Consider the following 131,719-nt stretch of genomic DNA (forward strand, 5'->3'; position numbering starts at 1 on the left):
CATTCTGGTCCTGCCTTAGCTGGACTGTTGAACGGGTAGAACTGGGAGACCGGTACTTGGCTCCTGGTGTGTCCTGCTATTGGCGAGGTGAGGGGACCGGGCGGGCTTTGGTTCTCCGTCAGGCTTCGAAGTTCTTGTGAGGCTGGTTCATATGGGCTTCCTCTTTCAGGAACGACTGCGCAAGGAGGAGGGGTGGCAGGCCTGGGTGCTCTTGCCTGGGGTGGTTCCGCTGGCGGATCTGGTATCTGGTTGTGGTCCACCGCGTTCTCTCTTTGTCGGGGTGGGGCGGCGTTGAGGTCAGCTGGGGATCAGCTGTAACCGAGACACTGAGACATTGGTTTAGTTCTACCTCCCTGCTTCCCCCTCTTGATTTTCAGCTTCCTCTATCCAAAACTCTACTGCCTGTAACATTTTTTTTCTGTTTTGCGCAGTGCTTAACCACTGCTTGAGGACACCCTACAGGTGATTGTCCCACTTTGTCCTTAAATTTATATAAGAATTTTACACTGAGACTTCCAGTAGTTGGAAAGCTAAAATGTTTTATCCATAATGGAACATATATGAAAATATCAGTGCCATAATCCTTACTCATTTGACTAAAAAGGGGAGCAGCATAGATTTTCTTTTTTTTTTTTTTTTTTTTTTTCTTTGCAGCGATTTACTAAGATGGGTACCCATTTTTTGCTCTCTCACTGGATTTCAAAGGAATTCGGAGCAATTTAGCCCCAACAACCACGTCTCACCTCCCTTTACCTACTAGCTTCTATACTTGGTACCCTGTACCTAAAGCTTTTAGCACTCTTCCCACGGTCCGGACCTGTTACTCTAATGACACGCCTGTCCAATAGAGGCCTTTCTCTGAGCAGGCTACTCTTTACTCCTAGTGATGCCTTTACCACTAGAGGACTTGCCCCAGGCTAGTCTTGTTACACCGTCATGTAACTACTTTATCCAGGACAGAGTGCTCAAAGGGAGGTGGAGGGGAATTAAAATTTTGGAAATGATAATCGTTCTGTCACTCACCACCATCAGTTTATTCATAAATTATAAATATTATAAATACTGATAACTACCAGACTCAGGACAAGTTAAACATGGGCCTCATCTGGGTTGTACAAAGCACCTGAGGCCTAGATGTGACCTAAATGTGAGATTAAGGTGGGCTGTTTACTGACAGGGCCTATTTGGGAAGCCCAACAGGGTCCCAGTAAAAATGTACGTACGAACCCACACAGAGCCCATGCCTACTCGGAGCCCACCTGGCTCACAGCCCACCTAGGTGAGCCACACATGAATGGGGGGAAAAGAAAAAAAAACCTTCTTAGCTTTCAACAGAAGTCAATTCCAAATCCTTCTGGAGTATTTCTATTGGTCCGTTCATCACGACTGTCTGAAGCGATATAAAAAACAACTGCCAGATTTACATTATAGGGGAAAAAACAGCCAAAGATGCAAGGTTTTCGTGTGGCGGCAACAAAAGATCATTCTAATGGAAGTAGGAGTAGGAAGACAGGCTGTGACTGTCATATATTTAAATATTTAGTCCATATACAGGATATAATCCCACCTCCCTGGGACGGACTTCAGGAGGAAGAGTGTTCACACCTCCACTTCCTCTCTTCAACCAGTCCGGCTTTCATCCCCCACTTTGGGTGGCAAGAAAAACAGCAATTGCAACAACATGAGGTTCGCAGCTCTGAGACCCTGCCGACAGAGGCCCTGACTGGACGCCAGGGGTTACGCCTCCACAAGTTGTAGAGAACCGTTCACTGCTAGAGAAACCTTAATGCGATGTGGAAGTTCTGCAAACTTTAAAGTCGGTTCTTCTGTGCTTCTGAGTGGCACAACTGTCTAAGCGTCTCTATTGTTAGTAGATTGCAAGCTGGGTCCCTGGTGATGCCACAGCCATCCGTAACCAGAAGTCCCAGAGAGCATATCTGTCCTGGGAAGGATAGATTTGGAGATCTCGTTCACAAACATGGTTCTTTAAATGTTAATTCACTGGAAGGTTGTTCAGGAAACCAGAAGTGGATCTCATATGGCATCGCACCAAAGCATGTTTATCTGATTGTTACATTCTTAGAAAAAAAAAAAAACAATTAAGGCAAAAAAATCACATAATAAAGATAATAAAAATTGCTGAAAAGATCAATATAACTTCCAGAAAAGTTTGTTTAGTCATCGTTAATTAGAGGTTAAAAACAAGTCAAGTGAATGGGCATCTGAAATCCATTTGCTAAAATCATAAACTCCTAAAATACTGAAACCCTTTCCATTCAAAGAGTTACATGTATCTGCATTTGCTTGTTAAAAGGGGTTTAAAAGATTTTAAAACTTACATCTAACCCCCTGTTAAATATTTCCCTAAAAATATTTGTGGCTATATAGGATGAAAGGAAGCAAAATAGAAATTTGCTTATTGTGGTTAATGGAAACTTGTTTGATTTTTAAAAAATCTCTAATTAGTGCTGACTGTACCGTATCTTAAAAACTATTTTAAAGAAATAACGATTTATTAAACTTGTATTAGCTCTAAAACAACACTCTACAGAAGTCACCTGCCATTAACTAGAACTTGCAGTGTGAAGTTTAGGCAAATGTACTTTACTTTTTTTTTTTTTAACATATGTTTACTCAAATAATCCATTACAAATAGCAAAATTCTAGTAAATAATTATTAGAAATATCAGATTTTGGTCCCAGAACTGGTGCTACTTTGTTGATTAGTGAACAGTTTCAAATTCAAATCAATTTGTAGACAAATTAAAATGTATTGATTAATTTACTTAGAAAAAGTGTCGAAACCAGTTTAAAAACACGCAAAAGGATGAAATATTGCTAATTTTACACTAACAGGATGTAAATTTAGGTGAATTAAGGGGATTACTGCTCAATGGCATGAAAGTTCTGACATTAATGACATTAGAGCTTCATACTGGATATTAATGTTATTAGAGCTTCATACTGGATATTGATGATATTAGAGCTTCATACTGGATATTAATGTTATTAGAGCTTCATACTGGGTATTAATGTTATTAAAACTTCATACTGGGTATTAATGTTATTAGAGCTTCATACTGGATATTGACTGTCCCGGTTGGGGCCTAGATGGGACCCATGTGGGCTGTAGCGACGAGGCCCATTCGGGAAACCCAACTAGGTCCCAGTAAAAAAAAAACGCATGTACAAGCCCACCTGGAGCCCATCTGGAACCCATGTGAGCTCCATGTTGGCCGTGTCAATTTAGGTGCGAGGTCCTGTGGTCTGATTTGCTATTCCTCCAGAATGAGAACCCCAAGCTCATGTGCCCCTATACCCTGCATCATGTGACATGGTGGTCCGAAGCCTGCCCACTCGCATGCTGGCCCCACCCCCTCCAAACAGAGAGCCTTGCGGAAAAGCCCAGGACGCAGTGAAGATGGAGCTGGAGAACGCATCGCTATGGAAACAGTTCAGCTCTGTTGGTACAGAGATGATCATCACCAAGAAGGGCAGGTAAAATTAAACACTGTGGCCATTCAAAAACCTTCAACATCTTAAACAACAGACACTACATGTCCAGATGTTTGTGGACACTGCTTCTAATCAGTGCATTCAGCTACTTTATGATGCACCTATTGCTGACACAGATGTGCAAATGCACACACAGTTAATCTAGACCCTGTAGAGTACTAATAAAGTACTAGGACTCTCTGGAGCAGATAAAGGGGTAGAAGAGGGGGTATGAAGCCCCCCTGCATTAAGCTGTGGCGCAGTGGAAGAACCATGCTCGGGGTGAGGTGGTGATCTTCTAGCCAACATCCTGACGTCACTAACGCTCTTGTCGCTGAACGCAATCAAACCTTCTCAAATCTAGTAGCAAGCCCTCCCTAGACAGTAGAGAAAGTTCCTATAACAAACTGATCCTTGATTTAAGAAGAAACAATGATTGACCATGAATGAGCAGGTGTCCCAATACTTCTGTCCATTTTGTGCGCATAAACTTTTTGTTGCATTTATAATCTTCTCCATCTCTCGCCATCAGGCGCATGTTTCCCCAGCTGAAGCTGAAACTGTCAGGCTTGAACCCATCTCTACGGTACGTTCTGCTGTTAGACATCGTACCCGTGGACTCCTCCCGCTACCGTCTATGTGATTGAGGCCAGGGATGTGCTGATGTGGGGAGGAGCCCAGCATTCCTTCACCTTCCCTGAGACCCATTTCATCATCGTTACAGCGTACCAGAACAACAGGGTGAGGAACATGACCGTTCAGCTTCTCAAACCTGTCGAACGAGCGAGGAACATCCAAACTGCTCGAAACCGCCACCGGAGAAACTGTCTAAATTGTAAGTTCTGTATCCTTTCAGATAACAGAGCTGAAGATCAATTCCAATCCAAGCTCGAGATCTAAACCACTACAGGCCAAACCAAAACTGCCAATCTAAACCTTACCCTTGCTTCTTCCAGAAAAAGAGAAGCCAGGCAGAAGAGGAAACTCCCACATTCCCATCAAGAGGAACCTTTAGACATAGGTAATGAATGCATTCAGCTACATGAAATTCCTCCCACTGCACACACACAACTCGTCTATATTCGGAAAGGAGAAGTATAACCCTATAGAATAGAACTTTCTAGGCTAGAAGCTAACAGCAATGCTTCTCCAAAAGACAGTACTCCAGCATAAGCAGGATCAACTCAGGTTTGTGGACGGATGCCAGTGTTTTGGGATGCTCCTGTGTCTGTGTTACCTTCTGGCTCTTCAGCCACACTCTGATGATGTCCAATCAGAACTACTCCTTGATCAATATCCTCCTGACTCAGACTGATTCATTGTTTAACTCGTCGTTTTTCTGTCTTTTCTTCAGAGTCGCGTGACCCGTGTGATTCCACCGAGGTCCTACCACAGCCTCTGGTACTGCAGAGCACCACAAAGCCATTACCTGATTACGGTTTCTGCTCAGACATGCCATCTTTCCAAGAGCAGACAGGCCAACAGCACAGCTCTGGAGAAGCATTTCTGAGTTCCCATATGACCCAGATACCCGAGATCTCTGAGATTCACGATTCCAGAGAGAACCAGCCTCAACCAAGTTCAGAGAGCGATGTAAACAATGGATTGCTTCATGGGTAAGTCGAATATGTGTACACTAGTGTGTTCAATCAATGGTGTTCAATGAAAATCTATGAAGAGCAGTTGTTCATTTGATTCTTTTGGCATCTGCAGGTCACGTTTACAGCCCCTCCGATTGCATCTGATCAGGCACCTGATCTGCCATCCTCCCATCCCAACCAGTCCTCTCTGCAGAATTACTCCTCCATAGCATTGTCCCACTATCCCGCCCTCTTCCTCTACCTCTCCCCTAAGCTCTACATACCCCTCCATTTCTCATTCCTCCACATCTCCTGGGTTACCCCCTCCCTCCTCCTACCACTCTGTCCATCCAACCCAAGACAACCTAAGCCCTCACACACCTACAAATCCTCCCTTCCAGTCTCTTCCTCCACCTCCGTGCCAGTCCATCAACAGTTGTGCCTCCGGACTGTCCTTAGACTCCTTAGACGCTGTTGATGGAGGCCTGGTCAATACACCGACTTCTGCTCGAAATGCGACACCGACTGCCTTTCCGTTCCCTCCGGTTCGGTCTTCTAACAGCACTGATCCCACTACACCCCCAAACCAAGTCATACCCCAGACTGCTTTCCCCTTCCCTCCGATACCACAGCCAGATCCGAATCCAATCCCAACTGCTTTCCCTTTTCTTTTGGTCTCGGAATCCACCCCCCCACCCCCCCCCCCGATCCAAACACTAGCACCACAGCCTTTCCTTTCCCCACACAGCCCAACAATCCAAATCCTCTGCCCTTGCAAACCCCAGCAGCTTGCTCTTTCACAACCACCCAACCCTCCTCGAATTCTCACCTGAACCCTTCTCCATCTTTCCAAAACCCAACACATTCAACACCTTCGACTCCTTCTCTCAATCGTCTTCCAGTTCTGCAGTTGCACTCCCTACCCATACCCTCTCCATCCCCATAGCCAATCCCAATCCTTCTCTGCCCACACAGGCAGTCCTCGGGTCTATTTCAACCACAGCTCAACCCCCTCACGCATCCTATGCCTTTCCCACGTCTGTCCCATCAGGTCCCCATCCCTTCCAGACCCTAGTTATGCCGTCTACTGGCTCTTCCCATGGCGTTCCAGCCATTCCAAACATGGTCCATTTCCAGCCCACTATCCCCCAGTCACTACCAGCCTTCCCCCCACAATGTGCAAACCCTTCTCAAATCCCAGCCCATCCCTTCGTGCCCGTACAGGCCTCCCATCCAACGTCCCACCTTCCGTATTCAGCCCTGCAGAACCACCCCATCCCCCCGGGCCCGACACATACTCAATATGCTGCCTCTAAGAATGCGTACCCTCCAATGGCGCCTCTAATGAATCTGGACAATGAACATCCACAAAATGCTTCTCAGTGCCTTTTCATATTCATACATACAAACACGAAAGTCAGTCATTACACACTGTCGACAATTTCTACATAACATTAGCACCACTGACGATTGGAGAGAGCTGGTTATATTCATCTACAGTGTCTCCTGTGAAGGTTTACGTATATTAGGCAGCGAGTGAACAGGCAGTTCTTGAAGGTAATGAAGGTGGTGAAGCAGGAAAAATGGCCAAGCGTAAGAACCTGAGACACTTTGACAAGAACCAGACTGTGATGTTCTAGACAATGACTGACTGGGTCAGAACATCTCCAGAACATCAGGCAGCTGTTGTGGGGTTTTGCTGGTTTGCAGTAATCAGTACCTACCATAAGCGCTCCAAGAAAGAACAACCAGTGAACCGTCGAAAGAGTCATGGGCACATTAGGCTCATTGATGCTCAGGGAGGTCCTTAACTTTGGTGGTGCCAGATAACACAGGGCATCTTCAGAGGTCTTGTGGAGTCCATGCCTTGAATGGTCAGATCTGCTGTGGCGGCACAAAGGGGACCTACACAATATTAGGCAGGTGGTGCTAATGTTATGGCTTTTGATTGTTGTGTATGCCATAATTCATACCGGATAATTCATAAACACTGTATGCAGAATATTAAACAGCATATTAAAAAGTACTTATAGAGTTATACCTAATATTTAAAGCATGCTTGAAACGAAAAGAAATGTTGAACAGTATGGAACTGAATGTAATGTAACCTATATAAAATTATTTAATGTATATTAAGTTATTTTCACCAATTTTTAAAAATAATTATTGATGTTTTAAAGCATGTTTCCTTTGGGAACATTTGGGAATTGTCAGATTCTCAGTTTGCTACTAACCTGTGAAGTCATGTGTATATTATACATTTATCTGCAGTTAATTTTTATTATTAGTAGTAGTAGTAGTATCTTATTTTACCTAGTTCTGCCTGTCAACCACACATCAAACATGTGAAACTGAAATAGATGGAAAAATGACATCCGGAGGATCGCAGTGTCCTTCTGACTCTTGAAATGTAAGAAAAGGAGAAGTAACAACTGACTTCATCTAAGAGACAATTCACACAGTTCTCACTGTGCCATTTCACAGTTCCCTACCTGAAAGCTTTTCACTGCTAAATCTGTCTCTCTGCAGAGTTCAGGCCCATTTGCTCAAGAGCGGGTGCTGCTGTGGGCAATGGTAATGGGGCAGGGGGGTGGAGGGTCATTAAAGAGCAAGTCAAGTCAAGTCAAGTCAAGTGGGTTTATTGTCATTTCAACTACATACAGAGTACACAGTGAAACGAAACAACGTTCCTCCAGGACCATGGTGCAACATAGACAGTGCATACAAGACACAAGTGCAACACAAACAAACAAACAAGTGCGGACAGAACAACACAGTACAGACAGAGGATAATAAATAATGACTGTAGTGTGCAAGTTGTGCAATGTGCGATAAATAGAGTCCAGTGAGGTAGTAAAGTTATTAGTGCAAATGCTTGTGCAAAAAATGCTTCCCATGTTATCTGGGGTAAATGGTTGGAAAGAGAGAGAGAGGGAGAGTGTACATGTACCAGAAAGATGTCAGTTCAGAAGTTGAGTTGTGTTGAGGAGTCTGATGGCTTGGGGGAAGAAGCTATTGCAGAGTCTGGTCGTGTTGGACCGGATGCTGCGGTACCTTCTTCCTGATGGCAGGAGGGAGAACAGTCTGTGTGAAGGGTGGGTGGAGTCATCCACAATGCTGGTTGCTTTGCGGATGCAGCGGGTGGTGTAAATGTCCATGACGTAGGGGAGAGAGACTCCGATGATCTTCTCAGCTGATAATGACTCCAGGCCTCCATCCTATCCCTTACTCCTTTTGGTGTAAAAGTGGAAAGAAGAGAAAAAAAGTGTTACGTAAACAAAGACGGATCACACTCACTAAAAGCTGAGGTATTTTTATTTGATAAAGGACAAAAAAACACACAGGACAGGACAGGACGAGAGACACCATGGATCACATGATGGTCTGTAGCATTTCTGCAGCCTCAGCCACTCACATCACACTGTGAGTTTCACATTCACTCGTAGTCCTCATGTGTTTTCTATGGAAGCCCTTTTTCTGTCACATGAAGGTCAAAACTCCTTGATTGACACTAATAATTATTTCCTGTCTTTTTAGTTTGACCTTAACTTGAACAAATATATTCATTTTATTACAATTCTGCTTTAGTATTTCTGTCTCCCTTTTGGCACTGCAGTGGAATACTTTTTAAACTACCAAAATAATGCCACTCTTGATAAAAAAAAAAAACAGTTTCCTGTTTAACAGTGTACTCCGTTTCCAGTTATTTACTGATTTTAAGAGACTGATGATTTAGAAAAGCTCAAATTTAGTAAAACTTGTTTACGTTGATCATCACATTAAATAGTTACATTGTTTTATGAAGATTAGATTAGAGACGATTTACATTTCCATCACAATACACGACCTGAGAACCCAAACTGTGCTCTGTTCACATTTCACACGAACAGATTCAGATTCACTAGCAGTGAGGCATTCAATCAATTTTTCAAGATAGGAATCTAGAATTTTATGAAAATAAGACATTACTTTCATACATAAGTCAATATTTCAAGATAAAAATCTAGAATTTTATAAAAATAAGACAGAAGTTTAAAATACAAAGCTTTTTGTACCTTTTGACATTCTGTAATCAGAAACAGAGGTGAGGATTTCTCCTCCACCTTTTAGCCAGATTTTTAAATGTCACTTAGGCTTAATCAAGCCCCTGGTGACTACTAATCTGGTTCTGGTTCTTGACAAATCCAGCGATTTCCACTGTGGTACGTTTATGTTACCACTTTAACATTAATAGTTTGACAGCAAAGTGCTAAAATCATAACCCTCTTCGAATTCTCACCTGAACTCTTCTCCATCTTTCCAAAACCCAACACATTCAACACCTGACTAATTCTCTCAATCGTCTTCCAGTTCTGCAGTTGCACTCCCTACCCATACCCTCTCCATCCCCATAGCCAATCCCAATCCTTCTCTGCCCACACAGGCAGTCCCCGGGTCTATTTCAACCACAGCTCAACCCCCACACGCATCCTATGCCTTTCCCACGTCCGTCCCATCAGGTCCCCATATCCCTTCCAGACCCTAGCTATGCCGTCTACTGGCTCTTCCCATGGCGTTCCAGCCATTCCAAACATGGTCCATTTCCAGCCCACTATCCCTGAGTCACTACCAGCCTTCCCCCCACAATGTGCAAACCCTTCTCAAATCCCAGCCCTTATAATTTTCCTCTAATTTCCTCTTTCCTCATACCCTTTAGTAGTTACTAATGTAGCTAACAACTAAAGGAACAACTGCTTAAATATGTTGCGTAGCTACAAGCACTAATAGCAATATAATCTAATTCTATAATTAAGTCATTAAGACATAATCAAGTCTATCAGAAATTACTGAACCCTTCCGCACAGTTTGAGGAGTGTGTGTGATGGTTTGGACCCGTGACATCACTCGTTAGCTACATTAGCCTACATTGTGTGGTGTGAATCTGATCTAACTGGCGCTGTAATGAAGGTCTACTTGGTGCCAGTAATCTTCTCCCGAACTCTGCAGTGGAGCTCCTGGCGCAGCAGGTCTCTATCTTTGCGGATGCCCTGCAGCACAGTGCGGTTCTCCTGAGCCCTCCGTACCAGATAGGGCAACGTGTTGTCCACCGAGCCGTACGGCACCGACTTGTACACCGAAAACCTGGCTGGAGTGAAAGGGCAGGAGAACGTAGAGAAAGAGAATATAGGACGTTTCAACATACTGGACCTATTGTGTATATCACAACACCTACATTTAGAGCATTATTAATATTATTCACCCTAATGAGAGACTGTAGCTCCACCTCCTCAGTGTATATCACAATACTTACATTTAGAGCGTTATTAATATATACATATATTCACCCTAATGAGAGACTGTAGCTCCGCCTCCTCAGTGCATATCACAATACTTACTTTAGAGCGTTATTAATATTCACCCTAATGAGAAACTGTAGCTCCGCCTCCTCAGTGTATATCACAATACTTACATTTAGAGCGTTATTAATATTCCTCCTAATGAGAGATTGTAGCTCCGCCTCCTCAGTGTATATCACAATACTTTCATTTGGGTGAATATTAATAACGCTCTAAATGAGAGACAGTAAATCTTACCCAGAGTGAGAGACACATGGTCACACACGCCCAGCAGCTGGCCGAAACACACCGAGCCCCCCTCTTGAGTGATGCCCAACTCAGCCATCCTGGAACAGAGACGGGCTATACGTGAATGATGGGTTTCTCGACTCTATAGGTTAAGCCTATAAACCCTGGATCCATCACTGTCGATAGGGACTGCACTGAGGTACAGACAAACATGTCTTGGCTGATTTTACAGCTCTAGACGTTGTAACTCCTTAAAGCAAAGTATTACATTCGACAAAAGTATTGGGACACCTGCTCTTTCATTGTTTCTTCAAGGCTATTAAAAAAGTTTCTCCTGCTTTTGTTGGAGTAACTGTCTCTACTGTCCAGGGAGAAGGCTCTCAGCTAGATTTTGGAGAAGCATTGCTGAGAGGATTTGATTGACTGCATCTAATGTCAGAAGCATTAGTGAGGTCATCCCAAAAATATTTGTTAAAGCACCACCATCATTCCAGAGAACATAGTTCCTCCACTGCTCCACAGCTCAATGCTGGAGTGGGGGGTTAATACCCCTCTAGCCCACGTCTGGCATTAGGAAGCATGGTGCCAATAACAGGTTCAGGTTCACTGTGTGTGTGCATTTGCACATCTGCACTTACATGGTCAGCAATAAAGCAGCTGAAAGTAGCTGAATGCGATTTTTAGAAGGGTGTCCACATACATTTGGACATGGGGTATTTGATTTTTTTTTTCTTTTTTAGATATTATTTTGTTATTATTGGTGCACTGCAGCCACCAGAGAAGAGTTATCAAACTTGATAGTCACTATAGTCACTATAGTTTCAACAGACTTGCTTATGCGGTTCTGATGCACTGTTCTCTATAGACATGGACTGCGGAATGAACCGGGATTGAAGATGCTAACATTAAAATTATAACTCATAAAATTTTACTCAGGTCATTTCAAACGTAGAAATCTGTATGTATTTTTTTGGTGGGTGCAGTGCAATGTAAATATGTAAATAATTATTATTTATTATGTATATCATTTGTTATACTTTTTTCTTATAATTTATATGTTGCAGAGGTCTCAAAAACACCATATGTCCAAATGTTTGTAGACACTCCATCTAACGAATGCATTGAGCTACTTTAGGCTGCACCCATTGCTGACACAGATGTGTAAATGCACACACACAGCTTGTATAGTCCATGTAGAAAAGTACTGCCAATAGAATAGGACTCTCTGGAGCTAATCAACATCATGACCCTACTGGCACCATGCTGCCTAATGCCAGGCGTGTGCTAGAGGAGGGGTATAAAGCCCCCCAGCATTGAGCTGTGGAGCAATGGAAGAACTGTGTTCTCTGGAATGATGGTGGTGGAGCTCCATCCAGTACTTTTGGAGTATTTGGGGGTTGGGAATGATGAGGTGGGGTGGTGATCAATCATCCATCCAACATCCTGACCTCACCAACCCTAATTGCTGAATGCTCACAGCAATGCTCCTCCTCCAAAATCTAGCAGAAGGCCGTCCTCCCTGGACATTAGAGACAGTTACTCCAACAATCAATACCCTTGATTTCAGAAGAAACGAGCAGGTGTCCCAATACTTTTGTCCCAAAGGTGTAAGTGGGATGTATATTAGTATATAGGCATTATTTTTTACCTCTCCTATTTGGTTCAGTCTGCGGAGGCCGTACAGAAAGTGTGTGTTTTCACTCTCACTGAGACCAGGAAACTCTATCACCTGTAAGAGAGAAAGGCCTTGAGGTCATGCAAGGAGTCACCGTTCGTTGATCACAATCGTGTACGTGTGGCAAGTGGGGCAAGTACTTCCTAAGTTTCCTAAGTTTTGCTAAGTGGTTGCTATGGTGTCCCAGGTGTTCGCTATTGTGTTGCTTGGTGGTCGCTATGGTGTCCCATGTGGTTTTTATGGTGTTGCTATGTCGTTGCTATGTTGTCCCAGGTCGTTGGTATGGTGTTGCTAGGCGGTTGCTAGGGTGTCACAGGTAGTTGCTATGGTGTCTCAGGTTGTTGCTATCGAGCTGACAGGTGTTTGTTATGGTGTTGCTAGGTGGTTGCTATGGTATCACAGGTGTTTGGTATGGTGTTGCTAGGTGGTTGCTATGGTGTCACAAGTAGTTGCTATAGTGTCACAGGTGGTTGCTATAGCGTTGCTAGGTGGTTGCTATGGTGTTAGATGGTGGTTGCTTAGGTATCTCAAGTGGTTGCTTGAAGTTACACCTTAAAATTCAGTGTCAGTGTAACTCAGAACTAGCTTAAAAGACGTTCCACCTTAAAATCCAGTGTCAGGGTAAACTCAGTACTACCTTAAAAGAAATTCCACCTTAAAATCCAGTACTACTTAAGCACAATTCCACCTTAAGCACAGTTCCGCTTTAAAGAATTGAGTTAAAAGAATTTTACTTTTTAATCTTAAATTTATTAAAAATGATAAATCAGATCGACTCTAAAAAGACCACACAGCGAGATTATCTGTCTGTGTCTGTACGTTAATCGGTTCAGGCTGTATTAATCACACAAATGTGTGGAAGAAACAACAACAACAACAATAACAATGATAATAATAATAATAATAAGCAGAAAAGGAATAACATATATATACAGAGCTTTTCAAGAACTATTGGATTATTGATGACAGGGTTGTGGGTTCGATACCTGGGTTGGCCTAGCTGCTACTTTACCCTGTCTGCTCCCTGGGAGCCACAGCAATGGCTCCCCACTGCTCCAGGTGTATGTGCTCACCATATCACTGTGTGTGTGTTTACTGCACAGATGGGTTAAAGGTGGAGGCCAAATTCCAAATTCTGTGTCCAGCACTAACGGTAAATCTATAGTATATATACTGAGAACTTCAGGGTTGTTGTACACCTCTGTGACCAGCAGGTGGAGGCAGTGTGATCTGAGGATGATAAACTGCTGGAGGAAACTTTAAGCTGTGTTTAAAAGCCCCCTGTTTGTGTTTTTTCAGTTCTCCTGGGGTCCTGAAGCTCCAGCGCGAGCGCCTTGTTGATGTCCTCTGCTGCCTGTCAGTGCAGGTTAGCCCTCGGAGCTAATGAATGTTCGGGGTATTTAGCAACTAATTTCTGTGGAAACATTGGATTTTTGTATCTGTCATACACCTCTTTGTATATTAATAATAATAATAATAATAGACCACATTATAGATGATTTCTGATATTGTATTATTTTATTAAAGGTGGTGGGAGTGGAGAAGGAGATAAAAGAGGAGAGGGAAAAGGTGCTGAGATATTTATCTGCTCTGGTCCATCAGTATGACCAGCCGGATCAAACTGGTCAACCACCTTGGTCACACTGATAGACCCGCTAAACCATTCCTCCCACAGAAAACCATGTGATGCCGTGCTGGTCAGGAGCTAAGTGAGCTGCTGGACCAGCTGGTTTACCAGCATTAGCAGGGTGTTTCCCCTGGACGACCAGCTTTTTCAACCACCTTGACCATCAAGGTCCAGCTTAGATCATCTGAAAGCAGTTGTTACCAGTTGATATGGATTTTTTTTAGTCAGTGAAGAAACAGAAACAATAGGTTTAAAGTCCATTTGATGGACAAAAGTATGTGGACATCCTTTCTGATGATTGAGAGACAGTGTTTAAGCCACACAAGCTTCAATTGTTCTACTCATAAGTTGCTTAAATGTTCAGACGAAGGTGAGATACATTTTTATTATATTTTTATTATATTTTTATCTGAGCAGAAACCTCTTCAGCGAGGTGCTCCTGCAGCCTTCGCAGCCTCTGCTTGCACATCTGGACGACTCGAGAGAGCACACCCAACATTGCCTCCAGCAGCTCTCGCAGCTTCTCCTCAACCTCCTCATTCTCTATAGGGGCGTGGACATCATCCTCCATCCTGGAATCAGCATCAGCATGACCAGCTTCACCAGGCTAGTCAACCAGTATGACCAGCTCTTGACCAGCTTGACCGGTTTTGTCAAGTCTCTGGATTTTCGTCTCCACTGTCTCTGCATGCTCCGAAGTAGGATCTCATTCAGGTGATGTGTTTTGGACGTGTTGACCTTCCTGTTATACCGTAGTTGTGTTCATGCACTGAATGCTGGGATATGTTGTTCTCTCTCATTCTGGGATATGTAGTGGTTTGAGACCCGGGATTCACAAGCTGCCACAGTTGGGCCCTCGAGCAAGGCCCTTAACCCTCCCGACTGTCCCCACTCCAGGTTAGGTAACTGAATTGCCATCGGCTAACTTGTAGGTAGAGTGTGTGTGTGTGTGTGTGTGTGTGTTGGTTTGAAGTGTAGTCCTGACCTGTAGCAGTGGTATTATCAGTTTTATTGGGATTATTATTCTGATTATTAGTGTGTAACTCTGACCAGGGGTCCGGCAGCAGCGTCCTTGCTCCTTGTTCTCCTCTTTTGTTCCTCTGTTGGTTTTGTTTGATGTGGCCTGTCTGAAGCTCGGCTATGTGGTTTTCTTTAGTTTTGCTCTCGCCCTTTCTGAAGCGCTGCTTCCTGCTCTGTTTTCCCTTCCTGCCCTGTCCTGCTTTTACACCCAAGCTCGGCTTGTGGTCGTCGGTTCTCCTCATCCCCTTGTCCCTTCCGAGCACTGTTCAGTCGCCTTGGCTTTCAACCCTGCGTCGTGTTTTCCTCCCAGATCCCTGGTTTGTTATTTTGGCTCAGTCCTGCCTTATTTGTCATTATTATTATTATCATTATTATTATTATTATTATTATTATTATTAATATTTTTATTAGTGTATTATGATCTTCTATTTTTCTTCAAAGTGATCTAATGTAAGTTTAATCCTCAGACTCATCATAAAGATGAAGAGACAATCAATATTTAGGTTTTACTTTCAGTAGAAAACAGAAACATCCAGAACACATCAGTAATGTAGAGCAGCACTTTATTAATGCTTAAAGACACACACACACACACACACACACACACACAAACACACACAACCACATAATCACACACACTTCCTTCACATCACTTCAGCTCTTTTTTTCTCTCACTCCCTCATCCTCAAACCTCCAATCACTCTTTCTCTCACTGTCTCAGTCTCAATCCTTCAAATCCCTTATTCTCTAACTGTCTCAGTCTCACTTCTCCAATCACTCTTTCTCTTACTGTTTCAGGGTCAATCCTCCAAATCCCTCATTCTTTAACTGTCTCAGGCTCAATACTCCAAACACTCTTATTCTCATTCATCAATGCTTAAATCTCAAATCACGCTCTCACTGCTCCATGCTCAATCCTCCAACCACTCTTTCCCTCACTACCTCTGGCTCAGTCCTCCAAATCCCTCAGTTTCTAACTGCCTTAGGCTCAATCCTCCAATCACTCTTTCTCTCACTGCTCAGTTTTCAATTCTCCAATCACTGTTTCTCTCACTTTTTCAGGGTCAGCCTTCAATCACGGTTTCTCTCTTTGCTCCATGCTCAATCCTCCAAATCAATCTTTCCCTTACTAAAACTAAATCCCCTGGTGAGCTAGCCAAAGGCGACAGTGGCAAGGAAAAACTCCCTCAGCGCTGGAGGAAGAAACCTTGGGAGGAACCAAGACTCACACGGGGGGACCCATCCTCCTCTGATCAGAACTATTGATAAATAAATTATAAATTCACGGTTCGGTTCAGTTCGGTTCGGTTCCATTCACTTCCTCACTGGTGCAAATTCATCATGGATCTGGCCTAGGTTCACTCTAGACTCACTCCTCCAGGCTCACTTCGCAGAGTTCCCTCAGAAGAGCTTCCTCATCCTCCCTCGAAGTGATTGTGAGGATCGATGCTGCGACATATTTCTTAGCTGCCCTTTTAACTGCAGCACAAAGCGGACTACAGTTAAAGCAGCCGGACTCCTCCCTGACAACCTCTACACCAGCTCTACTGCCACTACCATCTTCCTGGACTGGGTCGACTGGGTCTGGATGAGAACTGCTGCTCTCGTCAACAACGGTCACGACGAATCTGACGATAACTCTGGGGGCCCTGCAGAAGCAATGGGGAGATGTAGGCATTGTTAGTGAGCTGATTCTGTACAGTAGCTACGTCTAAACAAGCTCTTCACCTTGAGTGATCTTCAAGCTCATCAAACATACCCTTGGTTTTCCTCCGAGTGCTGGATGACGTTCTGCTTATAGGCGTTTATTATGGAGGAGAGAAGACCGCTGGATGAGGACAGGCTGCTCCAATCCAGGTCCTCGTCCCCGCTGTCTACCTGCCTGTCCTCACTGCATTTTCCACTGTGTTTCCCTGGAGTTCCACACACTTTCACCTCCGGAGAGCTTTCAGACTCTGGGGAGAGATAAATATGTAGAATCGCTCCTTTCTACATATTGTAGAAAACAAACAGTGGACAGATCTGGAGAGGGGGGGGGTCGGGTCACAAAGCAGGATTCCCGGCTCAGCCAGAGAGCTCAAGCCTCTAGAGTCCAGCCTGTCCCATTGACCTGAGCCTGTTGCCATTGTCCCATTGAGAAATGCTGCTTTGTGAAACACCGCCCTGCAGTTCTTCAGAAAGGCCATTTATTTACTATAGCTAATCAATCAATAAAGGATCAATAAAAACAATAATAAATAATACATCGGTTAACAAAAGGACTCGACACTGGAGTTCCAGCACAGCGCTCTACTTACTGTTCTTGCCTGGCCTGCAGCCAAGGGTGGTTCGCCACGTTTCTCACCGAAGGCCGGGTGAAGTGATTGAAGCGCAGCATATAAGAAATGAAGGCCCGACAGGGCTCCTCCACTGCGACCCCACACGGATACTCCACAGCTTTGCACTGGAGCTGTGTGAGGGAACAGTTATGGTCTGTTCTGAAAGGCATGAAGCCGGTGACCATCACGTACAGGATGAAGCCCAGGCTCCAGACGTCACTCTTCAGGGGATTGTAGGGCCTATTCAGAAGCACCTCAGGAGCGCAGTAGCGGAGAGTGCCACAGTACGTCTGGCTGAGGGAAGGGTAGCCTCTTACAAAGCAGCCCAAGCCAAAGTCGGTCAGTTTGACTTGACCATCAGCACTCAGCAGGACGTTCTCACATTTCAGGTCTCGGTGGGCGATGTCCTGCTGGTGAAGATAGCCCACTGCACGGACGAGCTGGGAGAACCACATCCTGGCCTGGTTAACGGGGACGTGGTGGAGCGCCATTATCTCGTGAAGGAGGTCGGTTGCGGCTACCTCCATCACATCCGTTGGGCATGTCAAAACTTTCGTGTACCTGAATTATGTGAGGGTGCCTCACTCTCTTTAGGATGGCGAGTTCCCGGGGCAATTGCGTCCAGGCGAAATCTGATGATTCTTTTCATGTGATCCATGATTTTGATGGCCACATGTTTGCGGTGCCTCTCTGAACAGCTGTAGAACCTGGTCTAAGGCATGTGGCTCTAGAAAAGCGTGTCGTATGTGATTCGCACGTAGGAATGTTCCGTCTCGCTGCTGAATCCAGACTGAACCACTGAGGGAGAAGCCACTTTGCCATCAGCAGCCGGAGTCTGAGAGAGCACAATTGGCCGTGCTCTTCCTGGGTGACAGCTCTAGATGGCGCTCTCTCTCCCCTCATCACTCCCAAGTGGCCAGGGACACAGGCGTTTGTTGGCTGGTGCAGTGGAGCTGGGGACCCGGCGCTCTGAGATGGGCAACAGCTTCCAGGCAGTCCAGCTTCCAGACAGCTTCCTTAATTCAGTCCAGTGTCTCCACCCATGGTCCAAAAGATGTAACATTCTCTTGTCTTTTGTTTAATTTATGAAAAATGAGCTGCAGTAGCTTCAGCTGCTTCTTCTAGAACACAGGTTCTCAACCCTTGTCCTGGAGTGCCTGCCTATTTAAGTATGTCCTGCTCTACACACTCACTTCAGGCTAGAGGCAAGATCAGGTAGGTAAACCCATTTGCTTTAATTTCACCAATAACAGATCATATTTATTCAGGATTTCACTAAAGTTTCTTTTCTTAACCACACTGTAAAAATGTTTGTAGAATTTACAGTAATAAACTATAAAATAGCAACAGTTAAAGATCATAAATTTGAAAATAGCATGGCACTGTAAAATATATATTTTTAACTGTAGATGTAAAATGGCTCAAAAGTTGGATAGCTTTCTTTTTTTAGTGTTTATTGTGAAAACACCCAGAAGCCTTCCCTGGACTAGACCAACAGTCAATTAGCTTACAGGCAGGTGGACAAAAACTGACCAACGCTATTTCCATTATATATGGTCATTACGATGACACCAGCATGCAGGCCTTTATGAACGTCCAGTTATATTCATGGACATAATGTTAGACTCTTTTCCCACTGTTTTGTTTTTTCCTCCCCTCACAGGTACCTGTACACACTCTGATACTGCTCAACATTCTCTGCTCTCCATAAATCCTCTCAGAACTAACACTCTCTTTACCTGCTCAGAGTAAATGGTCACCCTGCCCGACCTGCTGGAAGATTGCCCGCTGAGGTCCCCTCTACCTGCGTCAGACCAGCTGCCTCCTACCAGTCCGACCAGCAGGCCACCCACCACCACCCATGCCAGACCAGCGGCACACCCTCCTACCACTGCTACCTGTCTAATGACCATGTTCAAACCTAAATGGACTCTTAACTATCTGCCACTTCTAATATCACCACTGTTAACTATCATTACTCTCATTACTCTGACCATCACTGACATGACTATATTAAGTTACACCATGATTAATATATTATGATTATGATCAGAGCAGTTTTACAGTATTGGTTGGTACAGTAATGGTTTGGTAACTTAATCAAATGATCAAAAATGTATAAATAGTTCTGACCAGAAGAGGATGGGTCTCCCTTGTGAGTCTTGGTTTCTTCCTCCAGCTCTGAGGGAGTTTTTCCTTGCCACAGTCGCTGTTGGCTGCTCACTGGGGGTCTTGGATTTTTCATGTCTTCTTATGTTTTCTTTTTTTCTGTCATTTACTAATTACTAATTATGTAACACTGCTTTGTGACAACAACAGTTGTATAAAGTGCTATACAAACAAATTTGACTTGACTTGACCTCCAGGCCCCCCTGCCCCCGGACAACCCTTGGTCTCTACTTAGACCTTAAGTGTCTGGGTGGCTCATTCCCACTGGAACCTCACCCATCTAAATTCCTTTCTATAGATGTTTTGATCACTGATTAATAAATCTTTTATTTTCTAGTGATTTTTATTAACTATCAGGACCAACACTGTTGCCCTGTTAGTTTGTCCACCTAGCTAAAACATCCTGAATGCTCAGAGGCTTTTCTGTCTTTAAGCATTTCTGTCATTGAGTGTGTTCACTCAGGCCTACTGCTGAACTAGTTACTTACTGATAAATGTCCCAGTACTGGACAGATGATACATTTTGTGAAATATGGTTGAAGAACAGTAGTTTAACATGGTATTTCTTTATTCCACTGTGGGTTACTCTGTTTATTTGGACACATATAATCTCACCACTGTTTTGTGAGTATACTGTGCAATTTATTGTATCTGTTCATTCGGTTTTACACTGAGAATGTACTAATGTTAATAATTCAGTAATAGTCTTTACCTTGGTTTACATTAATTTCCTCTCGTTCTCACGCTCTTCCCCGGGGTAATCCCGGCACTCTGTCCACAAGCCCTGTTAGGAGCCAATTGCGGAGGCCGGCTGCACATGCATGCTCCCTCTCGTTAGCCTCATGCACAACACCTGGGACTGTGGCTACAAAAGTCCTCAGCATTCAGGAGCTCACTGCTGTGAATTTGTTGTGTCTGTCTGGGTCCAGAGTCTGCCATGGTCATCATATCGCTTGTGCTCGGTTTGGTCTTGGGTAAATCTGCTCTTGTTGTCTGTTGGCTTTGTTTATAGTGCCATGTCCTTTGTTTCCTGCCTGTCCTAGAGTTTGTTTAGCTCTGTCCCTGTGAGAAGAAGTGCTGCTATGTGGTTTTGAGTTCTCCTTCTGCCCCTGTTCTCTCCTAAAGTAGGCTCAGCACTTTTTGTTTATCCTGCCCTATTTGTCCCCTGTTCTCCTGAAGTCTGTCTCTTCCCAGTCCCAGGTTTGTTTTGCTCCAGTCCCACCTGTGTGGCTGAGTTTGTATTGTTTGAATTTTGTCCCTTAGTTTGTTGCTACCCTGATTTATCCATTCTTGTTTGTACTCCAACTCTTATCCTGCCTTTTGTTTATTAAAGTCTTGCATATTAAATTCAAGATTTATAAAAACTTACTTTTATAGCATATTACTGTAAACAGTTTATGGCTGCTTAAAAAAATACTGTAAATAAGTGTTAAGTTCTGGCAACCACAGCTGCTAGTTTATACTGTACATTTCAGTTTTTTGGGGGGTGTTTTTACAATGCAGAATGATGTTTATAGAGCTCCTCTTCTAGGTGCTTAGTTATATGCTGAGTTGCATCTAATTAACACTTCCATCCAGCTGTGTGTGAATGAATAAGGAGAATGTGGAAAAGCTCTTAAGAGAGCAGTCTGACTCCTCTGCTGTTCACACACACTTGTACTCTCAGCTACACAGGGTTTCAGACTGGTGTGTAAATCACAACCAGAAGTGGATCAGTGGATATTAAGCTTGTATTTCTTTTCTCTCTCTGGCTGAGGAAGCCAGTACTGGAGAAGATGTGTAGAGAAAGCATCAGTCTCAGTATTGAGAAGCTCTGGGCTCCCCTGGGCTGAGAACCTTGAGATGCCACTTAACTCCCTGAAACAGCAGCAGCAGTCCCACTGTGACTGTCTGCACCACAGCAGGTGTGTGCAGGAGGCTGTGGAGTGTGGAGTGCAGACTTTGTCCTGGAGACGACCGCTGAGCCACTTGCTGACCATGCAGCCACCATAGAGAAAAGCACAAGTGTCCTGCAGCTCAGCCCTCCAGCCTGCTACATTAAGCAGCAATGAGGAGCCTCCTGCTTTCTCTGGAGACCCTGGTAGAGCACATGTAAGAATTGACCTCCATCTTTAACCCATTTATGTAGTGAAACGAACATACTAGTGAGAACAGTGTTTGGAGACAGACACCATAGTGGCTACATGCTCTCTGCACTTTGCAGGTCATGGTCTCTAATCTGAACTCTGTGGTAGAAACTGTCAGTGACTTTCTTTAATCAAGTACTTTCCACTTCTATGCAGTGAGGTCTAGAGGAGACTCGTAGGTTTGGACTGTGTGTGCAGTCTAAACCTTTTGTAACAAGTTCATAAAGTGTGAGTGAGAATATTCTTCGTTTTGCTACATCAGCTGTGTACCCTCAGAGTTCCTTACAACTTTCAGACTCCAAACCTGATATTCTGAGTTGATCACCTTCAGTGAAGATTACTGATGTTGTTACTGCATTTGTGAGACTTTTCTGAGAATGTTCTGACTGTAAACTCAAATAAAAAATCAATATATTCTGATTCAATTGGTGTAAATTTGATCGTTTTAGATGTTCTGAATATAACACTTTGCTTTAAAGAAATCCTTTGACCCTAAAACCCTCTGAATCCCCGTCTGCAGCGGGAGCTGGCCTGTCGGGGCAAGACGTTGGAGCTGGATGACTTCATCGCGCTCGTGATCCGGCTGGACCAGCTCTTAGGTCGCCCTACTCACCCCAGACCCCATGGAGCTGGGGGATCGGTCGCCTGTCCCAAGAAGCAGGCCAGCCAAGGTACGCCGGAGAGTGAGCCCATGGAGGGGGTCGAAGGGCCAGAGAGGGGCTGTGTTTCTACTGCGGAGATGCGGGGCATCGTCGCAGGGACTGCCGGAAGAGGGTCCTGATGGCTTCCCGCCCAGACACCGATAGGCGCGGGGAGGGGGCTCCTCTCGCTAATGCGGTGAGTCTGCCCGTTCAGGGGCTTGTGTCACGGTCGATCACGTTGCCGGTATTAGTGACCTACCAATCCCAGTCTGTGTGTTGCAGCGTTGATCGACTGCGGTGCGGAGGGGAGCTTCCTGAGGGCCGACATCGTGGAGCGCCTGAGGATCCCGGTGGAGGAACTCCTGAGACCTCTCCGCATCACCACCCTGGACGGGCAGCCCATGGGTCCTCGGCCCATCACCCACGTGACGACCGGGGTCCACCTAGCCGCTAGCTTCTTGCACCAGGAGGAGGCCTCACTGCTGGTGCTCCCGGCCTCTGAGCATGAACTGATACTAGGTCTGCCATGGCTGAGTAAACACAACCCTCATATTTCCTGGCCTGACAGGGAGATAGTGTCTTGGTCCTCGTATTGCCGCGCACACTGCCTCAATCTCGCCCCCCCTTAGAGTCAGGTCCACATCTGTGGAGAGTCCAGAGCCAGAGTCCCTAGTCGTCCTGCCTTCCGAGTATGCGGACCTTGTAGACGTCTTCTCTAAGTCTGGTGCTGCTAAGCTTAACCCCCACCGCCCGTATGACAGCGCCATCGACCTAGTGGAGGGAGCGGTCTTACCCAAAGCACGAGTTTATCCCCTCACTAGGGAGGAGGAACGGGCGATGGAGGAGTACATAGATGAAGCCTTAGCACAGGGGTACATCATGCCGTCTAAGTCTCCGGTAGCGTCTGGGTTTTTTTTATTCAGAAGAAAGGGGGGGGGGGGTTGAGGCCGTGTATAGATTACAGGGCGCTTAACGCGATAACCAGGCGCTTTCCCTATCCCATGCCGTTGGTCCCGTCCGCCCTCGAACAGTCGGGTGTTTAGCAAGTTAGACTTGCGCAGCGCATACAATCTCGTGCGGATCAGGGAGGGGGACGAGTGGAAGACGGCGTTCATGACCACCAGGGGGCATTACCAATACCGGGTCATGCCGTATGGCCTAGCCAACGCCCCCTCCGTCTTCCAGTCGTTTATCAATGACGTCCTGAAGGACTACCTCGGACGATTCGTGGTGGTCTTTCTGGACGACATACTGGTGTACTCCCCCGACCTGATCACCCATGTGCATCACATCCGCCTGGTCCTGGTGAGACTCAGGTCCTACCTGCTGTTTGTTAAATTAGAGAAGTGTGTGTTCCATGTGCCGGAGATACCTTTTCTGGGTTACATCATCAGTGAGCGGGGGGTTCTTATGGATCAGGCAGAGGTTCAGGCGGTTCTGGATTGGCCATCACCAGGCTCGGTCAAGGAAGTACAGAGCTTTCTAGGCTTCGCAAACTTCTACAGGAGGTTCATTAGAGACTTCAGTAGTTTGGCAGCGCCCATCACGTCATTACTCAAGGGAGCCCCGCGGCGCATCACATGGATCATCTGCAACTTGCACCCCGTCGCGTTTTACTCTAAGAAGCTCACAGGAGCAGAGCGGAACTACGGGGTAGGGGATCGGGAGCTCCTGGCAGTCAAGATGGCGCTGTCAGAGTGGCACCATTGGTTGAAGGGCGCTGATCACCCATTCCTGGTACTTACCGACCATAAGAACCTCGAGTATCTCCGGCAAGCTAAGTGTCTGAACCCCAGGCAAGCCAGGTGGTCCCTGTTTTTTGCCAGGTTCCGGTTTCACATCACGTACAGGCCAGGCTCCCGTAACACCAAGGCGGACGCCCTCTCCCGCATCCACCAAACGGCGGAGGGGGGGGGAGGTCGACCCGGTACCCGTATTACCACCTTCTGTTTCAGTCGCGGCGATACAATGGGACCTCAATAATGGGACCTCGTCGTTCCCGCGGTGTGCCCCCCGGACAAGGTCTATGTACCGAGCGCGTTCCGGGAAAGGCTCATTGGTTGGGCCCACGCCTCTCCAACGGCCTGCCACCCAGGTGAGACCCGTACCTTTCACCTACTGGCAGCCAAGTACTGGTGGGAAGGGATGCGGGCAGACATTCACCATATAATCGCTTCATGTAGCACCTGCGCCCTGTGCAAAACCCCCAAGACACTCCCTTCGGGGAAGCTCATGCCTCTGCCCGTCCCTGACCGCCCGTGGTCTCACCTGGTGGTGGACTTTGTTACGGATCTGCCCGAATCCGGGCGTTACACGGTGGTGATGGCGGTGGTGGATCGTTTCTCGAGGGGGGTTAGGTTCATCCCGTTCCCTACGTTGCCCACAGCTATGCAGGCGGCCCAAGCCCTGGTAGACCAAGTCCTCCGGAATTTCGGAATCCCGGAGGACATAGTATCAGACCGAGGGGCCCAGTTCACATCCCGGGTATGGGGGGCGTTTTGCGAGCACCTGGGGGTGAGCGTAAGTCTTTCCTCAGGATACCACCTTCAGACCAATGGCCAGTGCGAGCACACTAACCAGGAGCTGGGGAAGTTTCTGTGGATCTACTGTCACGACTACCCCAGCGACTGGTCGCGGTATCTGGTTTGGGCCGAGATGGCCCAGAACTCGCTGAGGTGCGCGACCACTGGCCTCACCCCCTATCAGTGTATGTTAGGCTACCAACCCCCGTTGGCCCCTTGGACTGCTGCAGAGACCAGAGTACCAGCAGCATGGATGCGCCGCAGCGAAGCCGTCTGGGCTAAGACCCATCAGCACATCCAGACCTTCCTGCGGCGCTATAAGACACAGGCCGATCGGAGGCGTGGGGAGACTCCATCATACGCGCCTGGAGATCGCGTATGGGTCTCCACACGGGACATTTGGACTGGTCTTCCGTCTCAGAAATTGGCAGCTAAGTACATGGGTCCATTCGAGGTTGTCAAGCACATCAATGAGGTTTCTGTTAAGGTTCGTTTACCCCCGCACTCACGTATACATCTTGTGTTTCATGTGTTGCACCTCAAGCCTGTGGTGCCTGGGCCCCTGGACGAGGCCACCCTGGCGGACACGCCGCCGGAGCCTGTAGAAGTGGAAGGGACTCCCGCTTGCACGGTCCGGCGAGTACTGGACTCCCGACGGTGCGGGGGCCGACTGCAGTATCTGCTGGACTGGGAAGGGTATGGTCTGGAGGAACACTCCTGGGAACCGGCTAGTAACGTCCTGGACCCGGCGTTGGTCCAGGAGTTCCATGAACGCTGTCCGGACAAGCCGGCTCCCAGGCCTCGCGGTCGCCCCATGAAGTCGCGGGCCCCCGCCCTTGGAGGGCTCTCCAGTCGGAAGTTGACAGTGGTCGTAGCAAGACGCCATGTTTTCTGTTCTGTTCTGATTCGTTTCACCTGAGAGCTAGAGTACAAAGGGAGCAAACGCAGATGCCTCGTCGCCGAAAATTACTCTTGCGATGCCAAGCTGTAAGGTTGGCTTCACGTTCATGAGACTTCTAGGAGAGTCTACAGGTTTCAGTTGTGGATGCTCTATCGGAGCGGTTTCACGTTGAGAAGGAGATTGCTGTCTGGGTCACCGGTTGGTTGCCACTGGGTTTTGGCGTCCGGTTCCCTGGCACGCTAGTCAAGTAAGTTTACTAGCGCCTGACGAGCGTGGTTTTTGGGGTGAGGTTTTGTTTTGCTAGTTTCATTGGTTTCTTTGAGTTCTATTCTTCCTCCCTCTGTTTGATTTGCTCAATCTCGCTTTGCTCCTGGGCTATGTCCAGCCTCAGGTAGTCTTCCCAGGTTTAGTCCCAATTCTGTTGTCACCTGTTTGTTTTCTGTTTCCGTTTTTTGGGACCCTGTACTTTGCTGCCTCGTTTTGTGTTTGTTTGTTTGTTTGGTTTTATCATTAAAGACCATATTCTTGCATTGCTCTGTCCCTGCGAGTGTTCCCTTGTCTCGCCTAGCCAGCATGACAGTAGCAGTAGTAATAGGAGCAGCAGCAGCAGTAGCAGCAGTAGCAGCAGCGGTAGCAGCAGTAGCAGTAATGGTGGTGGTGGTAGTAGTAGTAGTAGTAGTAATGGTAGTAGCAGTAGTAGTAGTAATGGTAGTAGTAGTAATGGTGGTAGTGGTAGCAGTAGTTATAGGAGTGGTAGCAGTAGTTATAGGAGTGGTAGCAGTAGTTATAGGAGTAGTGGCAGTAGTAATAGTAATAGTAATAGGAGTAGTAGCAGTAATAGTAGGATTAGTAACAGCAGTAATGGTAGTAGCGGTAGCCACTGCTACCAGTGGCTGCTCCAGCCCCCATTAGCGATGTGTATTTTATGTTAAATGTACTCAACTATCATCTGCAACCGCCAAAGGAAATCGCAGAAGTGTGACAGATGACTCCTTATCACTACAAGACACAGAAAAGCTAGTACATGCTTTTATTACCTCAAGGCTAGATTACTGTAATGCACTACTGTCAGGTTGTTCCAGCAGGAACCTCAATAAACTTCAGCTGGTGCAAAATGCTGCAGCCAGGGTCCTTACTAAAACTAGAAAATTTGACCATATCAGTCCAGTTCTATCAGCACTTCATTGGCTCCCAGTTAAATTCCGTATCGAATACAAAATTCTTTTATTAACATATAAAGCCCTACATGGCCTCGCTCCTGAGTACCTGCAGGATCTTATAGTATATTACGAACCATCAAGACTACTTAGATCTCAGGGTGCTGGCCTCTTATGCGTTCCCAAAATTCAGAAAACCTCAGCAGGGGGTAGAGCCTTTTCTTATAAAGCCCCCCAGCTCTGGAATAACCTTCCAGATAATGTTCGGGACTCAGACACAGTCTTAATCTTTAAATCTAAGCTGAAAACGTATATGTTTAGTTTAGCCTTTGGTAATTAATGTTTCTTAGATAAGGGCTGCAGGTCCAGGGGTTCGCGGACCCAGGGAATTGTAGTACACTGAGATGCTGGAGCTGTCGTCTCGCTGCTTACACGCGATCACTCAGGTTTGTTGACGGTGGAGCAGATAGATGCTGGTGTTCTCAGGGTACGCCCATGTCCGTGTTACCTTCTGGCTCTCTCCTTTTAATTATGTTGTGATAATCAGACCTGCCGGAGTCGTCAGACATACCCAGATGCTGATTCTCAACATTCTCTGCACTCCATAAAATTCCTCTTAGAACTAACTTCTCTCTCTTTACCTCTACCCGATCTGCAGGAAGATTGCCCGCTGAGGTCCCCTCTACCTGCATCTAACCAGCTGCCACCTACCAGTCCGGCCAGCGGGTCCCCCCCCAACCCGCCACCACCCATGGCTCACCCGCCAGCTGCTGCTGCCTGTTTGGTGGCCATGCTGAAACCTAGATGGACTCGTGCCTGTCTGACACTATTAATATCACCACTATTAACTTTCTGTTGTATCTGCTTTGGTAATTTTTATCTTTAATGTTTAAATAGTCTGGCCAGAGAAGGATGGGTCCCCCTTGTGAGCCTTGGTTCCTCCCAAGGTTTCTTCCTCCAGCTCTGAGGGAGTTTTTCCTTGCCACTGTCGCCGTTGGCTTGCTCACGGGGGTCTTTGACGCTTCATGTTATTCCTTCTTTCTTCTCTGTCCTTTATTAAGTACTAATTATATAAAGCTGCTTTGTGACGACAACAGTTGTAAAAAGCGCTATACAAATAGACTTGACTTGACTTGACTTGACTCCAACGCGGCACCCGAGTGGGTATTAGCACAAAGCTAAAGGCACACCCACATAAACCTGTGCCTCCATTCATTGTGCTGACCAACATCTGCTTGTTGGAAAACAAAATGGATTATCTAAGACTGGACTTAACCACCAAATGCACAGTGAGAGACTGTTTGGTCTTTGTTTTTACTGAGACATGGGTACCAGCACTGCTGATAGCACCATTAGCTTGAATGGGCTAACAGCATTTTGTATAGATCAGAGACACGCTCTACAGATCACTCCCATCATTCAGCAATCACAATGCTGACTTCCTCAACGCACTCAACACCTACTTCAGCCGGTTTGAGGGAAAGAACTATACCATAAAAACAAAGGTCCCCTTCAGTCTGGGCAATGAAATACTCAACGGGCCCTATACAGGGTCAATCTGCGAAAAGCTGCAGGTCCTGACAATATACCAGGATGTGCTGACGAACTGACACACATCCTCACTGACATCTACCTGTTTAAGTCATTAATCATCACCCCAGTATAAAACATATTATAAATTATAAATATCAAAAACAAGTGTAATCTGTTTATCTACTGAGCCTGGTTACTGCCAGCATGTCAGTGTGTATTATGCTGTGTGCATATGAACACAATCTACAACCAGAACCACTCTTCCTGTTGCAGAGATGCTTAGCTCTGACCAGAGTTCACCAACAATTCAGAACTGGTCAGCTTATCTATGCAGAGATTTATTTCATGGATTCAGCTCCAACCACTTTACAGTATGTCAGGTTTTCTCCATATATGATACATATGTATACTAATAATCAACTCCATCCTTGCGATACTTCCAGAGGTCAAAATCATGTCTACAGTCAAAAAAAAAAAAAATGAAAATAGAGGAAAAAAAGGAAATATTGCTTAATTTTAGTTACGCATGTTTTAACAAAAAAGTACAACACTAAGACAATCAATTGTGCATGGTTGTCCAGTTCAGCTGTTGTTTAGCAGCTTTGACAGTGTAAAATGTCTTAACTAGTCTTAGTCACTTAACCCTTTCCTGCCTGAGTGGAACATTCCATTTTCGGACACTATGTAACAGCCATAGAAAAAAACCTTACTGTGTAAATACAGTGCATGGCTTAGACTATATTCACACACACCATTATAACCAGAAGAATCAGCTCTTTATGAAATGATATAAAGCTCAGTATAGTTATTTAGGTGTAATATAACCAAAATTATACAAATATTGTCTAAAATCAACCAAAAAAAAACCTTTTCATAAATATTTACATTTTTACCATATTTCTGTGCAATGTAGAGAAATGGAGTATATCCATCATCTTTTATTCAGAAGTTATTTAATTTAGCAGAATGTGTCATTTAGCAATTTAGAATGTTCGTAGAATGTAGCTCCTTTTTACCTCACTTTTTAACAGTGTCAGCATACCTTTTTTTAGTTATTTAGTTATTAACAACTGTCATGGCGGGCTAGGCCAGACACAGAGGGATCAACACTGGCAGAGATGGGTCCAATGCAAGTAGTTTATTAACCAAAACTCAAAATGATACAAGGGGGCAAAATAAGGCAAAAGAAGCAGCAGCTACAGGACATAAAGGTGAACGCAACACAAACTTGACAAACCAGAGGACGAAAACAAAACACACCTGAGACTGGGGGTTTAGCTGGGGGACCAGCTACTAGGCATGAACGGCTAAGCCGACCAAACCTGGAACTACTGCATGAGCATGGGTCGCCTAGCTGGAACGTGAGTCATTGGCTGAGAGCGAGCCTCACCTCGCTGAGTCCTTGAATGGCTGGGTGGCCTGCTCGCCAACGAGGAAGTCAAGCAGAAGCTGGCCTAAACACACCGTAAGCAGTAACAGGAACCTCTCGGGCTGCCTCAAGGTTCCGAACATGCAATTCTCAGCATCGAGCTAAGTACCCCCAGATCCCAGGTAAAACACATGACCATGAAACGAGACACTGAATCGACACCATCAACCAAACATGAAGTCTTTATTTGGGCCTGTGGGCGGAGGCTCAGAAACGACCCGGGTGAGGGCACGATACCGAGGGGCTGACAACAACATCCATTTTTTTTTTAAAGACAGCAGATGAAATATATTTGACAAAATATGCACTCCAACAATAGTGCATAATACAAACATTTGACAATATATATTTATAATTATATACACTTCTCATTCTATAAATAATTTCAAAACACTAACATAGACACAGTATCATTACATACAATCATTCAAGCTGTATATTTTCTTGCAAATAACTACATATACTTCAGCATTATTGAAGAGCAATGAACAATGCATCACTTCATAAAACAAACCCTCAATTCAACAATACAAGAAAAAGCAATTATTTGTTCAGGATAATCACTGAACAATTCAGTAAACAGTTTTGAGCCAACAGGATATCAAATCCCTAATTCACCTTAAACATTCACTACAAAATATTTAACAGACAATTCACACTGGATAATTACCTCAAATTACCTCCTTCCAGTGAACTATGCACACTGAACTTTGACCTGTGAAGAAAAAGAGAATCAAAGAACATATACACAAACACAGGGGTTGAGGAAGGATGAGAAGAGCAGTAGACGACAGAAGCTCTATGTAGGTCTAACTGTGAAACTCATCTCCTTCACTAGAATGCCAGGACTGAAGACAGTTTCGACTGCCAACTAAACAAAATCTTCTACCTTGGCACTAAGGAGTTTTTTTTTACCATCCTAAAAACTGTTTTTCCACTGAACAACTAAGACATTTCCATCAATTCTACATCACCTCATATCATGTTAAGCTTGTCGCTCCTATTTTTTTACATCTTTGAAATCCACTGGGAGTTTCTTACGATTAATCCTACATGTCCCACATGCACTGATTCCCCACTCCTTGAGTCAGACCATAACAGTTGGTAATGTATAGAAGTTGTCAAAGCAAACTGTGTGACCTTAATTTTTAAATGGCTGTACAATATCTTCAATTACTTTTGTAGTCAAATCAGTTATGCTCCCATCAAGACTGCCTGTGTATACATCAGAGTCTAAGGTATATCCTGAACCTGAAGTTGCAACCTGCAATGACCCACAATTTATAAACCCCAGTGAGTAGGTATACTGCTTGAATCCTGAGCGACCTTTTGATTTTGCCATTCTCTCGTCTATGCTCAGATTTTCATCAGCCTGGAAAAGCTGCTGACACTTGGTTTTGAGGTGGTCCATCAGGAAACACAACTTCCTAAGATGATCACAGTTATTTCCTGTGGCAGGATCTACAACATGGAGGGTTGCCATCAATTCCTTGAAACGGTCACGGGACATGAATAACTTGGCCTATGAACCCTGAAGAGATCTGGTTCCCCAATATGTAAATGAGGAGCCCAAGAAAACAGTAGAATTCATCTGGGGTCACTTCTTCCCATTCCCCATGATGGTTTGCATAAGACTGCCTATTCCATAAATTATTTGTTTAATAATACTTCCCCCTTTTATGGCGCATGTAACAGATGGTGAATGTCTTAAGTCAATACACGAGTGGTGCTTGGTGAGACTGTGGCAGGTAATGGGAGCCCAGTGCATTTCCACTGAACCACCACAGCTGTGAGAAGCAGCAGCATAAAAACTGTTTAAAAGCTATACAGAAAAAGGGCAGGAAAACAAAGGAAACACCAGAAGTGGTGTGTACTCAAACAAAAGATGTTCAGCAATCTAGTGAACTAAACTGGAAAGTAACAAACAGAACCTGAAACACAAGTAGCACAAGTAGCACACCTGGGACTGGGAGGAAGCTGAGCGGTATAGGAGAGAACAGAGGACACAAAACTATACTAACACACTGTAGGGAATTTGGACAAGGATACAAAAGGAATCGAGACTAATGAAGGAAAAACTGAAGCAGGGCTTCAGAAATAACAACCAAAACAAAACAAAACAAAAACTGTGAAGCAAAACTTGAGACAAAACCAGAGAGCTGGAAACGCTGACAAAACTAACAGGAACTACCAGAGCAGACAGAGTAACGAGGACAACAGACCTCAGACCAAACATGCAGCGATAAGATCAATGTACTCCTCCTTTGAGCAGAGCGCAGTGGTACAGAGGCTGTAACAGCTCTAATTCACAGCGAGGACTGAGTGAAACGCTGCGGCTTAAGAAGCTCCAGTCCCAGCTGCTCAGAGTCGCGCTAACGAGGGAAGCCGGCCGCAGAGCGCATGCACAGCCAACTTCCGGAATCCCCGGCTCCTAATTTGGGCTTGGGGGCGGAGTCCAGGAATCGCCCCGGGGGAAATCCGGATAACGCAGGCCTGACAATGTGGACATTATGGAATTATAATTAGGTAATATTGGATTGATTGAGTAAAAAATTTATTAAATAAACTTAACTAAAAGAAAGGATTGATTGATCAAAATAAAACTAAATGATGCAATAATCTGTTATAGTAAAATGTTTTGATCATCTTATATAGTAAGTTTTACTGCTAACACCATTACTACATTAAGCTGTAATATTAACTCTGTATTAATACTAAGAATGTTATTATTATGTATTTTTAATGAGAATCTGTCATGATCCACACGGTCTGACAAGAATGGGTGAACACTCGCAGGGAATGGACCAAAGCGAGAAGTTTGTGGGACAATAAACCATAAAACAAACAGAAAACGCAGCAATAATTACGTGGGGCAAAGAGGAACAGAAACAACAACAACAACAACAACAACCGTGAAAACCAAGAGGGGCAAAACAAAAGAACACACCTGGGGTTGGCGAGGCACTAGAGCTGTGCTAGCTGCTGGGGCAGAGCCTGAACCGCTATACGGAAACATAAACCACCAGGCAGAGCCTGGGAAAAACTCTCAACTGAGGCAAAAGAGGTGCGCTAGTCAGGCGCGCTGAACTTACACGACTCGTGTAAGTGGGGAGTCAGCCGCCAAACCTAGACGACCGAACCGGTCCGACAGAGGGGAAGCTACCAGCCAAAACGAGCGTACGAGTCGCTCACTACCGGAGCTCCTGAACCTGAGCACGCTAAAACCGTGAAGCCTGGCGAGATCGCAGCAGACCTGCAGTAACCCCCAAACAGACCCTGAGAATAATACTGCCTAGCTAGTTTGCTTGCTATGCTCAACTAGCTACGGCCAGAAGAGTCCTCTAGATACAGACGGACTCACAGACTACACCGGTGAACACTGAGTACCCAAGGTTAGCTGAGTATCCTGAGTGCATTGCTTGCACTAAGAGTAATTCTCAGCAACCGGCAGCTGACACTAGCCCTACTTAAATACACCAGGCCACAGGTGATACACATTAACCAAAAGATGAACAGACACATGACAAACACAACCTAAAACCAAGATGGCGACGATGGGTGTCAACACAAGAGTCCTTTTCAACATAAAAGTCCAGAGCATAACAAAACATGACATGACTTTGAAGGGGGAGTTCTTGATCACCTGTGAGCCGCGGCCCGAGACCGCCCCTGGGGCGGGTGCGGCGGCGCGGGCGTGACATTACCATTGTGTTGTTGTCTTCAAAGTGCAGATCTATCATATTACCTTGTAATGTCTTCATAAAAACTAATTCAGCAAAAAAAGTATTTAAATTAATTGTGTTTACTTGAGTGTATGATTGTATTTAATAGTTCTTATTAAAACAGTTATACAAAAATGGTAATACAATTGATTAATTATGAATTTCTACAATTATTAATATTATTGATTACTATTATTAGTAGTAGTAGTAGTAATAATAATAACTATGGGGTTATTGAGCTGTTATTGAGGATGATTATACAATAAAAAGTATTATGATCATTACAGAAAGAACCAATAACATTGCATGTTATTAATAATAATGCTTAATATTATGTAAATGAAAGTTTGCTTGTTAGCTGTTAAGAACAAAAACAATGCAATAATAAAGTATGTTAATAAGCGAGGAAATTATCGTTGGCTTCTTATTCTCAGTCTATGACTGTAGTTGCTGCTGCAGATACGATATCTGACCTGTAGACGGCGCTGCGGGGTCGCTTTGCATCGTGAATCTGTGTAATCGCTGTGAAACTGGACTGAACTGTCTACTTATGTCTCTTTACCCTGAACTGTCTCCGTGTTGTTGTGCTAACAACCACACTATGAGGAGGCCTGCAAAACCCTTAACGTGGTTGGTAGCACCTTGGACCCTGAACACCAGCTCTACAGCCAAGAAAGCCCAGCAGCAATCTACTTCCTCCGGAAGCTGAAAAAGGCCCTGTCTTCCTCCACCCATCCTCACCATCTTCTACAGATGCACCATAGAAAGCATCCTGAGCTGCTTCATCACTGCCGGACTTAGGAACTGCACCGTCTGCAAGACCCTCCAGCTAATAGTGAGGACAGATGAGAGGATCATCGGGAGTCTCTCTTCCATCCATCATGGAGATTTACACCACCCGCTGCATCTGCAAGTATTGTGGATGACCCCACCCACCCTTCACACAAACTGTTCTCCCTCCTGCTATCGGGAAGAAGGTATCGCAGCATTCTGTCCAACGTGACTAGACTCTGCAACAGCTATTTTCCACAAGCAATCTGACTTCTCAACTCTTCTTCTGTGTTCTTCATACACACACAATTTAAATCCCAGACAATGTGAAAGCATTGCACTACATACTACCTCACTACATAACTGAACACATTTTTTGCGTATTTTGCACAGACCTATTATTTATTACAAAATAGCTGCTAGAGTATCGCACTAACCTGTGCTGCACTCTATGTTATTAACACAGTAAGCACATTTTATTGCACAACCCTACTGTCTCAGTCTCTGTCTTATTTATTTACAATAGTCTGCACTCTGTGTCTCATCTGTACTGTCTGCACTGTGTTGTACTGTCTGTATGTACTTGTTCTGTGTTGCACTTGTGTTCTGTCTACACTGTGCTGTGTGCTGAACCATTGTCCTGGAGGAACGTTGTTTTGTTTCACTGTGTACTCTGTATATAGTTGAAATGACAAAAAGGCTCTTGAGTTGGCTTGATTTGACTTGACTTGAAATAAAATGTAAATAACTTACTTAGTGAAATACACAATCTAGTGTAAAAACAATACTTAAAATTGTACATATACCGTAGAATAAGATACAGCAAGCACTGAAACTTTAAAATGAAAGATATTTAAACATGTGTTTATCTTCCTCTCTTATATGTATGTGATATTAAGTGATATGCGTAAAGTTAGTTTGCGCATTTACTTGCAATTCTCTATTATACACGATGTCACTAATTCCCACTCTCTCTCCTCGTTTTGAAAGGCTACGCATGCCTCAAACTTTGCTTAAATGTTCGCTCGTTTTCACACCACGTATTTATTTATTAATCACGGTTTCTGCGTGAGAAATTGTGTACGCACATTTCAGGTCTGTTTTTGTGCATATGCACCCTTTATAAACAAGGCCCCACATCAGTATAGTTGGCTCTGCGAGACGTGCTGCTGTTCATCCCTGTTATTGTCACTGCTTCGTTTTGGTCCTGATCTGAACTGCTGACTGTTCATCTTATTGTGACTTGGAAAAGAGCACAATGTGATGCTGAAAATATCGATTTTGGTCAGCAGTGTCTACTCTATTCTGATGGATTTTCTCATATCGGGAATATCTTTTATGACCTGAATGTTGTTGAGTGTGTGATGTATAACTGGAGCAGACTGCGTCCAACAGCCACAACAGCATCCCTCTACCACTTTTTAAATTACTGCAACAACACTTATTTTATAGTGACAGACAACAGAGTAACACACTGAAAGCTCCTATTTTAATTTAAATAAAGTTTACTATAGAAGACAGACATTAACATATGGGGAAAATAGAAAATGTTCACATAAAGAAGTGCCCATATAATATAACAAGTGCAGTTTGATATTAATATTAAGCTTTGTGTTGTTTTTTTATGCAAAAATATCTTGTTAATATAAGTATAATTCAACAAGGTATGAAAACATTAGATATTTCACAAAAAAATTTTGTACATTGTACTGTGATGAAATTTGTGGCTGATTCAGAGCACAGAACGACTCATGCAGATAAAGGCATAATGAGGTGGGTTTCTGCCAGGTAAATTAATCGGATTAAGAGAGCTGATAAAATGCCATTACAAAGCAGCAATTTGAAGCATTTGAAGCTGCTGGTGGCTCTGGAGTCCCACAAACCTCAAGGTGTTTTAAACAAATTTGTTTGCTTCTTTACTGAGGTGGTTGAGTCATGTTTTGGGCTGAAATCATGGGGGAGAGCTGGTAGGCCCCTTTAGGGTCTCTGAAGGTGTGAATATGACTGACTTGTGAAAATAACTTCCATGGTACAAAAGAAGATGCGTGCCTTCATCTTTATGCATGACAATGCAGCATGTCATGCTGCAAAAAATACCTTTGTGTCATTGGTTGCTATGGGCATTAAAGGATAGAAACTCCTTCCATCCTCCCTTGACCTCAACCCTGGGACAGAGCCCTCAGCTGTGATGCCACAGACAATGTAGAGAAATAATTCAGGGAAAAGACATATGTTTCTCAGAGCCATCTGTGAGCTTAAACTACAGTAACAGTTTAGTGTTCCTTTGACTCTCCTGTTCCTTTCAGTAAGAGCTTCATCATTCGCTGCTGAGCTAAATCATGTGATTAAACAGATAAACCCTAAAGTGTGCAGAACCTCTTCATGCAATTAGTGTCTGAAGCAGCTATATTATACACATTTCAGTTACACACTTTACAATATGCTTCAACATTTTCTGTGCTGATAAGGTTTCTAATACAAACTATGATTTTTAGAAAGTAATGTTTCTACAGATATTAATTTCCTTCCCATATTTTTATGATTAAATCTTGTTGAAGCTGTGCAATTTCTGAAAAATGAACACCACCTGAAAAAAGAAACACAATGTTATGTTTGTTTTTATTATGTGTGGTGTACAATATACAGCATTATTTTTGCTTAAGATTTACATTTTTTTACATTTCTTTTACATTCATTTTTAAGCTGGGCTTCTAATTCATCAGTAGCTGAATAACCACTAATGCCACCTGGCGGTGGAAACAGTAATGCGTGCACAGTGAGGGTGAGATCATCAAGTGCGTCATTGAAAGTCCAGCTGAGCTTGTTCATTTGTGTCTCTGGTCATATTAGGCACAATTCATCTCAACATCCTTGTTATGACACGGATAGAAAGCTTCTCAAGCTGTTGAATAATAATCAATAACTTTCCACTTCCCATTGTATTAAAGTGTCGAATCTATTGCATTATCAAATGAGCGCACATGAAAGCCACCACAATGCTGTATTTAACTTTGTTGGTCTGTGTAAGGAGCTGGAGAAGGGACTGCGGGTTGTTCGGTTACTGTGAGTTCGCGAATGTCACAAAGTAACAAGCTGCTGGTAATTTGGCAGAAGAAAATGCTAACACTAAAACATATAAGTTGGCTGGCGGACAACCAGTCATTGTGCATCAAGGAATCTTTAAGTGTCTTAAAGTCTCTGAAAACTTGAACAAAAGAAAAGATCAGTTGAAAAAAGCTGCTTGTGACGTTACCACAATCTCTTATCTTCTTCTCTTCCTCTCTCTGGGAAGCAGCTTGACCAATGGTTGATGTGGGTGCAAATATATGTAGAACCATAGTTGTGGTGACAAGGCGGGGTTTAAGCACGCGTGTTTAAAACTGTCTAAATCCGCACGCAGAATGTATGGCGACTGTAAAAGCAATCAATGCGAAATTTAGAAACCGAGAGCGAAACAGATTTTTGACATGCCAAAAAGAGGACATTTGCGTATTGCGAGTATTGTCACCATATTACCACTCAATTATCACTGTTATTATCTTTCGATATTGTTAAAATGACTATCAAATGTCTATATGTTTAAATATGATAAAAAAAGGGATATTCCTTTTTTCACGTGACAGCATTTTACACACATAATTGTAAATATTAAAAAAACGTTAATTGATTTAAAATGCAATGTATGCTATGGCTGCTGTGATTATGTTAATATTTATTTAGATATAGTATAACAGCATAAAGCTACAGTCATAAAGAGCATCTAATGAGAAAAAAAAAAGCGTACGCACACGTACGGGAGCCTGCGTTCTCGCTGCACTGCGACTGCGCATTTGTGTTTGCCACGTACAGGCCGAGATCCTTCCGGATGTGCAGCGGAGTGTGAGTGAGTCCGGTCTAAGTGGTTTCTGCGGAGTCTGTACCACTGCGGGATCAACACGTCCAAACACCAGGTACACAATTTTATTGTTACATGAATGACAATGACCCAACTTTTTCACTGCCACATATAAACTACATAACGACCTGTAAAGTGTATCTGATTGCGGTGACAGACCGGACATTATCAGGTAGCTAGCTAGCTAGCTAACTAGTACACGTTAGCATCACTTTAGCATTGGGAAAACTGGAGCATTCAAAAACACACCGTTAACTAAAGAATCGTCTGTGTATTATTATATAATTGAGTTTATATTTTTTCCTCGTGGTAGTTGTGTTGGTTTTCCGGCCCTGAACTAAAGTGATGAATGAGAACTCGGTGGTTAAAATCCGCTAGCAACTTTTCGCCGGCTGTAGAGTGGTTCAGTTTCTCGCAGGAAGCTGCTGTAACATCTGCCTAATGGAGCTGTGTAAGGGTTTTGAGACGATCACTTTTTGACAAGGAATAAAATGGCCTCACGATACAAAACACGTATGTTTATTAATTTATATTTGTGTAACTGGATCATCCCTGGGGCACTATTATGACGCGCCAATTCTTTGCATAACTAGGCTCCATGATATCGCTTATGTTTAGGTTAACGGTAGTTATGTCATTATCGACAAATGGGTGAGTTTATTCTATATGTGAATCTTGGTTAGAGTAAACCCAAGTAAACCGCTCGCCTCGCCCATGTCACTGACAGCAGGTGAACGGCCGTAGACATATTAGATGCGCTACATTTAAAGTATTTTTGTCACGTAGCTTCAGAACGCGGTTATTATAGTAAAGCAATTTCCCAGTAATTTACATGCTGCAGGCATTCGAGGTGAGCAGATACTATCGACACTATTTGAAGATATACCAGTTGAGGGCAAAGTAACAATACGTTTGACCACGTTTGAATCTAAAGCTGAAGTAGGCCTTGGACAGCTGAGAGAATCTAGTCAGCACTTCTAGCATGCCATCAATAAGTGATATAGCTTGATTACTTTTGTGTGATCCAGGTAATGAAAGCACTTGCAGCGGTTTTTGAAAGTGCACATATTAAAAGTAATTATCCATGATTGTTATTTGAAGATTGGTTAAATATGCAGACATTTACTTGCTTAAACACTACAGTGTCTGTATTTCCATGTTGGAATTAATAGGATTAGGTAATGGTACTCTCCCTTGTATTCACTTAGATATGCAGCTGCACACCCTGTAATTGTGTAGTGTAACTGTGTAGTGGCATCTAGTCTCAGAACCAAAAGGCCTAGGGTTTCCCCCAGAGTGAATGTTAGAGGCCAAAGTCTGTGTTGGGAAAGTGCATTTGGCCTGCCAAATCATTCCGATTGTTGTGACCCTTAGACTGTGCAGTGGAGTTACATTAAGATTATTGTGCTGTTCAGAAGCTGGGTCGGACTTCATGGGTAGGTCAGATTACTGGGGACCTCGGACCTAATTACAGGGCCGTCTTATCTTCCCTACTGCTGTTTCAGGTGACTGTTCTGCATATTGTATTTCTTTTAATTAGCATCTATGGGCAACTTGCCATGGTCATCAGAGATGAACAGTTTGTTCGAAGTCTGTGAGAGGTTGAGTGCTCCTTAAATTGTAAGTAGTGTAGGTGCATTATGGATTACCTTATCTGTGAAGACTTTAGTGTGAGTGTTCAGCTCAGCACTTTTCTTTAAAATAAAAAGTCACATTGTGGTAATATAAGTGTGATTGAGCCTAGACTGTTAAGTACAATGTGAGTGCAGGCCAGCAGGGTGTGGGGAAAATTTGTGCTCGGGCCCAGTACTAGGTAGTCAGTCCTAGTCCTTTTTCTTGGTCTTTTTGGTTTCTTTGGTTTCTATTTTGTGTTATATATAAATATTGATAACATTTTTACCTTATTTGCCAATAACTACAGTGAGACCATGTCTCTGTCTCTCTAGTATGAATGGCCAGCTGGACCTGAGTGGGAAGCTGATCATTAAGGCTCAGCTGGGTGATGACATCCGCCGCATCCCCATCCACAATGAGGACATTACTTACGATGAGCTTCTGCTCATGATGCAGCGTGTCTTTCGTGGCCAGCTCCAGAGCAGTGACGAAGTCACCATCAAATACAAGGATGAAGGTGATGCCTTATTTTGGCTGTAAATGTTTTATACTGTTTATCCAGAGTCTGATTAAACCCAATTACAGAATAAAAGAGGCCTTTTTAGTAAAGAAATCTTACTGACCCTTTCAAAATATATTTGAGAGAAAAAATGTTTGTTTAATTTCTGTGCACCTTTTTTTTTTTAGTTGCTAATTTGGAAACAAGTAAAACAGCTTTGAGTAGTAGATTAAAAGTAGTATTCTTGTTTAACTTTGAAGGTACCCTAAGAACCAGATTGTGTGCATTCCTCAGCATTGAATAAAATTCATGTTCCTTTCTTATTTTCTTGCAGATGATGACCTTATAACCATCTTTGACAGCTCTGATTTGTCTTTTGCCATCCAATGCAGCAGAATATTGAAACTCACTCTGTTTGGTAAGTTTTTGCTGGATAGTTTTGACCTCTTTTGTCTCCAACACACACCTAACCACTGATAAAACTTAAATTACAGCCTTGATTTTGAGTGTTCCAGAAGTGCCCACACTTCCAAAATTTGACATTTTTATTAACAGTCATCATGCGTAGGATTTATTTACATCTGTCCGATCACTGCTAACATCAGTCAGATTTCCTCCATACAGATCACATCACTTTTTCGCTATACACATCATCACTTTAAGCTTTAAACTCTCACACTAGGATGGACAGATTGTTCTGTTAGCAGATAATCCCTCTCCAGCAGTGATGACGTAATGACCCTGAGTTAATGCCACAGTAAGAAAATGAAGATCAGCAGAGTGAGAACCCTGGTGCTATTAAAATAGAAAATAGTGAATAGAGGGAAAGGACAGGCATAAAGACATTTAACTCTTCTCGTATTTATATCTGGAACTGAACTGGAACTTTTCTTTTGGCAACAATTTGTGCCATGTTATCTATTGTTTGTAAATGACAAAATGTTGCTCTATATTGTAATATCTTATAGACTATATAGCCTAAAGTAAGGTGGAATATGGATATTTGGGTTGAGAACACTAAGTGTAAAACTACAATGTTTCATATTGTTCTGGACAAGACCCTTTTTGTTGCACAACAATACATTCAATGGTCTGAAGAAAATAAACACTGTTATATTGTTAAAAATGTATGAGGTTGAACTTATTTTAGGTTTTAAGCCCATTGGGTTGTGTCTTGTTCGTTAACCCATGGCTGCAATGGCATGTCCATTCATCAGTATCAGAGGAGTATCAGAGGAGGTCCCAGCCCCATTCAAAAGCTGAATTATTTTGCAAACAGAACTATTACTTTAAAATCAAGTTTAAATTTTCTGTTAGTTTGGGGTGGTTTTATAGAAATGTTGTGTTTTACTGTTGTACTCCTAAATCAATGAAAACTCAATGTTTGGTGTTTCCCCATTTAAAAATATTTTTGCAGACTATTCAAATCTATTTGTATAGCGTTTAACTGCCAACGTCACAAAGCAGCTTTAGAGGAATTCAGTAATAGGAAACGAGATCAACAAAACATAAATCAATCAACAAACAACAATCAACAAAAAACTAAATCAAGATTAAACAGGATAAAGCTTTTGAAGCCCTTAATGCACCTAGACTAAATCCCAGTAAAGTGACTGGCACCTAGAACAGTTCCCTAAATTGTGCATCTTTGAACAGAATACAGCCAGCAAATACAGTGGAACATTTATAAACACTTAGTTTTTATAGTGAATGCTTTTTAGTTTAACATGTGAAGACACCGTGTGACTGCATATGACTGGCAATAATCTATCCTGCTTATGTTTGTGGTTGATTATGCACAAAAATTGCTAAGCATTGTGCACACAATGATTTATTTATTTTTTTTAAGGTGGAACTGCTTTTTAGGTTTTACTGAGTTTACACTGACACAGACAATAAGGTGGAACTTCATTTAACATAGCACTAAAAATAAGGTTGCACAGAATTTAAGGTAAATAAACACACACTCACCACACCACACACAAAAAGCACACGTAATTGTTAAATTGTGTTTGATTCCTCACCAAAAACAGCGAGATGTTGTATGAAGAAGTATGTCCCCATAATTTGCCCTACTGCAAAACCTTCCATTTTACATTGCTTTTTATTTATTTTATTAATGAAAGATTCTGGAAGTAAACTTGTTTGGATTATTCAGTTTGGATTATTCAAAACCTTTGGCTAATTGGTTCCAGAACTAAGAATCAGAAATACTTTATTGAAATACTTTATTTAGGAGGGAAGTTACAGTTGTTACAGCTGCAAGCGTGTGTGTAAGAATAAACACTCTAAATAAATTTAAGAAAGAGTAAAAAAAAAAAAAAAAAAAAAAAAAACGTGAAATGTAAATCTATACAAATTAAATGAATTTAGTAAAGTGGCATAGTGGTAACAACTGTGATGAATATGGAAAATTATTGCACACATTAAATTGAATTACTGTACTATTATTTTTATTATTACTACTAATAATAATAAGTATAAGTATTATTACTAAGCTCATTTAATCAGCCTAACTGTGAAGCTTTATGTACATGAAAAATCATCTCAAAAAGTAAATATATGCTAATGAATGTAGTCATTCATGTAGTCATACAAGAATTTGTCCACCTGTTGCATTTATTATTACTACCTTATGTATGGAGAAGGCATATTTTGAGATGTATGTTATGTCTGCGTGCATGTCTTACTACAATATGTACATATGGACATACACAGGATTGAAATTGTTACTCAGACCCATGGTGTCCCAACAATACCCAACAATAATAATCAAATATGTAAATAAATATGAAATAATACTAAGCATAAAAATGTCTTTTACTAATCTGTAGGAATGTAAGAGTTTATGTGTAAAAGTAAAAAGAGGTCTTTGACATTGACAACAAAAGTAAAGTGGCATATGCAGCAATGCATAATAAGAGTGCATGAATAAAGTATAGCTCATGTAATTTAAAAAGATGAAGCCTTTAACATACCATGTTGTGCCTGTGATTCATGATAGAAGCTGTTACACATACATCAAGAAAAAGTATGAGTGCATCATGATGCCCTGCCGTGACCAGCCTGAATTTGTGTATGCAATATTTAAACACATTTTGATACCCTTGTAGTGCACAATTTTGCCAGAAGGTGTCATAGTAGCTCTGTACACTGCAGAGGTCAATGATGGTCATAAGTGTAAACAAAAAGAAAAATAAATGATTTGCAGCTGTGGGTGCATGGACAATAATCTTTGGTTAATCTTTGTCTGTGTGATGGGGTGTATCTTTGTCATAGTCCAATGCCTCCTTTTCATGGCCAAAAGTTGTTGTTTATTATATTTCCAGTCCCTGTTTTTAATTATAGCCCTTCTTCTCTTTGGTGCTTTGCTGATGATTTAAAATGAGCCCTAAAAGAGTGTAAGGAGGGGGACAGTGGGAGGAGAAAGGGATGATGTTTTATAGACTAAGCTTGATTGCTGGTTCATGGCTCCACAACCTCACATGCACTAGTGTGGCCCAAACATGTGACTGGAGAGAGGTCTTGGGTCTAAAATGTGTGTGTGTGTGTGTGTGTGTGTGTGTGTGTGTGTGTGTGTGTGTGTGTGTGTGTGTGTGTGTGTGTGTCTGTCTCCTGATACATTGACAGCAGACTCCAGGTTAAGTTAAACACACCCCCCCTCCCTCCTCATCTGGTTTGTTTTATGCTTTGTTGAGTTTTTTGTGAGCTGTACTCATTGCACTCTTATTTCTAGCGAGGACATTGATGAATGGATTGTCTGTTTGTTTGCAGTAAATGGGCAGCCACGACCACTGGAGTCATCGCAAGTGAAGCACCTGCGCAAGGAGCTGATCCAACTGAGAAACAAAATCAACAGCCTGCTGGATAGCCTGGAGCCACCTTCAGAACCTGCGCTGGAGAGCAGCAACCCACAAACTGGTATACCAGTTTACAAGCCTGGCTTCCCATTCACTTGCAAAAACAACCAGAGTTTTTTTCATGTGAACATACACAAGCGGTGAATAAAAAGAAAAAGGCTACACAATAGGGATGGGGGGTCTTGATGTAAACGTGGACCTGCATAGTCTGTGGTCTGCATGTAACAGCAACACAAATTAGATTAACCTCTTTCTTAAATGCTAGCTGTCAAGTACTTTCACTTCTGTGAAGTTGAAGGGAAAAAGTACCTGGACAGGAGCTGCACTTTTGCACAAGTTGTCAAACTAATTTAAATATTTTGGAAACATTACAAACATGAGAAATCAACTACCCATTTCCACAGAATACAGACGCAAAACCTTTTTTAGTTTTTAATTCGCTTTGCTCATTCCAAGTTAGGTGAAAGCTTTGACATTGCTTGTACAATGGTACCCCGGGGGGGCAGCAACAAAAAAGGCTCAGATGTAGTTGCTGCCACCCAGAGAATCATTAAGCAAGCAGTGACTAAGCTTCTATCCAACTGAAAGGACGAAGCAAATTACGAAATCTATAGTTTTTATTGCTAAGGATTTGTGTCTGAATTTAGTTTTTTAAACTAACTTTTGTCCTATGTCGACTGGGGCAAGTCAGCTGACCCCCCCCCCCCCCCCCCCCCCCCCTGTTTTCCTTTTTTAAATCCCTTTAGTCCCGCTTTAATTAAGATCTTGTCTTTACAGCAGTTTTTATAGCGGTGTCATTTCTTATGGCTGACTGCTTTTGAAACAATAGGAAGGAATTTTGACCCAGCTCCTTACTTGCATGAACTGTGCTTTTTAGGTCCTTTCACAACCTAAAATCTCGATTTGGGTCTGGGCTTTAATTTGGTCGTTACAAAATATGCAATTCCCCCATATTTAGCATTTTGTACACTTACCTGTGTGCTTTGGCTTGTTGTCATTTAAAACCCAATAAAGATTAAGCTTCAGTTTGTGGACAGATTCTCTGACATTCTCCTGTAGAATTTACTATCAGAATATCAGTATTGTCAAGTCGTCCTGCAACCAAAGCAGCCACAAACCATGTTACTGCCGCTTCCATGCTTAACAGTTGATGAGGTCCTTTTGTTGTAGAGTTTGGCTTTTCACCAGATGTAAAGCTTTTTTAAGCCAAAAATCCAAAATTTAATTGATCTATCCACTAAACAATAGGCATTAATCTTATAAGAGTGATGCTGATCAAAGTTCACAGTCAGCAGTGTTATTTTTAGGGGGTAGTGGCTTTTATCTTGCTATCCTGCCAGCACATTGTTCTTGTTTAGTGTTTGCCTGATTGTAAACTCATTAACATTGACATTACTCAAGGCCTGTAAGTCATTGGGTGTTAACCTGAGGCTCTGCAGTGATACTATGCAGATTGTATTAACAGCTATTTGAAGCCTACCTGTGTATATATTTTTGTAGAATGCATGGAAGCTGTAGATGCAGCAGTGAAGCAAGCTCCTCCTGTCAGTGCTGCCAGCATGTCTGCCTTTGACCCCCTGAAGAACCAAGAAGAGGTCAGCAAGAATGTCATCTCAGCATTTGGCCTGTCAGATGAGCCTGCTCCAGGTACACTAAACATACATGTGAATATATATTTATGAACCCCTGACACCTTTCAAGTGAGTTTATCAGTGTGGACCATTGACGCTGAGGTTTCTTGTAAATTCATTGGTAATTGAAAACTGCATGAGGCCCTTGTTTAGTATTAGCACAGTTAACCGAAGCGATCTACATGCAAGTGAGGAAAAAAAAAAAACGTGAACCTCTTGGGGAATTTCTCACGAAGAAGACTGGCCCGAATATGTGGGCTTGATTAGATGAAAGGGAACCTCATGTTACTCTGTTTCTGTGTTCCCTCAGCCCCAGCAGCTGCAGTGGAGGAACGCTCTGGCACTCCTGACAGTATTAACTCGTCCTCAGCCAATCACCCTCCTACTGCAGCCCCTCAGGGCCCACCACCTTACTCAGGGGTCCAGCAGCCTTCTGCCACTACAATGGATGGTAATTGCACATACATCAGAATACAAAAGAAAAGGACCAACAGTGAGCAAGAACAGTCTCATGTAAATCTAATGTGTTTCCAGTATATTAGTGGTCAGTGCTCCTTATGCAGCAAGGGGGAGTGGTAAGGAGCGTAATGTTTTCCTCTGTCATATTGGATTAGGGTCTGTCCTGTTTTCACAGAACTCTCATGTCTACTGGGTCTGTGTGAGAAACTGTAGTGTTATTTTGGCATCAGTGATTTGTGCTGTTAGTCACTATGGTTACATAGAACACAGTGTCAGAACTCTGGAGCCTTTGATGATCACTCCAGTAATCTGACTTGCACTAAAGCACAGAGACACTTTTTTTTGTTGCTGTGCACATAAGCAACTCATGAGCTCATGCGTTGTTTTTGGAGACTTGCTGTATATGATCAGTTTTGCGTTTTAATATCTGTCCAGCTGTGCTAAGATTGCATAGTTGTTGGGCACTCATCTTTTCATGCTGGCAGCTGGTGAGCAGACGTTACCAGATACAGGCAAACATGCCTATTTGGACTGCATATGCCAGATATACAGTTGCAAGAGAAAGTGAACCCATTGGAATGAACTGTATTACTGCATAGATTGCAACACAATCTAACTAACTTCAAAAAAAAATGGTACTCTTCAGGTTTCTATATGTAAACATTTACAGTGCAGGCTAGAAGTAACTGAACTAACTGTCCAATGGAAATGAGTTTGAAGTGTGGGTGCATTGCCCAAGTGCTTTGCCAGTTAAATTAAGGCACACACAATCTGGTTATTGGCAAATCTTACTGTGACCCATGCCTGGAACAGATTTGCCAATATGTTGATGCCAACAACTGCAGCCATACAACTGCACACAACCCAGAGATTACCAGATGTGCAACGACAGCTAGAACAGTGTAAAGTACCATTTGCAGTTGGAAACATTTTCTACACTGATGGTTACTTTACACTTTACTTTAAAAATCTGCAAGATCCTGGTTTTAGGAGTATGCTACCTAAATGTGTGGTGTCAGTTGCAGCCATGTTACAGAATTTAGTGAAAAGTGTGGTTTTATAATGAGACATTCTATAAGCACATATAGACATACTAACTCACTTCCATATGTCTCAGAAGGATCGGTTCCTGATGTCTTAATGAGACTGAAATGTTTATGATTATCCCAAAAAAATGTAATCCTTTGAAACAGTATTGGCCGGTTTAGTGTGTCTGACTGTGCATCTCACATTATACCTCTTTCTCAGGTCAAATGTATCAGCAGTATCAGGCTCCAGGTGGATACCCCCCTCAACAGCCAGCAACTACTCAGCAGCAGTATGGCATGCAGTACCCTGGTAACGTTCCTATCCAGTGTTGCACCCTCCCATTTAATCAATACAGGAAAGGCTAATCCAATGGTTCTCATCCCACTCTTCAAAGCACCCCAGCTCTTTCACAGTTTTGCTCTAACATGGCTCCTAACACCAAAAATGCACATTAGACAGTGTGTTCTGATCAGTGAATGTCTGGAGAAGGTAGGCTAAAGCCTGGAGCTAAATTGAAGCAAAAATGTGAACCATCTATACACTTTCATGGGGCCAAAGTATTTGCCACCACAATTAATTTAAAATAAAGCAAATCAATATGTTCTTCATTTGAGGGTTGAGGTCAATCTTTTAGTTCTAAGTCAAGAGAATTCTCAGCATGTGGTTCAAATAGGTGTTGATGCAATTAAAGAAAAAACAAAACAAACCTATGATAGATTAAGAGAGCCCAACAAAAACTTTAGGAGTGGCTAAATTAACAATTTGGTACATTTTTTAATTTAATAAGAATTGAATATACTATGTTGATCAATCACACAGTACAAGAGGAGTGCTGTCAAACAAACCCTTTTTATGGGTTACCTGTGGTCAGTCATGATCACTAAAAGGACATTGAGAGGCCTTGGCCAGTTAAATAGCATTTTAAATTTTTTTGCACATTTCTTTTTTACCTGAAGATGTATGTATTCTGCCCCCCAAAAAAGACAGTTGAAATAAATAATTGCAATGATATTCATGATAATCATATTTATGAGGATTCATTTACACACCTGATTCAGGTTATGAAGGCCTTCAGGGTGATCTACATATTAGAGCCAGACATGTTGGGTCTGATCTTCTGGATCAAACTTGGGCACCCCAGACATGGACCTAGCCCTCATTGCAAAGGGCAAAATGCACAGAAGCTGAAGGACATTTAGCGCTGTTGTTGACTAATATTTACACCTGTTTGTATGTACCTCTTTTTCAGCTGGTTATACTCCACAACCTGGTGGCCCTCAAGCTACTCCTCAGCAGCAGTTCCAGAATTACCCCACCCCCACATCCCAGGCTGCTGCACCAGGCTCCGCACCTGGATTTAATGCCCAATCACAGGCCCCTCCTCCTCAGGGAGGAGGCCAGTACCCACCAGGTGCATTTCCACCTCAGAATTACTCCTCCCAGGCCGCCCAGCAGCCTGCTAACTACAGCCTTCCTCCCACCTCCCAGCCTGCACCAGGTTATCAACCCCGCCCTGGATACACACCACCTCCTGGTGCTACCCCTCCACCTGGGGGCTCAAACCCCTATGCCCGAAACCGCCCCCCTTATGGTCAGGGCTATACCCAGCCAGGTCCAGGCTACCGGTAAAATCCAGCTAATGTGTGAATTCGGCTAGAGTGCTGATGTGCTCCGGCTCTCTAATTACAACACATCAATCCCGAAAATCCTGTTTGACCTTGTGTTGTGTGTGTGTATGTGTGTGTGTTAGTCTGTATGTGTTTAAAAGAGAATGAATTTGAAGAAATACTGAGAAATGTAATTTTGTGTGTGCTTGCACAGATGAGACCAAATGTGTTGACAGCTGTGTGTGTTTTTGATGATCTAAAGGCGTGAGGGTGTGGGTGTGTGTGTGGGTGAGTATGTGTCAGTCAGTCAGTGTTTTATTTTATCACTTGTCTCTTTAGTGTTAATGTGTTGAATCATAAGTCTACTTTTTGTTGAAACACTAGATATAACCACACCTGGAGGAAATTATATTGCTTCGACCCCCCCCCCCCCAATTATCCGTACTCTCATCACTCTTGTTTCTTGGTTTTACTAATCCCTGACTCTGCTTCTACATTGACAACTCATTTATGTATAAATTGTAACATTTTGTTTTCTGGAGGTGAATAAAGACTTTGAGACTGAATTAGTGCTTTTCTTGTGTGATAGGGTAGGGTAGTTAAACCACTCCCCTTATGTTGTGACACATTGTCAATGATGCAAAGCACCCAAACCTGATTTGAGTACTCCATCTATGAACCATTTGAATACTTAAATTGTACTGTTGGTAAAATGGTTCATCATATACATGAAAAGTATATGTATGGTATTGTATTACACCAATAAGGATTCCACGAGTCAAACGCCTTTTTTCTTTAAATATTTATTTAACACATTCAGTTTACCAGTTCTTAGATGGCTTCCTCAAAAGTAGTTTAAGGGCCTCTTTCATGTCTAGCCTTTTACATCAACAGTGCAAGGATTATTTTGGTTTTCACATGCTCACAAAGGAACCACAAAAACATTGCAGAATAAAAATAGCAAAATATGCAGGATTTAATCTTGAAGAAAATGCATATTCCAAAAAACAGCGTTTAAAACACTGTTCTGTTAAATTGTATCGTAAACTCCTGTTCCTATTGCTACATTTTCCCATATGGCTTTTGTTCTGATATAGTTTCGGCTGTTAATGGTTACAGTTTTTACTGATCAGATAAGTAAATAATCATTTTTTAAATGTCAAATATGTGCTTATGATTTCCAAAAGCTGTCCTTCTGTTTTAAGATGTACACATGCTGTAAAACTCTGAAAACAGCATATGTAATTGGTTGCAATTCTGTATGTGCAAATTAGAACTAATGCCAATGGATAATATATTTGTTGCATAATCTGCAGCTACACTGTAAACATGTTTGTAGTTGGTCCTTTTGCCACCTTTTATTTTAGCGCTGGTATTTTGTCAAGCCTTATGATAAATAATTTACATAGTTTAACCTTCCAGGGAGCCTGCTACCCCGTTCTTCTATAAACTCTTCTATTTCTCTGTTCTCTGTAAAATGTCTGATAAATTTGTTCTGCATATAAATATAAAGTAGATAATGTTGAATCAATACAGTTTTTTATAGGTCTATGCACTGTACATATATGCCTGTACATATTTACATTGGCTGTGTCGTCTCTAACCAAGTACAAGTTCTTCAAAAGCATCATGAGATTGCTGCAGGGTCCTACCATGACCCTGGAATGGGAATTCCACACTCATACCAGGCCACGTAGTTGATGTGAGAGCCCCCACCAATCTTTCCAAACTTCACAGGCTCCTGGCGGACAGCCCGGAAATAACCTGAAAGATTTTTGAGAGTGTCATGCACTGAATTTTTTTCTTGGGGAGTGGTGTTTTACATCACAGTATTATAATAATTACTTAATAGCCTTCTAAATCTACCCCCCTTATGAATGCTTCATGATGCTGAATGTAAGGGTGAATGTGTGAGACCCAAGTGCGGAAAAAACACTACCTTCTTTGGGTGGTAGTTGGTTTAGTGGCAGTGGGCCTCCAGTGCGTCCATCCAGAAAAGAATCGACAAACTGGCAGTGGTCCTCTCCATTTCCAGTCTGATCCCCTATGTTGTAAAACTTCCCTACAGAGACAGAGATACATAGAAACACCATAGCTACACATATTGGTGTATTAGGGCACGTTTGGTGCACCTTCTACAGTTTGAGACTATTCTTTATCTTTTTCCATACACCATAACCACTGTTGGTGGTGGTGGACCATTCTCAGACAGTGAAACTGAGCTGTTTGAAAAGCACAGCTGTGTCTAACCTACATGACACTGCTATTTTGAGTGGTCCAGTACCCAAAAAAAATCTAATTAATAAATTGTCTAATAGTATGCAGCTAGTAAGTGTATATGTATAATGTGCATCTACATTGTATGTCCTTCTAATAAACGGGCAGCTATATTTAGAAAAAAGTACAAAATAAAACAGATCATGAACAGCTAAAGAGAACAAGATTATTATTATGTTTTGTTTATGGAGTCCTAAAAAATCCTAGAGATAAGCAATTTACTGACCTTTGAGCGAATCACTCAGGTATATCTTGTATCTGAGAGAGTTACAAAGCTGAATGCCCACAAACTTGCGATACCAAGTGCGTTTCACAAACTGTCTTCCGTTGCATTCAGAGTAGGAGTCTGCTTTGAATGGGAATGATGACCAGATGGCATTTTTACCTGCAGGATGGAGAATACAGACTTAAGAAAAATTCTACTTAAAAAATTCTACTTCTTTTTATTACCAGCGGACATGGCTGGCAATAAATAAATGTCTCAATGCTTTCTAGCAGGTCACTGACTGTGAATACAAGAAGTAAACCAGGTTTTAGATTTTCAGTTAGAAAATGAAGGCCTAACTGTAATAGTGATGGTTCACCACTGTATAATGATAACTTTGGTTTCTTAGCACCAGTAATGTGATTACCTGTGGAAATTTCACTCACGCGAGGATCCGCTGTAAGAAAAAGAAGACAGTCAATAATATTGCATAATAATAATATTATTATTTACATTATATGAGTATTGTTCTGATATTACTGCTTGAATGAAATGTGCTAAAGACATTTCAGAATTATATTTAAGGAAAAATCGGTTTAAGAAATTTACAATTTAAATTAGTTTTAATATGTTGACTATCTTTGTTAAGTGGTTTTTAAGTGGCCCACCACACACCTATGTTTGGACAAATATACTTAATTATTTGGAGGTGATCCGCTCTACATTTTGCATGTTCTACTTCAACTGGGAAAGTTCAAGATCAAGTCTGTTGAGCAGGATCAATGCAATGTGCAGGGCAGGGTGTTCCTGATGACCAAGCTTGTCTACAGAAACTAGTAAAATTGACCATTTTAGCCCAGTATTATTAATAGTACATTGGCTGCCAGTCACATTCTGTACTAAAAACAAACTTCTGCTGTTAACCTATAAAACTCTTAATGAACCCTGCAATACCTAAATACCACAACCAAGTTGTCTCCAGTCAGCTCTTTGTTTTTCTTTTTGATTCACTTAACTGCCCTCCTGTCTGATTTGATGCTAGCTTAAGATCATTGTTGACTGTCCTTGCTACATTCAGTCAACAATGACCTGACTTTCTCATAGGGCATTTAGCTTCCTGTTGAGCCAGAAAACCATGATGCTGATTTTATATTTACAGTTTATCCAGCATTACAGTACAGTATTTTTTTTATAATTTCTAGAAGTGTCAGACCCAGATCTCCGTAAAGCTGCTTTTTGATGATGCCTGTAAAAATGTTTACTTGACCACAGTAAACCATTGTGCACAGCAACCAAAATTGTGAATTTCAGAGGAATCACAGGCTTGTAATTTATCAGAGTATATCATTCATATGTTTTCTATTAGTTGCTAGCACTTGGACAGATCCCCAGGATCTTAGTAGAAAGAAAAAAAGAAGCCATATTGAATCCATTAGCTTCACACTGGGCCTTTGGCTGGACTAATTACAACCATTGCTGAGTTTTGGCAAAACTAACCCAGCTAATTCAGGAAACATGCATGCTCAATGTGTCACATCAAGATAATAAAAACATTGCATGCACGCTGACCAGAAAAAATCAAATGTTCATGTGAGTTTCATTTTGAATACTAATGGATGAAACACTGGAATACAGATGCGTCTAAAAAATAGAATATTGTGAAAAAGTTTATTTTTGTATTTTACTTTCATTGCATGTAAAGTGACATATTTCAAGCCTCATATTTCATATTTTTCAAGCATTTCATTTTTTTCTGCCTTTTTGGCCTTTGATTTTCATGATGTATGTACAACATGTTATGAATGTAAAATACTTATTGAATCAAATTATGAACAAAAAGACATTTTACACAATATTCTCATTTTTTGAGACATGACAGTTTACTATGTTGTCAATTATGAACAAAATTTTACTTTTTACAAAATGTTTTAAATACATTTACATGCAGTAAATGTAGACTTGGGAAGTATTGATTTTAGAAAAGAAGCTCAGCTCAGTTTGACACAGCCTCTTCCACAGTGTAATCAGTAGTGTTGAAATAAATATGTTCCAACTTTTGTTTTATATAAGCTAAACAGATTTTTAATGAATCATTATAATTAAAAAAATATCTTTCCTTTCTTTTACTGTGTAAGAAGATCTCATTGAATTATCAAACATCACTGATGCCAGTGAGTAAGCAATAAAAAAATAAGCAAGAGCAGGTGAGACACAAAAACACAAAAAGCTCTCACTGATAAGGACAATCTACAGTCTTTGAAGTGTTATTTAGACCAGTACTTTACTCTCACTTGTAATGATAATCAGGTTTTAGTGAGACTTAGTTATGTCGTCATAAAAGTGGCATGTTTTGTTTTGGATGGTGGTATAGATGCTGAAATCAGCAGTAAAGCTTTTAGCCTGCATCATGTCAGTGATTTCATAAAATTGGTGCATGTTTGTGGTTTTTGGTAATTATAAGAGTGGATGAGGTAGTGAGGGCCTAGAGTTCCTCTCGGGTTCCATACCAGATTCAGTGCTGAACGTGACTGGCTCACTGGGAGGGCCTGATCCCAGCTCATTCTTAGGTGTCACTGTGAACTCATAACTGCAAAAGTAAGGACATTCAGTTTTTTAGTTACTCTGGTAGAGTATAATGTGTCAGAAAGCAAGTTTTCAGCTAGTGAATACCTGCTCTCTGGTTTCAAATTCTCCACAGCTGTATGTGTCTGATTGGTTGTTTTAGAAGACACTTTCTCTCCATTTGGACCTTTGGTAGAAGAAGTGACCTCATATTCTGTTGAAAGAAATCAGCAATTACAAGTCAAAAAGAAAAGAAAAGAAGAGAAAAGGGAAGGAGAAAGAAAGAAGTCAGCAATAATTTGCTTTTTAAATTGGTCGGCTTAAAAGTTTAATAATCCAAATAAACGTGATGTGATATTTGAATAATTAAAAAAAGCAATCTTAAAATACTTCAAATAGTAATGGTCATTTAGTGTTTAGGGTTTTCAGAGAGTTTTAACATTTTAAAACATTAAAAATTTTAGCTAATAACTTCATTACATACTTGGCTGGTTTCCAAATTAAACCTAGTCCTAGAGTAAATTGAAATGTTAAAATAGTCCAGGTTTGGGAAACCGAACCACTGTGTGTACTTTATAGGAGCTGTTCCTAAAATTACTGTGGTCTGTTTATTAACAATCATTCAGTTATAACAGTAAATGTCCTAGTTACCTGTTGTTTCATTGTCTGTTTTATCCCAGTCGAGTATAATGAAAGAGGGGCATCCCTCCACGGTGACCACAGTGAGATTGGAGGGAGCGGTTTTGGGTGGGCCAGTCACATTTATGTTCATGCCCTCCTCGTCAGGGAAGAAGCTGAGAGAGTGAGTAACAGAACAAGGCTCCTCTGGACGCTTGTCTGTCTTATATATCACATGAGGGGCTGGAGGTAACATTAGTTACAGATTTTGTAAGTTCATTACATATATACACAAAAATTATGATCCAATAAGTCATACATCACATGATTACAATATGTTAGGCTTTAAATGTGATTGCAGTGGAATAAACAAAATGAGTGACCTCAGTGATTTTGAATTGGTGCTAGTTGTGCTAGTTCTAACATATCCCAAATGTTTGTTAACAAAAAGAAAGCACATCTTCACAGTAGGAGTGCAGGGGGTTTAAAATTGAGAAATTGAACAAGTTCCTAGTCTGATGAATTTTAAAGGTACAAATGGTGTATCTGAAAATTGTTGTTTATTCTAACAGGTTATGTCTTGTAATCAAATTCATATATTGTAACTGTCAGACTTTAATCTAACCTAACAGGAGGAAAAAAACCCTTTTCATTTGTATAGTGTGACCACTGTTACACTATATGGACAAACTAGATTTCTACTAGATTTCGGTGCTTTGCTGTATGGATTTAATTGCATTCTCAAACAAAATGTTGAGTGAGGTCAGGATGTTTGGTGATCATCACTCCACCTCATCAACAAATAAAGTATTGGATGGAGCACAATCACTCAAAGAACACCGCTCCTTTGCTCCACAGGTCAATGCTAGAATGTGCTAAATAAATTTTAATGTACAACAGGACAGGATCCATTTTGTCCAATGTCATTTTTAAGATGTAATTTAGAACCCGATAGGGCAAACATAAAACTTTATTTCAAACTGGAGCACAGCTTTTAAATGCTAACATTCCTGTATATCCAACATGGTGTACAAACTATGCTTAAATGACTTCATGCTGTTCTGAAAGCCAGAGGAGGCACAACACACTACTTGGCAGGTCTACTTAGTAAATGGGCAAAGTCTCTCAGCCAGTCATGATTTTAAGTACTTGTGCTTGTTTATTAATCCACTTACAAATGCAAATACCTACGTAATATTGCCAAACTGCGTAATGTGCTCTCCTGATGTGGAGAAGCTGGTGCATGCATTCATGACTTCAAGATTGGATTACTGTAATGCCCTTCTGGTTGGAAGTAAATAATTAAAAAAGCTTCAACTAGTTCAAAATGCAGCTTCTAGAGTGCTCACTAGGGCCATATTGGCCATATTAGTTCCATTCTCTCGTCCCTGCTCTGGTTACCAGTTAAATTCCACATTGATTATAAATACTACATCTAACTTATAAGTCACAAAACGGTTTGACCCCACAATATTTTCTTAAACTATACAATCCATCCCGTACACTTTGTTTGCAGAACGCTGGTCTTTTGTCAGTTCCTCACTTTAGGAGAGTCAACACTGGAGGAAGAGCTTTCTCTTTTAAAGCTCACCAACTCTGACATAAGCTTCCTACTGGTGTTTGGGACTTAGACACACACTCTCAAACAGTTTAAATCTAGATTAAAAACCTACCTTTTTGTTCAAGCTTTTGGATAATACTGTACTGCTCTCTGTTCACAGGTTCCAGTACTGCAGGCTTTCTAATCTACTTCCTTTACAGGCCTATGTGACTGTTCATTTGCATGACTTTATCATTCTTATGCCACATTTACTTTTTTTCTTAATTCAGTTTTGTTTTATTGTTGTCTTTGATTTTTATTATTATCTGGTGTCGACCTGAGGAGGATGGGTTCCCCTTTTGAGTCAACTAAAAAGTTGACCAGTGGCTCAGGGAGCTAAAATAAAAAAAAATATGGGCTGGTTGAAAGGAGGCCAAAGTTGAGAATCTTTACTCTTTATTTATTACTACTATGTTATTGCATATAAATACATTGACAGTAATCAGTCTTACCTACAAAGCGTTTCTTCCCCATTGCATCTACATCTGAGACAGGAACTGAACTGAATACAGAGGAGTTGTCATCTGAGCCAAAATGGCTGACTGAGAAATGTAAATAAGCATGGAAAGTCTTGGTCAGTTCTACTTTTTACCACACACAAACATGCTTACAGTTTCTCATTTCTCATACCATTAAAGGCAAACAAGGGTGTAGCTGTTGGTGTTGACTTTTGATAGATTGTTTTTTCTGTGGCCAGAGCATCTTGGGGTTTCAGAATCGGCAGTAAATCCACTTGCTTCAGGTCAGTTCCTTTATCTGCTGAAAAATATTTTGTTACAAGTCATTATCTGTCACTGCAAGGTCCATTTCAAAGCTGAACTAAAAGCTAAAAATATATACTGCTCCTGCATGACTCTGCCCTCTTGTGTTTTGCCCTCACCCTTCTTTGTCAGCTTTTCCACTTGATTTGGATTAGTCTTGAGTGGAGTCTGGGAGCGCAGATTTGCAAACGATCCTGGAAAGTGAATTATCTTGTTAAGCATTTCTGCATTTCCTAAACAGACTGTATGTCACATAGTGGTTACGTGTGGACAGCAGGTTTGCATCTAAACATTAAATAGTATAAATGCCTTGGTATTGGCAATGACAGATATGAAGCAAAATACTGGAAATTTGCACTGGTCTAAAGAAATTAGAAGACAAAACAAAGTATGACCGAAGGTATAGTGGGAATGCATTAAGACTGGCACCAGTTAATACCAAATTTTAAAAATCATTGCAAATTAATTTAGCAGTGTTACCCTTCTAAAATCATGACAAGGTTTTGCCAGTGCTGAAAACAGAAACAGACAGGTATTGTGCCTCATATTCAGATGGACTAAATTAAAGAGAAGTGTGGTTTGTTGTGAGGAAAGAACAGAACCACTCTACAGCTCTACATGTAGCGTGCACTTTTCTGCATGCCAACAGGCCAGTATTCACACAATCACAGTATTGTGTCTGTTCCAGGCAGGGAGTGATAATACTGGCTAGTCTGTGAGCATTGGACCCGTTCTGAAAATTCAAAAGAAACTGTTTTCAGGGTCAGGACAAAACTAAACAGAACTAAATGATTATCATGTGTGACATTTCTTTGGAAAATAATAATCATAGTCCTCAACTCAAAAAACACAACAGTGTTCTTAAATAGTATAAATGCCTTGGTATTGGCATTGGCATATAGGAAGCAAAATACTGGGAATCTGCACTTGCCTAAAATCTCAGTACATCAGAGCACTTTAAAAAAACAACAGTCATAAGTCTGATAGAAGACAAAACAAAGAATGACTGAAGGTATAGTGTAAATGCATGAAGACTGGTACCAATTAATGTCAAGTTTTTTAAATCATTTCATTTCTTCAGCCTCTTCGTTTATGTAGCCCAAATTACTGTTGATATCTGTCTGTTTTGGTCCGAAGTAAAAGTTAGAGATCGATTTCAGAAGCTGCTCTCTCTCTCTCTCTCTCTCTCTCTCTCTCTCTCTCTCTCTCTCTCTCTCTAGTTGCTATTGGCAACTACCTCAAGGGGGCCCAAACATGTATCAAACCAGAAAGTCCAGACCATGGTGTGAATGAACCATGTTTGTGTAACCCTATTGCTCATTTAAATCTAATCAATTTAGACAGTATGAAAGAAAGGAAATACAGCAAAATAAGGCAGCTTAACTACTAAGTTTTTTTATTTAATGGTGGAAAGAGTGAAAAAGTAATGAAAAAGAAAGACTGTGTGGAAGATCATGACAAATCAGTCGCTGACAAAACATGGCCAAATGCTTAGATAATCTAGGCCATGTTTTGTCAATGACCGATTTGTCATGATCTTCCACAAAGCCTTGCAAAGTTGGAAATCCTTTTGGACACAAACAGTAGACAAATGTTGTGTTTGGCCTGGGATTAATCTGGAACACAGCTGTGTGGGAATTCATCTAACAACAACATTTAGAAATAAAGTACAAATATTCTGAATTGTGGAAAATGGGATTTTAACCTTACATTAGAGAGAGAGAGAGAGAGAGAGAGAGAGAGAGAGAGGGGTCATTTGAAAATGAGTCATTAGTGGCTTCCAATTTACCATTTTTTTTTCTAGGCTCCTTGGAAGGTTTAGGCAGCAACAGCCCCTTGTGCTTCTCACCACTGTGTGCTAAGAGAGAAAGAAAGGTTTTTACTAGCATTCACTATGTAAGTAAAAACCTGAGCCAGAACAATGACATATACTCCATACCAAAATGTTATTGGATGAATTAAAAATGTTTATTTTCAATGTATGCAGTTGAGTTTGTAACAGAAAAAGATTAACTGCATTGAGCAATCTGAACTGGGAGATAAGAAATAAAGAAGTACTTCATACTGAATTACAATTTCACGGTTTCAGCTGTCTCTTTTCTGACATGCTTCTCATGAGAATTAATCAGCTGGTCTAAAGAATTACCAAAAAGCTAGAGAGATTCAGAACAGGAAACAGACATCTGGCAATGAGTAAGTGTGTGTCCCTGCAGAAAGCATGCTAGAAATCAGTTTATGCTTTCGATCTTATTCTTTCTTTAAACCTGCATCATAGAGCACATGGGGTGTAACCCACATATACACATGTAAATGCAGATATGGAAATTGTTTGCTTACCCTTTGCCGTGTTCAGGGACATGTTTTTAAAGAAAGGCCTGACCCTCTTTGTGTTAGAAATAGAGACTGCAGGGACATGCCCTCTCGTTGTAAATACTGAAGGGTGCGTTACAGAAGCAGAAGATGAAGATTTTCGTAAGATGCTTCGGCCTAGATGGAGATGAACAGGGTTAGCAATTTCGCAATGACTGTAAATGGCAGCAGAATGAGTGACAGTTATGGTTTAAGAATGAGCAAGGTTCCTGAAGAGGTGATATGTGGGGGAGTGAGGGTGCCTTAGAGTCCTATGGAGACAGACAGAAACAGTTGAGACTGACAGAAGGTGATATGCAAGCACTGGATGAGAACAGTGGTGAGAACAGATTAAATTAAATAAGAAGGTGGTACTCATAGGAATACTTAACTCAAAATTGATAATAGTACTGATCATTGCTAAAAACTATAGATGAAGTTGTATTATTAGTATTATGAGATGGTGCTAACTGGTTCATGTTACTCACTAAATGATAGTTGCATTAGAATTTTTGAATTAAGTATTCCATTACATGACAAATGAGCATGGTGTGACAGCATGATATATAGAGGTTCAAGGTTTGTGGAATGTGGAATGACATTTTTGTCAACATTTTTATGAAAGATGAGTTCAAATAATGTGTGAGAGGTGAAGCTGATGTTTAGCAGCTGTTCGTTTCAGCTTGATTGCAGTGTTATTTAATGAAATGAAATCATTCAGTTACACAGACGCGTGAGAGACAGCAGTTAGAACCAATAATGTTGGAGCCTCAAAACAAACTGACATCATTACCCTGGTTCCTATTCATCATTTATCTGAGATAAGCAAGGTTTGGAAAAGGTTGTCTATCTAGTGATTGGCTTGGAGCTGTGTAACAGCTATCTCATAGGAAAATGTTTTCACAAAGTGAAAAACTTCCTAGCTGTGCTGTTCTAGTGAATCATACATATGATAGGTCTATAACAGTTCAACATAGATAGTGCCCAGAAGAAAGTTTTGATCAGAATAATATTTTTTAGGTAAGTAGTCGTTAGTCATTCTAAAAATATATATTGGCAGATTATGTGAAAATATGCAATATCTGTATTTTTTATCTAGAACTATTTAATAAATTAACATAAAATTGAGTAAACAAATTTACCCGGTTTGCTGACTGGGAGCTTCTTGTTGATTGCCTGCTTTTCTGTCCAAGGTGAGTTTTGGTCAACATTAGATTTTACTGTCGAAGTCAATGTTTTGATGTAGTTAAAAACATGCAAATGTTTGTCTGTACTGTGTGGACCATTATTGACTTGTGACTTACTCTTGGGGGTGCTTTCAGTTTTGTCATATTGCCATTGTGTAATGTTGTAATAATGTATAGTAGAGCTCACGGGTTGATGATTTGGAACTGGCACAGGTTGGTATTTAAATGTAGCGGGTATTTGGGGCTGTTTCCCAGGCTTTGTTACTATTTCAGTGGTATTTGATGTATAATAGTTACTGTTCATTATAGGGCTAGGTGTATGACTGGTATCATAAAATGAATATTGAGAGGTTGGATGCTGTGACACAATGCTTTTTCGTGTGCCTGATTGGGACGTTGGTAGAGTCAATGTTGTAAAGGAATAATCCTTGTTTAATGTTATTGCAAAGGGTTTAGGGCTTAACGTCTGTTGATGCTGTGTTGTTGAGCTAATTTGGTAAAAAATGTTGGATTCATGAGTAGATTTGGGGTTAATTAAGATAGATTGATCTTTGGTTATATAGAGATTTTGTTGAGATGTAGTCAGTCGCTGAATTCTGCTGGGTTGAGGAAGTATCGAAGTGGCTTGTTTGTTGATGGGATTAGGTTGGGTTGTGATTTGTTGATGGATTGTGCTGCTTAGAGGTTGAGAATTATGTTGGGAATTTCTGGATTGGCTTGTCCATGGTGTTTGGGCTGTTCTGGGGTTTGTCATGGGCACAGGTTGGGTTGTTGTAAGTTTTTGTTGTGTTGTGTTTTTTTGGGGTTGGGTTGTCATAGGTTGGATTGTTGTGGGCTGTGTTGATAGGAGTTGGAATATGATGGGTTTTGGTTGGGTTATAATTAGTTGGGTTGTACTGGATTGTGTTAAGCTGTGATTTTGTAAGGTTATTTTGGGCTTTGATTGGGTTGGTCTAACACGGAAGGGGACTTGGAGTTTACTTTGAGTGATGCTAGGTTGAGACTTGGTTGTAATTGCTTTAGGTTGATTTGTGGTGCATTTGATTGAACCTGTGAATTCAGTTGTGCTGGGCTGGCTTTTGGTCCTGCCGGATAAAGTTTCTGTAGTGGTCTCTTGGGTGTTCACACTGCTTGATTGGATTTCACTTGTCCTTGTTGTGTGTTGGGTTGCGTGTTGTGTATTCATGGAATAAGGTGATATGGTATATTTTTGGGGCTGAAAATTGTGAGTGGCCTTTGAAGGGTATTGACTCATGGGTGTAGGAATAAACGTTGCAGTCTCGGTCAAGTACAGTGGATCCTTAGAAGGGGAAGATGTTATGTCATCACTTCCTGTTCCTGTTCAGAGAAGAAATATGACAATATGACAATACCGTGTGTGTGTATGTGTAAGTGAGAGAGAAAGAGAGAGAGAGAGAGAGAAAGATAGTGCTTGTGTTTGTAGATAATGCTTCATGTTAGCAATGTTAATGATGCAATAAATATTCAATACATTTAACAAATTTTATCATTTTAGAATAAAGGTTTGGCCAAACCTTGTCAAAGACATCCAATAATACAATAATACAAAGTGATTACTATGCCTGACAAGCTTTTGTTGTATTTATATAGTATACATTCTATTATTATAATTGTATATTATTATAAAAGTATTATTATATCTTGTTTCAAAAGTGGTTTAGCAATTGTCTGTCAAATTAAATGTTCAGGTTTATACAGCTGCAGTAGCTTTCATACCAGATTTAAAAATTGAAGTTGAACTGAATGAATAAAGCAAATCACTTAGATTCTATATATAAATGTAGAAGACTCACAGGTAGGAGCAAAACTATTTAAAAGAATAGGAGATAAATGCCTTTCAGGAAAAAACATTGTTAAATCAGTTGAAATTAATATGCAGTTCAGATAAAATTGACACAAATTAATTCCTGATAACACAGAACATCATCGGTATATCTAATGCTGAAATGCATCTTTGTCAAAGTGTTTTGAAACAATATGCATTTGCAATGATCTTTTGTTATTTTTAAAACATAAAATACCACAATATTATATAGGGCATTTGCCACACAGAAAACGCTTTCATATAATGTCTTAAGAAATATGAGTTAATATGAGTACAATATTGTCACGCCCGTGCCGCCGCTCCCACCCCAAAGGCGGTCCCGGGCTGCGGCTCACTGGAAAAAATTAACTATTTGTTAATGAACCATGTCATGTTTATTCAAAGGAAGGACTTTTATGTTGAAATGGATTTTCGGGTTGACGCCCCTCGTCGTCATTTTGGTTTCTGGTTTTGTTTGTCATGTGACTATTCTTTGTTTGGTTAATTTGTTAGACCTGTGGGCTGGTGTATTTAAGTAGGGCTAGTGCCAGCTGCTGGTTGCTGAGGATTACCCTTAGTGCACCACATGCACCCAGGTTATTCAGTTAACGGTAGCGACTCAGTATTCTCTGGTCTGGTCTGTAGAGTGCATCCTCGTACAGAGGACTCTCTCTCTACCTAGCTAGCTTAGCAGTTTCCAACACCCCCGAGAGGGGCTCACTAAGGGCGATCTCCTGCTGCGGATGGAGCAGGGCTCCAAGCCGGCAGCCCAGTATGCGCTGGAGTTCCGTATGCTAGCCGCTGGTAGCGGGTGGAACCAGCCGGCCTTGGTGCCGCTGTTCCGCAACGTACTTAATCCGCTTCTGCAGCGGGAGATGGCATGCCGGGGTGAGTCGCTGGTGCTCGACGAGCTTATCGCGCTCGCTATTAGGTTGGACCAGCTTCTGGGTCGTCCTACTAACCCCAGGTTCCTGAAAGCTGGGGGTTCAGCGGCCAGGCCAGGAAGGCAGACTGGTCCGGCTGTCCAGAGTAGAGAGCTACTCGCTGGTTCAGAGGGGCGAACCGCCCCGACGTCATCGCCAGGAACGACCTGCGAGCCCATGGAAGTGGGTACCCGGAGCCTCACACAGGAAGAACGCAGTAGACGGAGCCGAGAGGGACTCTGCTACTACTGCGGGGCTGTGGGGCACGGAAGGAAGGCCTGTCCTCGACGACTCCCATTGAAATCCTGCCTATTCACCGAGGAGCGCGAGGAGGGGACCCCTTGCGCCAATGCGCTGAGTCTGCCCGTCCAGGGACTCGTTTCCCGGTCGATCACGTTGCCAGTCAGGGTTTCCTACCTGAGCCAGTCTCTTGTTGTTTCAGCACTGATCGACTGTGGAGCGGAGGGCAGCTTCCTGCGAGCTGACATCGCACAGCGTCTGCGGATCCCGACCGTGCCGCTCCCGAAGCCCCTCCGCGTCAACGCCCTGGACGGACAGCACATGGGTCTTCGGCCCATCACTCACCGTACTGAGGGATTTTGTCTCGCCGTGAGCTTCCTCCACCAGGAAGTGGCGCCCCGGCTGGTTCGTCAAGTTCGTCTGGTCCTGGCGAGGCTTAGGGCTCACCTGCTATTCGCTAAATTAGAGAAGTGCGTGTTCCACGTCCATGAGATCCCTTTTCTAGGGTACATTATCAGCGAGCGGGGGGTTCAGATGGATCAGACCAAGGTCCAGGCAGTCTTGGACTGGCCATCACCTGGCTCCGTTAAGGAGGTCCAGCGGTTCCTAGGTTTCGCTAATTTTTATCGGCGGTTTATCCGGGATTTCAGCAGGTTGGCAGCCCCGATAACGACGTTACTCAAAGGAGCTCCCCGGCGCATCACGTGGACGCCGGCTGCGGAGGACTCCTTCCAGGCGCTCAAACGCGCATTCATGTCAGCCCCGCTGTTGCGCCACCCCGATCCCCGTAAACCGTTCGTGGTCGAGGTGGATGCCGGGGCGGATGGGGCGGTTCTCTCCCACCGTCAGAGAGGGGAGAACGATAGACTCCATCCGGTGGCTTTCTACTCAAAGAAGCTCATGGGGGCCGAACGGAATTACGGGGTAGGGGATAGGGAGCTCCTAGCAGTCAAAATGGTGCTTGGAGAGTGGCGTCATTGGTTAGAGGGTGCTGCCTACCCATTCCTGATACTAATGGATCTCAAGAATCTAGAGTTAAGCTAGGTGGTCCCTGTTCTTCGCCAGGTTCAGATTTACGATCTCGTATCGCCCAGGCTCCCGCAACACCAAAGTGGACGCTCTCTCTCGTATTCACCAGTCTGTGGATGAGGGAGAGACCGCTCCAGCATCCATCCTGCCATCGGGTGTCACCGTCGCGGCAATTCAGTGGGACCTGGATACTGAGATAGACAAGGCCCTCAAACGCACCACCGTGCCCCCATCATGCCCTGTGGACAAGGTCTACGTCCCGGGGCTTTCCGGGAGAAGCTCATCGGTTGGGCCCACGCTTCTCCGTCATCAGGTCATCCAGGTGAGGCCTGCACGTACTATCTGGTCTCTCCCAAATATTGGTGGGAGGGGATGAGGGCAGATATACATCGGGTAGTGGCATCATGCAGTGAGTGTGCTCAATGTAAGACCCCGAAGACGCTCCCATCGGGGAAGCTCATGCCGCTACCCGTTCCTGAACGTCCGTGGTCTCACCTGGCTGTCGACTTCATTACTGACCTGCCTAAGTCTGAGGGGCACACGGTGGTGATGACGGTAGTGGACCGTTTCTCAAGAGGGGTTAGGTTCATACCATTCTCTGCATTGCCCTCAGCAATGCAGGCCGCTCAAGCCCTGGTAGACCACGTCCTCCGGAATTTCGGGATTCCGGAGGACATAGTATCTGACCGGGGGGCCCAGTTCACGTCTAAGGTATGGGGTGCCTTCTGTGAACACCTGGGGGTGAGTGTAAGCCTGTCCTCAGGTTATAACCCTCAGTCTAACGGCCAGTGCGAGCGCACTAACCAGGAGCTGGGGAAGTTCCTACGGCTGTACTGCTATGACTACCCCAGCGACTGGTCCCGGTATCTGGTCTGGGCCGAGATGGCCCAGAACTCACTGAGGTGCGCAACCACTGGCCTGACCCCATACCAGTGTTACCTAGGCTACCAGCCTCCGCTGGCCCCCTGGACTGCCACGGAGACCCAAGTCCCAGCAGTGGATGCTTGGATGCGTCGCAGCGAAGCGGTCTGGACCGGAGCCCACCAGCACATCCAGACGTTCCAAGGCCCAAGCGGACTGGAAGAGAGGGGAGACTCCACATACCAACCAGGTGACCGGGTCTGGTTGGCCACGAAGGACCTCCGAACTAGTCTTTTCAACTTATATGTTGAAATGGACTTTCGGGTTGACGCCCCTCGTCGCCATTTTGGTTTCTGGTTTTGTTTGTCATGTGACTATACTTTGTTTGGTTAATGTGTTACACCTGTGGGCTGGTGTATTTAAGTAGGGCTAGTGCCAGCTGCTGATTACTGAGGATTACCCTTAGTGCACCACATGCACCCAGGTTATTCAGTTAACGGTAGAGACTCGGAGGACTCTCTCTCTACCTAGCTAACTTGGCAGGGGAAGCTAACTAGCTAGGCTGCTCTTGCCTCAGGGTCCATTAGGGAGCTACTGTAGGTCTGGGGTGATCGTTTGCCAGGCTTCTTCGGTTCAGCAAGCTGGGGTCCTGGAGCTCCAGGACTGAGCAACTCTCCAGCTTGTTTCAGAAGTTAGCTCTCCTCACCGTCGGGCCGGAACAGTCGTCTAGGTTTGGTGGCTGACTCCACATGCTCTCAAGTCTAGTGAGTTCAATTCGCCTGACTAGCATTACTCTTTGTCCTAGTTCATAGTTTTCCCAGGCCCGGCTTGGAGGTTTGTTTCTGAGTAACGGTATTGCCCTAGTGCCTCACCAGCCCCTGGTGTGTTCCTTTTGTTTGCCCAGTATTGTTTGTCACGGTTTTGTTTAGTTCTCCCTTATCCCTTGTGATTGGTGCTGCATTTCTGTTTCGTTTATGGTTTATTGTTGCCAATAAACTCTTTGCTTTGGTACATCCCCTGCGAGTGTTCTCCCGTCATTGTCAGACCGAGTGGATCTTGACAAATATGAGTTGTTATGGTTGTAATCCTGATTATTACCTGATTATTATTATTATATTTTTTTTTTTTTTTTTTTTTTTTTTTTTTTACTAAATGCTTGTGAGTCCTTTTAACTGTAATCTGTAATTCCACTCACGGAGACTGTTAAATAAAGCTTTTTTGGGTGTAATTCCTCTTAAGATGTGCATAGAGTCATTAAAATGTACAAAACTGTGGGCATGTGTCCAACTGCATATTAATATGAAATAAGTTGTGTATAGAGTTAAAAAATCTTGCACTTTCATGTAAAGGATGGAGGAGTAGAGAACAGAAAGTAGAGAAGTGTGAAAGATGTAAAACTATTTTTTTTCATTACCTACAGTTGTGCTTGATTTAGTTGGAGGCCCTGTGTGTCTTAAGAAGGGTGTTGGTACGCTTGGAGTAATGTTGAGCTGGACTGGACAATGGAAGGTACAACAATGACAGACATTTGATAGAAATGTAAATAAAAACAGTTCTGGTTACAAATTCAAGTAATGGGAAAACATCTCACCGGGCACTGGAAGTAGAAAGGTTTGGGGGGCTTTAATAATGGGCTCCTGTGTAAGGAGAAATGTCCAGACTTACAAAAGAAAGACCGAGAAAGCAAGAAAATGGGCAAAAAAGTGCAGGGCATTGACTGTAGGCATACCTGAGGTTTCAGATTGTTCATAGGCTTCAGCAGTTCATGAATGTCTACATCTGTAAAGACAAATTGCTTCTACAGCACACGCATTTCAGACACTGTCCTGTATTATGCTGTTGCATTACATACCTGCTTTATGTATCACTGGAGTACTCCAGGCTCCACTAACGGTGTCTGCTCGGACACCAAACTCATAAGGTGTGTCTGGTTTGAGGTTGTCAATGACTATGTTAGTGGTGGGACACGTTTGATAGTTCCACTGCTTGTTGGGTTCATCCTCCCTGTAGCGTACAATGAACTGACTGGAAAGTCAGAGAGAGTAGAGCCACATGAAGTCTAATAATCACTTGTCAAGTCAATTTGCTGTATTGCTAGAACAGTGACCAGCTTAGATGCTTGTGGAGCTTAATCACTACAGTGTTAAGGCCATAATTAGCTATGACATTTATTGTCTATTGACTATTAAAAGAGATTGGTCATGTTTGGGTATTCTTAAATGATGCATCATACCTGATCTTAGAAACAAAACAAACAAACAAAAAAACACATTTTGCAAGAAAAGCACAAGGCAATACCTCAAAATCTCATTAAAATATTTGGAGGGCAAAAGAAGTAAGACTGGTTGACAGTGTAACTGGTCTCCTTTAATCTCTCTCTCTTTCAAAGTTTTATTGGGCAGGAAAAAAACTAGCTGCACAGAGCAGGCTGAGGTCACGCTTTCCACTGGCTTTACCAAAGAATACACAAAATTAGTTGTGTGTGAGTAGCATACAAACACTGTTCCTAGCTCTACAGCGGCAATATCTGCAAAATATATCAAACACTGTTTTCTTTTCTTGTGTGTTTGAATGTGTGCTTCTCCTCCTGGCTCTGCATCTGTGTGAGACTGTTGTGATGATTTTGGCCCTTCTAGTCACCTGTATTGCTATGTGTCTCTTGTCAGAAGACTGAACAGACATCTGGACATGCAGCAGGGCAGGAAAATTATGATCTAACACAGAGGAAATGCACACAAACACAGTCAAACACACACCCACACACACACACATATACACACACATACCTTTCCTCAATGCAGTCTTCTAGGTTGGTGTCAGTGTATGGGGTTTTCAGGAGTGTGCCCCAGGAGAGCAGAACTGAGGTAGGGGTCACAGAGCCAATCACCAGATGAAGAGGCTTCTCCAGATTTACCTCTGTTGATTGAACATTGTGGTTTTTCAGTATATCTGTTTATAGAATTTGACAGGTAAAACATCTGTTTTATTCAATTGTCACCTCAAATATAGTCAAGATGTTTGTCTTAAACTTTTTTGTTTTTTAAAAAGTATACAGCATATGGAAGTATACAGTGGGACAAGATATTTTACCCAGGATTTCTTGCATAATATCTTTTGTTACTTAGTTATGTGTACTCTGCTTCAATGGCAGCACCAGGTTTACATCAGTCTCCTGAGATTCTCCTGAGATGTCTTGTCTGTTATAGAACCCCCATGAACGTTTTACATCACCAATCTAACACCTATATTTTATATTTCAGGATGATAACTGTTGAGTGTGTAGATCCAATTCCAAATGTCCTATGATGGGTAAAGGCTTTACCTATTTCGGTTTCATAGGGTTCTCCATTCTCAGGTAGCTTGATGAATTGTTTAGAGAACATGCTACTGCCATAGCCCAGGATATAGCCCTCGAGCTTCACATGCAACACTGTGACACTTTGACTGACCAGCAAGGTCATCTCATCAATAATAATAATAAAAGAATCATTTCTATCTTGCCTGATATGATAGCTATTTGTTGCTACTCCTGGCTCAGTACGCCTGAAACTCATAAAAGTTTCATAAAAAAGAGTCATTAAAGTCCTCTGTGTAATATCCTGAAATATTACTTTACTGCCTTAGTTTACATGCTTTTTTTATCTCTCAGTGTGTAAAATGCATAATATCTATTCAGATACTACTATTTTTTGTTAATTTTTATTAATAGCATCATACAGTCTCTGAAATCACAAAGTACCTAACATTTTTAAAACAGGGAAAAATTTTGTGAATTGAAATTTAAGTTTTTGTCAAACTGTCCCACGTGTGTGGTAAAACTACTGGAGCCAAAAGCTGTGTAGTTTTAATGGATTATGTGTTTACATGATTTGTTTACATGTTACAGTGTTATTCTTTACCTGCGCACTTAGGTTTCTTAACTTCGTGTGCTTTAACTGACTTTACTGCAATCAGATATTTTGGCTCAGCATCTGAAACAGAGAAAGACAGAGTCAAAAGGGGAAGAGAGAGTTTGAAAAATCAGAAAAAGAGAGATTGGCTTTACCCATTTCAGTTATATAGGGTTCTCCATTCTCAGGTAGCTTGATGAATTGTTTAGAGAACATGCTACTGCCATAGCCCAGGATATAGCCCTCAAGCTTCACATTCATGTGTGGCCGCCTGAACTTCAGCACAACAGTATCTCCTGTTGCGTTAATCCACACCTTCATGTTTTCCTTTTGCGCTAGGATAAAACAGACAAATATACACCCATATTAAACAGACGTATTACAGCGTTGGGCCAGTGAAGTGTAGCTCACTGGCAGGTAGTAGTGTTATCTGTTGCGCCACACCAACCATGTGTTGTCAAGTGATGTCAAGGTGTTTAACAGCCAAGATACACACTAATCATTCATTTAGCTTTTGGCATTTTATTTACAGTATCAGATAACAGCTTGCTTTTTTCTATTGCAAAAACACTCTAATATACCAGTGAGATAAGTGTCCCTAAGAGAGGTTTTCCTGGTCATTTTAATGGGATCTATGAGCAAATACGTTCCAGTACATTGCAGTTTTTTTTGGAATTTCAATCCCTGCTGTGGAACAACATCCATCCAGTTTAATGCCAGATTTTTCTTCATCCAACAGCTACAAGGTCAATAGCTCCAAAACAAACCTTAATAGGGCTGGTTCAGGGTCACACATTCTTACAAGAAGTAACTCTGAGTTTTAAATAAAATCACACCAATAAATAAACCTATAAGACATATTAAACTTCCCAATGGTTGAAAAAGACAAGATTTGTGGTTGACCTTTACTAGGTTGAATGGTGAAACAAAGGTACTGCAGGATCAGAGGTTGCTGTGTGTGTTAGAGTAAATGGAAGAGATCTCAGACCTCCTAAACAAACAAACAGGCATTTCATTACAACACTTTTACAACACACTGGTTCAGCCAGGCAGCTCCCTAAGGAAATAGTTGACATGATTTAACCAATCAGCTGGTTCACTGAGGAGATGCAGCAGTAATAAAATGTGAATGTGAACTCAAAAACAATGGAAAAGCTCCAAACCTCCCATGTGTGTGAGTGGGTGTGTGTAGTGAAGCAAAGGATTCGACATGTGCTATGGGATTTCTTTGCAGCAAATGTAATAGGAAGTGCATGTGTTTGTTTGATTCAGCAGATCATCATGATGACTAGATCAAGTGGATAAACCAGACCAAATGTTATTCAACTTATTCACTTATTCAACTAATTTACTTAGTGACTTATTCAACTAAAATGGCGGGGATATTTATATATCTATGTCATATATATAGAGAACTAGTTTTAACTAGTTTTTTCACTGGTATCCATTAGACTTGTACAGTCATTGTCAAGAGAATATTTACTAAAGAACTGCAAAAAAATGCAAAGTAGACTGCCTGACTACTTTAATGCATGAGAAACAGAGAGAGAGTTGTTTTCAAACATGGCCAGAAAGCCACAGTGAACTCAACATCAGGCCATTTATCTTTTACTTATTTTATTTATTTTTGTTTCTTTATTATTTATTTTTACATACCATCTCCTCTGGCTGACACAAAGAGCCCCCACCCTTCAACACCAGCTGAAATAGCTAGATTCCAAACTCACAGGCTTTCCCCTGATTAGCATTTGTTCCACAATTGAGGTGTGCAACAGTGAAATGACATTCAACTGTAATTAATTCCAATTTGCCCTAATAATTGCCCTAAATTAATGTGACAACTTTTATTGTGAAGCGTTATATAAATGAATTTGAATTGAATTGAATTACATTTATTGGCAACATCTTAGAGAAAATTCAATAAAAAAAACTGCCACAGGTATGTACACATGCTATAAACTTCATTATTAAGTACAGTAACACTTTTGCAAGCATTGCATTAAAGGTAAAAGAGATTGCACTATACCTCGAAGTGTAGATGCACAGGTAAAATTGAGGAGTAGGACCTCAATGATGATGATGAAGGTTTGGAGAAAGTCTCTCATGCTGTCCACTTTACTCAATGTAAGTATAACAAAGAGCACTACTGTCTTAATCCACTTCTCTTCTTCAGTAAATTGTCCCTTTTTACTTTTACTTCAATTGTAATATTCTGCTTGTGTGCATGTGTGTCCTGAAAAGCGTTTTAAGAGGTTTTGGTTGTGGCCAGACCATCAATAGTAGACTACATAGTGGGAGGGATCTGTTGATGTCATACATGTGTTGTCAGATTTTGATGTGATTTTCTCTTCCCCTCTTCCCAATTTTCACAGACCTTAAAATCCTTTCTCTCTCTCTCTCTCTTTCTCTCTCTCTGATCTTAATTATTGTGAGGAACATTATGTCATAAAATATAAACTGGAAAGTTAAAACCTACACTTAAAAGTCTTTGGTTTTATTTTTCCCTTAATATTTAAGCAGGTTTATTCAAATAAAAAACAGGTACATGCTATATGTAGTCACAAAAATATAGAATCATTGAAAAATGTCTTGGTATGCTGAAGCATTAAGGCAGACTGCATGGCTAGATGTTTGATTTTATACCACTGTGGATACAGGACTGAATGAAACACCTGAATTCAATTCCTAAAAGGTGTGTCCCAATACTTTTGTCCAAATAGTGTAGGTGATTGAATAGAACCATTATTTAGCTCATTGGCTACTTTACCAGTTAGCACAACACTGACGTATTTAAAATGAACCCTTTAAATAGAAAAATAAAAAATGTTTTAACAGCCGGCTCACCTGTAACTCCAACTTGATTGCCTTATTTGTAGTCTATCAGTAAACTCAGGGAACTTATTTGAAAACTGATTATAAGCCAATTAAGCAAGTATCATAAGACATGCAGACTTATTACACCTGACTTAATTTAATGAAACACTAATTTGTCAAACCAGGCACTGGTTTAACTACAGTGCCTCCAAGTAGTATTCAACCCCCTGCAGATTTTGCAAATATAACAAGTTGCAAATAAGTTAGAGCCTTCAAACTTTGAACAATAGCAGCCTTTATTAACAGATGCATAAATATTACAAACAAAAAATATAAGTTGCTCAGTTAAATTATAATCAATCAATTATTATTCAACCCCTAGGTTTAATATTTTGTGGAAAAACCCTTGTTTGCAAATATTTTTATAAGACCTGATCAGGCCGGCACAGGTCTCTGGAGTAATCTTTGCCCACTCCTCCATGCAGATCTTCTCCAAGTTGTCTTCTCTCATGTGGACTTTAATCTTGAGCTCCTTCCACAAGTTTTTAATTGGGTTAAGGTCAGGAGACTGACTAAGCCACTGCAACACCTTGATGTTTTCCCTCTTGAACCAGGCCTTGGCTAGGCCTAGGTTTTCTTGGCTGTGTGCTTGGGGTCGTTGTCTTGTTGGAAGATGAAATGACGACCCATCTTAAGATCCTTGATGGAGGGGTGGAGGTTCTTGGCCAAAATCTCCAGGTAGGCTGTGCTATCCATCTTCCCGTGGATGCGGACCAGATGGCCAGGCCCCTTGGCTGAGAAGCAGCCCCACAGCATGATGCTGCCACCACCATGCTTGACTGTAGGGATGGTATTCTTCGGGTCGTATGCAGTGCCATCCTGTCGCCAAACGTCACGGGTGTGGTTGGCACCAAAGACCTTGATCTTGGTCTCATCAGACCAGAGAACCATGAACCAGTCTGCCTCAGAGTCCTCCAAGTGATCATGAGCAAACTGTAGACGAGCCTTGACATGGCGCTTTGAAAGTAAAGGTACCTAACGGGCTCGCCTGGAATGGAGACCATTGCGGTGGAGTACGTTACTTATGGTATTGACTGAAACCAATGTCCCCACCGCCATGAGATCTTCCCGGAGCTCCCTCCTGGTTGTCCTTGGGTCAGCCTTGACTGTTCGGACAAGCCTGGCCTCGGCATGGGAGGAAACTTTGAAAGGCTGTCCAGGCCGTGGAAGGTTATTAGTAGTTCTATAAGCCTTCCACTTCCGGATGATGCTCCCAACGGTGGAGACAGGTAGGCCCCACTCCTTGGGAAAAAACATGTTTTGTACCCCTTGCCAGCCTTGTGACCCTCCACGATTTTGTCTCTGATGGTCTTGGAATGCTCCTTAGTCTTTCCCATGTTGACCATGTATGAGTGCTGTTCACAAGTTTGGGGAAGGGCTTAAATAGTCAGAAAGGGCGGGAAAAAACAGATAATTTATCCAAACATGGATTCTTTATGCATTCTTTATGCCTCAATTACTTCTTAATACTTGAGGGAACCAAACAGAATTCTGGTGGTTTGAGGGGTTGAATAATAATTGACCCTCTGAATAATCTTTTCACAATTCTAAAAAACAATGAACAAAGAAATAACATTCTTTTATGCTGCAGTGCATTTCACACATGAAATGTTCTTTATTAAGTAATAATTATGTAAAGCTGCTTTGTGACGACAACAGTTGTAAAAAGCGCTATACAAATAAATTTGACTTGACTTGACTTGACACATCCAGGCTGATCTACAGTCCAAATGTCACAATGCCAAGTTAATTCGAAATGTGTAAACCTGCTAAATCTGCAGGGGGTTGAATACTACTTGGAGGCACTGTACAACTTTTAATGCTGAGGTTTCAGTATTGACATAAAATCATTACTTATTATATGAGCAACATGTATTATAATATTAGATAACTGACTTTCTCCCGGATGTGCCCAGCCAGTGTGTGGATTCCATCAACTCCATCAATTCCATCACCAGCTCCCCTGATTTAACATTATTTAACACTGATTTACCAAAGTAGGTGTTGGATGATAATTACGAATAATACTAGGTCACAGTTTGGTAGGTTACTAGGTCTCTTTGCCCAGTCTGAGAGTTTTGGTGGGTTGCCCTCTCTTGGCAAGCTTGTTGTGGTACCATGTTCTTTCCATTTGATGATATTGACTATTGGCTTTTACTTCTTTACAACTTTGTCCCTGACTTGTTTGGAGATCTCCTTGGTCCTCTTGGTGTTGTTTGGTTAGAAGTGCCTCTTGCTTAATAGTGTTGCAGACTCTGGAGCCTTTCATAAAAGGTGTGTATATACTGGCAATATATGCGACACTTAGACTGCACACAGGTGACTTCTGAAGATAACTGGTTGCTTCATAGCAAAGGGGGTGAATAGTCAAGTCAAGTCAAATTTATTTGTATAGCGCTTTTTACAACTGTTGTCGTCACAAAGCAGCTTTACATAATTAGTACTTAATAAAGAACAGAGACAGAGAAGAAAGAAGAAATAACATGAAGGGTCAAAGACCCCCGTGAGCAAGCCAACGGCGACAGTGGCAAGGAAAAACTCCCTCAGAGCTGGAGGAAGAAACCTTGGGAGGAACCAAGACTCACAAGGGGGACCCATCCTCCTCTGGCCAGACTATTTAAACATTAATGATAAAAATTACCAAAGCAGATACAACAGAAAGTTGATAGTGGTGATATTAATAGTGTCAGACAGACACGAGTCCATCTAGGTTTCAGCACGGCCACCAAACAGGCAGCAGCGGCAGGCGGGTGAGCCATGGGTGGTGGTCGGTTGGGGGATACCCGCTGGCCGGACTGAAGGTGGCAGCTGGTTAGACGCAGGTAGAGGGGATCTCAGCGGGCAATCTTCCAGCAGGTCGGGCTGGGTGGCCATTTACTCGAAGAAGGTACAAAGAGAAAAGTTAGTTCTAAGAGGAAATTTATGGAGGGCAGAGAATGTTGAGAATCAGCATCTGGGTATGTCTGACGACTCCGGCAGGTCTGATTATCACAGCATAATTAAAAGGAGAGAGCCAGAAGGTAACACGGACACGGGCGCACCCTGAGAACATCAGCATCTATCTGCTCCACCGTCAACAAACCTGAGTGATCGTGTGTAAGCAGCGAGACGACAGCTCCAGCTTCTCAGTGTACTACAATTCCCTGGGTCCGCGAACCCCTGGACCTGCAGCCCTTATCTAAGAAACATTAATTACCAAAAGATAAACTAAACATATAAGTTTTCAGTTTAGATTTAAAGATTGAGACTGTGTCTGAGTCCCGAACATTATCTGGAAGGTTATTCCAGAGCTGGGGGGCTTTATAGGAAAAGGCTCTTCCCCCTGCTGAGGTTTTCTGAATTTTGGGAACGCGTAAGAGGCCAGCACCCTGAGATCTAAGTAGTCTTGATGGTTCGTAATATACTATAAGATCCTGCAGGTACTCAGGAGCGAGGCCATGTAGGGCTTTATATGTTAATAAAAGAATTTTGTATTCAATACGGAATTTAACTGGGAGCCAATGAAGTGCTGATAGAACTGGACTGATATGGTCAAATTTTCTAGTTTTAGTAAGGACCCTGGCTGCAGCATTTTGCACCAGCTGAAGTTTATTGAGGTTCCTGCTGGAACAACCTGACAGTAATGCATTACAGTAATCTAGCCTTGAGGTAATAAAAGCATGTACTAGCTTTTCTGCGTCTTGTAGTGATAAGGAGTTTCTTAGTTTGGAGATGTTCCTAAGCTGCATAAAGGCTGTTCTACTAATATTAGTTATATGTTGCTCAAATGATAAATCTGAGTCGAATGTGACGCCAAGATTTTTAGCTGCTAAACCAGGAATGATGGGAGAATCTGCCAAGTCTAACATTAAGTCTGATAGTTTATTTCTAGAGTCTTTTGGACCTAAAAGGAGAACTTCGGTTTTGTCACTGTTAAGGAGAAGGAAGTTATGTGACATCCAGAGTTTTATATCCTTTACACAGTCCTCCATTTTCTGTAATCTAAATTTATCGTCAGGTTTGGCTGATATATAGAGCTGTGTGTCATCTGCATAGAAGTGGAAATTAACGCCATGTCTGCTTATAACTGAGCCCAGTGGTAACATGTATAATGTAAATAATAGTGGTCCTAAAATTGAGCCTTGCGGAACTCCATATCTTACTTCTGCGTAGTTTGAAGATAAATCGTTTATCTTTACAAATTGGAAGCGTCCCGTTAGATATGATTGGAACCATGATAGGGCTGTCCCTGTGATTCCAACCATTTTCTCTAATCTTTCTAGTAATATAGAATGATCTATTGTATCAAAGGCTGCACTAAGGTCTAGTAGGACTAATAAAGATACGTAGCCTTGATCAGAGGCAAGAAGGAGATCATTCGTAATCTTCACTAGGGCTGTCTCTGTGCTGTGATTGAGTCTAAATCCAGACTGGAATTTCTCATACATGTCATTTTTACTCAGGTATAAGCAGAGTTGTTGGGCCACAGCTTTTTCTAATATCTTAGATACGAATGTTAAGTTTGAGATGGGTCTATAATTAGATAATACGCTAGGATCAAGATTTGGTTTTTTGATTAAAGGTTTTATAACTGCTATTTTAAAGGTTTGGGGTACATGCCCAAGGCTAAGGGATGAATTTACAATTGTTAGAAGAGGTCCGATTATAATTGGGAGAATTTCTTTTAGCAATTTAGAGGGAATCGGGTCGAGTGTACATGTTGTACAATTAGCTGAGGATATAATTTTTTCTAGTTCTGGCTGTGGAAGTGGGTAGAAGGCTTCCAGCCTTTGTTCTACAACTAAGTTTTGTTCTAAAGCAACTACATCGGGTGACGGCCATGTTTGATTTAATAAGCAGGGTTGGATTTGTTGTCTAATATTTTCTATTTTATTATTAAAATAGTCCATAAAAACATGACTAGTTAAAGATGTTGGGATCTGGGGTTGAGTATCTGCCTGGCTTTTAGTAAGTTTAGAGATCTCATTAAAAAGAACTCTGGGATTGTTTTTGTTTTTCTCGATCAGCGAGGCCAGATACACTGACCGAGCTTTAATGAGTGCCTTTCTATATTGACTAAGGCTGTCCTTCCACGCAGAGTGGAACACCTCTAGTTTGGTCGTCCGCCATTTACGCTCTAGTTTCCGCACTGTTTGTTTTAAGGTACGAGTTTGATCACTGTACCACGGTGCAAGCCTTTTTTGCCTCATCATTTTATTTTTGAACGGTGCTACTTTGTCTAAGGTTGCTCGGAGGGTATTCTCTAGATCGTTTGTTAATTTGACGAGCTCCGTTTGGTCTGACGGAGTGTAAGCTAAGGTCGATAGGGGTGGGAGATTTTTAGTATACTGTACAGCTGTCATTGGTGTTATTGTGCGTTTTAGGCAGTGTTGGGGAGAATAATTTACTTTTTGCCTTAGATGTAGCTCAAAGGAGATTAGATAATGATCTGATATCACTGAGCTTTGAGGTAGAATATTTAGCTGATCAATGCTAACACCCAGGGTCAGGACTAAATCTAGGGTATGATTACAGTAATGTGTGGGTCCAGTTATGTTTTGTATAATGCCAACAGAATCTAAAATTGATACAAACGCCTTTGTTAATGGATCGTCTGCTTTTTCAAAGTGAATATTAAAATCTCCTACTATTATAACTTTGTCACTGCACACTGCCAAGTCTGCAGAAAAATTACTGAATTCTTTTAAAAATTCAGAGTAGGGCCCTGGAGGCCTATAAATATTAATCAGTGAGAAAACATTTTTATTTGTGGTCGGATTTGATATATTAATGTAGATAAGCTCAAAAGAAGTGAAGGTGTTACAGTGTTTTTGAATAATCTCTAGTGTATTCTGATAGATTATACATACTCCACCTCCTCTGCCTGATAATCTAGGGCTATGTACATATTTATAGCCTGCGGGGATGGCTTCATTTAGAGCTATATATTGATCAGGTCTAATCCAGGTTTCGGTGAGGCAGAAAACATCTAGTTTCTGATCACATATAATTTCATTTACGATCACTGCTTTTGAGGATAGTGATCTAATGTTAAGTAGACCGAGCTTTAGGTCTGAGGTGCTGGTGTTATCGTTGAAATGAGAGATTTTAACACTGATTAAATGATTAAAACGAGCTGATCTAGATGTTCTCTGTTTGGCTTTAATTCGGGGCACAGACACAGTCTCAATACAGTGAAACCTGGGTGACGCCTCAAAGCAGCTCGCAGACGGTCGGTTTAGCCGGTCTGTCTGCGGCCTGGTCTCGGCTCTGGATTGTCAGCAGTCTTTTACACTCCTCTGCGACTAACTAGCAGACTATGGGCTATGCTGCACGAAAGTAAGGCAGCACCCTCCCGCGTGGGGTGGACACCATCCCTACCTAAAAAAACAGGCTTGCCCTCAAACTTTAACCAATTATCTATGAAGCCCACATGATTTTCGGAACACCACTTGGACATCCAGCGGTTCAGCGCTGTGAGTCGGCTGTAGGACTCAGCGCCGCGCCTCATTGGGATGGGACCAGAGCAAACTACGGCATCGGACATAGTCTGGGCCAGTTTAACCACCTCTTTAATATTATCCTTAGTTATTTCTGACTGCCGCAGACGGATATCATTGGCCCCTACATGAATAACTATCCTTGAATATCTCCTGTTTGCTAGCCGCTTAAGGTTGCCGCTAATGTCCGGCGCTCTGGCTCCCGGTAAACAGCTAACGGTCACTGCTGGAGCCCCTAAAGGACTAGCTATCTTCACGTGTCGAACAATAGAGTCTCCTATGACCAGAGTACTGTGAACAGGCTCCTCAGCGGGTGTTTCGCTGAGCGGGGCAAACCTGTTTGACACGCGAATCGGGGGGGGAGCGTGGTGTTCCGGTGGGCTAGCTTCGGCCTTTGCGCTAGCATTAGCCTTAGCTTTCCGGCTATGCCGCCGAGACGTCACCCATTCGCCCCGCTGTGAGGGCTCTAACGCCGGAGTGGGGGGGTGACGGCCATGTTAGATTTAATAAGCAGGGTTGGATTTGTTGTCTAATATTTTCTATTTTATTATTAAAATAGTCCATAAAAACATGACTGGTTAAAGATGTTGGGATCTGGGGTTGAGAATCTGCCTGGCTTTTAGTAAGTTTAGAGATCTCATTAAAAAGAATTCTGGGATTGTTTTTGTTTTTCTCGATCAGCGAGGCCAAATACACTGAGCGAGCTTTAATGAGTGCCTTTCTATATTGACAAAGGCTGTCCTTCCACGCAGAGTGGAACACCTCTAGTTTGGTCGTCCGCCATTTACGCTCTAGTTTCCGCACTGTTTGTTTTAAGGTACGAGTTTGATCACATGCGTATGCCGATTTTTTTATTTTCACAAATTTCTTTATATATATATTTCACCAACTTTGACTATTTTGTGCAGATGCATCACATATAATTGAGATGGGAAAAAAAAACATTTAAATACAGGTTGCACTGTAACAAAATAGTAAAAAGCCAAGGCACACTTTTGTAAGTCACTGTATATATTACTAAAATTCAGTTATTTTTTGACTCCCTATACAGCACAATATATTTTCATTTATATGCCCTAGTATTTGGGGAGCACTTTGTTTTCTTTATTTATTATACTTATTTCTAGGCAGTAATTAGTAGTTTTTTTTCTAAGCTAATTTATTTAGTTTAGTTTATTTAGAGTTTTTGAGAACATGAGCAATTTAAATACACACAAATTATTATTATCACCACTATCAACTTTCTGTTGTATCTGCTTTGGTAATTTTTATCATTAATGTTTAAATAGTCTGGCCAGAGGAGGATGGGTCCCCCTTGTGAGTCTTGGTTCCTCCCAAGGTTTCTTCCTCCAGCTCTGAGGGAGTTTTTTCTTGCCACTGTCGCCGTTGGCTTGCTCACAGGGGTCTTTGACCCTTCATGTTATTTCTTCTTTCTTCTCTGTCTCTGTCCTTTATTAAGTACTAATTATGTAAAGCTGCTTTGTGACAACAACAGTTGTAAAAAGCGCTATACAAATAAATTTGACTTGACTTGACTTGACTCATTAAATTATTAATTATTAAAGAAATGGCTGTACAATGGGTATAACAGTTGAAATAAAATGGCATTTTATTTTCAAGACTAGAGCAAGACCAAAACAACATAGGCAAGGAAATAAAGGCCTTTTCTGCAAAAATGAAAACTTGTTCACATCAGTTTAATTATGATAGATACTCACATATGGAGAAAAAAAAGAGTCCATTTATGAGCCCAAAACAAGATTGTTTATGCATAAAATTCAGAACACTACAGTACAGGGTGCATTCTGTTCTTCATGCCACAGTACTGCCTCCATGTGAGAATCTACAAAGCGAAAACGGCATCTGTAAAACAGCCTGTGATGTATTTGTGTGTATTTGTGGTTATTTTTGAAAAAGTGCTTTGAACATGCCATATTGTCCTAATTTTGCTTCTCTTTTGATCCCGTTCATATAAAATGTAACTTTCTTTATTAATAAATTCTACTCATTTTTTCTTAATCATCTTGATATTATTTGAGTTGTTAAAGCTAAATTAAAAGACAACAAAAAGAGATATAGTATAAGTAATAAGTATTTGCTGGCAGCTGTCAGAAGGAGACACAGGACACTGACCCAAACAAGTGTTGGTTTTAACTTGAGCTAACAATGCAATATGGGACATGTGACATGTATTGTGGATAAACAGTATTAATCAATGGAACTGGCTGTGGACATAAGGTGTAAAAGCACTAAAGGCCCAGTTATCCTACTGACATTTCAAACTATTTCGATGATTATACTGTAGTCTTACACATGAGACTGTGAGTAAGCTTTTAGAAGTTAATTTTACCCACATTCTGTTTTATTTTTTTAAATTCGCTGTGACATAATTTTCCTTATTTGGACAATCAAAGTGCTGCCATATTCAGTATAAGTTTTTGATCTTGCATGTTCCCTTCCTCTTCATTGGTTGGCTTTTCCAGTATTTCATCTTCTCGGTCCCAGCCATTTAATATGTTCCTCAACCATATGTGCATGAGACAACATGAACAATTTCAAATGAATCGGCAATGACAAGAATACTCATCAGAAAAGTCAAGTGTCATTTAACACATACAGTTTTTGTATATAAAACAGCAGGAGAGTACAATATTTCTGCTCAGTTTTGAATAAAGTAAATCAGATAAGTGGCAGAATGGCTTTCTCTGCATTTCTCGTTAGCAAAAGGAGTTTGAGAGAAAGAAACCTAGGCATACATTAGGCATGCAACAGAAAGTACAGGGCTTTCAAATAGGAATGCTGGTCACTTAAATATAACTTTAATATTTGCATTAAAAAAATACAATGCACCATCATTTCCTACAAACCAAAATGGAGCAAATTACTTTTTTGAGAATGCCAAGTCACAGGCAGCACATGGGACAGCTTGAATTTGCCACCGAGCTAATGGTTGCACTTTAAACTATGGACAGCATAGTCTTCCACACATAGAAGTGTTTACAACATAAACACATAGCAGATGTTTAACAATAAAACAGCAACATGTGAATCTAATACTGAAGTAGGGACTTCCCTGACAATTAATTATGGGATTTCGTCACCAAGCCTCTTTCTAACTGATGATGAATCTGAGCTTTGTTTGACATTATTACACCAACATTTCCATACCTTGGTTAGTTTCCAGCTCTTGGCATTAGTTACTGCTTTACCGGTCATGTTTTAGGCTGTTTGGGAAACACAAATGTTTTCTAGTCTTTTCTCAATTGGCCATTCATCTTCCATCACTGTTTGTTTGTCATGCTGGTCTCCAAGACAGATGTTGAGTGCTTGGCGCTGCTGCACAACTATGAGAACAGCATCAAACAAAGAAGTGTAGAGTGACTGCCTGACCTGCACTCACTTTTTCTTGGCAGAACAACAACCAGTCACAGAATTACTGGGCACTGTATGAACCATTTTCGTCACTTTTCGTCACATTTACGTCTAAACTTATGAGAAATGGGTCTTAATACTCTGATTACACTGGTACATTGGTGCACACAATTCTGCTGTGTACTTTAAGCACAATTAACAACACATGAGATTTAAAAGGAGCATGGACCACAAGCCTGCAAGGGAGCATAGATTCTAGAACATGCATGCGGATGTTTCTAAAGCTCTGCTACAACAATATTATGGATAAAGATAGACTTGATCTGATACAAATGATCTTTGTTCAGATGAACTAACCTGTCAGATGATGGGTTAATGTGAAAAGTATTGCCATCTGGCTGCACAATTTCATTCTACAGCTGTAGTGTTTAACTCAGACATTCATTAGCAGATGTGGTCAAAAGACACACATGTGGTTGCAAAAAACAATGATATTAACAAATAATAAACACAAAAAGGTTTGGATTAGACAAGTGGTTCGCAACCTAGGTCTTGCAGTAGCCCTGTTCTGCAAATTTTAGTGTTCTACCTGCTTCAACACATCTATTTAAACTCAGAGCTTATCAGTCAACAAGCTGAACAGGTGGAGAAGGTGTCTTAGAGCAGGAAAAGCACTGACATTTATAATGACTTCTAAAATTAAACTGCAGTTGGCTAGTACAGTTACCATAAACTCTGTTCTGAGAGAGTGAGCCTCTTGCTGAGTTTAATTCCAACTCATATAACCCTTTTATGAACTTAACACAGAATCTGTGCTATATGATGGAACTAACACAGCTACCTGGCACTGACAGTTTGACATTTGCAGTTATTCAAGATCATGTAAGAGTGAGTCTGTGTGTCTAAGACTGAAAGTGGAAACTAGATACAGCTGTCAGCAATGTGCAGGGGTGGAATCGGGATAAATATTGCCAAAGGGGGCAATAAATCAATAAGTATGCCAGAAATGTAAGAGAGAAGACATTTGGCTTAGCGTGGAAGACTGTTAGAGTAACATCACACAAACTAAGCCCTCAAACACAGATGGAAGTGTATATGTCACAGGAAAAAGCATAGGAACTCTTCTATATTTTACTGCATTACATTAAATCAGACATTTAAATGTTGCATAAGCATGCAATTCATAAACGTCACACTTATGTCTGCATTTGTATCTAAATGTTTCTGCACCCTTGGCCAAATGTTGCATTTGGTTGTGGTTTCTTTTTTTAATTGAGAATTTCTGAACAAAGCTTCTAGCTACTCAAACAAAAAACACAAAATTTCTAATGCAGTTTCTCTTTCATAAAATAAAAAAATAAAACATCTAAATAATCAGTATGGCCTATGTTCTGAGAGCATGCACCTTATCTTTTAAGATCTATTGACATATTTTGAGATTTATGATGTTTTATTTCAAAATCTTTAGACCAAACTGGACTAAACCCTTACGACTAAATAAGATTTTTAAATTGTCATTCTACATTCTTTAAATGGTTGTTAGACTGTTGGTTTCCTGAAAAATGGACACTACAGCACTCATATTCCTACTGAAGCAATGTTCATATCAGGAGACTTAAATGGCCATTCCAAAAGTTTCAGTTTGTGTCTGTTCACATAGTCCATGGTGAATTATTAGGTGTGCTTTAGATCATTATCTCAACACACAAAAACATTTAAAATTGTGTTCATGGTACATGTGATGTGTTTGACACTTGTCATATTGTCTCCCTTACATGTAAATGAGTTCAAGTTTAACATACATTTAACCCAAAATAACATGCAATATCACAATATTGACAACCCATGAATGTGTTCTATATTATCACATCATTTTTAGGATATGTAAACATAGTGGATGTAAACATATAAAGCATATGTGTATGATTTTCACAGAAACTGGTTTCAATTTTAACAATTACACACTGCCCTCTAGAGGTATATGCAGAGTAGTTAACAAGAGTTTGTCATATTTCTGTATATTTAGCCAAATATACAGAAATATGACAAACTCTTGTTAACTACTCTGCATATACCTCTAGAGGGCAGTGTGTAATTGTTAAAATTGAAACCAGTTTCTGTGAAAATCATACACATATGCTTTATATGTTTACATCCACTATGTTTACATATCCTAAAACCTGGCAGAGTGTTTCTGAATGTTGACAAAATTACTGGACCATCAGTTCTGTCATAGACTTCTGATATGTTAGCTCAATTTGTCTCCCAATTTGTATTTATTTATGACAATCATTACTAAACACTGTTATAATGCTGAAATACCTCCCACGTTCTCAGCACATCCTGTCATATAGTTTAAGAGGTCCATATTGTGGTCTCTCTAGGCATAGGATGTCTTAGGCATGTCATGTAATCATTTGATCAAATTCTATTGGATTGCAGCAAATAGTGTAGTACTCCAACACTGAACTCCTAAAAGTTCTTAAATGGTTTATGGCTGATGTACAGTTTATAATATAAAAATGGTACAGAGCTTTACAGAACTACAGAACGTTGTGTGGGTTGATCTAATTGACCTTCTCTTTGTACATGCGCATGGTCCTGTTAACTGATGATTTTTTAACAGAAAAGCACCAAAACATACAGAAGATCTAGACTACAAAACTGCATAATGGTGTTAGTAGGAGTAGGAGAACCGTACAGAAAGAGTAAGAGCAAAAAAGTGAGAGAAAGAGAGAATTTTATAGAAAGTACAGTTCCACTTAGCTTTACACTATCCTCAAAATACAGTGGTGTGAAAAAGTGTTTGCCCCCTTCCTGATATCTTTTTTTTTGCATGTTTGTCACACTTAAATATTTCAGATCATCAAATACATTTAAATATTACACAAAGATAACATCACACAAACTAAGCCCTCAAACACAGATGGAAGTGTATATGTCACAGGAAAAAGCATAGGAACTCTTCTATATTTTACTGCATTACATTAAATCAGACATTTAAATGTTGCATAAGCATGCAATTCATAAACGTCACACTTATGTCTGCATTTGTATCTAAATGTTTCTGCACCCTTGGCCAAATGTTGCATTTGGTTGTGGTTTCTTTTTTTAATTGAGAATTTCTGAACAAAGCTTCTAGCTACTCAAACAAAAAACACAAAATTTCTAATGCAGTTTCTCTTTCATAAAATAAAAAAATAAAACATCTAAATAATCAGTATGGCCTATGTTCTGAGAGCATGCACCTTATCTTTTAAGATCTATTGACATATTTTGAGATTTATGATGTTTTATTTCAAAATCTTTAGACCAAACTGGACTAAACCCTTACGACTAAATAAGATTTTTAAATTGTCATTCTACATTCTTTAAATGGTTGTTAGACTGTTGGTTTCCTGAAAAATGGACACTACAGCACTCATATTCCTACTGAAGCAATGTTCATATCAGGAGACTTAAATGGCCATTCCAAAAGTTTCAGTTTGTGTCTGTTCACATAGTCCATGGTGAATTATTAGGTGTGCTTTAGATCATTATCTCAACACACAAAAACATTTAAAATTGTGTTCATGGTACATGTGATGTGTTTGACACTTGTCATATTGTCTCCCTTACATGTAAATGAGTTCAAGTTTAACATACATTTAACCCAAAATAACATGCAATATCACAATATTGACAACCCATGAATGTGTTCTATATTATCACATCATTTTTAGGATATGTAAACATAGTGGATGTAAACATATAAAGCATATGTGTATGATTTTCACAGAAACTGGTTTCAATTTTAACAATTACACACTGCCCTCTAGAGGTATATGCAGAGTAGTTAACAAGAGTTTGTCATATTTCTGTATATTTAGCCAAATATACAGAAATATGACAAACTCTTGTTAACTACTCTGCATATACCTCTAGAGGGCAGTGTGTAATTGTTAAAATTGAAACCAGTTTCTGTGAAAATCATACACATATGCTTTATATGTTTACATCCACTATGTTTACATATCCTAAAACCTGGCAGAGTGTTTCTGAATGTTGACAAAATTACTGGACCATCAGTTCTGTCATAGACTTCTGATATGTTAGCTCAATTTGTCTCCCAATTTGTATTTATTTATGACAATCATTACTAAACACTGTTATAATGCTGAAATACCTCCCACGTTCTCAGCACATCCTGTCATATAGTTTAAGAGGTCCATATTGTGGTCTCTCTAGGCATAGGATGTCTTAGGCATGTCATGTAATCATTTGATCAAATTCTATTGGATTGCAGCAAATAGTGTAGTACTCCAACACTGAACTCCTAAAAGTTCTTAAATGGTTTATGGCTGATGTACAGTTTATAATATAAAAATGGTACAGAGCTTTACAGAACTACAGAACGTTGTGTGGGTTGATCTAATTGACCTTCTCTTTGTACATGCGCATGGTCCTGTTAACTGATGATTTTTTAACAGAAAAGCACCAAAACATACAGAAGATCTAGACTACAAAACTGCATAATGGTGTTAGTAGGAGTAGGAGAACCGTACAGAAAGAGTAAGAGCAAAAAAGTGAGAGAAAGAGAGAATTTTATAGAAAGTACAGTTCCACTTAGCTTTACACTATCCTCAAAATACAGTGGTGTGAAAAAGTGTTTGCCCCCTTCCTGATATCTTTTTTTTTGCATGTTTGTCACACTTAAATATTTCAGATCATCAAATACATTTAAATATTACACAAAGATAGCACAAGTAAACACAAAATGCAGTTTTTAAATTAAGATTTTTATTTTTATGGGGAAAAAAAAATCCAAATCCAAACCTACATGGCCCTGTGTGAAAAAGTGATTGCCCCCCTTCCCCTGTTGAAACATAAATTAACTGTAGTTTATCACATATTTGGAAGTTCATTTTCTCTAGCCACACCTAGGTCTGATTACTGCCACACCTGTTCTAAATCAAGAAAACCATTATCCACAAATGGTGAAAACGTGGAACAGTTTGGAGCACTGGTGAACCAAAATTACTAAGAGCGCTGCGATGACCAAGAGGTCAAATAAGAAAGAGACTGAGCAAAAATAGCACGCATGGCACATTTCCAAGACGAAAACCATTGCTGAAAAAGAACATAAAGGCTCGTCTCCGTTTTGCCAGAAAACATATTGATGATCCCCAGGACTTTTGGGAAAATACTCTGTGAACTGACGAGACAAATGTTTAACTTTTTGGAAGGTGTATGTCCTATTACATCTGGTGTAAAAGTAACACAGCATTTCAGAAAAGGAAGATCATACCAACAGTAAAAAGTGTTGGTAGTGTGATGGTCTGGGGCTGTTTTGCTGCTTCAGCACCTGGAAGACTTGCTGTGATAGAACCATGAATTCTGCTGTCTACCAAAGGAGTATCTGTTCCTTAGACCTTAAGCTGAAGCGCACTTGTGTTATCTTTGTGAAATATTTAAATGTTTGATGATCTGAAACATTTGTGTGACAAACATGCAAAAAATATATATATATCAGGAAGGGGGCAAACACTTCTACATAACCACTGTAGAAGTGCAATGCCATAGAAGAAGCATGTTTGGTTCCACAAAGTTGTGATCTTTTTTTCCCCTAGAACTATATGTTTGAGACAATTACCATTGAGGATTGTGTATTTTGACTATTTTACTTTCTACTCATTATTCTGTCCTGAAAAAAGAAGCAAAGCATTAGCATACCAGAATGTGATGACATCATAGAGATCCTCCTGAGAGCTGAGGTTTCAGTTTTTATTCAGCTCAGTGTGTGTGTGTGTGTATGTGTGTGTGTGTGTGTGGTTATCTTCCAGTGTATTCAGTTCACACACTCATGTGACACATACTCCAGGTAATGCTATGTAATCTACTCTAATCTCTGCTTTGACTAGTTTCAGTGAGGCTTCTTAATCCTCATTTAGTTCTGCTACTGCCATTAAATTACACACACACTGCACTTTTTTCCAGAACTAGACACTCTCTATCTAGTTCCAATGGGCTACAAACTGCACAGAATCAAGAAATTGTAGCAGGGATAAAAAAAAAAGACCATCACGACATCTAACATTCATCTCCAGAATGTATGTCAGTCACGTTTGCAGTGTGTCCCAACACTTGCTTTATACCTGAAGAGATCATAATTCAACATACACTTTCAAAATATTAGTAGATGCATTTAAAAACATTTGAGGTAGTTGCATTACCAAAAGACGGGAGAATTGATCCTACTGAAAGAAGGAGAAAGTAAAACACAAAAATGAGGCTTGACAACATGTAGTTTGGCAAACTCCAGTCTGGCTTTTTTATGATTTGTTTTCAACAATGGTGTCCTCCTTGGTTGTCTCCCATGAAGTCCACTTTGGCTCAAACAACGACGGATGGTGCGATCAGACACTGATGTCCCTTGAGCTTGAAGTTCACCTTTAATCTCTTTAGAAGTTTTAATGGGCTCTTTTGTTACCTTTCATATTATCCATCTCTTTTCCTCCTGTGGCCACATCCAGGGAGGTTGGCTGGTTCCCATGGATCTTACATTTTTTTAATAATATGTGCAACTGTAGTCAGGGGAACATCAAGCTGCTTGGAGATAGTCTTATAACCTTTACCTTTAACATGCTTGTCTATAATTTTCTTTCTAATCTCCTAAAACACTTTCCTTCGCTTCCTCTGGTCCATGTTGAGTGTGGTACACACCATGTCACCAAACAGCACAGTGACTACCTGTAGCCTTATAGCCCCTGTAGGCCCACTGACTGATTACAAGATTGTAGACACCTGTAATGCTAATTAGTGCACACACCTTGATTTATGTCCCTTTGGTCACATTATTTTCAGGGGTACAATCATTTTTGTCCAGGCCTGTTTAATGAGTTTACTTTTTAAAACAATTCTGTTGCAGCATGGTTGAAAATTAATGTTGAATTTTCATTTGTTCATTTTCATAGAATTATTATTTATTATTACTTTTGTCAGATTCAAGTTATTTCTGTGACCATTGTGGGTTTTTCTTTCATTAACTGAGGGGTACCAACAATTTTGTCCACATGTGTACATGTTGTCTTCAGAGCTGCCTCAGTTCTTCTTGTAATGCCGATAAACATGATCAGAACAAATAGTGTGGGACACTGGACATTTTGGAACACTGTGGGGTTAAAGGCTTCTGTTGGCTTCTTTAAAGAAAAACATTAATGCAAAAGAACAGATGAGCCATAAAGCCATACTGTTTTCTTCCACTGCTCTAAGGTGTAAGGTTTACTGTCACTGGACAAAGTCACAAGGGTTTGGTTGCCGGGAGTTTCTAAATGACATCCCTACCATAAAGAGGTACATTTTTTGAGGATCCAGATTGTTTTTTTGTGTTTTTCTATGCTGTTTTATTTTTTCTCAATTCTTAAGCAATTACCCAAGGATCAAGCCATGGCTGTATTTGATTTCCTACTTCCAATTGCCACCCCTCTCTCACTTTTGACATAAAATGTCAAGTTTGTTTGGTCAAATGTATTTATTACCAAAATATGTAGGTGCAAGGTCAATTTTATTCAGGTATTACTCTGTTACAAAATTACAGCATAATAACTATTTTTATTACACAATTACAAATGACTAATAAAAAATAATAAAAAAAAACTCAAATTAATAATTTAATAAAAAATAAATAAGAGGATAATATAAGATTATAAAATAGTTTCCACTGTCTGAGTTTGAGCTTTGATGTAGTTGTCCTACATGCTCTTTCCAGCTGCTGCATTTATGTGTTTCTTTGAGTGGCTCATTAATATAAATCTAATTGAAGATAATGGAGATAAATCTAGGAAGCTGCTCACACTCATCTCTGTTATTCGTTAGGTGAACAATTTGGTTGCAATAAATTCAGCTGCCAGATAAGATGAAAAAATTAAGGTTGGAGAATAAAATCTCTTTTACCTCTTTTGGCCCTGTTTGAGAGCAAGAAATCAGGAAAAACCATGTAGCACCTCAGACTCAGCAATGCCATAGAAATAGAATCTCTTCCTAGCAAGAAATATGGAAGTCAAGCAAGATGAAGACAATCAACTACCTACAGCAATGTAATGCACACATAAAACACAATAATTACTGCTGTTTATGCAGCATATGAAAATGACTTGTTTAAACCATGGCTATAAACACAGTCTTTGTTTAAAATACCCTTTAGGATGTCTGTGTATCTGGACTCCAGCTTATGCTAGGCTGAGAACCATGCCAAATAAAAACACAGTCAGAAAGGCACAGATGAGGAAGCATCTCATTCAATAAGCATTCAGGCAGGAGTACTGTGTGTTTTGGCTTTGATGGTAGAAATTCTTTTTTCATTCATATTTATGAAAAACCATTCTAAAATGTGACTTGGTCAGTCATTCCAATTGCAATCTTCAAAGATGAGAAACATTCCTGAAATAGAAATACAAAAATATTTAGCTACAGTAATGTTAACTGATAACAACCACTTAAACTTTTGCTCCGCACAAGAAGAATATTCATATGTGAGTCATGCCAAAAAGAGCTTTCAGAGGATCTACGATTTAAAATTGTTGATTTACATAAAACTGTAAAGGGGTTTTGAAGTGATTTCAAATTTCAGAAATTTCAAATTCACCAGTCTACAAGGAGGCAAACAATCTACAAATGGAGACAATTTGGGACTGTGGCTACTCTGCCAAGAAGTGGGCGCCCAGTCAAAATCACCCCAAGAGCACAACGGAGACTCATCAAAGAGGTAAATAAAAACCCACAGTGACCGCGACCAAAGATTTGAAGGTGTCATTGGTACAGGCTAACATCTGTGTTCATGGGTCTACAGTACATAAAATCTTGAACAAGCAGGGTGTTTATGGCAGGACACCACTGCTCACTTTGCTGTGAACATTGCTGCATGCCTGAAGTTTGCGAAAGAGCACATTGACACCCCACAATGGTACTGGCAAAATGTTTTGTGGACAGATAAAACTAAGATTAAACTATTAGGAAAGAACATGCAGTGCTACATCTGGTGTAAAAAAGGCACTGCACATCACCATGAAATTATCATCCCAACTATAAAGTATGGTCGAGGTAACATCATGATTTGGGCCTGCTTTGCTGCATCAGGGCCTGGCCATCTTACAATCATTGAGGGGAAGATGAATTCCCAAGTGTATCAAATTATTCTGTCTTCAGAATAATGTGAGAGTGTCAGTACGTCAGCTGAAACTCTGTAGAAGTTGGGTGATGTAACAAGTAAATGACCCAAAAACACAGGAGCAAGTCCAAACAGAATAGCAAAATCCACCTTTTGGAGTACCCAAGTCAAAGCCCAGATCTCAGCTAACCATGTCAAACAGATATTAATTCCAAGGCTTCACTTACTTTTTCCACTACCACCGGCAAGATCATATATTTTTTGTTATTATTTAAGGCACATTATATTTGTCAATATGCTTGACGGATGAGGATCAGATCACATTTCATGACAAATTAATGCAGAAAACCATAAAATTGTGTTGACATACCACTGTAGCTACAGTTTCTATTGAAATTATTCAACCCACATTTTAAATTAGGTTTATTAGCAACATCTACAAACTTTCAGCTGTTTGCAATAAACCAATTAAACAAGAATTATAACAGCTCAACACAAGTAATATAACAAGTGCTTTTCCGAATCCCATACCACTTTTAGTGACTACTGTAGTCTCAAAATGATTTAATCCTCTAAACAGAATCCCTCATAAGGGCGCACATTGGCAAATGAGGTGTTGTCTCAAGCACCAAGGCAATCAAGGGCTTCATCAGTTGCATCAGGTGTGCTTGAGATAAAACATATTAAAAAACAGATACAAATAGATTGCAACAGAATTTAATGTTCTTAAAGATACAGTTAGAAGCATAGTTCGCAAGTTCAAAGGTGGGGTAGCTGAAGTTTGGGCTTCACTGAATCTTTAAACAGGACAATGATAGCAAGCATACATCAAAGTCCACCAAGGCTTGATTTCAGAAGAACTCCTGGAAGATTCTGAAGTGGCCTGGTAGTTGTGTAAAGTTATGAGGCTTTGCAATGGGGGTTGGATAATTGTGACTTAGCAGATAACTGTATCTACTTATTCTACTGAATGATGGTGTTTTTTGTGTGCATGTATGTATGTGTGTTTGTGTGTAATACCTTAAGGTGCACACAAGGCTATGAAGTGGCAGTCCACTTTATGTAGATGAACTCTCCCTCTGAGTGTCTAGAGCCCTGGTGACATAAACATAGGTAGAAAAGTGTATAGTTATATAGTTGGTCAAGTAAATACAAAAAAGATGAGTTTACACAAGTAACAAATACTATACTCACGCCTGACGTTGTCTTACAAAGTCAGCAAACTGTCGATCTTTAGTATATAGCTCAATGATGCGAATTCGATCCTGAATCTCCTATAGACAATAAGAAATTCCAGAGCTGAATTCACAGGTATTTGAATTACTTCTTTTTGTGACTTTAGTGAAATCTGACTAAACTCATCTGTAAAGATTACAGTGACTTTTATTAACTCTAGTACCATGTACTGTCAAACTGTAGAAATAGACTACAAACTGCATCAGTCACTTTCAAATTGACATGTTAATAAGTATTCTGTTATATCCTGTGGAATGACCAGAAGAGTGTTATACAATAGAATACACTGAAATCCAAAAGAACTTGTCAGAGAAGCAACTCCTCTAGCAGCTTTAGGTAAGCAACTGTGTGCAGTAGGCCATGGTCTACTGTACATACATTTTATAGATGTTCTTAAGGTAAAGTTATGCAGAGGTTTGCTCTTTGGGTCTCAAATACATGGGTTAAGAGACAAACATTACACACACATAAGAACTGTTTGACATTGTTTGACACAGTCTTCTAAGCACACAGTAAAGTACCTCCTTGGTGAGTTCACTGTTCTCATAGATGTGGCGTATCTCCTCACTGCTAAAGTCTGTAGAAGCCTCAGCACTAGCACTGCTATGGACTGGGGGCTCAGGGTAGCGCTGGTAGTAATGGCTATAGCCTGTCGTCGCATCACTCTCATACATGGGATTATACTTGGTGGCCCTCTCCAAAGAAGGAATACTGTCTCCTCTCCTGTGTGAAGACATATACACACATACATCACAATGACAAAATGAAGTATTGAGACATGCTTGTTCATTGTTCTTTCAAAAACAAAACTTCTTTTTAAAAAGAAGTCCTAGTTTCTTTAGAGTAACTGTCTCTACTGTCCAGAAAAGGCTTTTGATTGCATTCAGTGACAAGAGCATTAATGGGGTCAGGATGTTGAATGATCACCATCCTACCTCATCCAAAACTCCACAACCCCTCCCAAAAGTCTAGTATGGAATATCATTATTCCTCACTGCAAGTGACATGCAAACGTTTTTTTACTTTTGGTATTTTACACATTTTATACAGCAAATGTATGTGACTTAAAGCAAATGTATGTGACTGTGGTTACAAAAGCCTCAGCACAGTGAACGAATGTGAAAGGCTCAGCATTGTAAAGGGTGATTTCAAAATTGGAAGGTTAATTTCAAACTCCAAAAGACTGTTCATTTTAATCATTTGTATCTTTATATATAATTAAACTAGATTGAATAGACTAGATTGAACTAGACTGAATACTGGGTTGGTAACCCTGGTAGGACTCTGCCTTGCTCTCTTTCTCATTCTCTCACCCTCTCATTCTTGCTCTCTCACACTGTCTCTCTCATATACACTCTAATACCTGAATACCTGTGTAGTACCTGAAAAATCATTCATATCTGGTATTTGCCCCTCAACCCTTCTTATCCACAACCTAAATCCAAATTCAATCAGCAAGAATGTAGCAAGGACTTTGCTACTAAACCCCTTAACACCTACCTTTATTAGTGTAAATCATGCCTGCTACCCACACTCTCTCACCTTAGCTACCAGATCTGTATAATTCAACATCCAAGTAATAGTAGATACCAGAATTCCTTTCATTTCTGGAGCGGAGGAAAGTCCAACAGAAAGCCAGTAAAGGCCTGTTCTCTGCTAGGGGTTAGACCCCGTCTCTGAAGCTTGAAGGGACGTGGGGCAACCCAACTGTTTTTCTAATTTTTGTAAAAGCTTTGTTTCATGACATAGGGGAGGGTCAGGTCTTCAATGGAAGGGTCTGGCCATCTCCTATATGAAATTTGCTCCTGTCTTGTGACGACCCAGAGGCAGCCAATACTTAGCCCCTTCTGGTGCCATTACTGACCCTGGTAAGCGTCCTTACGTGGGGCCAATATGGGACAGAAGGACAAAACTTTCTGGTTCCCACTTTCTGGGCTACCCACACGGACCCCATTTTCTACAGTAGGGGTAAGGGCCTTTACTGCCCACAACATTTTTGTTGGGGGTGCGGCTTATGCATAGAATACAGCTTTGTTGGATCAATGTTAAATGATGTATGTAATGTATGTAATGTATGTAAAATGTACATAAACCCTGAATAAGGGGCAAAATATTAAATGACCATGGTCAAGTATTTTCATAGAATGCAGATTATTGTGGTAGTTAATAAATAAATCTGTATTAATAAATCTGTTGCCTTTAACTAATATAATGTTTAACTTACTGAAGATTTCAATGCATTTAAAGTGTTTCACAGGTACCACAATGACTGCAAATTGGCTATTTCTTTACACGGTTTAACTTTACTATATGTTGGCTGTGTGCTGTATTACCTTATTGGGTCCTCTGTCTCCTCTTTGTCATACTGATCCCTCAATGCTCGGGCTAAGAAGAAGATGACACCTGAAGCGACCAGAAGGAAGCCAGCCACTGATGCAATGGCGATGCCCACCACCAGCGGCTCTGACACATACTCCTCACAGTGCTCCCCTCTGTACCACCAATTCTCCCCAACACGACATCTAAAACACACACATATATCAATCAGAAATACACAAATCAAATCAAATGTTTTTGTATAGGGCTTTTTACAACTGGTGTTGTCACAAAGCTTTACAGAATCAGTAATCAGTAAGAGGACAAAATATCAACAAGACATAAAATCCAAAGACCCCCGGTAAGCAAAAAAAGATGGCAGGGAAAAACTCCCTCAGAGCAAGAGGACAAATATACAGGTATAACAAAAAAACTAGAATACACTCTAAATACTCTCAAATGAAGTACAAAAATACTATTACAAACTGCTACTACAAATGCATCTTTGCACACACCTGAAAATATGCATTACACACAAACACTCTTCTTAAAACTAGTAACAGAAATATCAAAAATGCACACACACACACACTTGAGTGACAAACAGAAACATACAGTTGTGGCATTTCCATTTACACATGAATTTCATGCTAGTGTTGGATTTCCATGAACTGCTCTTTTTCTTAGACAGAATAAGTATACAACATATAACTTATATATAAATATATAATATATAAATATATAAATGTAAAAAAGAATATATATATATATATATATATATATATATATATATATAAGTGCACTACTGTTATTTCAATTCTGAAGTAGCCAACATTGTTGCCAAAATATGCCTACTTAGATTACTGAAATGTCTTTAAACTTGCCAAAGCCTCTTAAATTCCTGTTAGTGATCATGACTGACTATAACTGGTAGCTTCTCTGTGCTCACATAAAAAAGGCTCTCTTTGAATTGATCAACAAAATCAGTCAGGAATGTCTATTGGAATCATTTCTAAACAACCAAGACAATCAGTTCAAACAACTGTATGTAAGTACAAGTAGTTGGGAAGTGTAGATCTGACATATCTGGTATTGTACTTGCCTGCTTCTAGTCTTATCTAGCAGATGTGCTGCAGTTTGTCACTACTGGAAGAGGTGTAGATCTGGCATATTTGATATTGTACTTACCTGGTTCCAGTCTTTTCTAGCAGATAGGCAGCAGTTTGCCTCTATTACGGTTTTTAGATCTTGGTGTACCTCACTCAGTTCTACCTATTGCTCTTTGTACTGTACATGCTCCCCATCCCCCAAGTTCATTATCAGGTGTCACAGGTTGTAGTTTCATTGTTTTGCAAACCATCACACAGTTTACTGCACTTGGTTTTTGTGAACTGCTTAGCTGATGTAAGGACATGAAGAAGAAGTCTGAATAGTAACAAGTTGGAGGCTATACTATACAATGTTTGCCTCTGCTATTGAGTGTGTTATGTTGTGGGGTGTGTGATTGTGTTTATAAAGATACAAAAGCATTTCTCCAACAAATTCCATTTTATAAACCAACACCGGCTAATGAGCCCAACAGAGGTTGAAAACTCAGTTCAGCTGTGTCTGTAACTCCATCTTAGTTGATGATGAAATAGAGAGGATTTCCCTCTATTACCTAGCGATGTGTGGCAACGTTTCAAATCTTACTGGTCGCCTCAAAGACAGTTGAAGCAAAAAAGCCTCTGATTGGCTGTCTTCCCTGCCCATATCTCACTAAGCTGCACCTCTGTACGCTTGTTATCAGCACATTTTTCACATGTGCTGAGAGTCAGGAGACCTGCTGATACTGAGGGTGGATTTACTCTTTAAATAATAAAAATAATAATAATGATAATAAATGAATACAACTTGAGTACCAGATTCTTATTTTGTTGTATTAAAGATGTATGTGTTACAATTTGCCCCAGAAAAAGAACAGTAACTGTATGCATGCTAGCCCTCATCAACTACAAACCACACATAAATACACAAGATGCATAAATACACACCTGCAAATAGCTCCTTGTCCTGGGATGATATCACATTTGCCATCATTCATACAGAAATCTGGCTGAACCTCGCAAATGCTCTGGCAGGGTAGGCCGTCTACGCTGAAATATCCTGCATTACACACACACTCTGCCTCACTGGACCAGCGGTTCACAGTACATTCTGAAAATTCATTACATGCCTGGAACTTACAAGGGTCTGCCTGATCACCTAAAAAGGCAACAGAACACAAACAAAGAAAACAAACACAAACATCAAAATGTGTTGAAACAATACTGCATTAAAACTTTCATTAAAATAACTTATGCTTTCCTGATTGATTTTATTTTGTCACGCCTGCCCTTTTGTTTGGTCTCAAACACATGGCTCTGGTTGTTTGTCAGAACTAGCCCCGCCTGTTCGTCACTGTTCCCACCTGTGTCTCCTCACTAGCCACACCCCTTATTAATCCCAGGTGTTCCTTGACTGTCTGTGTATAAGTACCCCATTGTTTCAGCCTTCCCTTGTCTGGTCATATGCATGTATGTTCATGTATCATGTTGGTTTTACGGTTTGTTGACTTGGACTGTTTGTTTGGTTTCTGTATTGTTTGATTTGGTAATCTTATAGCTTGTTAGGTTTGCTTATCCTGTTCTGTTTGTTTGTTTCTTTTGTAAGTCTCAGTGATTGGTTTGTTCCTCATTTTGTAGTCTGTTCTGTTTTGTTTTCCTTTGTTAATAAATACCTTCATCTATGTCCGCCTCCGCCTCCAAGCTCCACCAAACTGTAACAGAAGACTAGACTTGGACAAGGTGTGCGATAAGACAGACCCCCCTTCTGGGCCCGCCTGTTGGGAATGTGTGGGAGTTAAAGGAGACCTCCTCTAACCGAGGCTGTAATAGACGGTGAAGGCGAGGTCCCTGGGTCTCTCCCTCATCAGAAGATTTGCCCTTACGGAGTGGGGAAAATGTTGGGGGGGGGCAATGGGGCTTGGTGCTGTTAGCCTTGAGCCTCAGGGCAAGAGAGGCAAAGCTAACAGGGACCCTCTGTCCGTGGGACATTCTTGATTTCCTCATACGGGCGCCCACTGAAACTGTTTGGCACTAAGAGCTGTTCAAACTGAGGTGGCAAGCTCTTTGGATACTAATTCTTGCATCCATGAACTTCATAGATACATTGCAAGACGAGGGCAGGTAAAGATGATTCTGTCAGACTATGGAACACATTTTAAGGCAGCGGATTGGCCATTCAGGAACTGAACAAGCTCAAACACGCTCCTTCGCGAAATGCAGGCTATCACCAATGGCAGACTTATTACAAGAGTATCTAACAATGCCAATGACTAAACTGAATCATCTGTTGCTGTTGAAGACCAACCTTCCCAATCACCTGGCCTGTTTGACAAAAATTACCTGTTCTCCCAGCATAGACGACGTCAAGTACAATATATGTCGGATGTTGTTTTGCAAGCACTGAACTATATTTGACCGACTTGCAAGACAGGCAAAAATGGATCTATCCTGCAAAAAATCTATTGTACCAAGAAACACTGTGCCAAGAAAATCCTGATTAGACCTTATTGGACGGGTAATAGAGACAATCAAAGACTGTAAAGGTTACATAAAACAGGTTTGTGTAAAAAAACAGCTCAACACCACACTGTGTTTGCTACTGGAAGCAAATGTGTAGTGCATTTTGAATTATACCAAGAAACTATGTTAAAAGCTGTTCAAAACATAAAACACCAGTAAGAATTACAGTTTGTTTTGTAAGTGCCGTTTTGGAACTATACAGTCATGGCTCTTTAAATTAAGACAGATTAGGTCATTGTTTTGTAGGAAACAAAGATAATTAGGGACTGGTATGTCCCTAACAAGAGTCCCAAACATTATCTGGAAGGTTATTCCAGAGTTGGGGGGCGTTATAAGAAAAGGCTCTTCCCCCGCTGAGGTTTTCTGAATTTTGGGAACTACTAAGAAGCCTGAGATCTAAGTAATTTTGATGGTTCATGATATGTAATAAGATCTCGCAGGTACTCAGGAGCGAGGCAATGTAGTGCTTTGTATGTTAATAGAAAAATGTTGTAGTCAATACGGAATTTAACTGGGTGCCAGTGCAGAGCTGATAGAACTGGACTGATATTGTCAATCTTCAAGTGTAGGCATCTGTTTAGTTTAGCTTTTGGTAATTAATGTTCCCCTTAGATAAAGGTTGTAGGTCCAGGGGTTCGCGGACACATGGAATTGTAGTATACTGAGATGCTGGAGCTATTGTCTCGTTGCCTGCACGCGAGCACTCTGTTTTGTGGACGGTGAAGCAGAAGGACGCTAGTGTTTCAGGGAGCTCCCGTGTTACCTTCTGGCTCGCTCCTTTTAACTAGGCTGTTACAGTCAGACTTGCCGGAGTCGTCTGCAACACTCTAATACTGCTCAACATTCTCTGATCTTCATAAATCCATTCAGAACTAACCCCGTCTCTTTACCTTCTCCGAGTAAATGGTGACCTGCTGGAAGACTGAGCGCTGGGGTCCCCTCTACCTGCATCAGGCCAGCTGACACCTACCAGTCCAACGACCAGTTTGTGACAGTTGTAAAAAGCGCTATACAAATAAATTTGATTTGATGATTTTATGAGAATGTTGGGCTGACTAAAATGTCCATGTGAGAGACAAGACAAATAAACCATGCTTGCATGCACTGCATTGGGGGATAATTTATATACAATTTGTTTAAGATGGGATGTGGCACCAGGTTTATTGGGGGTTAAACCCCAGATGTCTACTGACGCTATCATTTGCCTCTGGGCCTGCATACGCAGACAGTACAGAGTGCTGGAGATTATTTATTATTATTTAAAGGCCTTATTGTTGTATGTCTCTGAGAAGCCCCTCCTTGCTGGCTCAGTCTTATTATAAAATATTCATGGCAGCATAATCTGAAAACACCAGATATATACATAATTGTTTTTCGATTCAATTCAACTTTGTCATTATACTAATACAACGTTGTACAGTACAACAAAACACTGTTAGGCTAAGACTCCGGTGGAGAATGAGAATTGGTTATTTATAAGTAGGACAAGTCAATAATTACTGACTAGGTAGTATGTTTGATCATTGTCTATGTCGCATTTAGGTGCTGATCCTACCTGACTCCACGTCCAGTGAGTATTTGTCTATGGCGAGGTTCATGGTCTGATAAGCTGTGTTGCAGAAGTCCTCTAGGATCAAGTAGACAGCTGTAGTAACTCCACGAGGTACTGGCTTCCCAAACTTCATACGGCTGTTCACCACAATGCTTCCATTTCTGAAGTTCAGTATCTCTAGATTCTCAAAGTTACTGAGGTTCGACTGCAAGTATGGCACCAGCTGCGAAAAAAAAGTGAGCAATATAGCTGTATGTCTGTACACAGTAAACACACACATAGTTTGGAGAACATTTAACACTAGTGGTAATTTCGCAATTTTACAGTATGTTGAATGAAATTTGAATGAATGATGACTATTGATGACTAATGAGACTAGAGTTTTGGCTGAGAGGCAGGAGGAGTGTGGTAAATGACAAATGTGTGTTACAGAAAATGCCCACACAGACTTAAAAGATTAAAAATCTAAATCTAGAGCAGTAGACATAGTCATGTAAAACATATGACTGATCATTAATTTACCAAAAATGAAAGACTAAGATATAACTAAACAAATAAAACTGAAGACATGTATTTTAAAATTATTCATGAAAATACAGAAATTGAGAGTTCTGAAAATGTCATGTCAAAGCCCAGAGCTTAATCCTAGTGAGATTTTGAGGTGAAGTTATTTGAAACTGGCTGTGCTTAGGCTGTGCATACTAGCTATTAGGGTATAGTGTGTCCTAAATTTTTATCTTGAACAAATCAAATTGTTTTTATCTATATCATCTTTATCTATATCTATATATATATTATTTGAAAGGAGATTAAATATGCCCATTTTCCTTAATAAAGAACTAAATATTTAATGGGATGTCCTAATTGTTTCACATGGCTGTAGGACACAGAAAAAAATAAAGGAATAGAAATATGAAGAGGTCAGGGAGTCACTATCATACCAAAACCTAATTTTTCCATTTCTTTTTCTTGTAATGAAATCTCTTCCAATGTAACTTTAAAATTCACCTGTAACGTTATCATTTTGGAGATATACGTTTTTGTTACGACAATGACAGTACTAGCAGTACTAGTGATTAAACTAGTAATAACAGTACAAAAGTTAATTACCAGCTCTAGAAACCTCTGCTCCAGAGCCTTGTACTCCGGAGAACTCTTATTGAACAGATCATCTGAAAATATCATGTTGGTCACTCGCAGACTGAAAAACACCATGAGAGCACGTCCAGGGTTTGTTGGCATGGCAAAATTGGCCTGGTCGTTCCCATATTCAACAGCAGTTATCCCACTACCCTCTTCATTTCTGATTATTATGTCGTGAAAGTCTTGCTCAGGTATGTTGATTTTAATGGGCAGAGTGGGCTCAGACTTGTCCGTGGTTACTTTGGTAATGAGGGTGAAGGGTGACTCTTTCTCTGAAAGAGGTGTGGGAGGAACAGGCTTAATTGGTTCTGTGGTGGCCAAAATTATCTCGTCTTTAGTGAGATCGTCCTCTGTGACCTCAAGAGCTGGAGTATCCTTTTTCACAACAATCCCATCCCCATCTTCCCCAATCGCTATGGAAATGTTCACATCTTCCTCTTCTTCAATGTGTTCTTTTTTATCAGTTTTCTTCACTGTTGCTACTGCGACATCTTTAGTCTTTTGTGATGAAGTCTCTTCTACTTTCACAGATTGCTCTTGCACATGGGTATTGACAATATGTATCTCTACAGTCTCTGTAATCTCTGTGGTCAATGGGACAGGTGCTTCCTCAGCTGATGTCAGATCCTCTTCCATATTCTCTGTCAGGGCGTGGATGGTGGAGAATGCATAATCATCTGCTGACACTTCAGTCAAAACTATGTCTTTGCCAGTGTGTTGAACTGACTTCCCATCATCTTCCCCTGCTCCAGACCCAGAAGCATGTTCAGAGTCCATGACATCTGGGTCTGGTATGGTAGTCACACTGGGCAGAGGTTCCTTAGCACTGTTTAACAGCAATTCCTCCTGCAATTCCTTATCTGGACATTTAGAAAGAAGTATGTCAAACAATTAAAATTGTAACCATATCAGAAAGTATCATTTTCTATGTGAGTGTCACCTTTTGAGGCACCAGCATTGGGCTCTTCAACAAGAGGCGGTGGTGCAATTTTCTCCTCCAAAATGATGTCATTTTTCATTCCCACCTCTACTTCCTGTAATGTAGTGGTGTCTAGCAGCAAGTTGTCTTTAGTAAGCTCTCCTCCTGTTTCTTCTTTTTCTTTTTTTTTTTTTGCTACAAGCAGCACATCCTAAGGAAAAAAAAATGATCTTACATCTGCTTTAATGAACAAAAATCTGAATGTTTTTTATTTGTTAGTTAAGAGGTAACTGTAAATACTATTATTTAAAAACAGAGGGCACTGTGTCCCCAAAATTGTGACTGGCAGTAAATTATATTGTAATAATACTGACTTACAATTGCCCCAGATTGTTGTGATTCCTTTGTATGCTGGTCAATCTCTGGAGATGTTTCCACTGAAAACAGTAAACCCACATTAGACCACTGTACTGCACTTTGGTTAATCAATGAGTAAAAATTATTATAATCTGAGTATAGATAAGTACCAAGCAGTGTGTCAGTGATGTAGGCACGCAAGTCAGTAAGGGAGTACACAACAGTGGGTTTCTCTGTGTCACTGAAGGTGCCCTCAACCATGTTGGACTGCAAGTTGATGAAATCCAGAGTCTCACTGCTGACCTCTTGTCCGCTTGTCTTAAGAGTCACTGCATACTGTACCAGTACTGCCTCATTACTATGCAGAGAATGCAGATGTGTTTATTTATTCATCCCTCCTTTTACTGTACTGATATTATATTTGGATCACTCATCTACTCACTAAATGTTCAGGTCATTCATCCTAATAAAACAGTGTTTCAATACGCTCACATTTCAGAAACCTCAGTGCAAGAGGTATGTTGAGATATATCAATGATATGTTACACTGCATTATGCTGTAGAGAGCAATCTATATGTCAGTAATGTCACCCTGTCAGCACTGACATATGACATATGACTATATGTCAGTAAATTATTATTTATGCACATTAATCCTACATAATAGAATTTACACTCATTGTATCTACTTACGAAGAACAGAAAATATTCCAAAAGTGATAGCCATTGAGTAATTTAACATTTAACTACTCTTTTACATGATTTTGTCATTACCAAAATGTGAACTAGGCCATAAGAGGCGAGTGTCAGGATTTATATAGTGATAAGGCTCATAGGATAATCCTGTACAAGCTGGAATCCATGCAATCTGGCAACCCATAGCTATTATCCAACTTAAGGTCGCAACACACACACACAGAAGCATGAGCCCGTTCATTAGATCACACATAGAATTACACTACTGTTCAAAGGTTTGTCATGCTAAATAATTTTGTATTTTAAAAACATAACTTAAAAACGTAGATTAAATACATAAACCACAAAGGACATTTTTCCATTGTTATTTAGTTTTATTTAGGGAGCACAGATTTGTGAGTTAATAACAAATAAAATGCAATAATATATTTACAATATTTTAGGCCAAGTTTTCTGCCATGAGATTTGATCAAAAAAAAATTTATTTGAGGCATTCTGTATGTTCATTTTAAAATCACTTTTAATGCAGGCAGATGAGACTGGCATTGTAGAATCATCTGTCATTCTGCTCAATACATCTCAAATTGTTTAATGCTTCAGCTGCATAGTGATGCACAACACCATCAACTCCCGACTCCTGCAGCTGGAGTAAACTAATAACCCTTACTAAGCAGTCAAACTACATTTAGAGTAAAGTTTCATTTAGGAGCAGCTGGATGTTATCTTGCTTATCTTTTCACAAGACTGAAGTTTGCTTCTTATTATTGGTTTGCATCTTATTATTCTCATTATGTTTTTTTCTTAAATGGTGCAAACTGTTATTTTTAGGTTTTGCTTGATTTCTTTGTACCCCTTCTAATGTAGGCCTAGTCTTTAAGAATACAAAGGGCTTGGTTCTCTCTAACAGATGTTGATATGCAGGGATGTGCACTATAGATGCAGAAATATTTAAACATTTTTGTGACCAATGATTGTGCTTTATAAGGAACATGCATTTGGGGGGATGAGCAGTAGGGCTGAGTATATGGGTTGTGCCCATGAACAATTTGCCAAATCTTCTCTTCTCATTTCCAAACAGCTTATTTTACTGTTGCTATTGACACTTGTTTTGAGCTTCTGGTACCCCCAACTTCTGGTACCCCCAGCACCTGTGAGCATGGGCCCTGCTACATGGGGTCAGTAGGTGTCTGCTCCAAGAATCGACATGCCTCTTTTGACTGATCTGGATAGGGCCTGTGCAATAGGGCAACTTCAAGCTGGTGTTCCGCAAAACCAAGTTGCGGCATTATTTGGAGTGAGCCCTAGTACCATCTCCAAATTGAAGGACAAGTTTCATATAATGGGGGATGTCAGAGACAGGCCATGAAGTGGGCGTCCCAAGAAGACAAAATCCCAAGAAGATCGGTTTCCTCACCCTGTCAGCACTTAGGGACTATAGGCTGTCTTCTACAGATTTGCAGTCAAGGTTTGCAGGACAATATGGCTGACGTCTCTCTGCCCAGACAATCCGGAACAGTGTGACCAGGCTGGTGACCAGCATGAGAAGGAGGTGGAGGCTATTGTGGCTGTGTATGGTTCTTCCACACACTACTGAGGCTTCTGTTTGTTAAATGAATAAATTGTTAAATTGCCAATATGTCCTGTTTCTTTAAACTTCAATCATCCAGTCCATCAAAAAACAAATCAGTGAATGGCAGAACAAGCTGTTTGGAAGTGGATGCTTACAAATGCATGTCTCTTACAAATGTGGCAACATTTAAAACAGAAATTAACAGGCTTTCCAAAGGTATAATATTGCCAAGAAGCACTGTTACAACAAAGAAATAATATGCCAAACACAAATTTCCTTACTTTTTGTGCTAAGTTTACAACTAGCTATTGAGTTTTACTTTGTTTCCGCACAGTACACAGATAGTAAAAGTGTGAACCAAAGAGATAAAAACAAAATGTCTCTGTAAATGGTGTATATGTGTTTGTTATACATTTAGATGTGGGCACGTAGTCATTACCATTAACTCATCTATCAACATACGTGAGGCATTCTGCCATATTTCACAATACAAAAAGAACCTTATTATCCGAACAAATATGCCTACTGGTTATTCTTGCTATTCTTGCTGTTCTTGCTATACTGCTGTTCTTGTGAGCATGAAAGAAAGCCAATGAGTACCAGACTTACCCTGAAGCATGCATCTGAGGCCTGTAAAAAACAAAACAGCAAAAAAGAGTATTAATGCAGTGTATAAAAAATGTCATTGTTACAACCAAAGACACATAAATACAGACTGGATGGAGTGACTCACACAAAAACACACACTCACCTGAACTCCAGTACAGATACACTTTTTAATTCAGTCAGCTTCTGCAGTGCAACCGAAATCTGCACACAACAGACATAATGACTATACATTTCCTAAAACATATTAGTAGCTGCAGGACAACAAACTAAAATACAGAGTGTATATTGTCTGATGTATATTGTCTACAGTGTACTGAGTGTGTATACAGCCTACCTTTTGGGTAAATAGCTGAGTGAGTGTGTGATATTGGATACTACTGGGGTCTGAGAGCTCTTCGCTCCACAGCTCTCCGGTAAGCAGCCCGGTGAGCTCCACTCGCTGTTCCACCAGTGGACTTCCTGGCACAGCAGCAGCCTCAAGTTCAATCTCATTATTGATCTGTGACTACAAACACACAATACAATTCTGTTGTATGACTCTACCTCAGTCAACATGGTTCTTTCACTTTCAATGTTGTCTTATGTGTATATAAATATGTTATATCGTTGTGGCTATTTAATTGGTGACCACTGACTCTAATTATGCAACATAGACCATTTTTTTCTTTTCATGATTTTGTAATAATACATTTTAATGCTTCATTCTCAATCCACCTTATGCCATGAAGCTCATTTCCGCTGCCACATGGACATGCCAGTATAATGTGTATAATTCAGTCATGCCCATCACCAACCTCATTTTCTTCTCCTGTTAAAGTGATGCCAGATGGAGCTTCTGCAGTAATTTCCACTACAGATTCTGAGACAACTTCAGCCAAAGTCACAGGGGGTACAGTCCCTGTGATGTCTGAAATGATCTCTGTTGGAACGTCCATGATTGGTAAACCTGAATTGGCCCAAAGCAACATTAAATTCATGTTACCCACTATTTACCAGTACACATTCATTTGTTCTATGACTGTTTGTGTAAATATACATGCACAAACATATAAAAGCATATTTGCTGGACAGACCTGAAGGGGTACTGTCCAGCTCTTTAGTTGTAGCCCCAGATTGAGACCTAGATAGAGGATACACCATCAGAACAGATTAAAGCTGTACTTATACACCAGAATTACACACTGCCTGTCAAGCATTTAGAAACTACATTTTCAAAAAATAATAATATTAGTTAATATAATGGATTAAATTTACAATATTTGTAGCATTAATTTACCACAAACTAATGAACTAAAGCCATGCCCAACATTCAATCCCCTCATTATGATGTCAGCACTCATAAGAACACATGTTCTTCATACCAAGGAAAATAAACCAAAGGCTTTTTAATACAATTTGATGGCAAACCTTTAAGATGGACACGAAGCCGAAATTTGCCAAATGTACCCAAGATTTTAGTGAATAATTATTAATTCTAACTATGATGACACTAGATTAAGGTTAATTTGCTGTTCTATTTCTATACTAAACTACAGAGAGGAGCAGGTTTAGAGCTGGGCATTACGAGCTCATACCTGCACATAGGGGGCTTAGATGTATCACTGAAGAGAAAGAGAAACAAACAGAACAAGTATGAAAGGGAAGAAGGGCTTTTTAGCTGCTAAGCTAAGGATATTAAAGAGATGTAGACAGGAGGGAGGGTACTACATTAAGGATAGGTTTATGAACATGATGGCCGATTTCTTACATTTTCAATCCAGTTTGAAGAAGCTTCTACACAAAGACAAAAAAGAATCATAAAAATATTTGTGTTTTGAAAATCTGCTAAACCAATTCTAGAGTCACAGTAAAATACTCAATATGCTATAAACCAATTCTAGAGTCACAGTAAAATACTTAATATGCAATATGCTGTTAAATTGTGTATTAACAGTGCTGTTTTTATGTTGTTTACCAATCTTTGACTATTGTATTTGGTCTCAGTTTTATAAAAGTAATAAACCTCTTAAGCATTTTTCTTACATTTTACTAGTTATGCAGCTAGTAGTACAAGCCCCCTCTTACTTTGTGAACAAGAGCAAGATGTTCCTCTGACTGGCTGAATATAGTGGCAATCTCTTGTGCACTAACGGTGCCGGCCTGGCATTGCCTCATCCAGTGCTGATACTCCCCTTGCTTAGGAAGCCGGTCCCAAAAAATCTTGAATGCTTCCCACACCATCTCCTGGCAGACTAATACAAAATATACACTAGTACAATAAACCACAATCAACACAAAAACAATTTTACACATTTACAAAGTACCGGGATTAAAAGAAAACAAAAATTGAATTGAATAACCTTAAATACTACAAACAGCTGAATAAACATTTTGTTTGATCAGATAAAAAGGAAAATATATCGTATTATTAATATATATATATATATATATATATATATATATTGTATTAAAATATATTGTACCTAAAAGGTATTAGGTAAAATAATAAGCAATAAGTTGAAAATGGACAGTGATTAATATTGAAGATTAAAACTGGTTACAACATCAGCAAGAACAGCTTCAGAGTGTCCTAAAGAAATTTCCAGCTCACTGGTGCACTTTACAAGAACAAGTACGATCACTGTCATTATTTCTAGTGGTAATGGTACAGAAAACACTTACTGACTAGTTTGTTAATATGGGTTTTAAATGTTTTTCATCCAGCCATATGCCTAGATACTTATAGTGGCATGCCAAAGTTTGGGCACCTCTGTCAAAAGTGAAAATTGCAATTAGTTGTCATTAGGAGAGGCCATATTGTGCCTGTCTATCCCTTTATAACACCCTTTGTCTACCTGTCTATCCCTCTAAAAAGCTTTGTCAGTTGTCTACCCTTCCACAGCTCTGTCTGTCTATCCTTCTACAACTTTGCATGTCCATCTCTCTATAGCTTTCTGTCTGTCCATCAGCTCTCTGCCGGTATGGAATAAAATAGCATGCACCTAGCAACAGCGCCCACATTAGATCCTATAGCATAAACTTAGCAATCACCTGTGTAACTACAGAAATCACTTTTTAACCGCTTAGCAACACATTAGCATCCACCTGAAATACCACAGCAACTGCCTAGCAACATCTTAGCCACCACCTGGGATACTATAGCATCTGCCAAGCAACCACTAAGCAACACTTTAGCCATCACCTGGGATACCATAGCAACAGGCTAGTGTCACCATAGTGTAGCAGAAGTGGGAGTGCTATAAGCCAAGAAGTATTAATTAATTTTTTTTAATGGACAAGTTATTGATTTTATTAATGTATTACTGAATTACTGCTGGTTCACTTAGTTTTGACCAGAATAAATAGGCCACCACCTGCCACTCTTAGCCAGGACAGTAGAATTTACCTAACTGGTTGTATCAATTTAGTCTACACCAAAAATAAAGCTTAACTTGATTAGTGGTTTGGTTCAGAATTACATTCAGTCTTAATTCAAAAGGCAGATCAATCACTCCAGGGACCCAATCTTTTAGCATACACTCACAAGATATGCCAGTTTATAATGAATAAAACATTTATTAAAGATACATGTAATGATGAGAAAGATCATTTCAGGTTTACAGCCTTGGAGGTAGATGTGAGTTTAGTGTAACAACACTCACAGGACCCTAATCCCGATGTCGTGGTAAGAATATTATTAAGGTGAGCTGTTTGGAAAAGGACTGTTGGATTTGATCAGCTACTGCTATTGGTCTTTCTAACTCTGTCTGCCAATATATCCCTCTAACTGTCTATTTCTCTACAACTGTCTGTTGTAGAGTGCTAGATGTGGATGCTGTTGCTATTTTATCGCTTATTGTCGCAAAGTACTTCCTGTAGTATGTCAGGAAGCACAAGGCAGAATTAACTTTCTATCCATTTGTCTGCTTGTCTATAACTCTCTATTATAGACACTCTGTTTGCAGAATGCATTCAGCTACTTTGAGTTGCTATTATATACCTATTGCTGACACAGATGTGCACAATGCACACACACACACACACACACACACACACACAGAGAGAGCATGTCTAGGTACTTCAAAGAAGTACTGCCAATAGAATAGGACTCTCAAGAGCAGATAAACATGAACCTTCTGGCAACATGCTTTTAAGTCCCCCCAGCATTGAGCTGTGAAGCGTTGGAACTGTGTTCTCTGGAATGATGGTGCTGCATCCAATACTTTTGGGATGAGTTGGAGAGATAGGATGGGTTGGAAAGGTGATCATCCAACATTCTAACTTCACAAATGCACTTGTTGTTGAATTCAATCAAAGAAGAAAGGAATGAGCAGGTGTATATACTTTTGTCCATATATTTTGTCCAAAATCAGTTAAGGTTAAATTCCCCTAGGTTTGAGATGAGAAGACTATTAAACTCAAAAGATTGAGTGGATGTATGCCTGTATATCCCTGCTAAAACTGAATAACCATTTATCCCTAAGTATTTATAAGATTTTATTTATAGTCTTAACCTAGATATAACAACTAAAACAAACAGCATCTCCACCATCCCTTGTGTTAAAATCTGAACAAACTGTTATCCCATAATGCGACAATATCTGGATCAAATTGAAAGATCAGCACTCTGGCTGAGTTTACTATGTTTTAATAGGCTCCTAATGTTGGAGTGGATTATTTCTAGCCCTGTTCTGTAGAAGTAGCATGATCTTGCATGTAAAGTTTGGGATACAGAGTGAGAGTAGAGGGATGATTCCTCTCTGAATGACTCCACCATCAAGAGAGTAGAGGGATGGCAGAGTAGATCTAAAAGAATAGCTACATCCAGAGGATAAAATACTCAATTAAAATAAATAATAGAATAAGAAATGTAATCCTGTACTGTGCACTGATTTTATAATATGAATTTATCATAGCCACCTTAACTTCTGCTTAAATCATTATTTTAATTACACTGGAGACTTTTCAGTCCCATTTTAGATTACTACACTCTGGTCATGTTCAAATGGTGCAAGAACTATTATGTTTTATGCACATTTACCAGGGCTGATGGCATGGGGTATAAATCTATTTATCTTTTTTTGGAAACCTCCTTTGGAACTGTAAAAGGAATAGAACATATAGGAACATTGGCACCTAAATTACTGGTGAAATGATGATATTAGTATTCTTGTGACCTTAGCAACCACCAATAAAAATCTAAATTAGACTTGGATGCTCATACCCTGGTCCATGGGGATACAATTTATAACTTCACCAGCCCAAACCTAGCAACACATTTTAAGGCTTTTAACTCCACTCTTCAGCTTCCTAATTGGCAGTTTAAGGAGAGACACGTGAGCTGTCAACTCCAATATTAAATGCCTCTGTAACCTGTGACCAACCATTCCTTTGACATTTAGCCTGTAATGGTTCCAGGGCAGTACTTGTAAAGAAAAGTACTATATATATATATATATTGCAATGTAGCTCAAAATTGTATTTTATATGGATGTTTTATTAGTTATTGTTGGTTTTAGTTTGGACATAAAGCTTCTGAAAACAGTGCCAGAGAAAAGTAGAAAAGTGCCAGAGAGAGACTACACAATGTAGGACTGTGGGGGTCAAGGCTTCAGAAATATATTCCATTTTATTCCACAAAAACAGATAACCAAATAATTATTTAGTATAGTTTACTGAACAGTCCAAAACATGAATCTTACCTCTGAGCTGGTAATATTTTAGATGGTTAGCTATGGCTTGTTGAATAGTCTCCCGAGTGCAGAGTCGCACTCCACTAGACAGAAGAACATTGCGTTTTCTTCGTGGCAAAAGTCCTCTGCCCTCAGGTGCTTCAATAAATGCTTCAGATAGAGACTTTTCCCATGAAATCTCAGAGCTGTGCAAGAGTTTGTATGACTCTCCTACTTGGGGGACCCAGTTCGCGGCATCTAAAAAATCCCAAAAACACAATTTTAAATTTAACATTTATTTATTTATGAATATATTGTTTTAGGAATATAGGATAATTAGTTATCCTGTAAATCTTAAGATAAAATGACATTGGGAACCCTAATGACACAAACTATTATAGTCTCACACATTTCTTTCCCCACTACTGTACGGTTATTATTATATACAATCATTGTAATAAACCACATAAATGTTTAAAAACAGAAGGCCCCATACAGTTTTAAAGGACACACACAGTTCACGGTGTTTGTACAATTTCAGTTCCCAAAAATTATAAATCAGAAGCTCTACAGCCATCAATTAATTGGCCGAGATTTGTTAAGAGCCAGCATAGCACACCATATAGACTGCCCGATTGTCCTTTTACCTTTGGGTTACCAAGCAGAACAATTCCTTCATGATCATAACCCCAACGCATGGCATACCAGATGTGAACAGTTACTACACAGAAAATGTTTTACCTTTTTTTTTTAAACTGTACTTAAAATGTCACTTCTGTCAGCATGATCAACGATACATACCAATGTTAACATCCAAATGGCTTATGGCAAAAACACCGGCTAAAAAGCAAAGGTTAGAAGTCCAGACAAGCTGATGCATGACGACTCTTCTATTATCACTTGTGAAAGCTTATTAAAGAGGCAGATGGAAGCCAGTTCTTGTTTGTGTAAAAATTACCCCACAAGCCCACAGTTCCATTCACATTTGCATAGATCAATATATGTAGCTCACAGCAACACTAACAGTCTGCCTCTGATAGTTTTGTCTGTCCAAATACCTGCTGTCAATTTGTGACCTAAACTCCTTCTGTGGCAGGTAGACAGATGGAACTGTCCAATGAGATTTTTTTTCGCTCTCTAATCTCATTTGTTAATCCTTTAGTGGAGCTTGTCAAGAAGTAACTGGACAAACTGGAGTTAGGGAGTGCTTAATGTAAGCCGAGAGGAGATAACGAGAGAAGACAGAAACACACGCACACACACACGTATGTGTGTACTGATTTCATTGAAGCTGGAGTTTTCTTCCAGACCTTGTCAAAGTGGCTACACCTCCCAATAACTTGTACTGATGTACAGTTGTTTGAAGTGAAGATCTTGGAATTTGCAGTTGTTCAGAAATGGTTTCAGGAGACTATCCTTTTTTATGCACCCATTGTTGACAAAGATGTGCAAATGCACACCACAAAGCTTGTCTAGTCCCTGTAGGGACTGTATTGGCCTTACCTGCTCCAGAGAGACACATTATTTTGAAAATGCTATTTTGGAAAGTTGCAAGATGCAACTTTAAGTAGCTGAATGCATTCATTACAAGCAGTAACCACAAACATTTTGAAATGTTGAGTGCGTGTGTGTAGACAGATATAGACATTCTCCAATTGTACATAGTTAAGCACACTTACAATGTTATGCATTAATGTGTCAGTGGTGCATATGTGGGCTAATTGCTAAGGTTCTATGGAACTATGCAAGTACTTTGAACTTCCTGAAGGAGAAGCTGGACAAAAGAACAAAAATAGTCTTTAGAAGAGCAATCCTTGTTTCTACATGACATCCAACCAGCAATAACCCAAAATGTTTTCAATTTCAAGTGTCTAAGAACAAACACAAACTGTGGGTCTGCAGGCTGACACCTGGCTGGGCGGGTGAGAGGTCAGAAGTTAATGTAAGAAAATTAAAACCCAGAATACCTTTAGCATTCCTTAAAGCAAAGTATTGCGTTTCTCTATATATGAGGAGGTCGGGGTTGTTTCAAATGAGACAATTAATGCTTAGTGAGAGAGTGGAGTGTGATTTTGTGGAATTTTCCAGTCATTGCTACTAAGGCATGCTTGTTGAGTCTTGTGATATCTTATGTAATCTTAACTATTTTTGTTTTTATTTGACGTTTTCCCCTTAGTAAAATATCTTTTAAATTTAGTCATTTACCTTAGATGATTTTATTGTTAGTTTGTGCAATTTCCCCTTTTAATATAATTTGATTAAACATTTGTCTTTTTTAAGTTGTAAAAGCTCGACTGCACAATTGCAGTAGAATATTGAATGGTGGTACCAAATGACTTGAACAGGTAGCATTAACTTTGGTTAACATTGCCATTTTGATTATAGCTATTTTATCTATAAGGGAAGATTTACCCACCATTGGAAATCATTACATATTGTTTTAGAAATGGGCATTTAAATGAATATTGAGTAACTGACAGCTGGAGGAATTCTTAACACCTAGACACGTAATAAAATCAGTGTGTTAACGGCTTTTATTTCATGGTAGCTTTGGACACCTGGCTGGGCGGGTGAGAGGTCAGAAGTTAATGTAAGAAAATTAAAATCCAGAATACCTTTAGCACTCCTTAAAGCAAACAGTGGCTTTGGACCAATTATTGGAGTAATCTGAAACTTCAGAATTTGATAGTTGGAATAATTTATTATATTGAGGAAGATGAGTTTTGTATGAAAAGTAGCCTTTATAAAAACTATTTTTCTGTTCAGTGTATGATGTCTAATTTTCTTCTATATTTACGTTCTGACGTTTTAAAGCTAATGGTTCTATGAATATGAGAGAGAGAGAGCAAGACAAAGTTCTGCATTTTCTTTCCCATTGTGTCCTTAATTGCAAAGATTGTTTTGTTTTGTTACTGTATTTGAAGTTGCCTTAGTCTTTGCAGTAAAAATTCTTATTTATTAGTGCATTGAGCCAGAATTTGTAGCTTCTTTACTCATTTGCGTTTCTCCTGTGGGGTTGTTAACGATTATGCTATCTTGAACATATTTTTAAATGATTTTTAGATACCAGGTTTTCTCTTATTTTAATTCCTTTTCCGTGTTTTTTTTCTTACATGTAGAATAAGATATTACTTTCCCTCTTACAACTGTCTTTACAGTTTTCCATATTGTTGTTGATTTATTTATATCTAGGAAGGGCGAACATTCTCTTTCGATGTACGTGAAAAATTCAGGATTGTTAAGCAAGGATGTATTTAAGCACCACCTCAGAAGTGGTTTATATTGTTTTTCATATATACAAACATACTTTTCAAATATATTTGGACATGCAGTCTAGCAATAAAACCATCTTGCATAACAGATTCACTTAATATAATTAAAAGGTCCCTTCTTTACCCCATCTAAAAGTACTCACCTGCTACACCATCGCCAAATTGCTCAACATTCATGTTTTTTTTTAATCAAGTCCACTGAGTTATTTAATCATACACTCAGCTCACTCATACACTAAATAAAACAACAAAACATTTTTCACATAAGCCTCAAAAATTTATTACTTTCTAAATTCATGTTTTTAAAATGTGTATAAAAGCATAAAAATATATATAAAATGCCTAAGACAATGGAACAAGCTAAAAGTGATAAATAAAATAAGGGTAAAAAAAAAGATGCAAAATATGTTCTTGAAAGTGTTAGGTTACTAAACTACATTCCCGATTTAAATTTTGTCCTCCAAGCCTTCATTTCCCAGTGAGCCTTGCTGAAATCGGTATAGGTGCAGCACAATGTCCCGAATCTCCTCCCGTTTCTCACGCACCTGTTGTCGTGGAAACCAGCACTCTAGCCTCAGTGGAAGGTCAAAGTGTACCACAGGATCCTACAACAGCAAAGAGAAAATTAACATATTTAAAGGACACAAATACAACCGCAATTTCAAAATTTGTTGTGTAAAACAAATACAATGATTTAAAAATCCTTTTCAACCTATAGTCAATTGAATACACTACAAAAACAAATGTTTTTTGCAAATATTCCCTCATTTTGAATTTGATGCCTGCAACACATTCCATAAAAGTTGGTACAGAGGCAACAAAAGACTGGGAAAGTTAAAGAATGCTCAGAAAACACTTGTTTGGAACATTCCACAGGTAAACAGGTTAATTGGGAACAGGCGAGTTTCATGACTAGGTATGACTGGAAGCATCCCCAAAAGGCTCAGTTTTTCACAAGCAACGATGGGCGAGAATCTGACCTTCGATACCTCATGGCGGCACTGCATTAAAAATTGACATCATTCTGTAACAGATATTACCACATGGGCTCAGGAACACTTCAGAAAACCATTGTCATTGAATACAGTTTGTCGCTCCATCTACAAGTGAAAGTTAAAACTACCATGCAAAGCGAAAGCCATATCAACACCACACAGAAACGCTGCCGCCCGAGCTCATCTCAGATGGACTGACGCAAGGTGGAAAGGTGCCCTGTGGTCTGACGAGTCCACAGTTCAAGCTGTTTTTTGGAATCTTGGACGTTGTGTCTTTCGGGCCAAAGAGGAAAAGAACTGTCTGGATTGTTATCAGCTTAACGTTCAAAAGCCAGCATCTCTGATGGTAAAGGGGGTGTGTTAGTGCTCATGGCATGGGTAACTTGCACATCTGTGAAGGCACCATTAATGCTGAAAGGTATATACAGGTTTTGAAGCAACATATGCTGCTATCCAAGCAACATCTTTTTCAGGGAGAAAAAGCTTATATCTTGCTTATTTCAGCAAGATATTTTTTATATTATATATATATGCATGCACACACACACACACACACACACACACACACACAAAACCTTTCCTGCTTCGTTAATTAGACTCACATTTTTGTTTGTATTTACCTGTAAAAAGCTCTCTGCATACTGTAGTAAATACAGGCCACAGTCACTACTGTTGTCCTGAAGGGGGACCCGGCAGTGTGAGCCTACCATCCTTTCCGCACTAAAGTCACGTTGCCCACCTCTTTTTACTTCCCACTCTACCTGCAAGTACCTAGTTTTAAATAATAATAAATAAACAAAAACAAATAACACAAGCACATTATTTTATATAAAACATAATTCATTTCAATACATAAGAGTGATAGAATGAAACCATAAGGCAGCATAAAGAAGTATACCGAACACTCACTCGCGTAGGAGCTTGAAGATGCGCTCATGAACAGACAGCTTCAGAGAGTCCATGATGAGAATGCAGGGTCTTAAAACACACACACACACACACACACACACACACACACACACACACACACACACACACACACACACACACACACACACACACCTCAGTGCATGTCTTATGCTTCACTTGCTTGCAATATTGAAAACATGTGTCTATCATACTTCTGCTAACTGTGTGAACTTTGTGTGAACATTGAAGTGGGCACAAGAACTGCGTAAATAAATTAAAATATTGTGTAAAATCCTGTAATATTGCTCTACTGCATCAGTCCACATGCTCCTCTAACTTTCAATGCTGCTTCTGTACCTCCTAGTGCGAACAGTAATTAATTGGATCAGATGTGTTAAGAAATACATACAAACTTTACACTTGTATTCATTTACCAAGCTGAGCATTAAAAAAATGCACAATACAAAACATACCTCTTACAGACAGTTTTGCGTGTACACGTCTTTTCAGTACAGTTCTACAAAATACAGAAAGGCAATGAACATATTTTTAGGAAATATTACTTAAATTAGAATTATTTTTAAGATCATTGTGATTGTTACAGAATATCTTACTGGTGGACCAGGAGTAGAAATAGACTTTGAACTGTTTTCATCTAGATTGAGGAAAAACAAGAAATTTGTGTCCAACAAAGTACATACACAAGACTACTTTCAACTTATAGTGGTCACGCCAACAAAATCTACCTGTAATTGTATCTCCATCCATGTTGTGCCTGCTAACCTCGTGTGTCTCACTACTAGCTGTGGAGTCAATAGAGTTTTCAGTCATGTTCTGCAAAGAATCCTGATTTTCTCTCTCTATCCACACTGGCTCATCCATCCCAGGGAAACACACAACCACCAGATACCAGTGAGCTCTACAAAACAGAATTAGTCATTAACTGATCAACCATCTTGCATAAAATATAATTCCAGTATAAATAAGCAGCTAAAGCACAAGCCAATGACCACACACGTGCACACCTACAAACACATTGTGAGAACAGTTTTATGTAAATAAAGGCATGAGCATGCTCACACACCGAGCCATTACTCACTCTTGATTGACAGGCACAAACAGGAAGTCTTTCTCAAAGATGTCCACATGGCGTGTCCATGTCCTCACACGCTGGTGCCTCCTGAGTTGAGCACTAAAACATGCACAAAAGAAAGATTTGTTTTCTAGAAGGAAGTCACAAATGCTTTTTAGTCCCTCTGCCCCAACTTACGGCGTGCTGGAACTGTCTTCATTAGCATTGTCCCGTCGGGTGAGCTGCTTGTAGAAGAAGCTGCTGAAAACATGAGATCTCTTCACTGATGCATGAGGGGCTTTCTGAACCAATAGATACCTTTAACAACCAGGTGGACACACAAACAAATACACACTTACATTAGCATACACTGCTCTCAAATTCAAAATTAATTGTTCATTATAAAACTAGTATTTTAGAGACAACATTTTCTTCAAATCTAAATCCTTCAAACCGTTACTGTGTTTTAATTAATTCTTTTCAATTAAAACAATGTATGAAGCAGAAGGCCACTATATTTTAATTACAACTTTACAGTCAGGTTTTTATTCCAAACTTTGTCATTCTAATTGTCATTGATCCAAAAGGCACATACAACACATGCAAAGACTCAGCCAATAAAATGTCTCAACATCTAGCATATCATTGGAAGTGAACAGAATGCAAAACTCATACCAAGTACAATGTGTGGAGAACTGTAGAACTGTAGTCATTCTGTGTATGACTGCAGTCAATTAAAAAAAATGCATAAAGTAAACATCTTACTTGAGGTAGAAGTCAATAATGACATCATTGAGAAACTCCCCACTATCCAGGCACTCCAGGTCCTCAGTAGTCACAGTAATGGCTCTTTTACATGGTGGAGGAGGAAACTGGATCAACCTGAGGAATTGGAGAATAAACCACTTAGTCTTCTCAAAAAACCCAGCCTCATTTTTTATTTTTTAAAATTTTTTATTTACATTTACGATGCAATTACATTTACATTTATGATGCAATTACAGCCATCAGACATTCATAAGTGCTTTATAAGGGACAAAAGTGTTTTATTTAGTCTAAGATGGTCCAAATATGAACAAAGAATTTGTGAGGTTGGGCTCAGATTTAAGAAATGGGTCAGGTATAGGATAAATGTGGGCAGAATATTATCGGGCTGTAAAACATTTCAGGGCTGTTTAAGGCTGTAGTACCTGCGTGTAGGGCCGCGGTGCCTGTATGGGGTCCACTCTGGTCCGGGTTTGGACACCATAGAAACACTGTAAGAGCCCTGAGCACTGTTGTGACACAATGTGTAGACTGCACTTGTCTGGACCTCTGAGTCCTGGAATTAAACACACAAGCACACAATTAATGCTAATGATCCTTCTGCAAATCAAATCAAAGTAATGTTCAACAACACAAGTCAGTATATACCAATGTCTACAATTAACAACAAATAAACAAAGCCAATAGGTACAAACTGGGAGGGAATGGCACAAATAGCATAATGCAGTAATAACTATAGTGCAAATACAGAAGTACATGTAAACCTTGCAGTGGAGCAAATTAATATATTTTAAAATGCTTCATCTCATTGGTGACCTAAAGTTCCATACTGAACCACAGTTTTTGGTGTGTCACTTACCGTAACTGGAGTTGTAGTTGTGCCTGCAGGCACTGTAGTTATGGACTCATTCGAGAAGCTGTGTGTCCCCGTTCTGGGGCTTAACAGCTGTAGCAAATGTGTGTCTCTGCCACACTGTAGTAGCTTCATACTCTCAGTGTGTGAAAGCGGAGAAAGGAGCTCTGTGGTTCCATGTCTGAGGCCCACTATGTCCATTATCGAGGCAAGCAGGGCACCCTCTATTCCCTTCAAGGCCTCAGACACACATAGCAACACACACACGCTACCCTCAGCTGTAGCACCATACAAGACAAACAAAATTAATACATAAAGTGCAAACAACAAAACTGGTCTAGGTGGAATTATATTACAAGAAAACACGATTTTCTAACCTGGGTGTATTCCAGGTTGAATGATGGACAAGTCACTGGACAGGTGCTGTGCCTGACCTTCAGACAGCCATAGGAGGAGCAGAGAGGGGGGTGGGGTTTCATCTTGCTTAACCAATCCGCTGTCCTGAACCATAGCCCCATCCCAAACACTGTATTTACGCACATGTGCTGTTGCCAAGGACGTATTTACCTCTGTACCTGAAGGATCTAAAGGAGAAATGGAAGATTCAAAAGCAGTTTAACAAAACTGAATCATACCTACCCCTTTCACTGCATCCTACTGACAGGCTCTCAATGCTGTAGGGTGTCTAAGCTTAACTGAAGATTAAAAAGGTCATAGACTACCTTTCAGTGAAATGGTGATCCTGTCATGTGTGATCTGCAAAGAAACAAAACATACACTCAATGCAATTTTATTTTCACAAATATTACTCAATATCAAACCTGGAGGTAATTTAACTGCGTTGAATGTTAATTTTGTCTCCTTTAAAATTCCAATCAATCATATTAGTTATGCAACCAAACCTTCACAGGTCCATTGGACAGGGCACTGAGCCCACCCATGTAGAGAGCAGAGAACTGGAGCTCCATTACTGGAGAACCACTCAAAGCACAATCCACAAAGCTGGAGGCCTGGAAAGGACACAGACATGGAAATACTCAAAACCACTTTGCATTTTGGTCTAATCACAACAGATGCTGCCACAAAGTAACTTTTTATTGTAAAATAGGTCCTAAATGTTCAACAACAAAGCAGGTTGTGACAGTGAAAAAATAAACAAACATACATACAAATCAACTGATGAGGTAGAATTAATAAAAAAAACAATATAAGCCTACTAGTGGAATTACAATCACAAGAAATTTGAATTTGCACAAAAAAAAAATGTATGATCAAGTGGCCAATGTTAAACAACAGCAAAATCTTGGAGACTTTGGATTGTACTTGGCACATATAACATTGTTTGTACATAAAGCATGGTTTAAATGCATTTACAATGTACAATTTAGCTTCATAAAAGACTGGTGTCACAGATTGTGCACAGCTTGCTGAAAGATCACCCAATCTCCACGTGGCCTTTCACAGAGGACATCTCCTTACAAGACCGAATAATCAGAGCTTTAGCACATTACACCAGACTCGATGCATGCACTGATGTGTGCGCTCAACAAAATGCCTGAAGTGGCTGGTATATGCAACAGACAGAGCAGGTTCTTGTTTTGTTTTTTTCCACTGCACTTTCAGTGCACTAGGAAACTCTAAAATTAGTCTAAAGAATATCATGCAAGCTGGTTGTGCATATTAAAAACCTTTTTTAGTTGTGCATAAACATTTTACACAAAAGGTCATTGGCTTCATTCAGAGCATTCACTTAATTTGTATTATAGAAATGCCTTGTATTAAAAAGCCCTTGTTCCGTTTCATATAAAACAGCTTGCAAGATTTCCTTAAACTCTTTACAGCCTTTAATTTTAAGTTAGTTTTTAATGCATCCATGTTTTTTCTCAGCAGTATAAAAACGTTTTTGTTGCTTGTAGAATGAGCCAACATTACAGACAGTTCTGTAGCCCCCACACTACTCACATATACTATTCAACAAGCCTTGGCACATTACCACCAGTAGAGCAGCCAAGGCAGTGAGCTCAACAAAAAGCACAATCACGGTCACCAGCTGCACAGTTCTTAACAATGACACAAAGAAAGGTCCTTTGACAAACACCAACATAACACCTATGTGGGAGAAAAAGATGACCTGAAGACACTGAAGATGGTTTGTGTCATCTTGTTAGTAATGTCAATAAGTAACATTTTAGCATATTTGGCAATATGGTTTTCCTAAAACAGAATCACTTTACAGCACCTTTTTTGTGCTCCCACAAACGCTTTGCAATAGATCTACATGTGCAATGTATACTAGATTGACAGGGGACAATTTTAATTTTTTGTCTTTCTGCACAAAATACTTATATGTAATTGTGTTTATGCCTGTAATACCAACCTGATTGTGAATCTCTGATGTATAGGTGAATAAATCTGTGGTCTTTTTTCTCTCCACAATCAGTCCAAGTCTCTGTGGATCCTTTACTCCATCTAGTGCCTGCAGGTGTGATGTGCTGCTACCTTCCATTTCCTCCTCCTCCTCACTTGAAAGAACAACTATATGAGAGAGAAAAATGGGTGAGACCTACCCTATATACAACCTATTTATAATGGTTTTTAACAAGGAACAGGAGTTGTAGGAACTGCTCATCCCAATCTACATAATGAATTTTAATTACTTGCACCACAATTAGCCTGTTTGTGCAAAACTTATTGTAGAACTTCAAACACCCTTATAACAAATGGCTTTAAAAAGTCACATTTAATTATAATATATTATAAATGTTATATTTATAATTTTAATATTTTGTATTTCTGATACAGATACACATAGTTAGTAATACATATTTAGTATTATTAGCCAATAGAAATTAAGAATTCATTAATTAGTCACTCAGTTAGGGACATTTCAGAAGCAGAGTAGATAGGGCAACCTAAAGAACTGTATGATGATAGCAAATCCAGGCATAAAAAAAAGATAGCAACTGTCATAGATAACGGTTTGGTTTGTTGATTAGTCATAACACTTGACATTTCCTGGGATTTAAAATGCTGAAAGCACAGTATATATTTGTCAGCAGTAGACAAACATTAATAACAACAATAATAATAATAAATAATAATAATCATAATTATTATTATAATTAATAACACCAACAACTTCTAACAATCTAATGCCATTTAAAATTCAGTTAAGAATAAAAACAGTACCCTTAATTGTTAACTATAGGCCTAAATAAAAATAAATGAACATATTGAATCTGTGCATTTTCTTATTTATCTTTTTGTTTAAACATCTGTATAGTATAGTTTTCCAAAACATACATATTTTTGTTTATTTAGTGCTATTTCGCTGTAGAGCATAAATGTCCTGTCATGTTGTGCAAATGACAAAAACCTTTGACTTTACTATCATGACTATGCAGCATTTTTAATAAAGTGCCAGGATCTCACTTACTTGGTTCAGGTGTATGTAGTTTAAACACTTTCCTGAGTTTAAGATCTGCACTCTGGGTTACACAGCAACTGGGTGGTATCTCTCCAGCAGCCAAACCCATTTCCATCTGGTCCCCAACTGCCCCAAGAGATAGGCGTAGTACACTCTGTCTGGACCCTCCCCCTTCCTCTAGGACTTCCCCTCTGCGCTGTTCTTCTGTCGCCTCCTCTTTCTCCTGATTATTTTGTTGCACGTCTTTTCCTACATCTTCTGCACTCTCTTGCATTTTTGTCTCCCTGATGTTGTACTACAGAATAAAAAAAGAAAAATGCACTTTTGGTTAAAATGAAACACCTTTCCAACATTCTTACCTGCAGTGCTAGCTGTTCTTAGTAGCTATAAAGCTTGTATATTGCAGTACTGAGCAATATACACTGAGTCGCTTTCACATTATCAAAGCCCTCGCAATTTTGTTACTACATTATGTCCAAATTAAACATGTAAATCTGTGAAGCTCTCCTACAATTACGTGCTATATGACAGGTAGCCACAGGCTGCATAGCACATTACATACAAACTACACCAAGATAAGATACAATTAGATAAGATAAGATAACCCATTGTTAGTCCCATAGTGGGGAAATTCACAGTGTCACAGCAGCAAAAGGATAGCAAGACCCTCAGATGCAAAATGTAGATAAATTACCAATATATACACACAATATAAAAAATAAAAGTAAAAAACTCTGAGATAAAAAAAACAATATTACAAGCACACTCCAATAAATGGGCTACTAAAGATGGTGTACACCTTTTACACACTATTGTTTTGGAAGCAGTCTTAGTCTCTGTCCCAAAGTTCCTATTTGTTTTGGACAAAAAACAGGAGCATCACTTAGACTTAGTCTTAGAAAGGCCTTTAAACCCTTTAACCCCTTGTACCGTACTGTTTTGAAGATTGTGTGGTTTGCAAATTATAATATTTAGTAGGTATTTGGGTGCAGAGGACGGCGGTGTAGAGATGATTTTGTGAAGAAACTTTGTGCAGAGTTTGTAACTGCTTATCTCATTAGGATGATTGTAAACTCACAGTGAAAGTGTGAAGCTGTTAATGTCAGTACTTTGAAACAACAGCATCAGTAGTCGTCATAGTTTACTGTTTAGTGAGTTAATGGCAGTGAAAAGGTGCGGATCAGCTCAGAAGATCAGTTAAAAGGATTGAAAAGATTCTGTTACTAAATACTACCAAAGACAGTAAAAAAAAGAATCAACGCAAAGCAAAAAAAGAAGCAGGTACAAATCAACATTTGGTTGATCTGTGTATGTTGGAAGTTGATGGAGAGTAGTTAAGTCTTATCGTTGCAGCAGATTACTAACAGTGGTCCAGTGATGCAGACTTTTTTGCAGTCCTGTACCCCTTCAGACATTAAACGCCCTACAGCATATCCAACCTTACACGCGAGCACAGATTTCTAAAACATTTAAGCTTTTTACACATGAAACATATTCATGATCATGTTCACCAATAACAAATACTGACTAAATAAATGCAAGGAGTGCATTTGTAGTTGTGGATTATAAGTGTGGTTTCTCAAGAGTGCTTGTCAGAAAAGAGAAAAGGAAGGAAAATAATAATTTCTCATTTATAAGGACAGAGGTAGCAAAACAGGGAGTCAACAAGGACAATCCAAATATGCAACAGAACCTGTTGCTATAAAATTTCGAGCGAAACAACATTCATGAACACAGCCAACAGATTCAGTTTTCAGTAGAGTAACATCATCTGCTTACTATGTGACCACTACAAATGTATGCACAACAGGTGCAATGTAAAATTAAATTAAACACATCATAGTACAACTTTTTGCTACTTCTTTAAAAGGTTTCATTTTCCATGCCATATCTACTAGAGGCAGATTTTATCTGCAAAAGTTTGTTTATTTTACTTCAATCTTGGATACACAGAGTTCACTACTAATATAATGATATGTTGGATCACTGACTTCTGGGGCAATTTGTTGAAAATTCCAGGGTTTTAATACTGCAATGTACATGGGGGGAAAAAAACAATACTGAAAGGTCAGTTTTTTCAATTTCATCCAGCCCTACAATCAGCTAATTAACAAGTCATGGCAGAAAACCACAAAAATATGCAAGACAGTAAGCGCTCCAATACAACGGTAAAAAAAAAAAAAAAAAATCGGTGTGATAAAATAATGTATTCAATATGTTTGTTCTGAACACTGGCATGCATAAAGGGCCAGAGTAAAACACCTTCTTCTCCAAGCTTTTAAGCATTTTAAATAAACAATATTAAAATAAATATCAAAATTACATATCAAAATTAAATATCAAAACTGTTACAGCACAGATTTGTAAATGTTCTCATCTGTATCAGGCAATGAATGTTATTGCATGGACTGCTAATGGAATTTGCCAATTTCTTGTGTTGGAGCACTTACTGTTTAAAGTGTTAATTTATCTAATATTGCATTTTATTTACAAATCTAAAAGCATTCAAGTGTAAAACAACTGCAAATAAGGAATGGGTAAATAATCTTTTTACAGCAATATACACTACCACTCAAAAGTTTAGGATCACTTGCAAATTTCCCTCTTTTTGAAAGAAAAACACATTTCCATGCAATTCACAAACAATATTGTCCATTTCACGATGTATCCGATGATTTTTAAAGAATAAAAAGTTTGTATTAAAGCATATTTTTGTTTAGAGGCTTATTCTGCATATAGTCCTATTATCAGCAATTCTCACAAACTGGCTCTAACAAGGACAGAAAAAGGAGGGGGAGGCCCCAATGCACAACTGTGCAAGAAGATACATATCTTAGAGTGTGCAGTTTGCGAGAAAGACTCCTCACAGGCTGTCAACTGACAGCTGCACTAAATGGAACCCGTCAAACACCAGTGTCAGCATCAACGGTCAAGAGGCGACTTCAGGATGCTGGACTTCATGGCAGAATTGCCAAGAAAAAGCCATACCGTATCACACTGGCCAAAAAAAAGAAAGACTGCGATGGGTCAAAGAGAAAAGACATTGGACAGATGAGTCCAAGTTTGAGGTCAAAACAGAAGAATATTTGTGAGGCGCAGGACCAAAGAAAAGATGCATGACCAACGCTTAATGCCATCTGTCAAGCATGGTGGAGGCAGCGTGATGGTCTGAGGATGCTTTGGAGGTGGTAAAATAGGAGATTTATACAGAGTGGAAAGGATCTTAAAGAAAGAAGGCCACCACAAGATTTTGCAACGCCATGCCATACCCTGTGGACAGCGCTTGATTGGGGCCAATTTCATCCTACAACAGGATAATGACCCCAAACACACCTCCAAATTGTGTCTGCAATATTTAAGAAATAAGGAGTCAGCCGGAATTCTGACTGTAATAGAGTGGCCAGCACAGTCTCTGGATCTGAACCCTATTGAGCTGTTGTGGGAGCAGCTTGACCGTATGGTACGGAGGAAGACTGAATCAAGCCAATCCATGTTGTGGGAGATGCTACAGGAAGCATGGGGTGAAACCACATCAGATTACCTCAAAAAGTTGACAGCTAGAATGCCTAGAGTCTGCCAGGCTATTATTGCTGCAAAAGGTGGCTTCTTTAATGAAGGCAAAATTTGAAGTACACAGTCATCATTTTCATTAAAATCAATATTTCTTACTCTGACAATGTCTGCATGTCCTGTTTATTTGCTTTATTTCATAATCTTAAGTGTTTCCAATGAAAACAAGAAAATTTCACTGTGATCCCAAACTTCTGAGCAGTAGTGTATGCACACTAAAAGCCACACTCCTGTTGAGATGCATTACCTGGTTGGAATGCATTTTCCTCGTCGATTGCTCCATTCTGTGGCGCTGCCTTGATAGTGAAGAAGTGCATCCCTGAGCAGTCGTCAACTCAGAAATTTGCATCAAGTTACTCTGCTCATCATCTAGGAGGTTGGTTCTTTCAGAATGAAGAAGACTGGCACTTGACTTTGCAGACTCACATTCCTCAACTGGACATAACTCATCCTTGTCAACATCAGCCGATTTGGATTTTATCTGTTTGAGCATTGCAATATGAATATGTTCAATCTGTGGATGTAATTCTTTTTCATTTGAACTGGTGGGCTTTGTTTGTTTCAGCGAATTGCTGAATCTTCTGGGTCTCTTGGGAAGTGGAGATTTGGTTTCTTTAGACGGTGAAGCATCACTATTCTCTGTAGATGCGGATTCAGTCTCTTTGGAGGATAACACATTTTTCTGTGGACTACCTCTCGTGCCCTCTCCGAGTTCTGGTGAGACTCTTCTCTCTTTCCGCCTCTCCCTGGCTTCTCTTTTAGGCTCTGGTTGGCACTTTTTTTTAAATTCATGGCCACAACTACTCAAGTATCTCTGTCCCTCTTCTGTCTGGAGGACATCTGTCAAAATCACCTTTACCTGCCTAAAAGTAGACAAACAGCAGAGGAAGACTAAAACCTGAATCAACATACAATTTAACAAACATACAGCATTACATTTAATCAATGGCTTAAAACAAACACTTACAAGGCAAGCTGATTCATAATAACTTTACATATTCAGAACAGCTTAACCACTTTTCACCCCTGGACTGCAATGTTTATTTTTATTTGAGTTAATAAGCCAATCAAACAGAAGCCTGTATATCTTGCCCAACCCTTGCACACATAAAGGCAGATGGTGAGTGAAAGATAAGCAAAGAGTGAGAGTAGATGCGTATTTCCTGTGCCAGTCTTTTAAACGTGTTTAAGTATGTGAGGTTTATAAAAGGAAAACAATGCTTTGATGTAAAATACATACAGTACAATCCAACACAAACTCATTCTATAAACAACATTTATTTATTCTTAAACTGTCTACTTCTGTGAGATATATTAAGTTTCCAGACTTGTTAGCACATAGCTATCCTTTTCACTCAACGGGATCAACTTTTATGGACCACCCCGCATGGATAGCATAAGATGCAAAATAAAGAAATTTGTTATGGCTTTGTCTGAGCAGCACACCTGCACTGTATATATAATAATCTGTTTATGTCACTCTTAGTGACAATGGCACTAATTTACTGACACATAAGAAAGAAAGGTTATTTGTAACGTTTTGTAGGTGGAAGTCGACTGTATCTGAAACATACTGTTCATACCTGGTAATGTCCAACTTTTCCACACCCTGTTTATCAGGATCTAAGGTTTGGCTTCCATTATGATGAACTGGCTGAGACGACACTCCATTGGAAGCCAGCTGTGACCAGTGAATCTGAACCATAGACATAAATCATCAGTATCACTGTTGCAGAAAAGCCAAACAGTAGGCTGTGTTGGGACTTGTGAATCAAACTGTGCGGTCTTAAAATGGCAATACTAATTAAAATATATTAGTAGTGAACTCCCCTGAATTTCTCTCAGATCAGTCATAGATTATCTAACCAATCACCCCCTCTGTCTCTCCCTCACCTTGGGGTACGTTCTGGTGCATCTGGCAACATCTGCTTCTGCAGACTCATCTTCACCAGAAACTCTCGGTTTAGGAATTTTAAAGGGATCTCCGCTCTAAGCCACACACACACAGCCACAAATGTCCAGCTGTTGTTAACTAGTCAGAGTGTGTTGAGCAAATTATAAATCGCTGTTTTATAAGTGGTACATACCCGACAATTGTCCAGTTTACCCACGGCTGTGATAGTCAGTGCTCTCCTGCGGTCCAAAGCCACTCCACCCGCAGCACGCGATTTATCATGAGGCATGGCAGAACACACGATCACTGCTCCAACTGGAAAGACCACGGAGATAAATACACTTCATTATAGTGCAATGTTAACACCGTAAATCATTTTATTCTTTTATTATTAGCTTCTCTATGGCACTTAGGACATTTCTGTCGCTAACCAACGAATGCGCTCCCCTTATATACACAGAAATAAAAATGTAGTAAAAGAAACTAAAACAGCTGTGTTTTAATACATATGGTGACGGCGCAACATCGTTGCAATATAACAATAACAATAGCACGTTTAGACACAAACACAACCTTTACTATCTGGTTGATTTGTGGAATGTCTGCCGTTTATTGCTTTAGCAAACAGTTACAGTCGCCTTGTGGCCTTCAGTTATCTTGAATTTGTCAGCCGATAACATTTATCTTAAAAAATCTTATCTAAAAAAACTTTGCTATATTATTATGGTCGGCTTTTTACAAAAAAACATATAACAAACCTATCTACTTGGAAATCACACGCAGTGAGTTCACATTTTAAACTGAAACTGCAGGCTAAGCTCAGTCAGCTGCACAAAGGTCCTGCGTTCTTGTCTCCTACTTGCTTTATAACAAACCAACCGCTAAATATTGAAGAACATGGTCAAATTAAGCCGGAACGCCGCAGCCAGCCTTTCTAAAAAGTAATAACAAAATAATTCAAGAGCACATGACTGTTAAAAAATTAGTCCCGAATGAAAACTTCCTCTGTAAACCGGACATCGTGTCGTTTCTTCGTTCGAAGAGGAACAACGATGTTCAGACAACAGCGTGTAAAATCGCCATCTAGTGGAGGCACACCCTTGGGTCTATGTTTTGTTTTTTAATGTTTTTTTTATTTTAATTACAGAAAACATTGACTAAAACGTACAAATCCTGCGAATGCCATTCTGGACACAATTGGTGGTTTTATATAGCATAATAACATCAAATAAAATAATAAAATAATTCGATTAGATTAGAAATTTAAATATATAATTCTGACATTTTCTAGGACCCATAATTCGTTCGCGTGCAGTTTCTCTGAGCGAAGATCGACGCTCAGACTGTTTATAGACCAGTGTTGCCATATTGATCGGAATTTGCAACATTGACATCAGGGCCCTTTACCAGCACTTGAAAGATCACTGTGTAACTACCACGTGAAATACAAGTCTCGCTGCTTACGTATCAAGACTTTGATGTGCCTAAAGTTGCCGAGGAGATTCTACTCCTCCATGTACACAGTTCTACTGTTGGAAAAGGAAATGACCGGTGATGCTGTAATGCTTATAAAGGTAAGCTAGCTTTTATATGTATGCGTATGTAATGAACTTTTCTGGTTACATAGGGTCAGTTGTCATAAAAAATGCATTAAAACATACATTGAAAACATTTGGGTAGTGCAACAAAAATCTAGAAGTTGTGCAATTTACAAACACAAAATATTTTACATGTTCTTCTTAATTTATAATTGATTTTTAGATTTTTAGATATCAACAGATTATTATTATAATTATAATTATTATTATTATTAATGCATTTTGGTTGAACACACTTGGCTGGAAACCACTGTAGAAATCTGGCAACCTTCTACCTTGTTGAATTCTGTTCTCTGTTATAATGCTTTATATAGACCTTTCGCATGTACTTTCGGACGCAGTTAAAACATATGAACCTATCTGTTATAGAAATGACAGTGTGCCTTTAAACTTAAGTATTGTGATACATGTATATAATATATATGACACTATGCTTAGACACTCAAACCCCCCAAACCCCCACCCATCCACAACAGAATATCCATTAGAACACAAAACAGCACAAATTTATTTTGTCCATTTTGAAAACTAAATGCCACTGCAAAAAGCAAAATGCCAAATTATAATTCCTTAACAAGCAGTTTCTTGCTGTCACAGCAATGAACTCCACTCAATGCTCTGTTTTCCACTCACAGGTTTTTTTGTTCTTGTCTGTTTGTTTTGCTATTGTGTATTCTTGTTAATCCTTTTAGTATCATTTTAGGTCATTCTCATTTTCTTTTGCTCAAGGCATTTTTGTTACTTCTTGGTTTCTTATATGATTTATAGAAACAGTGTTCAGCGGTGTGATCCAGTGTTTGTGAAAAAAAACATGCTGTCATGGCAAACTTGAAATCACAATTCATATTTACTTTTATGTTTATTCTTTATATGTATTCACCTGTCAATCAGAAATATATGTATGATTCATACATTATGCATGTGTCCAATATATGCCTTTTGTAAATTCACCCCCCAGGTGAGAGGTGGCACACGGACTGGGTGGTATAGCAGTTTGTGTTCTTAGGTATGAAGCCTTATCCTCTAAACATGTGTGCTTTGAGCTAGAGTCATCTGCTCAAATCATTGCAGTATTTGGCATTGACAGTATATACAAACTGTACGCAGTCATCACTCTGTTTGCAAAGAGGGACCAGGTGAGGTCAATCGTGTCACTTCCACTTGGGATAGAGAGACCACAATAGGCGCCAGCATGATGCTAATCTCAGGCATGCCGCTGAAACAACTGTACTGTTTGTAGGAGCTGCACAGAAAAAAGTGTTGGACAGACAATGCTTAAATGATATATACACACACATTTATTATATATATACACAACAACTGTACAACATCCAAAGAATCGACCCTTCCTCTCTAGAGAGGCCGCCTAGGTGCTTGTTCAGTCTCTTGTCACTTCCAGACTTGACTACTGCAACTCTATTCTGGCTGGTCTCCCTCTGCGCACCATCAGGCCTCTGCAACTCATCCAGAATGCAGTGGCACGGGTCGTCTTCAACGTTCCTAAATTCAGCCATGTCACTACACTGCTGCGTTCCCTTCACTGGCTTCCTGTAGCTGCCCACATCAGATTCAAAACCCTGACACTGGCCTACAAGGCCAAGAACGGACCAGCCCCTCCGTACTTGATGGCAATGGTCAAAAGTCGATCTGCACCAAGAGCCCTTCAAGCTTCAAGTATGGCTCGGCTCGACCCGCCATCCCTCAAAATCCGCGGAAGACAAGCATCCAGGCTTTTTTCTGTCCTGGCACCAAAGTGGTGGAACGAGCTTCCCCTGGGTGTCCAAACGGCAGAGTCGCTTGCTGTCTTCAAATGCAGACTGAAGACCCATCTCTTCCGAGAATACTTGGGTGAATAGCAGAGTACTATGGTCATCTTATTGACTTGTGCTTAGTAATGTCTAAAGCTTAGAGGTATCTTTGAACTATTAGTCTATTCTAACTAGCTATGGGTTTTTTTTTATGTGTAAATAGCAAAGCACTTTTGAACACACGTATTCAACATTCAAAGTGATAGTGGAAAAAGTAAGTGAATCCTTGGAATTAATAGCTGGTTGACCTCCCTCCCCCATCCCCTTGGCAGCAATAACCTCAACCAGGAGCTTCCTGTAGCTGTGGATCAGACCTGCACGTAGTACAGGAGGAATTGTAGCCCATTTTTCCTGGCAGAACTGCTTTAGTTCTGTCATGTTCGTTGGACGCCTCATGTGTTTGGCGGATTTTGTTTTTATAAGCCATTTTGTAGCGGACTTGCTCATTGACCTGTTGCAGCTATCGTACTGATGCTCCTACATTATCCTGTAGAATTTTTTATATACTTGGGAATTGATTGAAAGCTGGCCAGGCCAAAATCAAAATGTTCCTTCCACCATACTTTACGGTCGGGATGATATTTTGATGGTAATGTGCAGTACCTTTTTTTACGCCAGTAGCGCTGCGTATTTCTTCCAAATAGTTAAATCTTAGTTTCCTCTGTGCCCAAACATTTTGCCAGTATCATTGTGGAGTGTCCTTGTGTTCTTTCGCAAACTTCAGCCATGCAGCAATGTTCTTTTTAGTAAGCAGCGGCTTCGTTCGTGGTGTCCTACCATAGACACCCTGCTTGTTCAAGGTTTTACGGACTATAGAGTTGTTTCTTTACCTCATTGAAACATTTCCATTGTGCTCTTGGG

The 131,719-nt window shown here is 40.3% G+C and overlaps 4 protein-coding genes and 1 pseudogene across 12 annotated transcripts; 2 read left to right on the forward strand and 3 right to left on the reverse strand.

The window, feature by feature from the left end:
* Positions 1–3,111: 3,111 nt before the first annotated feature.
* LOC140561492 (T-box transcription factor TBX6-like) lies at positions 3,112–6,527 on the forward strand (annotated as a pseudogene).
* A 31,569-nt stretch (positions 6,528–38,096) lies between these two features.
* tfg (trafficking from ER to golgi regulator) lies at positions 38,097–49,410 on the forward strand. The gene is made up of 8 exons (XM_072686397.1): positions 38,097–38,200; positions 40,092–40,276; positions 40,593–40,676; positions 44,033–44,179; positions 45,619–45,765; positions 46,060–46,200; positions 47,457–47,546; positions 48,487–49,410. Exons 2-8 carry the CDS (start codon positions 40,093–40,095, stop codon positions 48,864–48,866), a joined length of 1,173 nt encoding a protein of 390 aa, XP_072542498.1. The 5' UTR covers positions 38,097–38,200; position 40,092; the 3' UTR covers positions 48,867–49,410.
* A 219-nt stretch (positions 49,411–49,629) lies between these two features.
* Positions 49,630–71,425, reverse strand: abi3bpa (ABI family, member 3 (NESH) binding protein a). Of its 3 annotated transcripts, none has more exons than XM_072686396.1 (21): positions 71,198–71,425; positions 69,327–69,506; positions 69,181–69,252; positions 68,068–68,197; positions 67,134–67,306; positions 67,011–67,060; positions 66,873–66,918; positions 66,696–66,776; positions 60,359–61,741; positions 59,205–59,354; positions 58,657–58,725; positions 56,987–57,061; positions 56,737–56,865; positions 56,559–56,648; positions 54,540–54,749; positions 53,997–54,102; positions 53,834–53,913; positions 51,754–51,783; positions 51,348–51,506; positions 50,784–50,906; positions 49,630–50,608 (listed from the first exon to the last, which is right to left on the reverse strand). In XM_072686396.1, the coding sequence occupies exons 1-21, from the start codon at positions 71,274–71,276 to the stop codon at positions 50,493–50,495; spliced, it is 3,531 nt and encodes a 1,176-aa protein (XP_072542497.1). In that variant the 5' UTR covers positions 71,277–71,425; the 3' UTR covers positions 49,630–50,492. The 3 variants fall into 3 exon arrangements, with proteins under 3 accessions (XP_072542497.1, XP_072542496.1, XP_072542495.1); XM_072686395.1 differs by having other exon boundaries at positions 56,737–56,862; positions 68,068–68,230; XM_072686394.1 differs by having other exon boundaries at positions 68,068–68,230.
* Positions 71,426–89,328: 17,903 nt separating this feature from the next.
* impg2a (interphotoreceptor matrix proteoglycan 2a) lies at positions 89,329–111,000 on the reverse strand. 5 transcript variants are annotated; one of them, XR_011980047.1, is made up of 21 exons: positions 110,726–111,000; positions 107,109–107,275; positions 106,792–106,817; positions 106,619–106,645; positions 106,118–106,164; positions 105,839–105,990; positions 105,379–105,549; positions 105,187–105,245; positions 105,045–105,065; positions 102,340–102,527; positions 102,191–102,249; positions 101,834–102,023; positions 100,861–101,753; positions 99,754–99,973; positions 96,627–96,837; positions 94,611–94,799; positions 92,799–93,000; positions 92,236–92,315; positions 92,062–92,136; positions 90,072–90,314; positions 89,329–89,915 (listed from the first exon to the last, which is right to left on the reverse strand). XR_011980047.1 is itself a non-coding variant. In XM_072686400.1 (21 exons), the coding sequence occupies exons 1-20, from the start codon at positions 110,988–110,990 to the stop codon at positions 92,100–92,102; spliced, it is 3,108 nt and encodes a 1,035-aa protein (XP_072542501.1). In that variant the 5' UTR covers positions 110,991–111,000; the 3' UTR covers positions 89,329–90,314; positions 92,062–92,099. The 5 variants fall into 5 exon arrangements, 4 of the variants coding, with proteins under 4 accessions (XP_072542501.1, XP_072542499.1, XP_072542500.1 ...); XM_072686400.1 differs by having other exon boundaries at positions 89,329–90,314; positions 96,627–96,723; positions 96,820–96,837; XM_072686398.1 differs by having other exon boundaries at positions 89,329–90,314.
* Positions 111,001–114,077: 3,077 nt separating this feature from the next.
* Positions 114,078–128,500, reverse strand: LOC140561298 (sentrin-specific protease 7). 3 transcript variants are annotated; one of them, XM_072686404.1, is made up of 21 exons: positions 128,332–128,500; positions 127,646–127,767; positions 127,452–127,547; positions 127,142–127,254; positions 125,806–126,421; positions 121,998–122,283; positions 120,939–121,096; positions 119,464–119,571; positions 119,284–119,317; positions 118,939–119,145; positions 118,568–118,839; positions 118,134–118,264; positions 117,709–117,825; positions 117,142–117,261; positions 116,971–117,063; positions 116,618–116,790; positions 116,486–116,526; positions 116,345–116,388; positions 115,872–115,940; positions 115,583–115,733; positions 114,078–114,572 (listed from the first exon to the last, which is right to left on the reverse strand). In XM_072686404.1, the coding sequence occupies exons 2-21, from the start codon at positions 127,739–127,741 to the stop codon at positions 114,414–114,416; spliced, it is 3,084 nt and encodes a 1,027-aa protein (XP_072542505.1). In that variant the 5' UTR covers positions 127,742–127,767; positions 128,332–128,500; the 3' UTR covers positions 114,078–114,413. The 3 variants fall into 3 exon arrangements, with proteins under 3 accessions (XP_072542505.1, XP_072542504.1, XP_072542506.1); XM_072686403.1 differs by having other exon boundaries at positions 128,211–128,500; XM_072686405.1 differs by lacking the exon at positions 114,078–114,572 and having other exon boundaries at positions 115,620–115,733; positions 115,872–115,909; positions 128,211–128,500.
* Positions 128,501–131,719: the final 3,219 nt, after the last annotated feature.

Source organism: Salminus brasiliensis, chromosome 8, assembly GCF_030463535.1.
Source record: "Salminus brasiliensis chromosome 8, fSalBra1.hap2, whole genome shotgun sequence".
NCBI lineage: Eukaryota > Metazoa > Chordata > Actinopteri > Characiformes > Bryconidae > Salminus > Salminus brasiliensis.

Coding starts and splice junctions, on each gene's coding strand:
- tfg (XM_072686397.1), top strand. CDS start 40,093: ATGAATGGCCAGCTGGACCTGAGTGGGAAGCTGATCATTAAGGCTCAG. Junction 40,277..40,592: donor CATCAAATACAAGGATGAAG/GTGATGCCTTAT, acceptor ATTTTCTTGCAG/ATGATGACCTTATAACCATC. Junction 47,547..48,486: donor GTATGGCATGCAGTACCCTG/GTAACGTTCCTA, acceptor CCTCTTTTTCAG/CTGGTTATACTCCACAACCT.
- abi3bpa (XM_072686394.1), bottom strand. CDS start 71,276: ATGAGAGACTTTCTCCAAACCTTCATCATCATCATTGAGGTCCTACTC. Junction 57,062..58,656: donor GGAGCCTAGAAAAAAAAATG/GTAAATTGGAAG, acceptor TTCACTTTCCAG/GATCGTTTGCAAATCTGCGC. Junction 56,866..56,986: donor GGAAAAGCTGACAAAGAAGG/GTGAGGGCAAAA, acceptor AATATTTTTCAG/CAGATAAAGGAACTGACCTG.
- impg2a (XM_072686398.1), bottom strand. CDS start 110,990: ATGTTAAATTTAAAATTGTGTTTTTGGGATTTTTTAGATGCCGCGAAC. Junction 105,991..106,117: donor GCTGGACAGTACCCCTTCAG/GTCTGTCCAGCA, acceptor GGGCCAATTCAG/GTTTACCAATCATGGACGTT. Junction 99,974..100,860: donor AGCAGAGGTTTCTAGAGCTG/GTAATTAACTTT, acceptor TTTTTTTCGCAG/CTGGTGCCATACTTGCAGTC.
- LOC140561298 (XM_072686404.1), bottom strand. CDS start 127,741: ATGCCTCATGATAAATCGCGTGCTGCGGGTGGAGTGGCTTTGGACCGC. Junction 122,284..125,805: donor GGAAAATGCATTCCAACCAG/GTAATGCATCTC, acceptor TTTATTCTGTAG/TACAACATCAGGGAGACAAA. Junction 118,265..118,567: donor CAACTACAACTCCAGTTACG/GTAAGTGACACA, acceptor GTTTAATTCCAG/GACTCAGAGGTCCAGACAAG.